The 144,179-nt window shown below is 35.2% G+C and overlaps 1 protein-coding gene and 1 pseudogene across 1 annotated transcript; both read right to left on the bottom strand.

The window, feature by feature from the left end:
- Positions 1-56,283: 56,283 nt before the first annotated feature.
- LOC127546655 (actin-like) lies at positions 56,284-61,107 on the bottom strand (annotated as a pseudogene).
- A 1,434-nt stretch (positions 61,108-62,541) lies between these two features.
- GALC (galactosylceramidase) lies at positions 62,542-127,548 on the bottom strand. Its single transcript, XM_051977458.1, has 17 exons — positions 125,278-127,548; positions 116,034-116,102; positions 115,705-115,768; positions 111,732-111,845; positions 107,165-107,304; positions 106,329-106,367; positions 99,083-99,213; positions 92,215-92,370; positions 91,527-91,651; positions 88,369-88,496; positions 84,017-84,106; positions 82,252-82,344; positions 80,514-80,658; positions 78,214-78,394; positions 68,853-69,016; positions 65,749-65,825; positions 62,542-63,048 (listed from the first exon to the last, which is right to left on the bottom strand). Exons 1-17 carry the CDS (start codon positions 125,494-125,496, stop codon positions 62,893-62,895), a joined length of 2,091 nt encoding a protein of 696 aa, XP_051833418.1. The 5' UTR covers positions 125,497-127,548; the 3' UTR covers positions 62,542-62,892.
- Between the last annotated feature and the right edge of the window lie 16,631 nt (positions 127,549-144,179).

The raw sequence follows: 144,179 nt of genomic DNA, 5'->3' as shown, positions 1-144,179 counted from the left end.
TTGGGCACAAACTGGTTAAGAGATTTTCCCATGGTCTCACAGTCACAATTCTCTAATGCAAAGTTTTTAATTCCATTTTCTGTTATTTTATTTCTTCATTTTCACTTAATAAAAATGTGAGGAGTTTTTACTCCAATAATTATGACTTTAACATTGAAAGTAATATATTTGAGTCCCTAATGAATCTATTCTGATTAGTAGCTTCATCCTTCAGCATGAAAAAATAAGAGAAGAAAAAGTGCTGAAAGGCTATATGAACTTGTTGAAGACAAGGGAGGGCAATTTGATGGAAATCTTTTCATCATAAATTCAATAGAATACACAAAGTGAAAAAACCCAGTAGAATAAGAAAAATCATCTGAAAAGAAAATATGATAATAGTTTCTTATAAATTAATTTCCCTGGCCAGATGTTCTGCAGGATGAGATGGAGACCACACTCCTTCCATAAGTATATATTTCATAATAGCAGATTGTTCTTTAAACCTATATTTATAATAGTAGAATAGAGGAATCCTGGGTAAAAGTGTGAAGTAACTGAAATTTGTCTTTAAGACCTCTTCTAACCACCTTCTTGGGTTTTTTTAATCATTTTTTTTCTTCCCCCATCCCCAGTTTTAGATTTCAAGTAACCTCAGATCAGCATAACAACCACCACCAAATAATAATAATAATCTTTACTCTGAGGGGACCACCAATTGATCCCCAAGGTGACTAAAATGGGACAAAGGGGGCTTTACTAGTGGTTAGGAAACAGGACACCAACACTATCACTCCAAGGCACATTTCCTCCCCTATTCAGCTGGCCCTCATCAACAGTAGCAAAAGTCGCTCTTCCTATATCATCCTCTCTTTATACTCAATAAACTTCAGTGGCTCTCTCATCTTCAGGATCAATATTTTTTTTTAAAAAATTTAACAAATATTTATTAAGTACCAACTATGTGCCAAGAACTGTTAAAAATTTTTTTTTACAAATGTTATCTCACTTGATCCTTTCAACAGCCCTGCAAACTAGGTGCTATTAGTATCCCCACTTTATAGATAAGAAAACTGAGGCTAAGAAAGGTTAAATGATTTTCCCCATGTCATACAGCTACTTAAGTGTTTTCTTAATTGAGGCTTCCACAAAACCCTTCACAACCTATCCCCTACGAGACTTACATGAACTGATGCTGAGTGAAACGAGCAGAACCAGGAGATCATTATATACCTCAACAACGATACTGTTTGAGGATGTATTCTGATGGAAGTGGATCTCTTCGATAAAGAGAGCCTTAATTGATCAAAGATGGACAGAAGCAGCTACACCCAGAGAAAGAACACTGGGAAATGAATATAAACTGCTTGCATTTTTGTTTTTCTTCCTGGGTCATTTGTACCTTCTGAATTCAATTCTCCCTGGGCAACAAGAAAACTGTCCGGTTCTGCACAAATATATTGTATCCAGGATATACTGTAACCTATTCAACATGTAAAGGACTGCTTGCCATCTGGGGGAAGGGGTGGAGGGAGGGAGGGGAAAAATCGGAACAGAAATGAATGCAAGGGATAATGCTGTAAAAAATTACCCTGGCATGCATTCTATCAATAAAAAGATATTAAAATTAAAAAAAAAAAACCTATCCCCTATCCATCTTTTCAATTTTCTTTCACTTTACTCCTCTTACACGAGACTCTCCATCTTCCAACTCCATGCCTTTTCCCTGGCTGTCTCCAATGTCTAGAACATACTTCTTTCTCATCCCCACCTCAACTTCAACACAGCCCTAATTTTACCTTTTATAGGAGGTTTCCTGAATCTCCATTTTCCTCCACATCTCTACCTCTTAGTGCTTGCTTTCTGAGATTATCTCCTTAAAAACAAAATAAATATTCACCTTTTTCTTTTTTAAAAAAGCAATTTGTTTTCAAAACATATGCATAGATAGTTTTCAACAATCACTTTGGAAAAACCTTGTATTCCAAATTTTTTATTATAGCTTTTTATTTACAAAACATATACATGGGTAATTTTTCAACATTGACCCTTACAAAATCTTCTGCTCCAACTTTTCTCCTCCTCCCCCCTTCTCTCCCCCTAGATGGCAGGTAGTACATATATTCCAAATTTTTTTCTCCCTCTCTTTTCCCCATCCCTTCCCCTAAACAGTGAGTAATCCAGTATATGTTAAACATGTGTAGTTCTTCTATACATATTGCCACAATTATCATGCGGCACAAAATAAATCAGATCAAAAAGGGAAAAAATGAGAAAGAAAACAAAATGCAAGCAAACAACAACAAACATGAAAACACTATGTTGTGATCCACAGTCAGTCTCCACAATCTTCTCTTTGGGTGCAGATGGTTCTCCTCATCACAAGACCATTGGAATTGTCCAGAATAATTTCATTGTTGGAAAGAGTCATGTCCATCAGAATTGATCATTGCATGATTTTGTTGTTGCTCTGTACAATAATCTCCTGATTCTGCTCACTTCACTTAGCATCAGTTCATATTAAGTCTCTCCAGGCCTCTCTAAAATCATCCTGCTGATCATTTCTTATAAAACAATAATATTCCATAACATTCTTATACTGTAACTTATTCAGCTATTCTCCAGCTGATGGGCATCCACTCACTCAGTTACCAGGTCCTTGTTACTACAAAAAGGGCTACTACAAACATTTTTGCACACGTAGGTTCTTTGACCTTTTTTTATTATCTTTTTGGGAAACAGGCCCAGTAGAGACACTGCTAGATAAAAGGGTGTACACAGTTTGATAGTCCTTTGACCATAGTTCTATAATGCCTCTGCAGAATGATTGGATCAGTTTACAGCTCTACCAACCAATGCATTAGTGTCCAGTTTTCCTACATCCCCTCCAACATTCACCATTATCTTTTCATCTTATTCAATCTGAGAGGTATGCAGTGGTACATAAGAGTTGTCCCAATTTGAGTTTCTCTGATCAATAGTGATTTAGAGCATTTTTCCATCAATATTCACTTTTATAAGATTATAATTTCCAAATTTTTTCTCCCTTCCTTCCTCCTCCCCAAGATGGCAACCTATATTATACAGAATATACATGTCCAATGAGATTAAACAGATTTCTATAATAGTCACGTTGTAAGAGAAGAAACAGAACAGAAGGAAAAAGCCACCCCAAAAAATATCCAAAGTGAAAACATTAGGCTTCTGATGGGAAATGAGGTTTGAACCTCAAAATATACTGGGTTCAATGACTCTCCTTATACAGGCCACCAATAAGGTGGTGAAGGATTGAATCAAAAAATATACTGAAGTTGGGGCTGGTGTTGCAATGTATCTCAGAAGAATTTGTAGGCCTAAACCATCTCCAAATAAAGAGGCACAGATTCTATTACACTTTTGTCAGTGGGATAAGTTCCAAAAGGGAGTTAGCAATTAACAAGAAGATCATGACTAAGTTCCCTAGTGGAACTTGTTGCCATAAGGCAGCAATGACCCATGACGTCTAATAAGTGGGCTAAATTCTTAAAAGAAGTTATTTAAAAGGTGGAGTATCTGTAGGTTCTTTTATGGGAGAAAAAATAACATTGAGGGTTGACAGTAATAGCTTGATCTTCTATTTGGAAAGAATGACTATGGGGTCATGATAATTTTGTCAATGTAAAATTCAACCAAGGCTCATTGCAGCAAAGGTCCACTTAAGGGCAAGGTAATCCCATTGATGCTCCTTCCTGTTTGCCTCAGGAAATAGCTTTAGGAATTCAACCAGAGTCCACTGCCACATAGGCCCACTTAAGCTCAACAATTGCCCCTCTCTATGGCTCACTTATCTACCAAGGACCTAGAGCCTTTTTGCTAGGATTTTATTTACTCCATCATTTCAGTTTGCTCTCAGATTCCATAATTCTTTCTCTGGATATGGATAGCATTTTCTATCACAAGTCTTTTAGAATCATCTTAAATCATTAATCTCCTTTCTCTTTCCATCTTCCCCTTTTAGAATTTAAGCTCTTTGAGGACAGGGACTGTGTTTTTACCAATTTTCTTTTTACTCTCTAATTCTTAGTATAGTACCTAACACATTTTTATTGTTATTGAGTTTTTCAGTCATGTCTGACTCTTTATGACCCCATTTTAGGTTTTCTTGGCAAAAATATTGAAGTGATTTGCCATTTCCTTCTCCAATTCATTTTACAGTTGAGGAATAGAGGCAAACAAGAGTTAAGTTTCTTGTCCAGCATCACATAGCCATAAATGTCTAAGACAAGATTTGAACTGAAGAAGATGAGTCTTCCTGATTTCAGTCCCAACACTACAACTTAACCACTTTGAGACATAATAGGTACTTAATGTTTGTTGATTCCCTTTTCAGTAGCATAAAAACTTTCTAAAGTTCTGGGGTACCCTTACTCCTGACTACCACCTCCCGTTTACTCTAGATGTAAAAATTGCTAGATTTTTTTGCTAGATATTGCTGGATACAAATTGGTAGATATCCCAGCTGCACCTCAATCCCAGGCTTATAATAGGAAGAAGAGATCTGGGTTGTGTAAGAGAGTGTGATTCAATCACCTTTACTATGAAAAACATTGAAGAAATACTGACATTATAAGTGTAATTATCTTCATATACTGAGGCTAACATTTTGGTTGTGATTATTAGACTCTCAAAAATCCTTATCAACATTTGCTATTATACTCTCTGAGCTCTGAGAGGCTTTTTAACCACTGGTCAGTCCACAGGGAATAGGATGCTTAACACAGCTGGTCAAGCTGTCACCTTCCCCAAAGCACTAAACAACAACTCAAGGAAGAATAATGAACCAAGAGCAGCCTGAAAAGCCCTTCCCATGTGAGCCCTTACAGTCCCAGATATGGTCATGCTTGGTATGTGGCAAGGGCCACAGGCTGCTAGAGGATTGTAGTTCAAACACAGACAAAAGCAAAATAAAGACTCGTAGATGAACAAATTGACCTGCACAGAGATTATATAGAAGACACACCACCAAAGATGACCTGGAAGATAAAGTTCACAAGCAACCGAGCTCAGCCATCCCAGCTGTCTCAAAGTTATTGCTTGTGAATCAGATAAAGATGAGAATGGGGGCCTGCAGTAGGTCGTGCGTGAAAGCAGCAAGATGAGGTTTGTATTTGTCTGACATTTAAGAGGTAGCTAGAATTCGACCACTTACCATCTGCTTCTGGCAGATAGGAGATGGCAGCTCAGTGTAGATAATAGGGAAGAGATTTTTAAAGAAGAATGTGAGAGAAGAAAAGAGATAGAGACAGAAAGAGGAGAGAAAAGGGGATGGGAGGGAGGAAGGGAGAAGAAAAAGAGGAGGGGAGAAGGAGAAGAGGAGATACATAGACAGACCTGGAAAACCTTGGTTCAATAAGCATAGTTACTTCATAGCTTAATGATAGATTTTAAGGTCTGGAACAGAAAGCACATAAAAACCATATCACATGAAGAAAGAAAGAGAAAGAAAGAAAGAAAGAAAGGAAGGAAGGAAGGAAGGAAGGAAGGAAGGAAGGAAGGAAGGAAGAAAAGAAAGAAAGAAGAAAGAAAGAAAGAAAGAAAGAAAGAAGAAAGAAGAAAGAAAGAAAGAAAGAAAGAAAGAAAGAAAGAAAGAAAGAAAGGAAGGAAGGAAGGAAGGAAGGAAGGAAGGAAGGAAGGAAGGAAGGAAGAAGGAAGAAGGAAGGAAGGAAGGAAGAAAAAAGAAAGGAAGAAAGAAAGGAAGGAAGGAAGAAAGAAAAGAAAGAAAGAAAGAAAGAAAGAAAGAAAGAAAGAAAGAAAGAAAGAAAGAAAGAGAAAGAAAGAAAGAAAGAAAGAAAGAAAGAAAGAAAGAAAGAAAGAAAGAGAAAGAAAGAAAGAAAGAAAGGAAGAAAGAAAGGAAGGAAGGAAGGAAGGAAGGAAGGAAGGAAGGAAGGAAGGAAGGAAGGAAGGAAGAAGGAAGACAAAGTAGGGAAGAAAAAGAGGAGGGAAGAAAGGAGGTAGAGAATAAAGGAGGAAAGAAAGGAGAGAAGAAAGGAGGAAAGAAAGGAGGGGGGGAAGGAGGGAATGTAAAGCCAGAGAAAATGAGGCAAGATAGAGATTAGTTTTTAATATTTTAATTATAAAGAGTTTTAGACTTGCCAAGTTTTGGGCTAGCCTGCTATATGGGACTCTTGTCTAAAGCATTCAACAATGAGCAATTAAGGCAGGGAACTTATATAGCTACAATCTTATAGGGGAAACAAAGGAAGATAAGGGAGGTGAGATTACTGGGTGAGCCGACAAGCCATAATTCCAGGAAATGATCATAACTTAGTCCTGACAGGATAAAGATCAAAATAAGAAGATCAAGGGCAGGAGACAGCAAGGCAAGAGGCAATACTCAAATGGAGGGGGAATTATCCCAGCAAGGATTGAGATAAGACACCTGGAGTTTTATAACTCAATGGTATGTTGATGCTTCTTTTCTGATTCAATTCTCCCAGTTCTAATGGCAAGGAAAAGGGGAGGTTATAATAATTTTATTCAGGGCATTACAGGAGGGAAGAAAGAAAGGAGACAGGGAGGGAAGAAGAAAGGAAAGGAGAGAGGGAGAAAGGAAGAAAGGAAAGGAGAAAAGGAGGGAAGGAAGGAGAAAAAGAAAGGGGAAAAAGAAAGAGAAAAATATTATCATTAACTAATGGGAAAATGATTTCAGGGTAAATAGAAATTCTCAGAAAAATTGAAAAGAATATGTATCATTATGGCAAGGAGAAAGTTATTTTGGCCAAAAGTCTTATAAAATAAAAAATAGAAAGACTGATGGAATGATACAAAATATTCTCAATAAGATACAACTTTTGGCTGCTGTTACCATTTCACAAATGGATAAATTCAGTTTTGCTTGATAAATATCTATCCCATTGTAGCTACCCTGCATGACTAGACATAGAGAAATAAAGAATCTTCTCATGAAGGTTCTGTCATTTACATTTAATGACTTGAATGAAGAATCCTGGGCATAGAAGTAGCCTATTATAGAAAGAGATATATGGGGCAGCTAGGTGGCACAATGGATAGAACACAACCCTTAAGTCAGGAGGACCTGAGTTCAAATCTGGTCTTAGATACTTAATACTTCCTAGCTGTGTGACCCTGGGCAAGTCACTTAATCCCAATTACCTCAGCAAAAAAAGGAAAAAAAAAAGAAAGAAAGAAAGAGATACATGATGATCTGAATATGTTTATAATATGAGGATGAATTAAACAGAAGTTTTGATGAAGGGCAGAACAGAGAATATTTGGAATGCATACTATTTTCTGCCTTCCCAATCAGTTTCATCTCCAGGATCCTCGAATGAAATCAGATCTCACCCTCAAACTATTTCTTACATCTACTAATCCATCTGAAAGCTGAAAACTTAAAAATACTTCCCAATGAATACTGGAAAACCTAAAAAGAAAATATATTATATAAAACCATACACCTAACACCAGCCCTGAAGTCAGGAGGATCTGAGTTCAAATCTGGCCTCAGAAACTTAATATTTCCTAGTTGTGTTGACCCTGGGCAAATCACTTAATCCAAGTGTCTCAGGAAAAAAAAACACACCATATACCCTGGGAATGTCTTATACCTGTTTATTGACCCAAATGACAAATGATTTCAAGGATTATTTTCCCCTTAGCAAGAGGCTGTTTGGAATCTATATGTGTTTTCTTATATGCAGAGATAATTTTGTCAGAAATAGATCGAACCCTTAAAAGTCATGGCAAAAACACTTCAATGCAGTTTGCCAAGAGTTGATCATATTTGTGATACTCATTTGCAGTGCCCAGTTTCAAGCACAACAGGTGATATTTTCACCTGCCACTGATATTTGTAGTCTGTCTAATGTGATTTTATTAGGAAATACAATTTAATATGTTTATAGGTTAGTTCCATAATAAATATCTAATTCATTTAAGTATTGGAATGTCAGTGAAACATTCAAGTTGTAATTTTTAGTGTACTTCTCATTAAAGCCATCTTAATTAAGTATATACAGGTTAGATTTGAGAACTAGTTATGTTCTTTATGATTTTGACCATGTCACTTTTCTTCTCTGGGTCTTGGTTTCCTCATCTGTAAAATAAAGAGATTTCACTATTTGTCTTCTAAGGTCCTTTCCCATTATGTCTATGATGTTATTACCGAATGATCTTATGCACCAGGCAATGTGGTAGCCCCAGAGAATACAAAGATGAAAATAAACAGTCCCTCAAGGAATTTATATTAGCTCTAGGGTAGTATGTACACAAATAAGAATACAAAATAGATTTTTAAAAGAAACAATGAAAAGTATTTTGGGTTAGAAAACATGAAGATGAGAGGAATCAGGAACTCTTCATAGAGCTGATGACACTTGAACTAGATTTAAAGGAAAATACATATTCTAAGAAGCACAGATAAAGAGGAAGGACATTTCAAGGATGGAGAAAAGTCTGTGCAAAGACACAGAAAAACAGCTTAACTTAAAATAATGACCTGGTAAGACTATTTCAAGGCCTATCATCTGAAAGAAGGATTGAAGTTGTTCTCTTTGGTCCTAGAGAAGAGAAATAGGACAAAAAGATCAAATTAAGAGGGAGGAAATTTTGACTCCAAATAAGTAGAATAATTGGAACTCTCAAGAAATGAAATGGATTACTCTGGAAACTAGTGAGTTTTCCATCACTGGATGTTTATGGGCTTTTTTTTTTTTGGGGGGGGGGGGAGAGGTTGTTTATTTTTTATTTTTTTTTTTTTCCCCAGATACATAAAAAGATAATTTTTAACATTCATTTTTTCCACTTCTGATTTTTTGAGTGTCCTTCCTTGATTATCAGAGATTTCTTTTTATTATTGAACTTTTTTTATTTTCAAAACATATGCAAGGATAATTTTTCACTATTGATGAATGGTGCAAAACCTTGTATTGCAATTTCCCTTCCTTTTTCTACCTCCTCCCCTAGATGACAAGTAATCCACTATATGTTAAACATTGTAAAAAAAATATATATGTAAATCCTTATATAGGCATATATATTTGTACAAATATCTTGCTACCCACAAAAAATAAGATCAAAAAAGAAAGAAATTAAGAAAGAAAAGAAAATTCAGAAAAATAACAAAAGAAGTAAAAATGCTATGTTGTGATCCACACTCAGTTCCCAAATGGCTGGGATATAGATATAGATGGATATAGATGGCTCTCTTCATTATAAGATCATTGGAACTGGCCTAATCATCTCATTTTTTGAAAAGAGCCATTTCCATCAGAATTGATCATTGCATAATCTTGCTGTTGCCCTGTCTGCTCATTTCAATTAGCATCAGTTCATGTAAGTCTCACCAGACCTCTCTAAAATTATCCTCCGGTGCTTGTTTCTTACAGAACAATCATATTTCATAACATTAATATACCATAACTTATTCAGCCATTCTCCAACTGAGGGCAGCCACTCAGTTTCCAGTTTCTTGCCACTACAAAAAGGGCTGCCCCAAACATTTTTGCACATGTGGGTCCTTTTCCCTCCTTTAAGTTCTTTTTGGGATATAAGCCCAGTACAAACAAACTGGATCATAGGGTATGCAGTTTGAGAGCCCTTTGGGCATAGTTCCAAATTGCTCTCCAGAATGGTTGGATCAGTTCACAACTCTACCAACAATGTATTAGTGTCCCAGTTTTCCCACATCCCCTCCAACATTTACTTTTTTCTTTTCCTCTCATCTTAACCAATCTCTGAGAGGTGTATAGCATCAATGGACATTTTCAAGAGCAATCAAGATAACCATGTGCCATGGGATAATTAGTTGGCATATGACATTGGAGAATTTATATAAGGAGAAGAATTATTTTACCTGTCTGATACTAGTAGAATTATTTCAAAGGCAAGCCCCAAGGTCGTTTGTCTGTATATGCAACTCAAAAGTGCTATGAATCTTTTCTAGTGGGTAGTTCTTTCTTGGAAAAGCACAAGATCAGAGACTTTGAGGATTTGGACTTAAAATGGACTTTAGAAAACTACTTATCCAACCTTCTCATTTTACTCATACATAATAGTCATGGAATATATAGGTTGTTCAGTTGTTTTATACTTGTGTCTGATGCTCCATGACCCCATTTGGGATTTTCATGGTAGAGATACTGAAGTGGTTTATCATTTTCTTCTGCAGATCATTTTACAGATAAGGAAACTGAGGCAAACAGGATTAAGTGACTTGGTCAGGCCCACACAATTAGAAAGTCTCTTACACCAGAGACTGACCATGCAGGTTCAAGCACATAATTCTCACTAGTCCCTGCAATATAACAATGTCAATTATAGGATACAACCAAACCCTATTGTAGAATCATTAAATCTGTGCAAACACTGACTGGCTAATGGTAACTGGTTGGAAACTAAGTATCCCCTGTGATTTTTTTTTTCACTTTAGGTCATGTTTTCACCAAACTGGTAAATAATGTTATTAGATCAGATACACGCATACTTGAGCAGATTAGTGAAGGCAGTTTTCCTCTTCCTGAATTGAAATTGTTAAACTATTCCTCCAGGTGATGATTTCCACTTCCTTTATCAGTGATACAATGCAAAGAGCAATGAACCTGGAGTAAAGAGCAATCAACCAGGAAAACCTGGGTTGAAGGTCCAATTCTATCACATAGTGCCTGAACATCTTAGATAAATTAGTTATCTGCTCTGAAACTCAATTTCCTAGGAGATTTGTAACACTGTTTTGGAGATTGTAACATTTTCACTCCCTACCTCAAGGGGTGGGCTCTAAGGATCAAATGAGATAATTTGTATAAAACGTTCTGGCACTGAAAGCACAATATATTTCATTACTACAAATATTTCCAAACTGCTTAGGATGTGCCTAGAACAGTAATAGGTGGTGTGAAACATTTTAAGAAGTAAATTCAGATTCCCTGATTTGTATAAATTTATAATCTAGTTGGAGAAATAAAATAGACATGAGAAGTTGAAAAATTCAAGTGCCATTTTATTTAATACTTTTGAAAAGTCATTCAAATATGGAAATATTCTAGAAGAATTGCACATGTTTAACCTACCTGTACTGGATTGCTTGCTGTCTTGGGGAGGGAGGAAAGGGGGACAGAAAAAGAAAAATTTGGAACACAAGGTTTTGCAAAGATGAATGTTGCAAACTATATTTGCAGGTATTTGAAAAAATAAAATACTATTAAAATCAAAAAAGAAAAGAAAAGTCATTGCTGATCTTTACAGATTTTTTAATACATTATTCTCCCCCATGCACACAGAAGCCCGTTCATACTGGTTTTCCTGCTTTTCCTAATACTCCATTTCCCTTTACCATGATTGTACATCATGTTTTGACTACTTCTCTTCCATCTCTTGGACACCTTCTCAAGTGTCACTTTCCCCAGGAGAAGCTAGTTGGTTTAATAGATAGAACACTGGTTCTAGAGTCAGGAAGATCTGAGTTCAAATTTTAGCTTCAATTACTGCTGCATAGTAGGCAAACTATTTAACTGTTGTCTGCTTCAGTTTCCTTATTTGCAAAATGGTTATAATAATAGCACCTATCTCCCTGGGTAGTTAAAAGAATAAAATGATGTAATATTTGTAAAGCATAATGCTTAGCACATAGTAGGCACTTACAAATAGTTCTTTCTTTCTTTCCAGAAGGAAAAGAACCTATATGCAAATTCTTTTCCCCTAGACCAAATAGTTTTGTATTTATTTGTATACATGTTTTCTTTGATTGAGACCTTAAAATACTGGCAGGTTGGAACTGTTTTCACTTTTTTTCTTTGTATTCCCCAGCCATAAGAAACCTCTTTGTATAGTAGATAGAAAGCTGATCTCATAGCCAAAAATACTTTAGTTCAAGCTCTGCTTCTGACAGATACTGGCTACATGACTGAAAAAGTTTCAGGTTTCAGTCTTTAGTCCATTGTTGTCAAATATGCAGTTTGCAGTCCAAAACACTCGAAGGTGTGCCTGAAAGAAAGGGAAATTTAATTAGGAAATATTTAACAAAATTAAAAATATAAAACATTTATAGCATTAATATGTAATTTTCCTTTTTTGGAGACAATTAGGCTTAAGTGACTTGCCCAGGGTCAAATACTTAGTTTGAACTCAGATCCTCTTAACACTAGGGCCAATGCTCCATCCTCAGTACCACTTAGCTGTCACTTAATATATAATTTTCTAAGCCAATGTGTACCTACGAACTTTAATTACACATCTGGAATTATCCATGTAAAGGGAGACCAGAGAGACAATGCTCTCTTCAGAAGAAAATAAATCACTGCAAGACATGAGAAAGAAGAAGCTTTTGATTTGCTATTTCTTCAGGGAGAGAAAAGCCCATATGAAGAGCTAATATTCTTGGCTAAGGTCGCTACAAGACTATCTTCAACAAAACCAACAGAGTCAAAGGGTAAGCCTTTTATAAACCTTTGTCAAGCACATATTTGAGAGAATAGCAACACAGCAAATATATTCTTTTATGGTCTCCAAGATTTTCTGCTATATTCCCAGCTAATGAGTATACATGCATAGCTACTACTTTTAATTAACCAGAAGACAGAATTATTTGACCTATCTTCTGTTAGTGAAAACATTACAAATGCAAGGCTCAGGGTCAAGGTCCTTGGATTGCTAAAATGGAATATTTTGTCCCTCCAGCATGAATGACTAGTATAATGAAAAGGTTATAGGAATATTGAATCAGGCAACTTAGGATGGAATCCTAGCTCTCTCTGCTACTTAGTACCCAAATGTCCTTGAGAACGTTATTAACTCTCAGACTCCATTTCACATCAGCAAATAAGGAGGCTGAATTAGATGATCTCTAAGCTCTCTTCCTGCTACTTGTGTCTATTATCATGCCCATTTTTTGCATGAAATGTTCCTTCATTTCATTAGTTTTCTTGAAGATCTCTTGCATTCGATTCTGTTGTTTTCTTCTATTTCTTTGAATTGAATGAAAAAAAAAAACTTTTGAAGAAGGTGAAAAAGGAGAATGTAAAAGCTGGCTTGAAACTTAACATCAAAAAAGAAGAAAGAAAGAAAGAAAGAAAGAAAGAAAGAAAGAAAGAAAGAAAGAAAGAAAGAAAGAAAGAAAGAAAGAAAGAAAGAAAGAAAGAAAGAAAGAAAGAAAGAAAGAAAAGAAAGAAAGAAAGAAAAGAAAGAAAGAAGAAAGGAAGAAGGAAGGAAGGAAGGAAGGAAGGAAGGAAGGAAGGAGGAAGGAAGGAAGGAAGGAAGGAAGGAAGGAAGGAAGGAAGGAAGGAAGGAAGGAAGAAAAAATTAAAGTTAAGATCTTGGCAGGTGATCCCATTATTTCCCAGCAAATAGAGGGAGAAGAAATGGAAGCAGTATTGGATTTTATATTCTCAGGCTGAGATCATTGCAGACGATTATAGCCATGAAATTAAGAGACGCTTGTTGAAAGAAAAGCTGTGGCAAATCTGGACAGCATACTAAAAAGCAGAGACATCACCTTGCTGACAAGGTCCATATAGTCAATGCTATATTTTTTCCAGTAACAATGTATGTCTCTGGGAGCTGGATCCTAAGGAAAACCAAATGTTGCAGAATAGATGTTTTTAAATTGTGGTTCTGTGGAAGACTTTTGAGAGTTCCTTGGATAGCAAGGAGATCAAATCAATCAGTACTTTTAAAAATTAGTTCAGGTTAGGTTATTCACTGAAAGACCAAATTCTGAAGCTGAAGCTTAAATACTTTGGCCACATAAAAAGAGGATTCATTGGAAAAGGCCATATGTTAGGAAAGATCAAAGGCAAAAGGAAGAAAGGGATGGCAGAAAATGAGATGGACAGATAGTGTGTCATGGAAACAATGAACATGAAGTTGGGTAAACTTTAAGAGATACTGGTTCAGGGGTCACAAAGAGTCAATATGACTGAATAACTGGACAACAAAATCTTTTCCAGTTTTAAATCAAGTAATCCATCTCCACATCAACATGTCTAAAAGTAAACTCACTGTCCTCACTCTTTCTTTCCCACCACATACTCTGAGAGTGAGTTATGCTGACCTCTTTGCTGTTCCTCAAACATTCCCAACTCTAGGGATTTTCACCAGCTATCCCCCTTGGCTGGAAAGCTCTCTTTGCCTCATCTTTGCCTCCATGATGTCCTGGTATGTTTCCATCCCCAACCACAACTCTACCTTCTACAAAAAGTACCTCATCCACCTTAATGTCTTCCCTCTATTGAGTACCTCCAATTTATCTTGTGGAGAGACTGGTTGTACTTAGTTATTTTTATTCATCTCCTCCATGAGATTTTAGGGTACTTGAAGATAGGGTCTGTTTTTTGCCTTTCTTTGTATATCTAGCACTTTAGCACAATGTCTGGCATACAGTAGGTGCTTAATAAATGCCTGACAATTGGCTGACAAAATGTTTTATACCTAGAGTTGGATGAAAAATACCTAAACTTGTAGCATCATTCTGTTATTTATAATTAATATTCACAGCTGTGGTGCCTTCCCCACCATCACCACTTTTTCTAACAGCATAGAATACTAAAGTGAAAGGAAAATAATTTTAGAATAAATTTCTAAGTGCTGCTGAAGACAAGTTATGATCCTAGGAAACCTAGACACCAAAAGTAAAAATGATTTCCCCCTCAATATATGGTCTCAATAAATGTTTCTTCCAAAAATAGCCCAACATTTTATTCCAGCACAACCTTACAAGTTTGGAATGAGGAAGAACTCATTTAAGAGCAGTTGAAAAATTGTAAACAATAGTTAAGCACTCTTCATTTTACTCCCAAGGTACCTTACTACTTTTCTACTTTTTTTTTCTAAGCCTTTACATCACCAGGAACAAGAAGAACAAGATTTATTAAGCAGGGGCAATTAGTTGAGTCCTGGACCTGGAATCAGGAATATCTGAATTCAAATCCTGCCTTATTATATATACTTAGTAACCATAGCAATTCACAAGTCATTTAACTTTCCTGTGCCTAGTCTTTTTCATCTATAATATGGAAGTGATAATAATAGCACTTACTTCACAGAGTTGTGAAAATGAAATAATATTTAAAAGACCTAATCATGCAGTATAAATGCTAGTTATTATTTGTATATTATGTATGTTATATATATATAGAGAGAGAGAGAGATGTTGTTCATAAAGGCACTTATTGAAAGTTTATAGACTGATTAATAAACTGATTGAATTACCCCCAAAGTCTGAAAAAAATTAGGGAAAAGCACAAAAAGTGAAGAGAATGGTGACCTAGTAAACAAGCCATCTGGATAGAATTTATTGCAGATATTCCCAAGTCAAAAAATTTCTGTTATCAAGGAGCAAAAAATCTCTTCAGTTTTGTTAGATACATATAAAGTGCTAAGCTGACATTTCTCAATATTGACACACTAAACACCCACATGCCACCAATTGTAGCTTCATAAGCCTCAGGAGGGAAAAAATATGAGTCAAAAGCAGTTTTGCTTTGTTTTTTCTTTTGAAAAATTATTCAATGTTTCTTTTTGTTTTTTAAAACAAATTTTTATTGATGGGGGGGGATTAAATCACATTTCCTCCCATGTCCTTTGCCCTTCTTCTCATAGAGCACCATCCCACATAACAAATTGTATTTTTAAACACAAAATCATAAAAAAAAATTTATAAAAAGGGAAAGAATTGACACACCTGATCAATAAAGTGAAAAAAAATCTGAAAACGTATACACACATGAAAACATGTACAAAGCCTATAAACCTCACACCTCCAAGAAGTGGTGAGTTGAGAGTATCCTGTCCTATTTCTTCTTTTGAGGCAGGTTTGATGTTTATCATTTTGCTGTCTTCATTTTTGACTTTTTGATTTTGTGTGTGTATGGTTGTTCTTTCCATTTACATTGTTGTAATCATTAAGTATATGCATTATGTATTTTCTTTGCTCTGTTTTACCAAGTATTTCTTTCAAAAGGAGTTCACAGATGATTTAGTAATACAAAAAAAAGGGACTTCAAATTGATGGACTACCATTTTCAAGAAACAATTATATTTACTCAAAGAAACTAAAGGAAAAATAGAAATTTTTCTTTTTCTTCATTTCTGAACAAAAGACATTTTTTCCTTCTAAGTAAATTTGTTTAATAATAACAATAATATTGCATCAACGTCCAGGAGGACCATACCTAAAGTTCTACACAAGGCCCAGTTTTGATTTGTTGTTGCTATCACAGCGGGTTAAGTCATATCAATAGCTCTGCGTCCTGAGTCAGACTACTAACCTATAGAATATCCTGCAAGAGAAGTACTTAAAGGGCAGCTAAGTGACATAATGCTCTGAAATCAGATATTTCCTAGTTGTGTGACCCTGAACAAGTCATTTAATCCTAATTGGAGAGAGAGACAGAGACAAAGATAGAAGGGAGGGAGGGACAGGAAGAAGAGGGGGAGGAAAGGGAGAGAGGCAAGAAAAGTAATATGAAAGATGTCTTTAGAGATGTGTGATTGATGGAAAAGCAGTTAAACCAATCAATCAGTTGACAAGGAGAGATGAGATTCTGTGTTAGTACTCCCTACTAGCAGTGTAATATCATGAGCTCTGGAAAGCAGAATGCAGGGACTTTCCTCCAAAAACCCTGTGGAGGATTTCTGGGAGAGTATATTTGATATCTCTAAGAGACTTAGGGGACTTGAACATGTTTCTTTCTGATCTATACACTAAGCCATTAAAAACCACCCAAAGAACTCGGTATTATTTCCTGAGTTTGCTCTCCCCATTCAGTGGCTGTGTTTTAAGTCTATAGTTGCTACCTCCCTGGTGGCTGAGGAATCAGCCTTCCTTTCTAGGAGTTTGCAGATAAGATTTTTCTGAGACAGTTAGGCCTTTAATGCTGATATTGCATCTGTAGGAGATTTTTGCCCTGTCTCTCTTAGAAGATGTTAGTTTCAAATATAAAAATTTCCATACATACAGTAAAACATGTTTAAGCATTTAATAGAGAAATAACAAAGACTAATTCAAAAGGTCACTAAATTGGATATACCCTTTGACCTAGTGATATCACTGCTATGCCTATCCCCCAGAGATCAAAAAAAAAGGAAAGGAATCATTTATATGCAGTTCATTTTTGTGGTGCCAAATAACTGGAAACTAAAGATTGTACATCAATTGGGAGAATGATTTTAAAAATCTTGGTATATGAATGTAATAGAGCATTATTGTACCACAGAAATTATGAAAGAAATTATTTCAAAGAAATTTGGCGAGACTTGTATAAATTGATACACAGTAAGGAAAACAATCCATACAATAATAATAATGTAATGACAAAAATCTTTGAAAAACTTAAGAATTCTGATTGATGCAATGATCAAGCATGATTGGTTGACAGAGAGCTAGCAATGCAACATGCTTCCCATCTCCTGACAGAGAGGTGAAAGACTAGAAATACAAACACATACAAGGTTTCAAAATTTTAAGTTATTAAATCTTAAACCTGCACCAAGATTTTTGGGACAACCTATATTTTTAGACAATGATTAGACAAGAATTGTGTAGACATAAACAATGAAGAAATTTGTTTTCTGTGCCATGCATGTTTAGTATAACAGATGATTTTCTAATAGGGTGGGCAAGAAAAATATTTGCTAATTTAAAAAATATTTTTCCAAAATAAATGTGTTAATAATAGAATGATCAAATGTCAGGCAGTAGAGGTCCTTGGGATTGTGTTTTAATAATTAAAATAGAATGATGATTATTATTAACTTGTAAAGAGACGTTCCTAAAAGCATTCAAAACAACTTTTTCTCATACATAAGTTAAATAGGCACCATATCTTTTTTTTTTCATTATTAGGTTGTTGGTTTTAATCATATATAAAACAAAAGAACATTTCAAGCCAACTACTATCTGAATTTTTGCAAAGAATTACAAAAAATTATTGCAAATTTTGTATTAAGTATGAATTAATGGATTCTTGCTATGATGTGAGACATATATATTTCATAATATCTGAGGAAAAATAAAATATTATTTTCTGAAATTGAAATAGAAAAGGCAATATAGTTGTTCTATAGTGGAATAATGAGATGACAGTTAATTCAGTAGATAAGTCTACTTGTTTCTCCATCCTTACAGAGACTAGTTTTCATTGGGTTATATAAGGAAATAAGTAAATTGTAGCATTTGCTAAAATGACAGTCATAAATCTGTTGTTGCCAAGTCAGCACATACAAAGAAAACATCACTTCTGGAATCAAAAATCTTGTGTTCAAATTCCCCTTCTGTCACTTAATCTCTCTGAAACTATGGCCAACTCTGGTTTATTGTTCAGTCGTAGCTGACTCTTCGTGACCCATTGACCATACTGTCCATTCTGGGCGAAGTCACTAACTAAGTAGTTTGTCCTTTTCTTCTCCAGTACATTAAAACAAACAGACATTAAATGACTTGGCCAAGATTATACAGCTAGTAAGTGTCTGAGGTCAAATTTGAAGTCAGAGCTATCCTGACTTGAAGCCCAGGTACTCTATCAAATGTACTGCATGGTTTACTCATCTGTAAAATGAGGGATTGAGATGCTATACTTCCTCAGATCTCTTCCAGTTCTAAATTTATGAGCCTCTTAGGAAGAAAGGTGCTGAGAACAAAACCCAGGAGCAATTTCTAATGAGCAACTGAATTATGGTCTTCAAACTACCACAATCTTCAAGCCAACTTTGAAATCAGAAAAACATGCCTTTTAATCCTGCTTCTGATTCAAAATACTGTATGACTCTAACCAAGTTGCTCAACCACTTTGTCACCCTCGCAAATTTTTAAAAATTTAAGTTATAGGCAAATTGCCTGACTATATCAGTGGAAGGATTTTCCATGCCGGGAATTTCCATCATGAATGAAATCACAAATGGAGACCATAAAAACTCTGGAAAGAAAGAATTACCTTGTGAGGAAAAAAACTTATATGACATAGAGGTCAATAATGTATTACATTACAGAATTAATTACAACTGCTTCCAGACTGCTGAATCTTTCAGGGCAGATTTCTTAGAGGAAGAATATTTTTATGAGAAATGATTTGAAGAAGAAAGTGATGTGACAAGTGAATAGACTAATTATAAGTATGAGACCACATGGAAGAGTGGATAAATATAGGACTGAGAGGAGGAAATGAAAGATAAAAGATGTGGTTGATTTAAACAGGAGAATAAATAGAATGTAAGTTAAAAAGGGAGGTTAGGAAGGGAATGAGCATTTATTATAATGGCAGCTAGGTGACACAGCAGGTAAAGCACCTGGAGTCAGAGAGACCTGAATTCAAATTTAACCTCAGACACTTACTGTGTGATCCTGGAATAAATTATTTGATTTCTCTTTGTTTCAGTTTTCTCATCTATAAAATAGGGACAATAATAGCACCTATCTCCCAAGGTTGTTGTAAATATCCAAAAACATAATAATTGTTCATTATTGGCCTAGAACACTGGAAGATTAAGTGAGATGCTTGGTGCCATACAGTCAATATGTGTCCAAAATAGTTTTTGAGTTCAGTTCAGTTCCAAGACCAACTTTTTCTTCATCCCACTTGCCATTTCTTTTGGTCCAGTTATCAATGAACTGAATTTTGGAAAGTGATACAAACTTTTATTTCTATTTTACCCTCAGAAAAATTGAGGCACAATTTCCAAAATTCAATTCACTGATGATTGGACCAATAAGAAAGGCAACTTGAAAAACACAAATCAAAAGCTTTGGGGTTTCTGTATTGTTCGTTTTTTTTTTTTTTTTTAACATTTTTTACATTACTGACATCCCAGAGGCTCATAGTATATAAAATACTGTTTTGAATTTTAAGATGATTATCTCTTATGTTTTAATACAATAGTGTGATGACCCTGTTTTTAAAATCAGCCAGAGTCAGGAATTCAAGTTAAGGGAAAAATCTTCAGTCTTTATTCTTTTTGAGGTGAAGGGGGATTGCGATAGCAATATGGGCAGCTACGACAGGAAGCCAGCCAGCAGAGGTGAAGGGGAATTGTAGGTGAAAGGGGGGGTCGCGATAGCAATGCAAGCAGCTGTGTCAAGAAACCAGCCAGCAGTCTCTCTTTCTGCTTCCCTTTCCACTCCCCTGCCTCCATTCACCAAAATCATCATTTCCTATACAACACATCAGAACTTGCACAAAGAGTGGGCGGGGGCCATTCTTTCTCCAAGCTTATATATTAATAGAGTATGGTCCAATTACTATTTAGCCTCACGTGCTTGGGACCTCAGTGCATCAATTCAAGCCTCAGCCCATTACACAATAGTATTTTATACGGTAACATTAAATAGCATAGAATTGACACAGCTAAAGTTGCTGAATGTATTTTTAAAGAAAGGAAGGAAGGATTTATTAAATGTCTACTTATTTGCCAGGCATTGTATTAAACAAAATGCTTTACAAATATTATACTATTTGATCCTCACAACAAACAACTATCCTAGGAAATAGGTGCTATTATCATGCCTATTTTATTGTTAAAGAAACTGAGACACAGAGTTTAAGTGACTTGCACAGAATCACACAGCTAGGAAGAATACAAGTTTGGACTTGAACTCAGGACTTTCCAATTCCAGGTTCAACAATTCCTTGCTCTGTCTAGCTCTCTCCCCGCTCTTCAAATGATTGACTATATTCCTCCAATCCAAAGAAAATATATGACAATAAGATATCATTGGTTCCTCTCCACTCCCCCTCCCCCTCCACCCCTCTCACCCCCCCACTCCTGCCAAAAAAAGAAAAAGAGGAAGAGAAAGATTATTTAATCCATAAAATCCTGAATGGGTAGATCTATTAGAAAAAGATTCACATAATTGTGATGAGAAATAAATAAAGGATAGAAAAAGAAATCATCTGGCAGTCTCACTGATCAAGAAAACCAAGATGGACTACATCCTTTTTTTTTCCTAAAGAGAAGAAAAGCACTCAACCGGTAGAATAAATCTAATATGATTACAATTTCTACACTGGTTTAGTGCTAACTCTAGGCCAGAAAATATCTATCCAATAAAGTTCTAGATAGAGAAAGATTCAACCTCCTGTCCTTAGTGTTCATTCGAATCTGACTCTTCATGGTCCCATTTGGTGTTTTCTTGGCAAAGATACAGAATGGTTTGCCATTTTACAACTCATTTTATAGATGAGCAACTGAGGCAATAGGGTTTGTCTTGTCCAGGGTCACACAGCTATTGGGCCCAGAGCTCTGTCTACTGTGAAGCTATTATTAATATTCCTTTCTTCAACAGGTTATCTCACCTTCTCAGCCTTTTAAGGCCAACACTCTTATCTACTGTGTTCCCAAGCTGCTCACAATAGTAGATGTTCTTAATATTGCTACAGATGGTTATTCTTTTTCAGGGTTTTCCTAGCATATAAAATTTTATTTTTTTATTAAAGCTTTTAATTGTCAAAACATATACACGGACAATTTTTTTACCATTGACCCTTTCTAAACCTTGTGTTCCAAATTTTCTCCTCCTTTCCCCACCATCTCCTCTAGATGTATACCAATATAGATATACATATTTACATAATTATCTTGCTGCACAAAAAAAAAAAAATCAGATCAAAAAAGGAAAAAAAATGAGAAAAAAATGCAAGTAAACAACAAAAAAAAAAAGAGTGAGAATGTTATGTTGTGATCCACACTCAGTTCCCACACTTCTCTCTCTGGGTGCAAATAGTTGTCTTCATCACAAGATCACTGGAACTGGCCTCAATCAGGATAGGAAATTGTAAACCTTAGCATAACCTGCACCTTCATGGCAGGTGGTATTTGATAAGATTTGGACAGTTCCTCCAACTGAAGATTAATGATTCTATAAAAAGTTTGGAACTTCCTGTTCCTCACCCCCTACACACACACACACACACACACACACACACACACACACACACACACACAGTTCAGCTCCCATCAACACTGATCAAAAAAACACACTTTTCTACTTACCATGGACATCACAGTTGAAAGAATCATTTGGCAAAGAAAATGCCTGAGAGAAAAGCACCTTCTACTGTTCTTTGATGTCAGAAGATTTATTGTGCTGAGGTGAATGCTTGAAAAATTTTGATGTATTTATGGCTCCATTCTTTTGTATTATGTCTTCAAAGAATATGATGACCAAATGTCACTAGGTCTCCTCAAAAAAAAAAAAAAATGTCCCAATAAATATATAAATAACCTGACATTTGCTTGATGTTTATTGACTTCCTAGAGTTTCATGGTATATGAAATATACTCTCTTAAATTTTAAATAGTATCTACATAAATTTGTGTTGTTTATATTTGTGCTAGATATTAGTTATTTTTAAAAGACTTTATACATATTTCCTAAATCTAATAAATTTAGGACAAATTGGCAGTCAAAAAATGGATAATTGGCATTGATGAACTTTACAGATGGCAAGAGACAGGTCTGTCAAAAAAAATCAGTCCTTAGGTTCCATGCTGAGATGTATGAAGAACAAATATTGCCAAAATTTTGTTTCATGAAAACCCAATAGGGTTGAATTTAATATAAAGTAAGCAATGTTTCTTAAAAACAGTCTAAGAGTATACTAGTAGGTATCAACTCAGAACACACAGGATGCAAGTGTTTTCCCATGAAACTACCTGTTTCAATATATTATGCCAAATCTTTATGGAAATATATCAGGTGATACTTACTGATTTATCAGGTGATTTGTTGGTATTTATAATTTGTTTATTTTTTCTGTCTTCTAAAATATGATTTCATATCTCAGGAAGACAGGACTTTGGTTCAAAAGCCCATGGTTTTCATTAAAGAGCTTAGCAAATCTCATTTGTAATTGTAACTAGGTTGCCAAAGAATGAATTAAAAAGCATTTGCAGTTATCCCTTCCATATCAAGACTTTTCCCATTGAGGTTTTGATACATCATGAGTTGGCATTAGAAATTAAATAGGAGTTTTATGGGAATTTTGCAGAAACTGTAGATGAAATGCAAAGGCCAGCAGATGACACAGAAAAGGTTTAGAAATTCAGAAATGCATAATAGCAATATATTTTACCTTTAAACACTATAACAATTCAGACTTCTTCTCTGGTATAGAGGCCCAAAATTTTATGCATATTTTTCAGATTTCAGGGGCACCATAATCCTAATCTTCATGATATAGAAGATTATAGTATTTTGTTCCACAATACTATGCTAGTGTTAGAGATACAAATACAAAAAAGAAAGTTATCTCCTGCCCTCAAGGAAAGTGTTTTCTATTAGGAGAAGATAAAACAAATAGGGGGCTATTGTCTAGGGAGGAGTGTTTGGGTTTGGGAAGTCACAGTTTGGTTGAATTAAGAGGCCCATGTTATAAATATGGCCTAGGATTAACAAAATTTTGGACAGAGTTAGAGGGCTGGATTAAAAAGTGGAGACCAGAATTCAGAAGAAGGGCTATAGTGCCTTTAACAAAGGTAAGTGTCCCTATAAAACAATGGCTTCATAAAATGATCACAACCTGACCCTGTGTTGTAAATGCTTATCCCTAAAAGGCTGTATTAGATTAAAATGCCATGGGGACAATACTGATGTAATATTTCAGAATCATAAATGTGGGAGGAGGGATTTGAAAGTTGGATAATGGCAAGTGTGGAATAACTCAATAAAAGTCTTGCTCAAACACAGACTTGGTGCTATTTGATTTATCACTTTAATAAAATACTGTAAAGGCCACGTTTGAATAGAAGGCAGTATTTTATTTATCTAATTTGTTCTGATACAAAATTTTGTTGGGTGTTTTTAAAAAACAGTCTTGTGTTCATGACAGTGCAGTTGAAGAAGGTTGAAGTAGGTGGTCCATTAACTGCTGCAAGAAAGTAGAAAATTAAAGCATAGTGTAAGCAGAGATAAAGGGTTGTCTCTGAAAGTCCAATGGATGCACTACCTTTGAAAATGAATTTTGTAATTTCACACCTATACTATGATTTCTAGAACACATTATTTTGTTCTCAGGATATTTTCTTCCATCCCTTATATATGCAGCATCAAGGATGCTTTTATTTACCGTTATGTGAATTTAAAGGATGCTGAGTAAATTCCTCAAAGCTATTCTGAGTTTATACTTTGGTAACTCTTTGGTAACATTACCTGTTATATAGGAGTGCAATTCTTCAAAGGTGGGTGAGTCATAGGATCATAGAATCATAGATTTCGAGCTAATAACTATTAATATTTATATAGCACCCCTGTGTGCTAGTCTGGGCAGCTTAGGTGGCACAGTGAGTAGAGTACTAAGTCTGAAGTCAGAAACACATCTTCTTTCTGAGTTCAAACCCAGTCTAAGAAATTTAGCAGCTATTTGATTTGGGGCAAGTAATTTAAGTTTATCTGCCTCAGTTTCCTCAACTATAAAATGAGCTGGAGAAGGAAATAATAAACTACTCCAGTAATTTTGCCAAAAAACACTACTGAATAACAACTCTTCTCTTTCAGATTGTTTCTATTTTACTCACATCTCAAATTTCACCTTCTTTACCATAGCAAAGGACTATTCACTGTGATACTGTGAATAGAGCAATGAATTTGGAAACACAAGATCTGAGTTCAAACCACAGCTCTGAAATTTATGTAACTTTAGGTAAGTCACTTAACCTCTCTAAACCTCAACTTTCTCATCTATACAATGAAGAGGTCAGATCAAATCACTTCTAAGATCTATTATTTAATGATTCTGTGACTCCTTTATCCACCTACTTTCTAGATGATTATGAGAATCAGATGAAATATTTGTAAAGCATTTGGCATAGTATCTGGGCACATTGTAGATACTGTATAAATGCTAGCTATTAAACCTATTACATCTATTATTATCATTATTAAATGATGCATAATGTTTTGTGTGATATGCACACACACACACACACACACACACACACACACACACACATGCCTCTTTTCCCCAATTACAGAGTACAGGCTAATCCCATTGATAACCCCCCTTCAGTCTGCATTTCAACTGTTGAGACTCCTAGGAAAAAAGTATATTAAGACCTTTATGTCTTAATATGAATGAGTTCTTAGTTCAGTTTTCTAAAGGAAAGAAGAATAACATGAGAACACCAGAACCCTAGGAGAAGAAGATTTATTTTGATAGGAGCAGAGAAAGTAAAAGCCAGGATTGTAAAGACAATCTTTATATGCTATGTCATTTCACATTGGGCTATCCTAGTGAATGTTTTTATAAGAAAGCTGGGTATCTAGGAGTTATCAAACATGGATACTAATAAATCAATGCACTGCAAGGATGATTTTTGGTAATTCAGAATGGAAAGAAATTCAAGCTACTCTTTGGAGCTTTCTAATTATTATGGGACACCATTATAAATAAAGAAAAGGGAGGTTAAGATTATAGCAATGATGGTGGTCGTGATAATGATGATGATGGTGATGTGTTCATGTACATTTGATTTCTCAGAGAGAAATTTGGGATCATTAAATTCACAACATTGATTCTACAACTTCCAAAGGTAATTTTTCGTGCCTTTTTCCTCCAGATCAATTTTGAGTCCGTTGTATTGTTGATCCAAGATAGAGAGGACAAATCCTTTGTATTACCTTTCCTTCCTATCAAAATTTAATCCAGTGGTCTCCAAAACTTTTTGATTGCATGCCTCAACAGCAAAGAAAAAATTTGATCCCATTCAGTCCATAATCATATGCATATATTAAATGCTTCTGTGCCAATTTGATGCTGTCCTACAGATACAAATACAAACTGTTCCTTCCCTAAAGGAGCTTATATTTTAGAGTGGAAAAACAACATCAAAAAAGGAACAGAAGAATAATAGGAAGAGAGGGAAAGAAGCTATATGTTTCAACTTGGTGCTCAAGTCCAAAGTGTCAGAAGCACAGCCAGGGGAGGGTAGTGAAGCATTTACTTAGTAAAAAGTAAATATAGCAGAAGGGGCTTTTGAAATAATTTGAACTGATGTAAATAGAAATTTGCTTTTTAAGAGAGAAAGAGACAGAGAAAGAGAAGCGGAAACAACAAGAATGAATGAGGATGATTTCTGGAGTTCCTCAAAATTCTAGCATTCCATGTAGATTCAGTACTATAATTATACAGCAATTCCCACTATTTCCTTGGTACTTATTTATACGCCTAAGAGAGAGGATCACTGAATATTCACTTTAAGCAAATAGAAGAGTAAGGAAGAAGATAAGCATTTATGAAGCCCCTCATATATACCAGGCATTGAGTTAAGTGGTACTTTACAAATATTATTTCATTTAATCTTCACAGCAATTCTTTCAATAAGTATCATTATCATTCCCATTTTTACAGGTTAGGAAACTGAGGCAGACAGAAGTTAAGTGATTTATCTAGGATCATTTAGCTAGTTAGTGCCTGGGGCCAAATTTGAACTGGACTCTTCCCTGACTCTAGGTCTAACACTCTATTCACTGAGCTACCCAGCTGCCTTTATAGAGTCCTATAGAAGAGTTTACCCTAAACTATTCAATCATCCCTTAAACTGTTTTTTTTTTCCTTTCATAGACATGGCTATTTTAAGAAAAAAGAATTTTAATATGGGTGTGTAAGTCAGTGGTCCTTAATGGCCATCTTAATATCAATTAATTATGATAGTTACTGATATGGTAATTTAAGACAATTTGCCTTTTTTATAATAATGATATCTTACAACAATTTAAAGTTTCAAATATTTCAAAACATTCTCATTTGAGCTTTGTGACTGAATAAAAAAAAAGCATTTATTAAGTATTTATTAAATCTCAGGCACTGTGATAAGCACCAATCATGCAAACCAAGCAGCTATGTTAGTCTCTGACTAAAGGAACTCACATTCTGTTGGGAAAGGCCAATACTTGCAAGAAATCTAGTCTTGGAAAGGGGCAAAAGCGGCAGTGTAATGTGGAAGTCACTCAAACAGAGCCCAGGATCCCCAAGACTCTTCACTCTGAGAAGTCAAGGAATAGATATTTTATAAAGACTATGAGGACTGAAATGTGATTTGTCTAAGTAAGAAAAACTGTAATGTAACTCAGATTTTCTGACTCCCAATTCCATGATCTTCCCCTCTACTATTTTTCTTTGATACTATTCTTTATAGTCCTGGTTTAAGCCCATTTCATGTTATTGGGGGGGGAGGGGAAGGATGCCCTAAATCTTCAAAAATTTAATTCCTCTTTTCCTCTCCCTCAATCAAAAAGATTACAATTCCCCATATATGAAGCCTCATCACCTACTCTTTTATGGGAGGCTTTATCCCAACAAGTAACTCTCCTTATCTCCTAAGAAGCAGGTACCTCTCTCAAGTAAATTCCTTCACTATATAAACTATAAAGTTCTCTTAAAGATTGAAGCTGCAGAAATAGCAAATGCTCTACCACGCTGCCAAGTCTGTAAGAATTAGAAATCATATCCTTGGTGTTATCTTTGCTTATTGAGGCTCTCCCTCATAATTCACTGACTTAAAAGATGTCTGTAAATAAACAGTTCTTCAAAGGAGCCAAAAGAGGCCCTAGGACCTCACAGCTTTGCAATTCTGCATTCCTCGTTTACCCAGCTGTCTTACACCTGGGGGGTACCCTCAAATCACTGTACGGAAAATAGGAAAAAACCCATAGGATTTGGATATCATTCCAACCTATCTCTGCTTAAAGGAATTGGTTTTGGCCTATTCCTTGTATATGCAGAACCTGGAAGGAGAATATAATCATTGGGCAAAATCTTTAGTAGTTTAAAGTGCCACAAACTGTAGATGAAAGCAAGTGATGGGCTGGAATGGGATGAAGGGAGGAAAGACTACAGCAAAGGAACGCATACTATCAGAGAAGACGACAGCACTGTCTAATCAAAAAACAATTCAGTGGATTTCATTGAGGTTCCACATTAAAGAAAAATAAGCAAAGAATTAATATTAGGGATTTGTCGAGCCCTTTTAAGCTTGTCTGAGTCTTTGTGACTGCATTTAGAATGGTTTGACATATCCTTCTCCAGCTCATTTTGTAGATGAGAAACCAAGGCAAACAGTATTAAATGACTAGCCCAGAGTCACACAGTTAAGTAAGTATCTGAGCTTAGATTTGAAGTCAGGTCCCCCCTCACTGCAAGACCCATACTCTATCCACTCCACTACCTAGTTGCCCTGAATACAGTGCTCATCTACAAGAAACTCATATTCTAATAAGAAAGTAAATATAAATATAGTCATATATATATATAAGATATACACATGTGTACTTTTATATACATGCATGTGTACATAAATTGAGACATATGCACACATGTGCATATAATATATATGAAAAGTATGTACATTTATGAATTATACACATATGTATATTATGTATATCGTATATGCAATATGTGTGTGTATTTTTATATACTCATTGAGAATGCTTTTTTTTTCTCTTTCTGCAGAAATTCAAGGGAAAAGTCAATCAGAATCATTTAGCACAATGTCTCAAGGTATACAAAATTTCCAAATAAAGGTGTCTCCTTTTAGAATAGAAAGTTGGATGTTGTTACTTAATAGTTTTTGGTTGTGTCCTACTCTTTGTGAACCTATTTGGGGTTTTCTTGGCAAAGGAACTTTAGTGGTTTGCCATGTCCTTCTCCAGCTCATTTTTAGAGATAAGGAAACTGAAGCAAGTTAAGTACTTGCTTAAGAAACAAGTCAGTTAAGTGACTTGGCCAGCATCACATAGTAAATGTCTGAGACCAGATTTTAATGCAAGAAGATTAGTCTTCCTGACTTCAACCTAAGCCACTATACCACCTGCCCAACCTAACTGTCCACTCTTATTTGACTCAGTTCCTCTCTGTTTTCATTTCTTTTTTTTTACTAAGAAATAATAGAATTCTTGCACTTTAAAAAACAGAAGGCATTTTATATATTCGAACTCTGCATGAACAATGAATCCTTCTACATTTCCAGCAAATCAACCAACCTTTGTTTGAAACCACCATGATGGGGTGCTTCCTTTTTGACATTAGCATCCTTTACCTCATGAGACAGCCCGTTCTTATTAAGTATACCTCTAATTTTTAAAAAATTTCTCCCTTTTATAAAATTGAAATCTGCTTCTTTATAACTTTTCTCCATTGATTCTAACTCTCCCCTCTGAGGCCAAGTAAAATAAATCTAATACTTCTTCTAAAAGATCCTCTTTCGAACTGTTCAGTTCTGCAAACATATATTGTATCTAGGATATACTGCAACATATCCAACATATAAAGGACTGCTTGCCATCTAGGGGAGGGGGCGGAGGGAGGGAGGGAGGGAAAAAAAAATCGGAACAGAAACGAGTGTCAATATAAAGTAATTATTAAATAAAAATTAAATTAAAAAAAAATAAAAATAAAAATAAAAGATCCTCTTTCAAATCATCAATGATAGTAACCATGCCTTTTCTACGGTGTCTTTTCTCCAAGTGCAAATTCTCAATTCTTCTGATAAATGTTCATGTGTCATGATTTTAAGTCCCCCCAACATTATGGCCCATTCTCTCCTTTGAAAATGCTGCAGCTAATCAATGCCCTAACTTATATGAAGTGCCCAGAAGTTTAAAGTAGTGTTGGTTGGGGTTCTTTGTACGTGAAGAGAACCAAAATAACCTCACAATATCAGTCAGGGTACAGTGTGGGTCTGCCTGGCTGATCAGACCAATACAAGTTCAGAGGGCTCTATCACAGGTCAAGCACAAATAGTCCAAAAGAGCATCTGGAGTGGAGATATCTAAATTTTCACATCTCATGTTTCTTTTGAACTATTGCAATTCTGCTTTGCTCATAGAGCATAGCACCTTTTTTGATGAGGACATGTGATATTGATCTCCAATGTCTCCCCCATCTCCCAATCAATTCCAAAGTTCTTCAAAGAGACCTTGCCTTGGACAACTAGGTGAATAGAGTCCTGAGCTTGGAATTAGGAAGGAATTAGAAAGACTCAACTTCATAAATTCAAATCCAGCCTCAGATAAACTGTGAGACCCTAGGCAACTCACTTAACCCTGTTTGTCTCAGTTTCCTCAGATGTAAATGAAATCTGTAAAATAAGCTGGAGGGGCATATTTCAAACCACTCTGTTGATTTTGCCAAGAAAACCCCTAATGAGGGCATAAAAAGTCAGACACAATATGGCACTTTTTTTAAAATGTAGTGTGGACAAAAACTTGAATTTGAAATCAGAGGACTTGTTTTCAAATCCTATCTCTATCACCTAATATTTGTGCAACCTTGAATAAATCACAACCTTCTGGGGTCTCAATTTTCTCATCTGTAAAATGAAGTTTATAAATTAGATTGAAGGTGTCAAATATGACTGTCTGTATTGCTCTCAAATACAACCCAAAATCGATTAAAATTTAATTGTGAATCATTTAACCAAAAAAAAGAACATAGATGATATTAACATGTAATGATTTCTAAGTCAATTTATAGCTCATGATATTCAAAGCTTACTCTTTTGACTTTCAATTTAAAAGGTGCAAATTGCTTAATTTTCAGACTATACAATTAAAAAAAACTTATTGGGTTTATAATGATACATAAAGACAAACTAGATTCTATCTTTTTCCCTACTTGTCACTCTTTACCTTCACGCATGCAAATCAGGCAAATATTTTCATATACAAAACTCCCCTCCCTCTAACCAAAATTGAAAGTAAGCATTCCAAAAAGAAGATTTCGAGGAATTATCTGGTGAATTGTGGATCCTGAATATAGAACCCTGAGCTGGCCTAAATTAACCAGATTGCTTGTCCCTGTGTCTTGACTGGATATATCCTAAAGCTGACAGATGGTATCAATAGTTAGTTGATAGCAATGGTAGTAGTCTTGGGACCTAATGGGCAGGCCTGGCCTCACTCATGATAATCCTGGGATTGGGAAAGGGGCCAAGACTGTTTGTCTTACTTTCATTTCTTTTGCTCTTTTCTACTGATCCCAGTTATATCTGGAAAATTTTTTCTCAGATGATCAAATAAAAAATAGCACTTAAAATCCTTCTCTTATACCTTACAAAAGAAAATATATATATTCAATACATATATTGTATGATATGTATGTGTGTGTGGAAAGGCTTAACACATAAGGACCCAATGATTGCCTGATGGAGCTAAAATTGGAGAGGTTGGTCACTAGAAGGCTAATTGGCTACCAGGTGAAGCCAAAGTCAACAAGAATTTATTAATTGATTTTTATGTGCCAGGCAGGAGATAATTTTTTTTAATCATACACTTTGAAAAAAAGAATTTTAACAAAGTATGGCAGCATTTTAGGTATATAAGTAGGATTGTTCACACCAATGAAACTACTATTTTTTTTATTATCTATACACCTAAAAAATAGGGCTGACTAGGCAGATTAGGCCAATTTTTAATCATAGAAGAGAAACAGAATCTTACAATATTGCATCATTAAGTTTTTACTGTTTTTGCTGTTGTTTGGTTATATCTGACTCTTTGTGATCCTGTTTAGGATTTTCTCGGGAGAGATATGAGAGTGATTTGCCATTTTCTTCTCCAGCTCATTTTACAGATGAGGAAACTAAGGCAAATGGAAGTCAGTGACTTATCCAGGTAAGTGCCTGAAGCCATATTTAAAATCAGAAAGATGAGTCTTCCTGACTCCAGTCCAGGCACTCTTATCTACTCTGCCCGTATCATTAAGTAAACAACATTAAAAATCACCCCTTGATTGATCTTACTGGTAAATGAATAAAATTTAAGTCAATATAATTTACTTTCACTTGTACCTGCTTTAAATTAATGTTTTAGACCCCATGTAGATTACAATGATGAGGAAGATGAAGACAATGCCCCTCATCTATTTAGAAAGTAGTTTGCTGCTCACAAAACCATTTGAATTTTACTTCTAATTATCATAACCAATGCCGTTAACTTTTCATTTCTTCAAATTTTAGTCCTTTTGTTTTAAACATAGTAATACTGCCATCTCGTGGGCATCTCTTAAAGCTGTAGTTATTCCTGTTTTAAAATGATGGGGGTTGGGGGAAGGAAGATTAGCCCTAACCATTGGTGTCAAATCTCTATTATTCTTGAGCAGACCAATCTTTCTGGTGCCTCCATAGATTTTTCTGATTGCAAATCAGAATTGCAGTAATGAGACTTTGTTTTGTTTTATAGCCTGAAGTATGAACAAGCCCTCTCGCTTGACTTAGCCGAATGGTATTTTCAAATATTGTGTCAGTCACACTCAATGAGCTGGAAGAGTATTTTTGTTTATCTGCTTCTGGTTAGGGCTAAAGAGCTCTGTACAAGGGGAAAATGTATTTCTTTGAAAATGCATGCTGTTAGATAAGCAGCAACCTGCCTTTTGTTTAGTTTAATTGATGTGTCTTTGAGAATGAGATCCTAAATTGGAATATAATAGCCAAGAGTTTCTTTTTTTTTGGGGGGGGGGATTATTTTGTATATGTATGTGTGTTATTCTAAAACATCCAGGTGCAAATCTGTGTAATACTCAATAACTGAAGGGAGAAATTTTTATTTTTCTTTATTCACAAACATAATAACTCTATTTCCTATTAGTTACTGAGATCATTAAAAAGACAGTGGGGAGAGGGGAAGGAGAGGAGGGTGGAAGGCAGATCTTACTCTGTGCTGAACTTCAGCTTGTACTGTCTATATCACTCACCTGGTGATTAATTAATATTAATTATTATTAATCACATATTTCCTTGTGACATCTTTTATATATTGTCTCTGGGTCATTTGACTCATCTTTTCCTGAATTTGTCATTTTTCCTTCAGAGAAGCAGTGCTCTATAGAGGATATACCACTGGATTTGGGACTAGGAGAAATCTGCATTCAAAACTAAGGTGTAAGTTTACTTGTGACTATTTCTTCTCGATTTCTTCATCTCTATAGTAGGAATAATAATACTTGTTCTACCTACTCTAACTCTATGGGCTGGCCCTGAGTCAGGATGGGAAAAGATAGAGAGTTCATAAAAGAATCAGAATACTACTACATATAAAACTACATAGATTTAGAACTGAAAAGGGACTATCCCATATTAAAGTCCAAAAAACTAATTTTACAGAAGAGGATGCATATAGAAAGACTAGTTAAAGTAGGAAGGTATTAGATGCTGAATTTTCTACTTCCAAATCCTAGGTGAGTTACTACCATTCTACATATCCCCCCTCCCTGGAATAGCTTCTTTCTTAGTAGTGGTCCCACGATCCCATGATCTCAACCCACATAGACTTTCCTTATTCCCCTTCCCATTTCATCTGACTTTGGCCTTATAATTCTGTCACTGAATATCCCAAATCCCTTCTTTGAAACTCATTGAAGATACAATGGCCTCTACATTCCCCAAATTCCATACAACCTTGAATAAATAAGTGAAAAAGCATTTTTTAAGTACTTATGATGTGCCAAGTACTGTGCTAAATGCTGAGGGTACAAATAAAATATCAAGTCCTGCTTTCAAGGAGCTCATATTCTAATTGAGAAGACACATTTAGTAAGATTCAGTTATATGGCAAGGGAAAGGCTCAGTAGTACTTGGAGTGTGTGAATTCTGGTAACAAATGACAAGAGTCACAAAGGTATTGCAAGCACTGTTAACTCCAAAAAATACCAGAATTCACACATGTTATAAGCAAAATTGGGGAAGGAAAATTAAATACATGTGTTGTAGGGTCCTCCTCTAGTAGAAGACATGAGGCAATGGGTTTAAACCTTGATTTATATATATGTGGCTAGATAAATGTGACTCTGGGCAAGTCATTTAATCTCGATTTGCATCAGTTTCCTAATATGTAAAATATTACCTACCTTATATAGGGTTATTATGAGAATCAAGTAAGATAATAATTATAAGATACTGAACACAATGCTTATAAGAGGAACACTATATAAACATTATTATCATTATTATTATTACTGTCCTTGGTTACTTATAATGTCTAACATTTTACAGGATATATTCTTAATAGATCTGAATGACAGATATTAACAGGGATCTAGAAATATAACCTCTTGTTACACAGACACAAACCAAAGAGGCCAGTGCCATTGTGAAAATTTACACAATTTACATTTTGTAAATCCCCGGTTTTTCAATTGCACAACCCGATTGCTATAAACAATGTAGAATAATGGACAAAAGCATGTAGCATAATGGACTGCACTTGGATTCAAAAAGATCTGCATTCAAATCCCATTTCAACAGTTACATGACCTTGAGGAGAATATTAATGTCTCTTGAGACTCAGCTTCCTTCTCTATAAAATAGAGATAATAAAAGCAACTGCCTCACAATGGGTCAAATGAGATGAATGTATTAAAAGCATCTTGAAAAACTGATCTATACCATAAGTACTATACTATACTATGTACAATATGGGCTACTGTGCCCTTGAATGCTTTGCTTGAGTTAAACTCCTTTGAAGATTCTTATCAATGTGACTTAAAAGCTAAGAAGACGTTTTTCAATTTTTAATTTAATATATTTTATTTTCTCTAATTATATATTAAAACAATTTTCACATTTTTGCTTTTAAATTTTCAGTTCCAAATTCTTTCACTCTCTCCCTGAGATTGTAAGCACTCAGGTATAGATTATATACACACAATCATGTAAAACATTCCCATATTACTCATTTTGTACAAGAATACTCCAATAAAAGAAAAAGAATGAAACAAAGTGGAAAATGGCATGTTTCAGTCTCTCTTTGGTAGGAAATTCTACTCCAAGTAGCATAGGAGATACTGATCTGTCCATCACCCAAACAACTCCTCCAGCCATGATCCCTGGGGAAGCCCTGATGTCTGAGATGCTTTTAAAAAAAGTAGAATAAAAATCCAACACTAAAACTGCTCCCAGATATTTGTAGTTGACCTGGACATATGTGTACTACGTGGCAGAGATGAATGTCTAACCTATAACTTCCAATTCCAAACCTAGCAGTTTTGTTTTGACTAATTTTATTTTTGCTTTACTGTACCTCACCAAGACTATGTGATACATACAAACATATAGGTATAGTCTCACTACTGTGTTTTCATATTCTGTCTTTTAGGAATATTACTTTAAAAATATTACAAAATCTTTTCAGCCCTGAATCTTGAAGCAGCATTTGTTCTGTTGTGAAAGATGTCAAAAAATCAAAAGAAGCCCCAGGGGTAGAGCAGTCAGAACCAAAGATAATTCAACAGATTATCCTCATTAAGAATCATCAAACCTTAGCTTTAGGCTTTCTTATGCAATCCTTAATATTTTTGGATTGCCTAAACTAGTCACCTCAAATATTCCTCTAGTGTCTTCACATAACACACAGACCTATCCCAAACCACTTTTAAGTACAGTTATTCCTTCCATATCACTAGGGTTAAGGGCAGGGCAGGGCACCCCAGCAATCTGGAAAATCAGCATAAAAATTTTTGGCCCTCTTTTCATGCCAGAGAAAAAGTCTGAATTTCCCCTTTTTCTTTTACGGAGTGTTCACCGTATTAAAAGATGGAATATGTTGAATTATACTACACACATATTTTATACATTTTTGAGTTTCCAAACTTTTTCTGTGTTTCCTTTGTTTCTGTGGCATCTCAAGACTCCCTCAAAATTTCCAATTAATTTCTTATGACAATTTGTGATATACCAAAACCCTGAAAGTCACAATGTGGAAGAGATAACAGTATTGTTTCTCCACTAAAGAGTCTAATTAAACATATCCTAAGCCTATACTTCCTGCTTTTCCCCTATCCCAAAAAAAAGACCAAGGAGATCTCATTTTCAGAGATCTTACTCCTTCACCTCCTTCCTGAGGATTCAAAAAACTAATAGTTGTACGCTAAAAGTCTAGAAAAGGGGTTCTTAAACTTTTGGGGTGTGTTTTAGATCTCTTTGGCAGTTTGATGAAGCCTATGGATCCTTTATCAGAATAACATATTTTTTGCACATGTTTACCTATATCAAATTGCTTGCAGGGCTGGGAAGAGTAGAAAGAGAGAGAGGGAGAAAACTTTGGAACACAAGGTTTTACAAAAGTCAGTGTTGAAAACTATCTTTGCTTATATTTGAAAACAATAAAATACTATAATTTAAAAAGGAATAACATTTTAAAATGCATAATAACATGTTTTGGACATAAAATAAAGCAAAGACTTCTAAAAATAAAGAAAACTAATCATTAGTGAAAAATAAGACATAAGTTATGCTTCCCATCCAATTTTATCAACCTCCAAAAAATATCCATAGACTCAGGATCCATAGCCTCCAGTTTAAGAACCCCTAGTCTAAAGACATTCTTGTCTGCGCCTTCAAAGAGCTCCTGATGGTTCCTAATTTAGAGTACTCTTCAAATTAAGAAACAAAGGTCCCACATCTACAGAACTCCAAATTTCAAGTGATAGCATTTCTTTTAGGACAATGCAGATCAAACATGTCAGGGACACAGCCATCTGGGAGGTGCTGACCTGCCCCAGGAAACATTCTGAGCCTCGCAGAGATCCAGGCCACAGCCTGCTCACCTGAGAAACCTTTCCAATATTAGCAACCTTGTTGTGCTATTTTAAATTTTATTTTTCAATTAATAAGCATTTGTTTTCTATCTTTTTCATCTTACCCTCCCCAAACTCCACCCCTATTGAAAGGAATAAACAAATCCTTTTAAGAAATGTATTTAATGAAGCAAAACATATTTGTGGAACAGTTCTGACATGTTACTAATCTAGATAAGGATACTTTGTTGACCCTGCTTTTAGTCTGTCGGCTTCCTCCCAGTATGAAGTGTTATTATCTAATCAAGAGAAATCAATAATTACCTCTCTCCTTTCAACACCCACCAACACTTTGTGAAGCACTTTATTTTGAAAATCTATAGCCCAATCAAATCTAAATACTTCAACTGTACTCCAAGCAATCATAATTTCTGATACGTTGCTAAGTTTTGACACTATCATCAACAAAACAATATGACATATATGGTGAGAGAGGCTTCTGAATTACCTCATCTACAAGACAGGGGATTACACTTCTTTTTTCTGATCCACATCAACTCTCAACCCATCAGACCCCCATCTAAGAATTATGCAAAAGAGGTAAACTAACAGCAGCTCAAGACACCAGGAAGCCTACTTATGAATGAGCATCCTCTCCTGCACTAGTCACACATTCTGGACCCCCATACAACTGGACCCCCGAGCTTTTGTACTCTGGGATCTCCTCAGCAATTTCCTTGATGATGTACAGACTTAGTCATTACATCCTGGGCTTAGTTATCCCCTACCAGTCTGTGACAACACGTACCTCTGATATACAAAGGAAATAAGAGATTTAGGAAAGGGGAAGAGATACCTGATAGTCATTCACTAAATGCATCAGTGCTCATCCATGAAAATAAAACCCAGAGAATTGAATTGGAAGGCCAGCTTATGTTGGGAGTGTGCCAGGCCTGAAGGAGAGTAACTGGCATTCCTTTGTGGCCTATTCCATTCCCTCAGAAGTCACTTGGGACAGGAACTGAGGCCAGAGAAAAGGGAATGTTCCAATATGGGAAGGAGTGGAAACAGCTTTGCAATCCAACTCTGGGGGATGCACTATAAAAGGAGGAGTCAGAAAGTTAGTTGTAAGAGAATATTGACTCAGATTGAATGTAAATAGCAATCATTTCTGCTTTGGCCAGAAACCCTGTGGGTCTTGCCCTCCTTGATTCATTCATTCATTTAATTAGAGGTTTATTTGAATCAGGTGAAAAAGATTTTTTTTTTTTTTTGCTTCAATTGCTACCTAGTCTTAATCACTGAAGATAATCAGTGAAATTGAGACCTGTTGAAGACAGCTTTAAAAGGCCAATATCTCTTATTGCATCTAGGGCCATCTCCAATTATCTTGATTTATATCTTGCCACTGGACCTAGATGGCTCTGGAGGGGAAAGTGAGACAGGTGACCTTGCACAGCCCTCCCTCACTCAAATCCAGTTCATTTGCATGGCATGTTATCATCTTTCTAATGTCATGGTTCTCTTCGAGAGCAAAGGACAAATAACAACAATAAGGGGAAAAGATTGAAATTACAGAAAATCTTCAGAGGAAGAAAATAGTTATAAATTTTGAGCATAAGCAGATAAATCAGCAGAGAATATATTAAAACCAAATGGAAGATGGTCTCTAAGGTGTAAATAAGTCCAACTCTAAATAAATCCAAATATTTTCAAATATTATATGACAAATATTACAAGACAAAAAAAAAGTGAATCAACTTTTAATGAGAGAAGATTCCCTATGGATTTCCAAAAGAACACTGAATTTCCATAGGATATTCTGAAATGGTTTGAGAGAAATAATCATTATGAAAGCAAAGCTAATGGTATGCACAGAAAAAAATAAAAAAAAAATGCATGATTGCAAGTCTCTTCAAAGAAGCAAAAAAAAAAAAAATTGAAGAATAATTTTTTTAAAACTTTAGAAGCAAAAGACAATGAAGAGAAGAGGGGAGGATACAATCCTGCTAAAAGAGCACATGATCTCTATTCAAGCAAAACATACTGATTTTGATGACAAGATGCCCAGAGTTAACTTAAGGATCATCAGCTTCCCAGAAGAACACAACTTAAAAATAAATGAACACATAAAGTTTGGGGAAAAAATACAAGAAAACTGTTCAGAAATCTGAACATAGAGGACAATCGAAATAATTCACACATCACCTCTCCCCATCTCACACACAGAGAGAGAGAGAGAGAGAGAGAGAGAGAGAGAGAGAGAGAGAGAGAGAGAGCGAGCAAGGGAAGAAAACTTTGACACTTAGTAGTTAAGTGAAACAGTCTCAATGACAAACAATATTCTTCAAATAACCATGAAAAAGACCTTCAAACATTAAGGAGAGGACATTTAAACTTTCTCTTTGTCACATACCCCTACCTGTAATTGGTCTTGTTTTTGCCACAGGGAGGAACTGAGATTCAAGGACCCCATCTCTTTTACAGAGGTGGACCCATCTGGATTATTTTAGAGTTAAAAATTATCTCCATACTGAAGGCTTTGCTGAACTTCAATAATCATTCTGACAATGTGTTGCTATCTTAACATACTGATAATAAAAGCCTCTTAATTCTCTTAGTTCTTATTTTGCCTCCTTAATCAGGATGAAAGCCCAGATTAAAAAATATCTCTTTTAATACTACCAAAGAAGAAGAAAAAGAAGAAAGAAGATTATGCTGATTTGCAAACATCCCAAAACAGAAACAAAAGAAAAATAATTAAGTACAGCTAATAAGGAAAGTAAAAGTAAGGAAATTAATTAATCCCACCCACCCAAAAAGGGTGTGTAGGAGGGAAGATAAAGATAACTATAGAGTTGAAAACAATAACAACAAAATACATACACAGGGAACAGGAAGAAATATCTTTTATGACCATGGGCTCCGTAATGCTTATACTAATCAATTAAAGATGCTAGAGCTTCCCATGTTCACAGAGAAATGAGACACAGAGTAGCACTACAACCAGCCAATCAAGAGGATTTCTGATGCTGCTTTATATATCACTAATTCTTTGCAAAGTAAACTTGAATCAAATTCTACAACTCTGAAACCAGTCTTGATCAGCTCAGAGAGAAGAACAAACATGTTTTTAATTTACTAGATAGAAGAAGATATCTTGATTTCTGAACTTATCTAAAAAGCAACTAACATGCTTATTTCTGATTCACTGTATTTACAGATATCTTGTCCCTAGATCACATTACCCTGACTTCCCAATTTATTTTGTTTCTCTCTCTACCCTGACTTAGCCATAAAAACCTCAAGTCCTAAATACTATAAATATGTTTAAATATCTCACTTTTTCCCACTCCACTTTGAGCAGATGAGAATGTTGTCTCACTGCTCCAGTTTGCAAGCTTCTTCTTCTCAGGTAATAAATATAATTATTTAACTTTGTAAACTGTGAGCCAGAGTCTTCTGGCTCATTCCAGATCTTTTAGACTAGGGTTTTCTTCTGTTTTAGCAGTTCACAGGGGTTTTTATTTTAATACTTTCTAAAGCAGACAAGAAGATGACAAAAGTAGAACATAAAAAGAAGGAAAGGTAGAGTATAGGCTTGAAATACTGTGGACTAAATATCTGATCTACAGAGGAAGCAATGTCTTTGTGGGACTGAAGTGCAGAATGGAAGGGTAATTGACAGAGTCCTCTGCAACATCATTTGGATAAAGGATTGTATCAGCTAAAAAACCATTTTTTTATTCTTTGATAGTCCAAGGCATAGTACTTGCTACCTTCCACACATGTAGCAAGTAGGGTAGCATCCTTCAATTAAATGAACTTGAGCCTGAGCCCCTGGTTTGTTTGTTTATTCTTTCCAGACCTTAGCAAATGAGTATCCTGAGATGGGCATTACCAAGCTTGGAGTCAATTTTGTGAATTCAAAAGAGCCAGAGGTTCTGAGTTCTATTGGACTTGAGCTGAAAGGCAACGGGAATGAGTTTCTGGCAATTACTTACTCCAGACTTCTGGGAAGCTGATGCTGAAATTTTATCAGAGTGTAAAACATAAAACAGGGCTGCTAATTACACACTTACCATTTCACTTTTCCTTTGCATTGTCTGGACTCTTACTGTATGTGCCCTGGTAAAGCAGTCAGGCTCAGATAAAATCTTTCCTCAAATGCAAATTCTTATAAGAGTTTTTAATTTTTCTTAATTTTTTTTAAAAATTTATATGCATTATGAATGTATGCATGTTTAGCATTTGGGTGGGGAGGCATGGGTATTGTGTTTTGTTGTTCAACCATATCTGACTCTTCACAGCCCCATTTGAAGTTTTCTTAGGATAGATACTGGAGTGGTTTGCCATTTCCTTCTCCTACAGATGAAGAAACTGAGATAAATAGTTAATGATTTACCCAGATTTACACAGCTAGTAAGTATCTGAGGTCACATTTGAATTTAGGTCTTTCTGATTCTAATCTCAGAGTTTTTTACACCACCTAGCTATCTTGTGAACTGAGAGTATCTTTTTACCATTTGTTCCTGGAACAATGGAGGTAACAAAAGTAAGAAAAGAGAGCCTAAAGTCTCCCATTAGAGTTAAGATTCCAAAAAAAAAAAAATAGAGTTAAGGTTCCCCCATACTGAATCTAGCCCAAAATATCTGGGGAAAGGAGTGACTCAGTATCCCAGCCTCTGTCCCACAGTAGCTTCTTCAAGATCAAATGAGTACTAAGTAAATAAGCAATATGAAATAAAGATGAAATGTGATGGAAAGGTCTCCACAAAATGCTAAAAGAAATTTGAGACAAAAAATACCATTTTCAGATATATCTATATATTTACACTCATATACAGCCCTTCAGAACTTCACTCAGAGCCGGTATATTTTTGTTTTACATAAAATTCTTGCTTATTTCATTTCTCAGTTTACAACAGATTAGGAATAGTCATTTAGATGAAGCTAGTCTGTAGCAAGAGGCTTCGCACATTGAAGAAGTGACAATTTACAGCCTGACAGGAAGGGAAGAGAGAAAAACAAACAAATAAAAACCTCTCAAAAAGCACAGCAATCTGGAACCTTTTAGTTTGAGGAGCACTCTTCTACACCTTACCTATGAGACATCATTATGTAATGGCTCAATACCTAAAATGATGGCCTTGAAAAATATACAAAAAGTTAGATCACATTTAATATCTTCTAAGAAGGCAAGGAAAGGAATAATCTGTTTTTAAAAGATTCCTAGTAAAAACAGTTAAAATGAAATGTTTTGGTGCTTAAAGGGGATAAGCTTCAGTTACCTGGAAAATCCATTCTCTTGGGACAGCTCCACCAATGAGGCTGAATAAAGGAAGTTTTCCTGGAATATGAAAACGAAAGTATAGCAACAACATTTTCAACATGGTTTAGTGGTGCAAACATGCCAAAATTCTTCCTTTGGGAAATGCATATTAGTAGAAAGGCACTTAAAATCAGATTACCAGCTTGCACTCACATCTCTCCAAAATGCATTTAATGTGCTAACAGTAAAACTGGGTTTTACTTATTGATAGAGACTTTTATTAAATTCTAAATAACTTCTCTTGGATTAGCTGTGATTTTTTCATTTAGGCTGCATTTTTTTACTCTAAAAATATAATTAACAATTCCTTACTAATAATATAATATCTGATTATGTGATTACTCAAGTTCAATAATTGACATTTTGCTTAATGGCTGCCAGAATGCTCTCAGTGAAGAGTAAAGAGGTAGCTTCAAAAAACACATCGATCAAGAAGCATTTATGAAATGTTTACCATGTATCAGAAACTAGTCACACACCACAAAAAAGAAATTGCTCTGTCCTCATGAAGCTCATCATCTATAAGAGAGACACATATTCACAAATAAATATGGGATGAATGCAAAATAAATAGCAAAATAATTTGGTGGAATATAGAGGGACATGACTAACATTGAACTTGGATTCAGGAAGACCTCAGTTCAAATCCTACCTTAGACTCCTACTTTGCTATATGACCCTGGGCAAGATATATAACCTCTATCTGCCTCATATTCTTCCATTGTCAAATAGGGATAATAGCCCATACCTCCCTAATCAATAGATATTTAGAACACTTCTTCATATGCCTATATATAGTTTTGATTTCTTCATCTGAAAACTGTTATATTCTTTCACTTTATCAATTGGGGAATGACTTGTATTTTTATAACTCTAACTCAGTATTCTGCATATTTGAGAAATGAGGCCTTTATCAGAGATATTTGCTGTAAGGTTGTTCCCAGCTTTCTGCTTCCCTTCTTATTTTGGTTGCTTGGTTTGTTTGTATGAAAGCTTTTGTATGAAATATAATCAAAATTATCTATTTTGCATTTTTAATGTTTTCTATCACTTGTTTGGTCATGAATTTTTCCCTTCCCATAGATCTGACAAGTAGACTTGTTCTTCTAATTTGCTTATGACTTAGTTTCTTTCTTGTTTATTTTTTTGGTGACCAATTTTTGTTGTCTATTTCTTCCAGTAACTCACTTAAATTCCCCTTTAAAAATTCAAATGCTATACCACTTAGTTCATATTTGTTTAGTTGTCTATGGTGCCCTTTACAAAATACAGTTTCCTTTCTCATCTCTTTTAATTAGGTCTATTTTTGCTTTTACTTTGAGATCAGAATTGGTATATCTCCTTTGTTCCCCCTTTAGCTGAAACATAATAGATTCTGCTCCAATCCTTTATTTTTACTCTGTGGGTGTCTCTCTGCTTCAAGAGTGTTTCTTGTAAACAACATGATTCCCTTTGCTATGTGCTCCCATTTTGTGGGACAGTATATCACATTCACATTCATTGTCATGATTACTACTTATATTTCCCAACATCCTATTCTTCCTTCTGTTTGTACTCTCCTTTCACCCTTTCCCTCCTCACTTGTGTTTTGATTCTGTCAAACATCTCCCCTAATCAACCCTCCCTTCTATCAGTCCCCACCTTCCCCTCTACTCAATTTTCTTCTCTCCTGCTTCCCTGTTGAGTAAGATAGATTTCTATATTTAACTAATTATTTTTATCATTCCCTCTTTGAGCCAATACAAATGAAAGTAGGCTTCAAGCCTTCCATTTTCCCCTTTCATTGTTGATAGGTCTTTCACATCTCTTCATATGAAATAATTTCCACCATTTTACTTTTTCCTTCCTTCTGCATCCATTGCACTCTTCTTTCTCATCCTTTATTTTTAATGTAATTCCCTTCAATTCACCTTATATTCATACCCTCTGCATATGTATATTTCTTTTAGCTGCATTTTTAGTGATATAATTTTCAGAATTACAAGTATCATCTTTCCACGTGCAGATATAAGCAGTTTAGCTCTATAGAATCTCTTATATTTTCTTTTCCCTTTTTACCTATTAATGCTTTACTGAGAATTGATAGGGAAGTCAAATTTTTTATTTAGTTCTGGTCTTCTCCTTATGAAAGTTTGAAATCTTTCTACCGTGTTTCCCCAATAATAAGACACTGTCTTATTATTTTTTTGGACAGAAAAACACCAGAGGGCTTATTTTCAGGGGAGGGCTTATTTTAATGAACATTGACAGCAATTTTAATAAACAGGTAAATGTGAACAAAAAAAGTACCTTTATTCAATAATGATCATGTCATCTTCTTCAACAACATTGTCATAAGCGTCCATACCCTGAATTCCGTCCTGGATGTCTTGCGCCTCTATTTCCTTCAGAAGAAGTGGACCCAATCTGTCATGTCCAGCAATATAGCTCTCTTTAAATGAACATGTCTTGTCCAGGTAACCTGCTCGTAGTGCCTTGGCGATGCAGCTGTCAGTAATTTTATCCCATGACTTCTTCACCCAAGTCATGACTTCTTGCAGACAGGGCTTCACAAAGTTTCCATGCTGATTTCTTTCCATTCTATTTTCAATGTAGTCATTGACTTCCATGCGCAAATGGTCCTTGAATGGCTTGTTTATTGCAATATCAAGGGTCTGGAAATAGGCAGTCATTCCTGCAGGAATCATTACTTGATCTATTCTTCTCTCTGCAAGGAAATTCTTCATTTCTTTAGCACGGTGGGTGCTGGCTGAGTTCTTCTTTTATCCTCCATCATGCCCCTTTTATCCTCCATCATGCCCCCTCACTCCCGCTTAGAGGGTACCGTAATGTAGCGTGTAGCGCATTACTACAGTAGCAATCTCAATAGGGCTTATTTTCGGGGGAGGGCTTATTTTAGAGGAATTTTACACAGTAGGGGGAGGGCTTATTTTCAGGATAGGTCTTATTATCAGGGAAACACGGTATTTCTTGAATTTTTCCTTTGATGTATTATGCTTAATTTTTCTAGCTGAATGATTTTTGATTGTAGTCCTAGCTTCTTTGCCTTCTACAACATCAGGTTCTATGACTTCCAGTCCTTTAACATTGCAGTTGTCAAGAAATGTGTAATCTTAATTGTTATTTATTTGAATTGCTTCTTTTGGCCACTTATAGAATTTTTTCCCTGACCTAACAGTTCTGATATTCTGGCCATACTGTTCCTTGGAGTTTTTATTTGGGGATCTCCTGAGATGATCAGTGGATTCTTCCAATGCTTATTTTGTCCTCTAGTTCTAGGACATCAGGACAATCTTCTTGATAATTTCTTGAAAGAAGCTATTCAGAATCTCCTTTTATATCTTTGATAATGTCTCTCCTGCACCTATTTTCCAAATCAGTTGGTTTTTTTTCTATGATGTACTTTACATTTTCTTCCATTTTTTTATTCTTTTCAATTTGATTGATTCTTGATGTCTCACAGAACCACTTGCTCAATTCTGACTTTGAAGATGTTATTAGCTTTTGTACTTTCTTTTCCATTGGCCAATTGTACTCTTTAAGAATTTGTTTTCTTCAGTGGATTTTTGCATGTCCTTTTACTGTTTGGCAAATTCGACTTTTTTAAGCCATTGATTTTTTTTTTTATAATTCTCTTACATCATTCTTATTTCTTTTCCCATTTTTTCTTTTACCTTTTTTATATGATTTTAAGCTCTTTTTTTTAGTTTTTCCATGATTTCTTTCTTTCTGGATTTGAGATCACTTCCCATTTTTTCTTTGGTTTTGCTCACAGAATTTTGACTTTGCTGTACTTTTCTGAGTTTGTGTCTTGATTTTCCTTATCACCACAATAACTTTCTACAGTCAAATTCCTTTTTTGCTCAACGGGTCACACAGATAGGAAGTGTTAAGTGGCTGAGGTCAAATTTGAACTCAGGTCCTCCTGACTAAAGGGCTAGTGCTCTACCCAGTGTTCCACCTAACTGCCCCTTGCTCACCATTTAAAAAAAAAGTTAGCCTTTTCCTTTTCTTTTTAAATTTGAACTCTGTTCCCAGGATTCTCAAGTTTCTTGTATCAGTGGCTGCAGGCCCTGGCTATTTATCTGGTGCTACTCTAATATTACACTGAAGCCCACAGGGAACCCTAATGCTGTGCTAAGAAAGCATAATGGGGATGACTAGTGCTGCTGAAGGGTTTAGGAATCTGGAAGCTTACCTGGTGCTGAACGAGGATTCTAGTGGTGACTGACCTGGACTGAAGCCAGAGGGGGTGTTCCTGTTTTTCCCTGAGGGTATACTGAAGTACTTAATGGTCTGGTCTCTGTAGGATGCCTGGGGCTACACCCAAGCACGTGGTGGTTTAACTGGAGATTGCTCACTCTCCTGGCTATACCAAAATACATGGTGGGGGAGGAGGGAGGTCCTGGTGTTAGTATTTGCCTGCCAGAGCTCAGAATCTCCTGCTAGTTTCCTGAGGTGGGGCTTTTTGCCAGCTCCCTGAGCCCCCTCTTACCTGAGTGAGATATACTTCAGCTGCTGATCCTCCAACTTTCCTGAGCTAACAGATTGTTTCACCCTGTCTCCTTGCTGTTTCTATCTCCTAAGAATCTGTCTTGTGGTATTATCTTGTGATTGCCCAGAGGTGAACATGGGAGAGTTACAACAATAACTGCTTATTCCACTATCTCACCTCCTGGAAGTCCCCATTTGGGGTTTTCCTGAGAAAGATATTAGAGTGGTTTGCCATTTCTTTCTCCAACTATTTTACAGATGAGGAACCTGAGGCAAATAGAGTTAAGAGTCACATAGCTAGTAAGTATAGGAGCCAAATTTGCACTTAGGTCTTTCTTGACTCCAGAATTATTATTTTATCCATTGACTACCTAGCTGTGAACATAGTCAGTGCTTAAGAAATGGTTGATTCAATGCTTACAGCAGGTATAGCATACCAAAGACAATACCATACCGTATCAAGATCATAGAAGGAAGAAGCCAAATGCTGTCAAAAGCAGAGTCTTGTGACATACTGCTCAGCACAGAATTAAGGGAAACACTGACAAGTGCCAATATTATTGATAAACAATAATAATAATTAACATTTATAAACCTACTCTATGCTAAACCCTTTACAAAAATTATGTCATTTAATTCTTATGACAACCCTGGCAGATAAGTGATATTATCCCCATTTTGCAAAAGAGGAAACTGAGGCAAACAAGTTAAAAGTGACTTGCCCAGGGTCACACGGCTAGTGACTATCTGAATCTGGATTTTAATTTAGCTCTTTCTAAATGCAAATCTGACATTCTATCCACTGAGCTATCTAGCTGTCTCACTCTGTAAATATAAAGCAATTGGAATGAAGATAATGGGAATAATTGGAGTTTGATTTTCAAACCTCAATTAGTCTTACCACAAACTGAACACAGCAGGACACCTAGAGTGAGAACATGACCTTGCTTGCCTATGCTACTATTTAGCCAATCTCATTCTTGACAGCAGTGAGAAAGGGACAAGATATAATATCCATTAAAACAGTCACTTCAAAGACCCATAATTCTATCAGTGATTAAATTCAAAAAACCCATTTGTTAAGTGTCTGCTGTATGCAAGGCATTGACCTGGGTACAGAAGATACAAAGGCAGAAATAAGAGCTTATATTCTATTAGGGGTTATGACTCAAGCACAGATGAGTTCTAATTACAAAATAATTTGAGGAGGGACTATGTATCAAGAAGCTGTGAGGGGATGATTTTGGAAATCTTCATTAAAGATTAAAGAGCTTCCTGAAAGAACAGTTAGAAGCAGCAATGAAGAGCATAGATTTGAGGTATAGAGGTGGAGAAGTAAGTAAATTGAGCGCATACATGGAGATAGAAGCTGGAACACTGAATTTGGAAAATGAAAAGAAGTCCATCTTAGTAGAAAATATCAGTGCTAGAATGGGAGAAATAAAAAAATTAAGTTATAAAATAGATTGGAACCAGTCTCTTCCTTAAATGCCAGTCTTGTGACTATCTTATTTTACACTAAATATTTTTTAAGCAGGGGAGAAATGTCGGCAGCTCTGAGTCTTGGAATAATTAATTTAGTAGTTTTGTGAAAGGTATGAAATCTGAACTAAAGATATCCTAGATGAGCAATAATGAAGATCTGTCTTAGAGTGGAAGCCATGTGTGTAGAAAGAAGGAACAGACTGGAGAAAACGTTGAATCAACTGGCCCAGGCAACTTGTGGGAAACAAGATTTGAAGCAGGGAAGGCAAGAAAGGAGAGAGAAGAGTTGAGGATATTCTCTCAGGTTATGGCTGGGAAAATGATGGTACCCTCATCAAAGAAAAAGGGAAGTTTGGAGGATTTAACAAGGAAAAAAAATGTGCTTCATTTTGGATATGTTGCATTTGAGATGTCAATAAGACATCCAGATGGAGATGATTATTTTGGGTCACTGATCAAAATATCTAGGAAACTCTTTGGCAATTGTTTTGAGAGCCTGTTTACAAGCCTGAACATAATTAACATGAAACTATTCCCTTTTTTTGAATCTGCAGTTCAAGAAAGTGGAAATTCTCACAGTCAATCTTTCCACTTGGCCCCATCACACTTTGTTCTTTGCCTTGGGAAAGACCATCAGAGGCAGGAGGGTCAACAGAAGAGTCTCATGTTTATGTAACATCTTGTGAAGGAGAGTCACATTCCTCAGTGGTATCTTAGCTCTGTGCTGTTGTTGCCATGGCAATCTTTGAGGGAGCTTGACTCACTAGACCCTGTACAACAGAATGTGGTAGAGTGTACTCTGCTTCTTTTAAAGAACACATGATCTTGTCTAGTATTTATGTTTTGTCAAAACAGAGAAAAGGGGAAGAAAACCCTGGCTTCTATTTTATAAAGGAAGGAGAAATACTTGACCCCCCCAAGAAAAATGTATAAGTTGTTTTCATTATTGTCAGCTCTGAATACTGACTTTGATTTTATACTTGTCACATAGGTACTCCCTCATTGAACACAGAGCAATCTATGTTTGCTCTAAAAAAATAATAATAATAAAAAATAAAAAATACAGACAAACAACCTTGTCACAGATATTAGCTTCACAATTACTTACTGTTTCACTGCTCCACATAAATGAATGACAAAGGCAATAAATAAACAAAACAAAAAATGAAGAAAAGTCCTAGTAAAGAGGTGTTAATGAAGAGAGTTTGTAATTCAATTATACTCAATAGTGTTTCTTAAACACATGCTAGCAAACAACATGATGTTATAGTAGGGACAGAGAAGGTTTCAAAGTCAGAAAGACCTAGTCATATCTTACCTTTTAAACAAACATTGGCTGTGAGACTCTGGTTAAGGTTACTTAACCACTTAGTGCTCTACCCAGCTCTCTAAGCCTATAGATTGCCAACCTGCTTTACTAAATTATTTCCTTTAACTGAGAGCTCCTTCTATTGGTGAAAACACAGATCTAGACCTCTGTTCTATCTCTTCAATGTGCCAAGCATTGGGGATATAAAAACCACATCTCTCTCCATAAATTTTTTTTGAGCCTCAGTAGCCTTATCTGTAAAATAAAGAAAAATAAAAATCATGGTGCTTAACACAAAGAATGCTGCAATAAATAAGAAAATATGTGTATCCATACATACACATACATACCTTTTTGTTATACCTTTTTAGGGGATAAGTTTCATTGATGTCTTTTTAAATTTCATTTGATAACATTTCGTAAGGAATTTTCTTCAGATAATTTCTGTTTCCTTTTCCAAACCTTCTTGGAAAATTCTCATTTCCTTTCTCTATTTTTCTTCTAATTCTCTTTTAAGATCCTTTTTGAGGATGTGAACAATTTTCAGATGAACAAATTAAAACCATTTCTAGTCATAAGAAAAGGTGCTCTAATCACTATTGATCAGAGAAATGCAAATTAAGACAAATCTGAGATACCACTACACACTTGTCAGATTGGCTAAGATGACAGAAAAGATAATGACAAATATTGGAAGGGATGTGGGAGAACTGAGACACTAATAGTTGTTGGTGGAACTGTGAACAGATCCAACCATTCTGGAGAGCAATTTGGAAGTATGCTTAAAAAGTTATCAAACTGTAAATACCTTTTGATCCAGCAATGCTTCTATTGGGCCTATATTCAAAAGAGATCTTAAAGGAAGTGCAAAAATGTTTGTGGCAGCACTTTTCATAATAGTAAGAAACTGAGTGGATGTCCATTAGTTAGAGAATGGCTGAATAAATTATGGTATATGAATGTTATGGAAAATTATTGTTCTATAAGAAACAATCAGGAAAATGATTTCAGAGAGGCTTGGAGAGACCTACATGAACTGATGCTAAGTGAAATGAGCAGAACCAGGAGATCATTGTACACAACAACATCAATATTATATGATGATCAATTCTGATGAATGTGACTCTTTCCAACAATGACATGATTCAAGCCAATTCCAATGATTTTGTGATGAAGAGAACCATCTACACTCATAGAGAGGACTATGGGAACTGAATGTGGATCACAACATAATGTTCTTACTCTTTTTGTTGTTGTTGACTTCCATTTTGTTTTCTTACTCATTTATTTTCCTTTTTGATCTGTTTTTTCTTGTTCAGCAAGAGATTGTACAAATATATTTACACATATTGGATTTAACATATATTTTAACATGTATAACATATACTGGATTGCTTGCCATCTGGGGGAGAGGGAAGAGGGGAAAATCTGAAACGCAAGGCTATACAAGGGTCAATGTTGAAAAACTATCCATGCATATGTTTTGAAAATAAAAAGATTTTTTTAAAGATCCTTTTTGAATTAATTGAATTTCTTGTGAGATGGGGACCAATTCATATTACCCTTTGGGGCTTCATTTGGAGGCAATCTGCTTTTAATGTGCTCAGGGTTTGAAATCTATTCTCTTTCTCCATAAAAACTATCCCCAGGATAATACACCATGACCAAGTAGGATTTATACCAGGAATGCAGGGCTGGTTCAACATTAGGAAAACTATTAGCACAACTGACTATATCAATAACCAAACTTACAAAAACTATATGATTATCTCAATAGATGCAAAAAAAGCATTTGATAAAATCCAACACCTATTCCTATTAAAAACACTAGAGAGTATAGGGGTAAATGGACATTTCCTTAAAATAATCAGTAGAATCTATTTAAAACCATCAGCAAGCATCATATGTAATGGGGACAAACTAGAGGTATTCCCAATAAGATCATGGGTGAAACAAGATTACCCGCTATTACCATTACTATTAAATATTGTATTAGAAATGTTAGCTTTGCACACCTGTCAGATTGGCTAAGATGACAGGAAAAAATAATGATGAATGTTGGAGGGGATGCGGGAAAACTGGGACACTAATGCATTGTTGGTGGAGTTGTGAACGAATCCAACCATTCTGGAGAGCAATCTGGAATTATGCCCAAAAAATTATCAAAATGTGCATATCCTTTGATCCAGCAGTGTTTCTATTGGGCTTATATCCCAAAGAAATACTAAAGAAGGGAAAGGGACCTGTATGTGCCAAAATGTTTGTAGCAGCCCTGTTTGTAGTGGCTAGAAACTGGAAAATGAATGGATGCCCATCAATTGGAGAATGGCTGGGTAAATTGTGGTATATGAATGTTATGGAATATTATTGTTCTGTAAGAAATGACCAGCAGGATGAATACAGAGAGGCTTGGAGAGACCTACATGAACTGATGCTAAGTGAAATGAGCAGAACCAGGAGATCATTATACACTTCGACAACGATATTGTATGAGGACATATTTTGATGGAAGTGGATTTCTTTGACAAAGAGACCTGAGTTTCAATTGATAAATGACGGACAAAAGCAGCTACACCCAAAGAAAGAACACTGGGAAACGAATGTGAACTATCTGCATTTTTGTTTTTCTTCCCGGATTATATATACCTTCTGAATCCAATTCTCCCTACGCAACAAGAGAACTGTTCGGTTCTGCAAACATATATTGTATCTAGGATATACTGCAACATATCCAACATATAAAGGACTGCTTGCCATCTAGGGGAGGGGGTGGAGGGAGGGAGGGGAAAAAAAATCGGAACAGAAATGAGTGTCAATATAATGTAATTATTAAATAAAAAATTTAAAAATAAAAAAAAAAAAAAGAAATGTTAGCTTTGGCAATGAGAAGAAAAAAGAGATGAAAGGAATTAAAGTAGGTAATGAGGAAATCAAATTATCACTCTTTGCAGATGATAAGATGGTATACTTAGAAAACCTCAGACAATCAACTAAAAAATTATTAGAAATAATCCATAACTTTAACAAAGTTGCAGATACTAAATAAATCTACAGAAATCATCAACATTTTTATATATTACCAACAAAATCCAGCAGCAAGAGATACAAAGAGAAATCCCATTTAAAATAACTGTTGATAATATAAAATATTTGGGAGTCTACCTGCAAAGGGAAAGTTGGGAACTATATGAACAAAACACTTTCCATACAATCACTGGAATAGGTTAGACTCACAGGACAAAGCAGTCAATGAATACACTAATTTAGTGTTTGACAAACCCAAAATCCCCAGTTTTTGGAATAAGAACTCACTATTTGACAAAAACTGCTTAGAAAATTGGAAACTAGTATGGCAAAAGTAGGCATTGACCCACACCTAACAACATATACCAAGATAAGGTCAAAATGGATTCATGATCTGTACATCAAGAGTGATATTATAAGCAAATTAAAAGAACATAAGATAGTTTACCTCTCAGTTTACCTCAGGAATTTGTGAGTAAAGAACTGGAAATCATTATTGATCACAAAATAGATAATTTTGATTATATTAAGTTAAAAAGTTTTTTTTTTTTTAACAAACAAAACTAATGCAGACAAGATTAGAAGGGAAGCAATAAATTGAGAAAACATTTTTACATTCAAAGGTTCTGATAAAGGCCTTATTGCTAAAATAAATAGAGAATTAACTCAAATCTATAAGAATTCAAGTCATTCTACAATTGATAAATGGTCAAAGGATATGAACAGACAATTTTCAGATGAAGGAATTGAAACCATTTATAGTCATATGAAAAGCTGCTCCTAATCATTATTGATCAGAGAAATTCAAATTAAGGTAACTCTGAGATACCACTACACACCTCTCAGATTGGCTAAGATGACAGGAAAAAAATAATGATGATATTGGAGGAAATGTGGGAAAACTGGGACACTAATACATGGTTGGTGGAATTGTAAATGGATCTAACCATTCTGGAGCGTAATTTGGAACTAAGCCCAAAGTATATTATTAAACTGTGGATACTCTTTGATCCAGTTGTGTTTCTACTGGGCTTATATTCCAAAGAGATCTTAAAGAAGGGAAAGGGACCTACATATGAAAAAATGTTTGTGGCAGCCCTTTTTGTAATGGCAAGAAACTTATAAATGAATGGATGTCCATTAGTTGGAAAATGGATGAATAAGTTATAGTATGTGAATGTTATGGAATATTATTGCTCTGTAAGAAACTATAAGCAGGAAGATTTCAAAGAGGCCTGGAGAGACTTCCATGAATTGATGCTAAGTGAAATGAGCAGAACTAGGAGATCATTGTACATGGCAACAACAGAATTATACAATGGTCAATTCTGACGGACATGGTTCTCTTCAACAATAAGATGATTCAAGCCAGTTCCAATGATCTTGTGATGAAGAGAACCATCTGCACCCAGAGAGAGGACTGTGGGAACTGAGTGTGTTTCTCAACATAGCATTTTCACTCTTTTTGTAGTTTGCTTGCATTTTATTTTCTTTCTCATTTTTTTTCTGTTTGATTTGATTTTTCTTGTGCAGCAAGATAATTGTATAAATATGTATACATATTGCATTTAACATATGTTTCTACCATGTTTAACATATATTGAATTATTTGCCATCTAAGGGAGGGGATAGGGGAAAAGGGAGTTTGGAATACAAGGTTTTGCAAAGGTTAATGCTGAAAAATTATCCATGCATGTATTTTGAAAATAAAAAGCTTTAATTAAAAAAAGTAATTTTCCTTCACTGTATCATATTCCAGTATTTTCTTTTCTTTTTTGTACTTGAAGCAGTCTTGAGAAGTGGCTGGAATTCCTAGTCTTTTCCTAGCCATTTACAATCCTTTATTTCTCTTTTCTTTTTTTTCCCCAATTACATGTCAAGAAAAAAATTTAGCATTCTTTTCTATTTTATATTTTAATGGTGTTTTATTTTTCCAAATACATACAAAGATAGTTTTCAACATTCACCTTTGCAAAACCTCATGTTCTAAATTTTTCTTCCTCTCCCCGTGCCCCCCAGCAAGCAATACAAAATAGATTAAACATGTGCAGTTCTTCTAAATATATTTCCATATTTGTCATCCTGTACACACACAAAAAAAAAACCCAATCAAAAGGGGGAAAAAACACAAGAAAAAGAAAAAAAACAAGCAAACAACTAAAAGACAAGTGAAAGTACTACATTTTGATCCACATTCAGTCTCCATAGTTCTGTTTCTGGATGTGGATGGGACTTCCATCACAAGTCTATTGGAATTGCCTTGAACTACCTCATTGTTGAAAAGAAATAAGTCCATCACAATTGGTCTTCACATAATTGTGTTACTGTGTGCAATATTCTCTTGGTTCTGATCGCTTCATTCAGCATCAGTTCATGTAAGTCCTTCCAAGCCTTTGTGAAATCATTCTGCTGATTATTTCTTATAGAACAATAATATTACATAGCATTCATATACCATGACTTATTCAGACTCCACTCAGTTTCCAGTTCCTTGCCACTACAAAAAAGGCTGCTGCAAACATTTTTGTACGTATATCTTTTCTCCTCTTTTATGGTCTCTTTGGGATATAAACTCAGTAGATACACTGCTAGATCAAAGAGTATGCACGGTTTCATAACACTTTGGGCATAGTTTCAAATTGTTTTCCAGGATGGTTGGATCATTTCACAATTCCACCAACAATACGTTAGTAGTCCAGTTTCCCCACATCCCCTCCAACATTCATCATTATCTTTTCTTGTCATCTTAGCCAATCTGGGAAATGTAAAATGGTACCTCAGAGTTGTTTTAATTTACATATCCTTTGACCAGTTATCAATTGGGGAATGACTTGTATTCTTATAAATTTGACTAAATTCTCTTTATATTTGAGACAATTAATCTTTATCAGAAATTGCTGTAAAGGTTGTTTCCCAACTTTCTGCTTTCCTTCTAATCTTGATTGCATTAGTTTATTTGTACAAAAGCTTTTCAATTTAATATAATCAAAATTATCTATTTTTCATTTTGTAATGTTCTCTCTTATTGGATCATGAATTTTTGGGAGACTACTCCTTACTCTCCTAATTTGCTGATATAGTATACTTTATGTCTAAATCATTCACCCATTTTGACCTTTTCTTGGTACATGGTGTGAGATATTGAGCAATACTTAGTTTGTCTCCTATTGTTTTTCAGTTTTCCCAGCAGTTTTTTGTTAGATAGTAAATTTTTAATCTCATAGTCTGGGATCTTTAGGTTTATCAAACACTATTTTACTATGGTCATTGACTACTGTTTCTTGTATGCAAAATCTATTTGACTGATTCTAATTCTTAACTAGTATCAGATAGTTTTGACAATTATTACTTTATAATACAATTAGAGATGTAGTATTGCTAGGCCATCTTGCTTTGTATTTTTTTCATTAGTTTCCTTAATATTCTTGGCCTTTTGATCTTTCAGATGAATTTTGATACTTTTTGAGTCCTATCAGATACTTTTTTGTGGTTTCATTAGTATGGCACTGAATTAAATAAATTAGTTTAGGCAAAATTATCATTTTTATTATGTTATCTTGGATTACTCATGAGCAATTGATACTTTTCCAATTGCTTAAATCTGACTTCATTTGTGTGAAGTGTTTTGTAATTGTATTCATATATTTCCTGGGTTTGTCTGGCAATGCTTGGGTACATAGTGATACCACCAAATAAAACAGTTTTGGTATTTAAATCCTTATGGATTTTATGGATCTTTTATAGCACTGACAATCTTTAATAATGAAAAAGTATTAAGGAGAAAGATATTTTTTAAAGGATTGTGTAATTTACATGTAAAACAATACTAGTATCTTCCCTCCTCTCCCCCTTCCATGTCTGGATTTTTGTTAAGTAACTGCTTTGCTCTATCTGTAGAGCAAGATAGCCTTTCTAGAGGCAAGAAATTCTCTATAACAGTGAATTATACAATATTTGGAATAACTGTTGTTTAAAAATGTAGAGTTCTGAAGATCCCAACTTTGGGGATGTTTGTCTCCAACATGCTTAGACTGTTCATTATCTTCACCATTCCAGTTTTTAAATCCTGAGTCAATACATATATATAAACATGAATATATGTGTATGTATATGTCCATATATATTAAAGCTATAGCAATCTCATCTCATTTTTTGGGAGTTCAATTTTCATGTCACACCTTTTCCCAAAAAACTACAACAACCAAAAAACACAAAACAGTCCATTTAGAAACATTTGTGGTGGACAATGAAGGGTCCTTGCTGATCCACATCTGCTAGAAAGTGAAAAGAGATGCCAGGACAGAGCCTCCAGTTCAGAGTATTTACACACAAGTGGGGCAATGATTCTAATTTTCATTGGGCTAAGGACTAGGATTGTAATCTCATTCTGTTTCCTGTCAGCAATGCCTGGGTAGATGGTGATATCACCAAATAAAACAGTTTTGGTATTTAAATCCTTATGGATGTCAACATTCATATCTGTCAACATGATTGAGTTGAAGATAGTTTTGTGAATCACACAACATTTCAAACTGAAGAAAAATGGTTGAAAGAAAGCTTCTGGATATCAAAACCTCTCATTGCCAATTATGATAGCCTGACCGTGAGGCAAGTCATAGGTTTTTTCCAGAGAAGAGCTAGAATAAGCAGTAGCCATGTCCTGTCTAGGGCAATGTTAACACAGCTTCTACTTGTTATGCACAGTTTCCTTCTCAGTTGTAGTAGTGAAACTGTTCCCTCTTGGTCAGGCTCTTCATGTGGTAGTTCATGAGATCATCACCAGACATATCCAGACAGAGGAAAGAAAGGGGAAGCATATAACCTTCATATATTGGCTCAATGCGTGTCACACCATCACTGGAGTTTATCACAGTATCAGTGGTACAACCAGAACATATAGGGACAGCACAACCTAGATGGCAATGTACATGGCTGGGGTGTTGAAAGTCTCGAACATAATCTGAGTAATTTTTTTTCTCTGTTGACTTTGCAAATCAGTGGGGGGCTTTTGTGAGCAGCACAGAGTGTTTGTCAGGGGCCACACAGAGCTCATTGTAGAAATCATGGTGCTAAATCTCCACGTCATGCCAGTTAGTGACAATACCATATTCAATGGGGGACTTCAGGGTCAGAACATCTTTCTTGGTCTAAACTTCAGTCATTCTGGCCCATACCCATCATCAGACCCTGATGTATGGGGCTCCTAACAATGGAAACAAAGACAAAGCAAGGTTTGCACATCCCAGAGCTATTGTCAACAAGAGCAGCAAAATCTTCATCTATGGCAAACTTTGAAATGGCAACTTTAAAACCTTAAAAAAAGAAAAGAGGGAGTGCCATTCCTAGATGCATTGGGGAGGCAAGTGAACTCTGAGTGGAAGAGTTCCCAGTTCTCTTAATGTTTTTAATAAGAACAAGTCCTGTATTTTGTCAAAAGCTTTTTCACCACCTATTGAGACAACCAATCATATGATTTCTGTTGTTTTTGTCATTGATGTAGTCAACTATGTTGACAATTTTCCTAATATTGAACCAACCAGAATTCCTGGTATAAATATTACCTGACTATAATGTATAATCCTTGTGGTAACCCTTGTTAGTAATCCTTGCCAGTATTTTGTTCAAAAATTTTGCATCAATATTCATTAGGGAAATTGTTCGATAATGTTCTTTCTTTGTTTTAGCTCTTCCTGGTTTAGGTATCAGCACCATGTTTGTATTACAAAAGGAATTTAGTAGCAATCCTTCTTTGCCTATTTCTCTAAATAGTATGCAGTGTTGGAATAAATTTTTTTTAAATGCTTGGTGGAATTCACTTAAATACATCTGGCCCTGGGATTTTTTCCTAGTGAGGTTATTAATGGCTTGTTCAATTTCTTTTTCTAAGATAGGATTTTTTTAGATTTCTATTTTATCTCACATTGTCAGATTTATTAGCATATAATTGGGAAAAATATTTCCTAATGATTGCTTTAATTTCTTCTTCATGGTAGTGATTTCACCCTTTTCATTTTTGAAACTGGATATTTGATTTTCTTCTTTCTTTCTTTTAATCAAATTAATCAATGGCTTATTTCTTTTATTGGGTTTGTTTTTCACAGTTTACCTGGTTTAGGAAAGCTAAGCTGGGGTCCTACTAGTGGTGACTAGCATGTACTGAGGCCAGGTGGGCAGAATAAAAGGTCATACCTTCTTTCACCCAAGAACACTGAGATGCATTTCTATACTAATAAAGACTATACTAATAAAGATATTTTATCATTTTTTAAAATATGAACTTTTTATGATCCCTATTTCATTCTATTTAGTAGTTTTGTAGTTACTTATCAACTAACATAGTATTAAATCCTTGAAGAGAAAGTATAAATACTGAATAAATATTTTATAATAAACTTATTATAAGTTCATTTTAAAATTTTAACAGCATTTAAAAAACTTGTTCCACTAGTGCAAAAATCAGTGAACTGTCTTCTTAATGAAATAACCAGATTGATTCTGTCTTTTTTTAATGGATCCATTTTGCAGTTAATTGATTTTTGTCCTACAACTGCCTAAGTCATGATTCTTTGTCTCTGAACTTAGTTCAGAAATTCTGTTGCTTTGTAATGAGTTAAGTTTAGAAATCCAATTCTCCTGTCAATCACTGTTTTATTTCTATGTCAAGAAAATGTATAATTCTTGAAGGAGTCAGGTGGACACCAGGGTGTCTGGTTTAGTATGCCACCAAGATATCCTTCAAATATGTGTGGTTTGTTATCCAAAGAAATCTGGTTTGTCATCTCTGTCTTTGCAAATGTAGCTGGACTCAAAACATTTCTTAGTCACAAGAGGAAAGGAAATGGTTCTTGGCAGCCCTCATTCCCCATTTCTATTCCATTTTCTTCCATCTATGCTGCTAGCTCGCCTTTTTTTTTATACTTTCCTTAACTATAAAATAAAGCTTCCCCCTTCATTCAAGGGTTATAGCTTGCGGGGGAAGCTAAGATTCTGTTTATTGAATATTAAATGACAGATATATATATGCTTTACTAATAAATTGTGCTTAGAATTTTGTGTCTCAGTCTATTTTAATTTTAACTGTGACATTAGACTAATCAACAATAAGCATTTATTGTATAACTTCTATGTTTTAGATATGGTGTCAGGCACCAGTGAGAGAAAGACAAAAGCAAACATCATCCACCTTCAGAGTCTACATTGTATTAGGAAGGAAACAGTATACATAGAAACCTAAATAAAAGATATATTAAAAGTTATTTGGGGGGGCAAGGAAGTAGTGACAAGGGTGGTACTAGAAGCTGAAAGTCCTATAGGACTTTATTTGAAGCTAAGGATTCTAAGAGGCACAAATAAGTTAGGAAGTAAATTCCAGGCATGAAAGACACAGAGATGAGAGATGGAATGTCATGTATGAGAGGGTAGCAAAGATGCTTCCCTAGAACATAATGTGAATAAAGGAAATTAATGTGCAATATACTTATAGAGAGGGTCCAACTATGAAAGGCTGTAAAAGCCCAAAGGAGAATTTTTAACAAGAGACTGGTCTTAAGAATTATGAATGTGCAACATCTCACAGCCTATAACAAGATTAGATCAAAATGGATACATGATTTAGACATAAAGGGTGATACCATAAGCAAATCATGAGAGTAAGGAATAGTTTATCTGTAAGATATTTGGAGAAGGGAGGAATTTATGACAAAAGAAGAACTAGAGAACATTATAAAATGCAAAATGGATAATTTTGACAATAAATTAAAATGTTTTTTTTTTCACAAAACAAATATAACCAAGATTAGAAAGGAAGTAGAATGTGGGAAATAACCTTTATAGCAAGTGTTTCTCATAAAGGACTCATATGTAAAATATATAAAGAATTAGTCAAAGTTAGAACAATATTCTCCAATTGATAAATGGCCAAAGGATATGAACAAGCAGTTTTTTGATAAAGAAATTAAAACTATCTATAGGCATATGAAAAAATGCTCTAAATCATTATTGATCAGAAAAATGCAAATTAAAATAATTCTGAGGTACCATCTTACACCTATCAGATCATCTAATATGGCAGAAAAGGGAAATGGTAAATAATGAAGAGGATGTGGGAAAACTATAACACTAATGTATTGTTAGTGAAGTTGTGAACTATTCAACTATTCTGAAGAGTAATTTGGAACTACATCCAAAAGTTATAAAGCTGTATACCCTTTAATACAGCAAAGCCAATACTGGGTCTGTATCCCAAAGAGTCACAAAAAAGGTTAAAGGATCCACATATACAAAAATGTTATAGCAGCTCTCTTATATTCCTATGTAGAATTCAACAAATATTTATTAAGTACCTACTGTATACAAAGCACGATGCTGAGCTCATGAAATACAAATAATAATAATAATAATAATAATAAAATGATAAGACTCTGCCATCAAGTACCTCATGTTCTGTTGGGAAACAGATAAGACTCATGGATAGGGGAGGAGGTCCACAGACAAGAACAAGGTAGGCTGTGAGAAATAAAAGTATACCAAAGATTTCTAGGGAAATTTAAGGAAAAGAGACATATTCTTTAAATTAATGAGTTGTGGGCAACAGATTAGCTATTACAGTATTTGACAACTTTCACCTTAGGCAAATGGTATATAACCCTTCTTAAGCAGTAGAATCAGAAAGACTCATCTTCCTAGGTTCAAATCTGGCTTTCAGCACTTAGTAGTGGTGTGACCCTGGGCAAATCACTTAGCTTAGTTTGCCTCAGTTTCCTCATCTATAAAATGAGCTGGAGAAGGAAATGGCAAACACTACAGTATCTTTGCCAAGAAAATCCTAAATGCAGTAACAAAGAATCCAAATGATTGTAAAATGGCTCAGTAACACCACTAATTATAGACAGTGTTATTAAATGCATTATAAAATGTTTATTACAAGGATACCAGGAATGTAGGGTACTTTCTCTTCAGCAGGCTATATATCTAAAACAAAGTAACTTGCCAGACATCCTATTCCTGATGCCTTTGAAACAGAACACAGAGCTTGTTATCATCTTTTGTCTTTTAGTATCAGTTAAGCCATTAAGATATATTTAGCATTTCAGTAGATTAGATGACCTTTAAAAAAGCATCACAAATTTGAACAAAATACTATCTGAATTAATGAAAAGGTCTTATTATAAGTTTATATAGATAAAAGTAAAATGTGTCAAATTGTTCATTTTCACCTTAATTGCTAATGAAGGGTTTCCAAATAAATGTTCATTTAAACTTTAATGAATAGCCACATACCTCTGAGTAGCAGTATCCATTTATATACAGTTTTTGTGAGTAAATACAACCAACAATTGAACATTTACCAAGTACATATCATTCAGACAATGCTGTGCTAACTACTAGAGGTGACACAGCAATAAAATTTCTCCTCAAAAAACCAAAAAATCAGCTGGAAGATTTTATGTCATTAAACTATATCAGGCAGGGTCTATATTCAATTACATTGAGAAGAGAAATCAATGGAAAGATAAGTAATCAGGAAAGGTTTCATGACTTAAGCTAGAAATCTTAAACAGTTCATCTTCTTCATTAGGATAAATATTCATCCTAAATTTTATTTAGCCATCAAATTTGAGAAGCAAACATTTTCTTCATGGATGAAAGGCTCTAGCCAAGGTCAAGTTATCAAAAATTGTAAAATTAATGAAATATAAATTACTATAACAGAGCTGTTCAACTTTTTGGCACTAAAATAGATATCTTATAGTGCACTTAAGTCTAAACTTTTCATTTTTGTAGTTGAGAAGTGGTGAAATGACACATTTAACATCTCCTAGAATCTAGTTTTACTTTTTTTCTTCTGGACTATACAATAAGTGTATTCTACATGAATAAGTGAGATATTCCTAAAGCATGCCAATTTTTAGAAGCAAATTATGTTATAAAAAATACATGCAACATTTTTCAAATATAAATTGATCAATGTATTAAAGATCTGTTAAATTGTTGCTGATGTAGTGACTCAAAAAGTCATTCAACAATTTCATTTTGTGTTATATGCCAAGACACGATTCTCCCCCTCTTTCTATGAGCAAAAATATTGGCTAAACCAAGAATGAAGAAAAGAATTTTAAAAAACGTAATTAAGAGCAATATTACATAATCAAGATCCCAAATTATCTAGTCATTTCTCTATTACTGACTGAAGAAAGTTTAGGAGGTAGTTCACTAATAAGACATTTTAGAAATGGTTTCCTTTCATTAGCATTTTTTAAAAAATCCATTTAGAATGTAAGGATAAAAAACACCAGTAATCCATAAGAGACTGCCCTTGAAGCTCTCCTGGGCATTTAATGAAATTATCTGGTAGAGAAAAAAGTTTCTTTGAAGAATAATAAACATTTCTTTCATCATGACATGAGACACATGAATGTCAAACAATAATAAACAAGTTATTAAAGTTAAGTTTATTAGTATTATACAACACAGAGAAATCCTTCAGTACACATATCATAAAACTAATTACAAACCAGATAAAAGGGTACAATTCTTTCAATATCAGAATACAATCACTGTGAGATCTCAATGGCAAAATCATTAAGAAAAGGAAGCAACATATATTCCATGAAGTGATATTTAAATATTAAAATAACTGTATGAAAAAAATAAAATATACAGTAGTATAAATATGCAAATATAAATTCCTTCATTGTGTTCAGTCTCAAAAAGCCCAAAGAATTAATTTTGATTCCAAACTCAAAAGAAGAGTGGATGAGAGAAAAGTCATTATCTGAGTTTCAAGAATGCACATTTGTAGCCTCTATATGAAAGTTGTCAAACTGTGCAAACTCAAAGCTACGTGTTCCAATTGCTGCCCAACCATTCTTGGGATATAAGGGTAGCACACCTTCCCAGAGATGTGTATTATCTAGTGTAACATTAACAGAAGAGTCCTGTCAAAAAAAAAAATTAATATATTTGTAAATTTTTTCCTTAAATGCTATGTAAAAATTCAATTCTAACCTAGTTAGTTATATGCTTATCACTGCATTTTTATAAAACAAAATCTAATTTAACAAAATTTAGCTAAAGATTAAAATTAAAAGAAAAAAAGATATTCAGATAACTTTCTTCTTCCAGCGCTATATGCCTGGCACATAGGAGATACTTAAAAAATGCTGATTTTTTGATTTATAATTTTCTTGTGCATACATATGTACAAATATATACAATTTGATGTCAAAAAACTACTTTATTATTTCGTCAATCTAAAATAAAATTTTTAACAATAGTTAAAACTGGAATTAAATTTAGTAACAAATTATCATGCTTTCCAGTCACATAGGAAATTAAAAATAAACACTCAAAATCAATTCATAATTTCATGTTTACGTTAATCTGTTTTTGTACACTGGTAATTACTAAATTAACTTCTAGTCATTGTGAACAATTCCATTTAAAAGGTCCAGTAGCACATCAAAAGGTTAAAAATTAGTCTTTTATCACCAAAGACTAGGACTCACTGAAAAATTGAAAGCCTCTTAGAGGAGGGTCAGTACTCCAAATATTAAGTTCTAATTACTAAGGCATTTTCCCTTATACTGAGTGAAAAATCTTTCTTTAATTTTCTTCCACTGCTCCTAGTCTGGCCTTTGGAGCCAAGCAAAATAAGTATAAAGCTTTTTCAACAACACAGCTATTTCAAGTATTTGAATAATTATCACCCCCATATTTCTCCTACTCTCCTGGTTAAATAATCTCAGCATCAACCAACTTTCCTAAACACAGTTTCAAGAATTTACTATTTTAGTAATCTTGTTCTGGATGTATTCAAGAATGGCAATATTCTTTCTTAAATATGCCATCCAAAACTGACATAATACTTGATGCAGGCTGATCTGGGCAGGAAATATTGCATTGCCAACTCCCACATTCTGAAGAGCATTTATTTGTTTGTTTGTTTAAATGAAAAACTATTTACTGAATGTTTTCAACGTGCCAAGTATTGGGGGGGAAAATGAAAACAGCCCTAGTCTTTAAGAGGCTCACATTCTAATACAGCAAAATACTACCCAAAATACTGCTGTTGTGAGGCCAATATTTGTAAACCATATTATCTGGCTAGCTTATTGGTAAAATGCCTCTTTAGACCCAGTTCAAATCCAGCCTCAGAAACTTACTAACCTGACAGGTCATTTAACTTGTTTCTTCATGTATAAAATGGGGGTAATATTGATATCTCCTAGGGTTATTGTGAGGATTAAATAAAATGATTATAACATATTGAGCACCATATCAAGGGCACCCAATAAGATACAATAAGAGTTATTGTCAAAGTCATGATAGCATATTCCCTATTCTATACTCCTTTCTATGCCTCCTGCCAAGACTATTCATAAGAGCCAAAGTAAGCTACTTTACATAAAAACCAATTGTGACCCAAGATCTTTGCTAACTCTATCTGAGACACTAATCATTTGGAACTGCTCAGTTTTTGAATTTAAAATGACTGTCCATTCCTGAAAGTTCACTGTATAATTAGTATAAGTTGGGAAAATAAACCCCTAGGTAGAGCTAGTCAACTAGCATTTCCTTAATAGCCAAAAAGCAAAATTTCTGCTTTAAAACTAGCATCAATTGTCAAAGGATTCATACACAGGCCTAAAGTTATTCACCAACATTCTGGAAACAGGGTTTACTAATGTACAGAGATCGCCTGGTACCAAACCTAACTAAACAGTTTATCCAGTTTCCTTTTATTTAAACCTGACTTACTTTTCACTGGCAAAAATAATGAATCAAAGAAATAAAGAGATACTACTGACAGCTAGGTGGCATAGTAGATAAAGCACTGGAGTAATATTCAATATTACTGAATATTTACTGAATAACTCAAATCCAGCTGGAGTTCAAATACTAACTATGTGACCCTAGGCAGGTTATTTAACCTCTTCCTAGATTTCCTAGTCTGCAAAATGGGGTTATAATAGCACCTACCTCTCAGAGTTGCTGTGAAGAATAAATGACATCATAATTGTAAAGCAATTATTGCTTTAAATTTAAATTTTAAATTAAAGCAAAATTGCCTGGCTCATAGTGCATGCTATACAAATACTAGCTATCATCATGTTATGCCTCAGTTTCCCTGAATTGTTATGCCTCAGTTTCCTTGGTAGCAATCCCCCTTCCTGGCCATTAGGATGGAGATAGAGCTGAGAGTCCTAGCTCTAGCATTCCAAAGAATCATAAAACTCCAGATGACTTATCTTAGATGTTTGGACTTATCTTTCTGGTCTCAGACTTAGTGTCTCCTAGCTTCTTCCTTCCCAACTTATCAGAATTTGTGGTCCTTCCTGGAACTTCCACTCACCAGTGCTCTATCCTACCTTGCCTTTGTTTCCCTGATTGCTGGAGCCCTATAAGAGTCTCTATAATGCCTTGCTCATCGTCGGATTCTTTGAGACAAGAGTCTCATCCACTTGGCTAGGGTTGGACATGGATCCTGTTTGGCTGTCAAACTTATAATAAAATATAAACCCTCTCTAATCTCTATCATGCCTCAGTTTCTCCAGCATTATAATCATCATCACTATTATTAGATATTACCTGAAAAGAATGTTTTAGCTGTGAGCCCTTTGAACATCATTACTTACTTTAATATTCAGAGTGAGGGTGTACCATTTCCGAGCACTAACATTAGCATGTCCTTTCTTTAATATCAACAGTCTAGCTGAAAAAGAAAATAGAGGATACAGATGGATTATTTTCTTTTCCTGCCAAATCATAGAAACGAGGGTCAGGTTAGGATCTTAAGAGTGATGAGGTTCAGCCCCAAATGATAAGGTCAGGGTAGCAATTCCTAGTTTGAATACAAGGCACAAAGTGCAAGGCATATGTGAAGAATTCACAATGATATCTTTTTGCCAAAAGGTACTTTTATTTATAAGAAGTTATGGACAAAAGGAAGTGGTAAATATGAAACAGATTCTGGAGAACATAGAGTTAGTGAGAAAAGAAGTTTTTAACAATTAACAAGGAAGTTCTGGAGGGTAACTCTCAATTAAACAGGAGAAAGAGAATACAGCAGGAGGTGGGAGTATGCCATTAAATGGCAGGCCAAATCCAGAGAGGAGTTTAGCAAACTAAAAAAGGTTAGCAAGGGAAGGGGATGATATCATTGCTTGGCAGGATAACACTAAAAAGGGTTGAGCACCCTACCGGAGTTAGCTACAACAAGGAAAAAGCCACCCTGATGCAGAATGCTGTGGCAGGCTAATTCCAAAAGGGGTTCAGCAAAGATGGCACAGGCAATGGGCAGATGTATAAGGGAAATTTAGCCTCAGGAGTTTGACATCATAATTAGTAAGGTTCCTAAGAACTCTACAGGGATGGTACTCTAAGGCCAAGGTGACCCCCACAAGTGCCTTTACTTATTTGCCTCAGGGAATATTAAAATCATATCAGTATTTCAGGCTTTCTGTACAAATCCCACCAAGTTACTCAGGACTTCATCCACAGGACATCTAATCCTTGGCTTGGCTTTAGGAATGATCCTTCATGAAATGATTAGTTAGCTTTATTAAGAGATTTACAAACTTAATATAGAAATATTAACAAACATTTCAAGATCTTTTACGTTGCTAACAGTCTGCTTGGGAAAAAATCAAATTTATCCAGAACTCAAAAAATTGTCTTTGATAACTAACCCAATATTAAGCATTGTATTAGATATAACACATATAGATATAAGCAAAGCTTCTTATTCAACAAAGTCTTAGGTTTTTGATTGCTTACTGTTTTAGAAGTGATGTGGATAGGTCTGAAAACACATTATTATGGGGGTTTTTATATTTATTTATCAACTTCTTTTGAAGTCTCTGGAGTTTTCTGGAGTATAACTATACACTACACTTTATTTCTTCTCTGCTTCCTGTCAATTCAAATTTGCTAATTGATTTCCCACCCTATTTTTCTTATCAGGTTAAGCTATTTTATTGATTTTGTTAATCTGATTCTCCCTTATCTAGTCTGTCCTATTTATCAAATCTCTTTTAACCAAAACCAAATTATTTTGTTGGCTACTATATGATAATGTAGTTTGTGGTAATATCCCCTTCATTTCCACTTATTGTTTCCCTTGCATAGATTTTTTCTTGCTCCTCCACCAAATGAATTGTTAACATTTTAATTTGGCTTTTAAATTATCTCTTTGGTACTTCTGAAGTTTTACTATGATTATTTTCTTTGCCTGTTAAATTTGAGGGGGTTTTTATGGATATTCTTAATTTGGACTTGGTCATAATTCTTTTAGTATGGTATTTGGGTTTGCTTTTGCTTGATTTATTTTCTTCCTGGAAGATCTATATTTCCTAGATTATCTCTTCAAATTCAATTTTCAAGTTTGGTATTCAAGTTCATGTCCTCCAATCTTATTTGGTGTTTTAAAGGTTTTTTTCTCTCCCATTACTTTTTTTTTTTTGTCTCTTTAGTCTTGCATTCCAATTCTGCTTTCTCTTTTTTAGAGAATCTATTTTCTGAAAAAAATGAAAAATGTCTTCTGTTCTAAAGTCTTTATCATTTAGTTAGACTTGCTGATTTATGTGCTTATTACTTCAATATTTTTTTTTCACTTGACTTGGTCTTATTTGCAGGCTTCACACTTCTCAAGAAACAGGCATTCCCTTGGGATTATAAATGAAAGGGTAAACTCCAAGAGTCTGTGCTTAAAATCACAATAGCCACAAGGGTCACAAGGCCATCCTAGGCTATTTTTCAGCCTGTGAAAGAAGAAAGGTATGGCAGGGTAGGGGGATGGAGGGTGGGGAAAAGAGTGGCCAGGAAGGGACTGTGAATTGTAGACTTTAAGTAGATATGAACTCTCTCCAATATTATCTTTTACCTAAATATTTCAAATGATGCCTAATTTTATTAAGTTATTGTTTTCTCATAATGCAAATAACAACCTAAGCATACCTTTTCAACCTATGGGACTAGTAAAACACTAGGAACCTAATAGGTGCTTAAAAAATCCTTACCGATTGTCTGATTTGATGAGTATGCAACATTTGTCCATATCCTATAAGTTTTCTTTAAAGGGGTCTATCTAATGAATCAGAGGCCTTAATTTAGATCTCTTAGTATCATCAGTTGTTATTAATAACAACAATAATAATTAATAGTGGTATACAAAGTACCAATACAACACTGCAGCTGACCCTCTGTTTTTATTCCTCACTCTCACTAAATGATCAGTTCTAAAAGAATCTAGTGATTTTATGAGGCAGAGAAGGTCAGAATATAATACGTTCTAGGTATAGAGATAGCCACTGCAAAAGCAAAGAAATGGGAGAACGAATAGGAATTATGATTGAGGAACTGCAGCATCAGTTTGTCTACACTGAGAAGTTCTTGAAGGGGAATATAAGTATTAAAAAAAAAAAATAGGGTAGAGCAAAAATGTATTAAACATCTACAATGTGCCAGGTACTATATAAAATTTAGCCTATGGTCAGAAAGACCTAAGTTCGAATTCATCCTTAGAATCTTCCTAGCTATATGATCCTGAGCAAGTCACTTAACCCTGTTTGCCTTAGTTTCCTCATCTATTATGTAAACTGGAGAAGGAAATAGCAAAGTTTCCAATATTCATGTCGAAAACTCCAAATAGGCTCACAAAGAGTCAGACACAATGGAAAAAACTCAATAAGAACAGTCAATAAACAGTAGTTTATCAAGTGACATACAAATAATTACTTACCAAGATCATTTGTAACTTGGTAGGTCCCATCTGCAAAAACCCAGAAGAAAATTCCTGCAGCACTTCGGATGACTTCCCCACCTTTATTTACTCTTCCAGCAATGAATACACCACCACTATGTGGTGTCTCTATGTAAACATCACAACTTATTACCAGATCCTTCCTAGGAAACAAAATTGTCCATTAGTTCCCACCTAAATTATACTTCTCTAAATAAAAATTAAGCATATTATATAAACATCTGGTTTTTTATTTATATTGGGCAGGAGAACTGGCATTTTCTAAAAGTTAATGACATCTAGTAGTTAATTCTATTATTAATAGTAAAAGTTAACATATACAGACATCCAAGACTATGTGATGATCAACTGTGATGGACTTGACTCTTTTCAAGAATGGGGTGATTCAAGGAAATTCCAATAGATTTTGGGATAGAAAATGCCATCCATATCCAGAGAGAAAAGCATAGAAACAAATGTGGATCAAAGCATAGCATTTTTACCTTTTTATTGTTGTTATTGTTTGTTTTTTCTTCATGTCTTTTTCATTTTGTTCTAATTTTTCTTTCATAAAATGACAAATATGGAAACATTCAGAATAATTACGTGTTTAACCCATATTGGATTGTTTGAAGAGGGGAAAGGGAAGGGAGGGGAAAAAATTTGTAACACAAGGTTTTGCAAGGATGAATGGTGAAAACTATCTTTGCATGTATTTGGAAAAATAAAATACTAAATGTGTGTGTGTGTGCGTGTGTGTGTGTGTGTGTGTGTGTGTGTGTGTGTGTGTGTGTGTATACATACAGTTATCCCTTCCAGATTGTGACTTTTCCCCATCACAGTGTCAATATAGTGCAGGTCATCATAAAAAGTTAAATGGGAATTTGGGGAGAATTCTGTGGAAGTTTTGTGAAAGCCAAAGATGGCATGTGAAGACCAGCAGATGACACAGAGCCTATGACCAAATACTTAATACAAATTTTACAATAGGGTACTACAATACCTCATAAAAGAAAAAAAAAATTGATTTCTTCTCTGGTACAAAAGAAGAGTCAAAAAATTTGTGCAAATTTTGTGCAAACGTACATGTGTGTGTGTGTGTGTGTGTGTGTGTGTGTGTGTGTGTGTATGATGATTTCATTTCATTCAGACAGACAACCCTATGAGACAAGTTCTTTTTATAGAGGAGGAAACAAGAGAAAAGACAGAAACCAAGTGGTTTGTACAGGATCAGAGAGCCAAATAAGTGTCTGAAGCAGAATTTGACCTCTGGTCTTTCGATTTAATGTCTAACACTCTATTCACTGCACTACTTCACTGTCTCAAGAAGACTAGACACCACAACTACTCTCTTCTTTTAGTTTTTGCAATTTCTCATATGAACTAAGCCGAATAAATTCATTTTTTTGCTATTGGGTCACTGGAGGGAAGTATTTACCTCCAAACTTAACCATACTCAAGAGAGAACATACAAACTAACAGAAGACAACTTCTTGTAACTAGGTAGGTTCTATCTACAAAAACTCAGAACAAAATTCCTCAGGCACTTTGGATGACTCCTCCATGAAGTTCTATTCTGAAGCAACGTTATGATAAGGAGGAGACCCTGGATTCTAGCTTTAGTAAGCTCTACCATTCAGAAAAAGTTAGCTTAGGTCCTGGTCAAAAACTTGAGATCTGCTCTGGATAGAATCACCAACAGAAGATTGACTAGTGGTAAAAGAAGTCTTTGGCCATAGTATCTCTGATGCAACAAAGCTCTGATTGGCAGCTAATGGGCTCCCACATTCGAAATTGATAGCTAGGTGGTGCAGCTGATAGAGCACTGGGGCCTGTCTGACTCTGGGCAAGGGACTTAGGTTGTTTGCTTCAGTTTCCTCAGTTGTAAAATGGAGATAATAATACCACCTACCCTTGTAAGGTTGTTGTGAGGATCAAATGAGATAACTGTAAAGGACTTAGCACAATGCTTGGCACACAGTAGACAATATATAAATGCTTATTGACTTCTTTTTCCCTTCTTCCTTATAATCAATATAAACATGAATCTAGTCACTAATTCTCCAAGAATATATTTTTAAAATGATAAAAACTAAAGGGAAGCCAAACTCAAGGTAATTTTATTTTTTAAAAGATGATGAAATATATGAAACCTCTTACTTTGAGCATAGTTGGGAGGACTATTAGGGCTAAACATTAGTTATGCTATCAGATGTGATTTTAGATGGGGTGCTTTTGCTTCACTGTTTTTCTCCTTTACAAAGAAGGATTCAATTTTGAAGTGGGAGGGGGAGCACATGAAATCAGGGAGGTGGAGGGTGGGATTGTTAGTAAGAAATGTCATATGATTAAGACATCAAGGAAACTTATCCACCAAAAAAATAATAAATTTTTAAGTAATATTTAATAATTATAGCTTTCACTTTCCCTGGATTTACTATATATCATCCACGGGCAACTATATGATTCCAATCATTTTATTCAGTTGTGTGACAAAAGACCAAAAAACAAATTTATTATCTCTGAAATTGATTCGTATACTATTCAGTGACAAACAACTCCTCCAAATTGTAAGCTTATGAGCAAACAAATGACATTTTTATAATGAAATTCTGAGTAAGGTCAGCAAGAAGGCAAGTGGGAACCAGGATTAAGTGGAGGGTTTTGTTAGCTCTCGGAATTCCTTTTTACTGAAGATCTTCAATCAGTAGACAAGTATTCAGTAAGCTCCCATGGTATTACAGACACTATGGAGAGGCGGGTGTTAGCACTAAAAAAATTTTTCACACACTGGAAATGACTATTTTATTCACAAGAAAATAAAACTAAGGCAGCATCTTGAAACTAAAACTGCAATTAATAAAATCATCTCCCCATTATAAATAGCTAATTGGGGGAAGGGAATACTTTACAGAAAAGCAGGATATCCCTGTTTCCACATCTGTAAAATAAGACTAGACTAGATAAACTTTAGGGTACCTTCTAGTTTTATCAAACTGGCTTTCTACAACTTCATGGCAAAAACTATCTTGGTTTTCACAATTACAAATGTATGTATAAGAATAAAAAACTTTCTCTTTACTACCTAATGTGTAAACCTACTGAGAAGAGACCATATTTAATCAATTATGTACTTAATACTCCTACTTCATTCCAACTACTCAGATAATTTTAAAAGGGCCACAAGTAATAGAGGCAGCACAATAAACTCATCTTTCTATTTAAATGGAGAGAGATCTTACATTTTTCTTCTGCTTCACATATCATAACCCATAATAAGTGATTCTGGATTCAGCACTTATCAGGAAATTTTATAGATAATGGATGAAATAGAAGAGAGTGCAGTTCACTCTTCCACAGTCATAATTCCTCTGTAGTGCTGATGAAAGCAAAAGAAAAAATACATATATCAGCCAATAAACTAAGTAAATTTGATACTCAGGCTGCAGAGTTCAGATATATGCAACGAAAGGCAATTTTCTAGTTTCCAATCTGATTACAATCAATGATTGCTAACAAGATGGAAAGTTTTACATGGCTTCAGTTAAAGTTATTCAGAGTGCTAAAAATTACTCTGTTGATACTCCATGAAAGCTAAACAAGTGAGGGGGGATAACCTCCAGAGAAATGAAGCACTTTTACTTTCTGGTGGCACTATTTCTATAGTTTACTAAAAAAAAAAAAAAAAAAAAAATGAGGTTTGATTTCACTTGAGTAAAACTGTAAATACATACCCTAAACCTCCTTCTCCATATAACAATTTTTTAAATTAGCTTTCTTTTCTTTACCAGCCTATGCCATCTTAGAAAGTAAGCAACAAAATCAACAATCCTTCCTAATTGGCAAGGTAACAGAAGGGAAATGGGATATGAAAAGGAGAAAGGGTAATAATAGAGAGAGCATACTGGTGGATAGAATAGTCAATAGCAAAAGACTTTTGAGGAAGGAAAGGAAAAGGAGAATGAGAAAAGAATAAATATGGGCAGCTAGGTGGCACAGTGGATAGAGCAACAGGCCTGAAGTCAGGAGGAGCTAAGTTCAATTCTGGCTTCAGACATTTAACATTTTCTAGCTGTGTGACCTTGGGCAAATCACTTAACCCCAATTGCCTCAGCAAAAACAAAGAGAAAAGAAAAAATGGGGGGACATATAGTCAACAATAGTAATTGTAAAAAAAATTTTGAAACAAGTTTCTATAAATAAGGCCTTATTTCTCAAACATAGAAGGAAGTGAGTTAAAATTTATAAAAAATAAGAGCATGTCCCTATTGATAAATGCTCACAAGATATGATCTATAATGCCCAAAAGGCTATAAATTTATGCATATCCTTTGTCCTAACAATACCACTAGTAAGCATGAATACCAAGAGGTTTAAAAAGGGGGGAGGAGAGGAAAGGAGCATGAATACCAAGAGGTTTAAAAAGGGGGGAGGAGAGGAAAGGACTATACATATAAAAATATAACAACTCTCTTCTCAGGGCAAAGATTGGAAATTGAGGGATGTCTATCAGTTGGGGAATGGCTGAATAAACTGTGGTGTATGATTGTTATGGATTATTGTTCTATAGAAAGTAATGAGCAGAATGTTCTTAGGGAAAAAACCTCCATGAATTCAAGCAAAGTGAAATGTACTATACACAAAATAATAGCAACATTCTAGGATGACCAGCTGTAAATGACTGTGCTATTCTCAGCAGTATAATGATCCATGACTACACTAAAGGATTTAGAATGAGACATCCTATCCACACCCAGAGAAGAAATTAATTGTGTCTAAATATAGACCTAATCATACTCTCTTTTTTTAAAACTTTATTTTTTTGAGGGTTTTTTTAATTGGGGGGGGAGATTTATATTTTCTTTTATGGAAATGTTTTTGCACAATTTAATATGTAGTTTCTTAATGAGAGCTGGGGGTGGGAATAAAGGGAGAGAATCTGAAACTCAAAAGTTTTTTTTAAAAAATATTTTAAAAGTTTTAAATGTAACTGGGGAAAATATTAAATAAATGAGAGATTAAAAGAAGAAAAAAGGACATTAAAAAAAAGAAAGAAAACTAAAAACAGAAATGTAAAAGGTTGATACAGTTGACTATGAAGAGTCATTGTTCGCTCCTGAGCAGGAAAGTGATATGATAAAAGTAATATTTAAGAAAGAACAATATGACAATAAAACAATAATGGCTGGAGGTAGAAGAAACTCAAGGCAAGCTATTTAGGGGGATTAAACTGCAATTTGTGCTTTCAGGTTTCTCTCTATATAAAGATATTAGGATATAGATCATGGAATATAAGAACTAGAAGGGACTTTCCAATTTAACTTCATCATTCAGATAAGGAAATTACTATTTCTACTTCAAAAAGCTATAATGTAAAGCTACAGGTTAAATGTTCCTATGTATTTTGTAAATGCCATGGACTATAATTAATAAATTGGGGATTTGAAAAAATGTAATAGCTTACAATTAGATTCTGAGTTCCCCATCTAATATGAAAAATGAACCGATGATCACTCAAGACTATCACAGAAAAGTCCATAGACTGGAATGATGATCTCTTCCAAAACTATAATTAAATTACTATAAGTTTAAATACATTGAAGATAAGCAACTCCTACTTGTCAGATATCATCCCAATTCAAAAGTAATAACACCTGACTGGGATAAAGAAATCTGGATTTTAATTCCAGTCCTGCAAATTTAGCTAGTAGTGTTCAACTATTTATCTAACCTCTTTGGACCTGAATTCCTTCATATATAAGAGGAAGGATGCTGGATTAAATGTGCCCTAAGCACACCATCTTTTGCCTGGACTACTATAGTATCCTCTAGACTAGTCTCCCTTTCAGTGCAATCTTTATAGGTCAAAAAGCTACAGCTAACCATGTAATTCCTGTGCTCAGAAATCTTCAATAGTTCCATAGTAACAAGCTTCTTAGCCTGCCATTTACAAAAACAATTTTGCTCCAACCCACCTTTCCAGTTGGATTTCATGTTACTTCCTTTTATGCCTTCTATACAAGAACCAAATTTCCTTATCTTACCCTGCCCCCTTCTGCCTCTGTATATTTGAACAGTGTACTCCATGGCAAAATATATTCTCTCAAAGCTTGAAAAAGGAAACAATTCATATGCTATCATTCTCATCTAACACAAAGAGGCAATCTTTTCAATAGCAGTGAAATCCTACTTTGATGCTTTCTGGTGATATAGGGGTGATCCTAGACCCTCCAAAGCTAAGGCAGCTAGACCCTGAGCTCCAGAAGGTCCTACTCTAGCTGGGGAAAGCTTCAAATACAGTGATGAATCACATATCATTAGCCTAGTTAGTACATTGATCAGCAACAACTAGTACTTTTACTATGTAAGTATTTACATAGTAAAGGACAGTACACATCCAGTGTTCCAAGCACTTTTAAAGCTTTTTATTATTATTATTTTTTATTTTAAAGCTTTATTTTCTTAAAATTGCATTCCAATTTTTGGAATATACTTCATTACCTCATTGATACCCACAAAAACCCTGTGAGGAGTGTGCCCTTAGTGTCAAGGCCTAGCCATAGATCACATAGCAAGCTGATTTTCCTGACTCCAAGGTCAGCCTGCAATCCATTTTACTACCTAGTGCCACACAAAGTTGGTATTTAATAAAGATTAAATAGAAGGTTCTGAGAGGATTCTGGGAAAATGGTGGAATAGGTTAGTAAATGTCAAGCTCTTCAGATTTCCTCCACAAATAAAACAAATTTTCACCTCAGGGCAAACACAGACTAGTGAAAAATCAAGAAGAGTTGGGTTAAAACAGGGGTCCTCCTAGTACAACCTGAGAAAGCTGGGGATTAGCCAGTGTGAAGTACAAACATCTCCAGGCTAGCTCCATAGAAACACCACTTAAGGACCCCTGGGACTAGCTGGGTTTGGTTGGAGCCTCAATAGGAGCCACAGAAACTTTCAGCTTCTGGACAGCTTGCAGAGTTGGAGGTCTGAGTCTGGGAAGACTGAGGAGCGGTGGCTGATTAGGAATGCCAGCCTCAACTGTGCTGCAGGGAAGTGGCCCTGGGTGAGAAGGAACCAGCACACCTGTGAGTGAGAGGCAGTGGGTAGGAATGCTGCAGGCTGCAGGCACTTGCAGGAGGGTAGAGTTTGGGGTTTGGGGTTCCAAGTCAGAGGGGAAAGCTAAAGTGAAGCTAGAGGCACCATCCCCCCAACCTCATGATTAGAGGTGCTTACAATAATATTTCTTAAAAAAAAAAAAAAAAAAAAGCAAATTAGAAAGAACTCAACCATAGAAACTCAGTACAAGAATAGGAAAGACCAGCATTCACCTTCAAAGGACATGGAATGTAAAACAAGCTTCTTCTACTCCAAAGAGTTATGTTAAATGGCTCCTTGCTCAGAGAGAATTTATAGAACAATTCAAAACAAGAATTTAAAAATCAAATCAAGAGGGGGCAGCTAGGTGGCATTAGAGGGAGGAGGAGGACTCTTAATTCTGAAAACCTACTCACACTGGGAGTGATCAAATAGGCAACACTCTATATATACCATGAAGGGTACAGCATCCTCCAAAACCTATAAAGAAAAAAGAGGGAGGGAGGGGGAGAGCTGGGTGAAGAGGGAAGCAAAGGGTGGGGGAAGAAGACAAGGGAGGGATCCATGGGTGAGGGAAGGTTAAGTAATAGCAAGGCTAGTAAGAAATAGAAGGGCAGCTCGGTGGCACAGTGCACTGGCCCTGAAGTCAGGAGGACCTGAGTTCAAATCTGACCTCAGACACTTAACCCTTCCTAGCTGTGTGACCCTGGGCAAGTCACTGAACCCCAAATGCCTCAGCAAAAAAAAAAAAAAAAAAAAAAATTGATCTTAGACAAAGTCTAACATATTCAATCAAATGAGAATCTACATTATATGTCAGCCATACTAATATTGTTTTAGATGCGTTTTCATATGGATAAATGCATGTGTGTATTTGTGTCTAAATATATGTAGATATGTATGCATGTTGCTCTGTGTATGTATACAGATATATGTATGTGTGTGGATCTGTGGATGGGAGTGTGGGTATATATAGATATGTATGTATGTATATATGTGTGTGAGAGAGAAAAAGATGGGGCGGGGTGCCTGTGTATCTATATAATATATATAATCTCTCTAACTACAGCCTGCTTAGGGAAGAGGAGGGAAGGGGGAGTTAAGGGGAAAGAAAGAATAAAGTAAAAAAGTGCACAGCAGAGAACAAAAGAATAATCTCTAAGGAAGCAAAAAAAGATGGACACTTATGAATATGATTTCTTCTATTACTACATATCCTTTCTTGAACTGGTCATTCACTGTTACATATTTTGAATCCTCCCTGATATTCTGCTAGGCACATGACAACGTTCTATTTTGTTTTGTTTTCCTTTTGCTTTTCTTTTTTCTATTTTTTTTTAAATAAAATTTTATTTAAAAATTAAATAAAAGATTCCTCTCGGTTACAACATTATGAGTTCAAATAGTAGGTATTTAATAAATGTTTTTCTCTTGATCAGAAAAAAAACAAGTGTCAGACTATGCTATAAAATCTTTATTAAAAAGAGCTTGTGTATTTGGATAAAATTAATGCCCTTAAATTGAATTCGCTTTCTAGCCTGGGAAAAGTCCGTGGCCACAGAGGAGCAAATGCTGCTGTCAGAGTTTTAACCTATATTTCCTCAGGTTTTACGTTACATCTCTCTAATGTGACCTTGCAGTAGGTAGAGAAAACAATGCCATCAGTTTGATGGGTAAAGTTCCAACTGTAAAAGCCGCTTTTGCCTCTTACTAATGCCACCTACTGGACAAGGACAATAATTCACCTTAAATTCCACAGCATGAATTATGGACGGAATCCTAAAATTCATCCAGCAGGTGGCGATCTAAGACCAACAGCCACAGAACGTGATTTACAGACCGCCATCCGACGAATGGGAAGTTAGGTTTCATTCTAGTTTTCATTAACCCAAATTCTCTTTGGGCAAGTTTGACTTTCATCGATTTCCTCGGATGATACACTCGAGCTCATTTTCACACTCGAGTCAAGATGCTTCTACAGCGCTGACCTGAACGACGAGCCGCAGTGACTCTGTTCTCTTCCCCTTCAAAAAGAAGGAACCTGCAATTTTGTCAGACAATCAGAGGCGAGCGCGCCTATCTTGGGGACTGTCTCATTTAACTTCCCCATTTGTTAGATGAGGAAACTGAAGCCAGACAAGAGAAGAACACAAATCTATCAAATAGCTTTTAGAAACCAGCGCACAGGGACACAAGCCTAACTGCTGGAAGTGCCTCAAGCTGGGCCCCCGAGAGCCGAGGCCCTTACTCGTAGTCCCGATGCACTTACCAGTTATAATCCCCTATAACGCTGACGGTCTGATCTGCATCAGCAGCCCACGTGACAGGTCGCTGAGTGAGCACTTGGCGTAAGGTGAAGGCATGGTCCCCGGCTTGCTCGGTATTGGCGAAGTACTCAAAAACTCCCGTCTGATCAGCAAAATTCGGAGCTTCACTAAAAGGTGGATTAGCTGTTTTGAAAATAAGTCATCGTTTCGTGTATATTAAATATTTTGGATTTATGTTTCTAGGCATTCACAGAGCAATTTTTTTTAAATCTTTCAATTAAAATAAACATCATACATATAAATATGCCTATAATTAAATATGTGTGCATGTACACATGTGTAGGTACACACATGTCTACACACATACAAACTGACCAGGGCTTAAAATTCCATATAACAAGGAGCTAGCAATTATTATCCTCTATGTAATAAATTAAATATATTAAATTCTACATAATAATTTAAACCTATTTTTTTAAATCACATATTCTTTGCCTTTACTAAGAAACAATCATTGCAATTTAATTTTAATGTCTTTTCAATGCACTTCTCAGTCCTTTTTCTAGCAAAAAATTTTAGTTTTATTATAATATGTGTAGAAATACCATAAGAACCTACAACAGCTAGAATTTAGATATTTTCCCCCATTTTTGAAAATGAATATAATATAGTTTTTTGTCTCAAGTTCTACCTGTATCAGGACATCGACAAGTCTCTCTTTACTGTTAAATAAGAGCCTCTCATACTTGCTGAAGGCAACAGAAAGCAGTTTTAACAATATCTCACATTTATTTATAACTATCTAGGATTACCTTTGAATTCTAAATTTCATAGCTTTAATAGCTAATTAATAATAGCATGAGTTTTAGGTCTCAGCATAGCCTCATAGCTTCAGAGATGAGAGTAAAAGCAGCCTCTGGCACAGCATAAGTTCTACAACATGTGTAGCTCAGATCTCACAGACTCATTGATAATCCATGAAAATCGATGAAAGTTAAACTTCTACAAAGAGAATTTGGGTTAATGAATTCTTCCAAAGAGATACAAAGCCACTTTTTAGAAAGCTAATCTAACCAAACTATTTCTTAATAGGCAACAACTAAACTTTACTGAACATTTGTGGACATTATGGCTGGGCTTCCATTATGATACATCTTGATGGAAACCATTTTGCAACTAAGGACATGAGTCCCGGATATGAGTCCTGATAGTCTCACAACAGCAATGAGATGCACAATTTCAGTAGCATTTAGACTCTTCATTCACAAGCATCCCATACATCCAAATCTTGACTTTTCTACTTTCACAGTATTCTCCTATGAATCCTTTGTCTATATTCACCTGACTAATACTTGTATTGGAGCCCTCATTACCTTAGTCTGAACTATGACAATACTTTTCTATTTGATCTCCTTGACTTCTGTATCCCCGAGATCAATCCACTATCCTCTCAAGTGATCTTTACGTGACCATATCACATCTTGTTCAATACATTCCAGTGGCTCCCTATTACCTTCAGCATCAAATATAAAATCTAAAGTTTCTTTCCTGTAGCAGGCCACAGATAGACATTGTTAGCAGGTTTTCTCCAGGCTGAAGGATTTCATACCCAGAATTGCCCCGCTATCTGCGGCCCTCTACACTTTCCTCTCTTACCCATTTTCTTATACTTTATTCCCCTCCTCAAATTCCTATTTAAACTCCTCAAACAGCCTATTAGCTGTTATTCCATATCCTTCCTATATATGTGTCTCTGAATTAGCCAGTCCCTTATACCTGGAATGATCTTCTTTTTACCTCTACCCCTTAGTTTCCCCAAGTTTTCACTCAGTTAAAGCCCACCTAGGACAGAAAAGATCTCCTAATTCCTCCAGCATTGTTTTTTTCTCCCCTTTCAGATAAACTAATATCTACAATTTGGACATCTTGTACATGTTTGAAGACAGAATCTATTTTTAATTTTTCATTCAGTGCTCAGCATTCTGAGCACAATATCTGGCACATTAATAAATTCTTTTTGATTGTTTTATTGCCAGTGACAGTCAGCAAGTCTCATAGGATTCCCTTGCCATAAAACTCATCTACTCAAACAACTATTCAAAGCTAAGATTGGATGTCTTCAATGAAGGTTTAAAGTTAACTTTACTCTTGCAAAGAGATTTTTTTTAAAATAACCTAGAGGATTAATCCATTTATGATTGAGATTTTATACTGACTTCACGATGAAAACAAACCAATGTATGGCCCCAATCTAATTCTAAAATTAAAGACCATATTAAGTTACGTAAAAAAAAACACTTACCAATGTTAAAATCATCTTTATAGCTTGTTGGAAATGGTTGTGACTCTGGAGGAATAGGATAACTGCCTTTCTGACCTGTAGTGATAGTTGTTAAAGTATACACTTCATCCAGACCCAATTTTAATGTGATTGTACCATCATTAATCTTAAAGGAAAAGGGAAAACAATGGTTAAATCCAAAGAGGGCTCCTATCTGTACAGGCTTAAATCACAAAAGACTTTAGGGGTCACTAGAAGAACTTCAGTTAGAACTTCCTAAGTGCTTGTGAGAATCAAGCATGTTACCTTAAGAAAACTATAGAGCTTCTTTCCCTAAAGGATCTGTGAAAAGCACAGAAAAAAATCAGACAATTAAGTTATTTTTCAGAGCAGCCTCAAGGAGAAGAATGTGGTTGTGAACTCAATGAAAATAATAAATCATAGAGCACTTTACTTAGAGCAACTCTTTAAGGAGATGAAAGTAAAAAATATCATTCAACTGATTTGACAACTAAGGAAGAAAGTGAAGGTCATGAGAGAAGTGACTTGACCAAGGTCAAACTAAGATGTTAGGCAAACTCTGGTATGCGTTTTTCTGCACAAAACTCTGTGTGTGTGTGTGTATGTGTGTATCTATCTATCTATATATATATATATATATATATATATATATATATATATACATAAAATATATATACACACATGCATACACATACAGAGAGAATGAGACAGACACACACACACACATACACGCGGATATACACATATAAACACATATATAAAGAGAAATAGAGAAAATCAGAGAAAGATGAAAGAAAGGGAAAGAGAAAAGACAAAGAAAAGAGAAGAAAGAGGCACAAGGATACATATAAACACATATACAAACATATATACATATAAATATACAGATAGATGTGTATATTTAGATGTTCCCTACCCCTCCCTTCCTGTCTCCCTCTTTCTCTGTATGTTGTCTGTTCCTCCCTTCTTTTATCTCACCTTTACCCCTCACCCTCTTTTCCTATTCTTCTCTCTCATCCTTACTCTTTCCTACCTATCTCTCTCATATACACACACAAACTCCCTTCCTCCTTCCCTCTTCCCCTCCAGGGTCTCTATCTTCTATTGTTTGTATAATTATACCTATCTTTATGATCCATCAAGGTGGAAAAGACCATAAAATGCTACTGTTTACTCAGAATTTGTTAATTTTAATATTTCATACTTATCATAATTAGTACATAATTTTTAGATTTAATTTATGATAAATGTGTTTCTATATTATACATATACTTTGGAGTACATTGAATTTCTTTTTAGAATGCACAAAAATAATTTATGTCCATTTTATAGGGCCTGGAGCAAAAATTTTACTCGTTTAAAGCAGACAGGTTTGCAGTTTTCCTAAATTTGCTTTTGTGATAAATTATTAAACATAGTTATAATATTATGACAAATCCCTGGTTCAGAACAAATTTCCTGATTAAAACATTGATACCATGGAAAAACCACCTATTTTATAATTCATTTTACAATCTTGTTCTCAGATACATACTACTTCAACTGAAGACTGTACACACATACATATAATATTTTACATGCAGAAGACAATGCTAAGACTACTAAGAGAGTCAAATTTCATCAAAAAAGTAAGTAGATAAAATTCAAAGACACACCAAAAAACTTGTTTCTTTAGAATGCAAGGCTTGTTTTGCCTTGGAAAGAGTTTTGCTTTCTATAAATTATGACTAATTCCTACCTTTAGAGGAGGTAGTTGTTTGAATAAGACAGAGTTATTTCCAGTTTTGTCCCCTAGTTTGGAATACCACACCTGTAACGTTCTTAATTGTTTCTGGAAAGAGAAAAGCATCAAAAAAAGATAAGAGTTTTTCTTAAGCTAGACCAGATTTACAATTTCTAAAATCATAAAACAACTAAAAGTAAATATGCCGAAACATGCTAAATTTATTAGTCACCTTCAACTTCAAAATAGGTTTGTTTATTTTTTCTCCTCTGGACTCTTTCCCAAATGCAGAAAAAGATAATGCTGAACATCTGAAGATAGAGTCAAAGCAATAGTTGCAAAAGGTAAAAATTAATGTAGCTATTTTTCATCAGCAATACATAGACAGTTGGCAATCACTGAAATGTTAGACTTTGTGTGGGATGCTAAGATTTTGATGCCTGTCTCCAAGGGCTTCTGCAAATAAAGCAACATGTTTTGACAACAGTGAGTAGTTAAAGAGCTAATTTAGCTCAGTTTGAATCTTTTGACAGTGGCATAGTTTAAGTAATTTTTTCTGTCTTTAAGACCAGAAAGAAACATGAGGAAGGGCAAGATACTACTCCTTTATTTAAACTTTGCTACTTATAAGGAGTTTGGGTTTTCCATCAACAAATCTTTTCACAAAAACTCCTGATTGAATTAGGGGTCCTCTAAAAGAATTCTTTTCTTAATGAAAAAAGAAATAAACTTTCCTATTTTTTGCCATAGATACTAGGGTTCGTGAATTCTTGTCATGTGGACTTGCGCTCTGTCTGTCTCTCTTGTCTCTCTTTCTTTTCCTCTTTCTCTGAGGCCAGCTTCACAACTCATCAGTAGCAGCCCTTTTAGTGGTGGCAAGGAATTGGAAAATGAGGGGATGGTCCTATCAATTGGGGAATAGCTGAATAAGTTATGGATGTAAGGGAATGAAATACTATTGTTCTATAAGAAATAATGAACAGGCTGATTTCAGAAAAGCCTGAAAAGTCTTACATAAATTGATGCTGAGTAAAGTGAGCAGAACGAAGAAAACGTTGCATATAGGAACAATGAGACTGTGTCCTGATCAACTAATCTGAAACAATTCCAATAGACTTGAAATGGAAAATGCCATTCATATTCAGAAAAAGAACTGTGGAGACAGAATGCAGATCAAACCATAATATCTTCACCTTTTTTTCTTTTTTGTGTTTTTCTCTTTGTTATGGTTTTTTTTTCCACAACAATGCATATGGAAATGTTAGAAATTGATTATATATGTATAACATATCAGACTGCTGTCTTGGGGAGGAGAATAAGAGAGAAAGGGGAAAAAAAATGACTTCAAAATTTTACAAAAATGAATGTTGAAAACCATCTTTACTTGAAATTGGAAAAATTATATATCATTAAAATAATTTTTTTTAAAGCTCAGTTCTAAGTTGTTGCATATATGCTTCACTTAAGTTCCCATAGAAAACATCAGTCTGAGAAACATTTATTTTTTCAATCTTTAAATGCAACACTTATATAAAAAGTAGCAATTCCATTTCTTCTTATTACAAAGTTCGCAGGATAACTTTTCATGAAAGGGTTCATCTAAGCGATTAATGATTATTAAAAAAAAATTTCAAAGCACATGACCTTGTAATTTTTCTGGGAATATATTTTAAAAGACAGTTTCGATAATAAGCTTCTCTGCGAGATGACTAACATTACTCAAATGAGATAACACATGACTTCTGGTACATTTGTCTTGTTATTTCATATATATACTTACAAAGGATCCGCTAAGAGAGAAATTTGCAATTTGTTCTGACACACGGAAGAAAGGAAGAGGTGGCCTTATGCATTTTGAATGCTTATGAGTCTGGAAAAAAAAAACTTCAAATAAGATCTAAATTAACTAAACATCCCTTGCTTAAAAAGAAAAAAAAAATAGTACTGATATTTGTGTGGCACTTTAAGGTTTATAGTTTACATGCATTATTCTATTTGATCATTAAAACCATTATGCAAATTGGTACCATAATTATGAGTAAATCTATTTTACAGAAAAGAAACTGGGGCTGAGAAAGTAAATGGCTTGATTATGGTTAACCAGTATCAAATATAGATTACCTTTGATCATAATTCCCACCCTATTTCTATTATACTAAGTCATCTTTATTGTTATACTTTAAAAAGAAAAAGAAGAGGCAGCTAGGTAGCACAGTGGATAGAGCAATGGCCCTGGACTCAGGAGGACCTGAGTTTAAATCTGGCCTCATATACTTAACACATCCTAGCTGTGTGACCCTGAGCAAGTCCCTTAACCCCAATTACCCCCCGGGGGGGAGAGGAGGGAGAGTTGGGGGGAGATCCTTAAATGAAAAAGGAATAAGGAAAAGTAATTAAATATTTATTGTTCCAAATTCTAATGTCACAAGATTAATTGTCCAAAACAAATTCATTTGAAAAATATATTTCATTAATCTCTCATTGATTTATGTCAGAAAGAAGTTCAATAATTTTATGAAAAAGATGAAAAATAGTTAATTCCCAATTATATATGAAATATGTATTAATTTTCATTTTTAACAGATACTGGCTTATCCCTTTCAATTAGGTATATGGCCACAAAGATATCCAATAGACTAAATCACTCATATCCATCAGGCAAATTGCACGTATTGTCAGTCAGCCCTGGCTGATGTGTCACTAGTTTTGTTGAATTGCCTTTCTTATCTTGTTCATGAAATAGTTAAAGGTCAGGGTCACTGGATAGAGGAGTTCAAGGAGGGAAATAAGATATAAGAAGACTAGAAAGGAAGGAAGGACCTATGGGTTGAAGAGCTCTGAATGCCAATTTTATATTTGCTCCCAGAGGCAATAGTAAGATGCTAGAGTTTACTATGTAGAAGAGTAACATGACCAGACCTGAGCTTTAGGTCAGTTTAGTGACTGAATGGAGGATGGACTGCAGGGGAGAGAGTTTTGAGACAGGGAGGCCCACAATTCAGGGGTGAGATAACAAGGGCCTGCACCTGAGACGTTCCAAGATGAAATCACCAAGTCTTGACAACAGCTTAGACAGAGATCATGAGAAATCCAGGACGACTCCCCAGCTGTGAGCTTGGGGGACAAGGAGGATGGGGTACTCTCTACAATAATAAGGAAGACAGGAACAGAGAGAGAGGATTTAGGGGGAAAGATGAGTTCTGTTTTAGACATGTTGAGTTCAAAATGTCTACTGGAAGTCCAATGTGCGATGTCTGAAAGTCAGTTAGAGATGCAAGACTAAAAGCCAACAGAGACATCAGGGCTAGACGGGTAGATCTGAAAACTGTCAGCCCAGAAATGCTCATTAAATCCATGGAAGCTGATAAGATCACCAAGTGAAACAGTAGAGAAAAAGAAAAGAGGCTCCAAGACAGAACCCAGAGAAATATCTGTGGTCTGGAAAAGGATCCAACAAAGGAGACAGAAGAGCGGAGAGATAAACAGAGAAGCAAGAGAATAGTGTCCCAAAAGCCTGGAGAAGATATTCTCAGAGGAGCAGATTATGATTGTGAAAGGCTGCAGAGAGAGAGAGCCTTTCTTTGGAAAGCCAAAAATTAGGCAAGAACTACTTAGTAGGAGACAAGAGTCCTGCCTTCCCTGTCTTTTTTCTTTCTCTTCCCTCAAGCCCAGCAGCAGGCCTGAGGCCAAAGGGAAGGCTGCTCTTCTTTGCAGTCTTTTTGCATTGAGTTGCTATACATTCCCTTTGGATGATCAGGAGAGCAGCAATAGTTGCCTAATGCTGGAAGAACATCAAGGTATTTTGAGATATAAAGTCAGAAAGAGGGAAAACTCAAATGGCCTCAATTTTCTCAATAAAGTATATTGTTCTTTTGGCCCTGCTCTCTTCTCTCTACAATATTTCATGCAAGTCTACTCAATTTTTTCTAAATTTTATGTATGAAAAAGGAATAATTCATTATATTTACATATGATAATTTCTTCATCTACTTCCCAGTCAATGAGAATATTTTTTTAGCTTGTTATAAAAAAATAATGCTTCTATGAAAAAAATTTTTATGTAAGTGCTATTCTTGGTGTCTATGTTCTCTGCAATATAAGATACTAATAGTGGACTCTCCAGTCAAAGGATATGAACAAGTCATTAATTTTTCTTGCATAACTGAAAACTGCTTTTCAGAATACTTGCACCAATAGGTTGGATTGCATTGAGAAAACTGTGTGATTCTGTCATGCATACTTCTAAAGAAATTATTTCTAAGTACTAGCATTCTCCCTAGGATATCATGTAATTAAAAATCACAGAACACATTTTAGAAGAATTAAAATAATACCTAAAGGGTAAACTGAAAGAAGAGCAGAAATTATAAACAGGTTATGTCGTAACCTAATGATGACTTACTATCCTGTTTAACATTTTACTAGTAAGTTGATAATACCATAAATAGCATGCTTCCAGATGATACAAAGCAGGAACGAAAAGCTAATAAACTGAATATCTGAATCAGGACCCAAAAAGATCATTAGGCAAAACAACTAGCCAAAAAGAATAAGGTGATATTAATTAGAGATAAAAGTTCTATACCTGGATTCTCCTCCCCCCCAAAAAAAAAAATCAACTACATAATTTTAGAACAGGAAAGATGGAACAAGACAGAGTTCATCTGAAAAATATCAGGGGAGGGGAAGGGATTGGTTAATATGCAACTGATATTTACTAAACCCCTCAGTATATGAGTTCAAAATTAAATCAGTGTGAAATGACAACTCCTCTGACACTAGGAGGGAAATATGTCTGGGAGTATTATGTTCACTTCTCAAAAGTTATAGTCTAGTAAGGACACTGACAAATTAGAGAAGCTAAAGAAAGGGAAAGAATTGAAAAAAACTGATAATATTTGGCCTGGAGAAATATAATAGCTGCCTCCAAATGTCTGAAAGACTGCTGAATGGACAAAATGTATTGTCATATACGTTTGTCCTACTCTGCCCCCAGAGGGCAAGAGAAAATGGTAGAAGTTGGGAAATTGCAGAGAAGCAAATTTAAGTTTGATTTAGGGGGAAACATCCTAATAATTAAAGTGGAATGGGCTCCCTCAAGAAGCAGTAAGTCCCCTCTCAATGGAAATTTTTAATCAAAGACTGGATGACTAAATGTCAAGACATTTAATAAAGGAACCTGGGTTAGGTATGGAGTTTTATGTCATACTATACACCTTCCAAGTCTTCTCCCCTCTCTGAGATTCAAAAAGTCTGCATCCATATACAAGAAGCAGCATAAAAAACATTGTCAAGGTTCTTGTCATTCTGTACCTTCATATCTAATCTTTCATTTTTACCTTTGTGACATCTCTCCCACACCTCCCCTTCTCTATTCTGACACTGCCCTTCTGACACTGCAATCCATCATCAGCTCACACCTAGATTATTGCAATAGGCTGCTGGTGACTCTGTCTACCTTCGGTCTCGTCCCCATTCTAGTCCATCCATCACTCAGCTGTCAAAGTGATCTTCCTAAACCTCAGTCTGACTATTCCACCCTCCTACTCAATAAACTCCACTGGCTTTCTATCACCTCCAGCATTAAATATTAAGTTCTCTCTTTGGCATTCAAAGGCTTTCATCCTTCCTCTCCTTACATTTCCTACTTTCCCACACTTCCTTCCATTACATACTCTGAGATCCAATGACACTGGCCTCTTTGCTGTTCCTCATATAAGCCATTCCATCTCATGAATCTACTATACACATAGGAAATCTATAGGAGTAAAGAAGATGGAGGCACAGATGTTAGGGAGAAAGGGGGAGGTAGTCACAGAATACTTCACATAATGAGCAAGATTTAAGTTGATTACTAAAAGGAGAGATAAAATTTTAGTAGAGAGGAAGGACATCCTAGGCAGATGGTCAGGATATGAGGCAAAGTAAGGGGCAGGAAAGTACATATTTAGAGCACATAATAAGAACAATTTAGCTGAAGGAAAAGCTTAAGAAAGGAGGAGTAAATAAAGAAAACCATGCTAGAAATGCTTCAGTAGTTGTGGGAAACAAAATTACCTAAGAAAAATATTTTTGTAAATACTAATCCTCTCTATAGCAACCAGTTAATTAAATCAGCTTTAAAAATCTTACCATGGTTTCAATGATAACAGTGAGGTTACCTAAGCCATCAGTAAGAGCAACATAGCTTCCACCTTTCACTAAATGGCCAACTGTTTTTAGATATTGCCATCCTGGTTGAGCAAACTGAGTGGTATGAGCTGTGGAAAGGCAAAAAGAAATTTAAATATAAGAACTCAAGGTTTGTTTCAAAAAAGAAATGAGCATCATTCTGTGTTAACTATATTTTTTGTTCTAATCTAATTATTTCCTTCTTGTGCAGAAATAATCTATCAAAAATCTTATTTCAACTTACTAAACAAAAACAATTTGCAATTTATTTCAAATAAATTTTGCTATATCTGAGTTCTAAATATCAATTGATATGGAGTTGTCCCTGATAAGCCATTGCACCCCATCTCAAATGCACCCATTGTGTTGCCTGGATTTTTGTATTAGTGTCCTAGTTTTCCCACATCCCCCAACAGTTATCATTTTCTTTTCTTGTCATCTTAGCCAATCTGAGAGATGTGTAGTGGTATCTCAGAGTTGTCTTAATTTACATTTTTCTGCTCAATAGTGATTTAGAGCACTTTTTCATATGACTAAAAATGGTTTTAATTTCTTCATTTGAAAACCATCTGTTCATATTCTTTGACCATTTATCAATTGGAGAATGGCTTGAATTCTTATAAATTCTTAATTTCTTCATCTGAAAATCATTTGTTTATATCCTTTGATCATTTGTCAATTGGAGAATGGCTTGAATTCTTATGAATTCTTATAAATATATCTCTATATATTTTAGAAATGAGGCCTTTATCAGAATCCTTAAATGTAAAAATGTTTCCCCAATTTACTGCTTCCCTTCTGATCTGGTCTGCATTAGTTTTGTTTGTACAAAAAATTTTTAGCAATATAATCAAAATTATCTATTTGGTGTTCAGTAATGAGTTCTCCAGTTCTTCTTTGGTCACAAATTCCTTCCTCCTCCACAGATCTGAGAAGTAAACTACCTTATGTTCTTCTAATTTGTTTATAATATCACTCTTTATGTCTAGATTATGAACCCATTTCAACCTTATCTTAATGTATGGTGTTAGGTGTGGGTCAAAGCCTAGTTTCTGCCATACTAGTTTGCAATTTTCCCAGCATTTTTAGTCAAATAGTGATAGTGAGTTCTTATGCCAAAAGTTGGGGTCTTTGGGTTTGTCAGACACTAGATTGTTGCCTGGATTTTGAAAGAAGGGATCAAGTCCATTTTGTATCCCTAGTATCTAACAAAGTTACAGAGAAAGTATTTGATAATCTCTTTTTAGTTATAAGATAAATTAAATGCAAAATGGTAATCTAGTCAAGGTCACACTGCTAAGAGAACTTGATTTAAATCAAGAAAGGACCAGCTAACTCAATCCCTTCATTTTAAAAATGAGGACATTAAAGCCAAGAAAAGTTAAGTGATTTGGCCAACTTCACACAGACAGCAGTCAGTAACTAAAGTACATTCAGAGTCTAAATTCAATGGCAAATTCTGACTAAAACACAGTTACTTTAGCTCCTACTTAAATTCTGCACTATTTCAATTACACCTAACTGGTATGTTTATACCTCTAATCTGGAGTTTGGACAAGTAGGATAAATGAATTTAGTGTAGAGTGAAAGGTAGTATGGTACACTGTAAAAGATAACCATGATTGGAACATGTCCACATGCATATAATGTGAAGCTTGTATTGTACATCTAAAAGAAGATTACTAATTAGACATCATTTTTGATCAGCAGCATTGAGATCAGATGGTTTTAAGGAGAGGAAGAACCCACTTAGGGTATAAGTGGTAACCCCTACCACTGAATAAAAAATGCTGACTGATTTATCTTGTATACATGCACATGCGCGTGCACACACACCTAATAATTCTAGATATCTTCTGCCAGAAATCCCGTAAGCATCACAAATTCAAAATGTTTACAATGGAATTCTCTCCCAAATCCATTCCTTCTCCAAACTTTCCTATTTTTATTAAAAGCCCCAACATCCTTCAAGGAAACCAAGTTTACAATCTTGGAATAATTCTGAACTTTCCCTTTCCTTCACATGCCATCCCTCCCCCATCCAATAAGGTACCAACTTTTATCAAATTCACCTCCATAATAATTCAGCCATCTGTCCCCCTATCTCCACTCACATTGCCACTACCTATTACAAGCCCTCATCCCCTTTACTAAGACTATTCCAACACCTTAACTAGTCTCCTAGGTTCTAGTCTCTCCCCTCTCTGATCCATTTTCCACACAACAATAAAATAATCTTCCTACACCACTATTCTGGATATATTATTTCCCTACCCCTGAAGTTTCTTTAGCTTCCTATTAATTAATCTCCAGGATAAAATAAAATATTTTAGGTTAGCTCTTAAAGTTGATTATAATCTAGCTTCTGACTCCTACTAGAGTTGACCTTTATGCTACAGATTAGATTGAGGTCTATGAATAATCAGTAGGTTAGTATAACTTGTTACTAAATTAATTTAAATTTGAATATTATATTTTAAATATCCTCTTTTTAGATGAATAAAACTAGTTCTCAATTTTTTTTAACAACCAGTTCAATACTCTACAAGTTACATTTTTTTATAACTCATTATTCGCATGTTAAATGCTGTTTTAGTTGTGAAATATGGTGTGGTAATTTTAATTTGTGAAGGAAAAGTCATTCAACAATTACATCCAACAAACTTTTATTAAGCACTAACTGTGAGCCAAGAAGAATTGAAAAATAACCTTTTTACTGAAGTTTATACTCTATATACAATCCTTACACAGATAAATAAATGTAAGATAATTGTGGGGAAGAGTGTGGACAACCACAGTAAAGGCTCAATAAAGATTTTTCTGAGGATGGCACCTGAGCTAATCCCTGAGGAAAACAGGAAGTAGAAGTGAGAAGAAAGTATATTCCAGGGAACAATAGTATTTACAAAGTAGGAGATGGAACTGTCAGTTCAGGAAACAGAAAGTAAGTCCAGTTTGATTGATACATTGAATGGTTAAGAGTTTTTGACCGAACATAGCATTACATAAAATCCTTGCAATAAAAGCTATTTCTTTGGCTAATTTTCCCTAAGTTTATTCTAAATACATAGTATTTTATCTTTTTGAAGGAAGATTACCAGGAAGAATCTGATACCTACCTGAAATCCAGATAGGACTATCTACAACATAATGTCCACTCCAGGGCTCCTGAGCAGTCATCAATCCATCTCTCCCAAAAGGTAGTTGTTGATAGTAACTAGCCACCAAATTCCAAGCAATTGTGCTGAAAAATTGGTTTGGCAAATGAGAAAGATCAAAACTGCTTTATAATACAACTTAAATTTGTAGAAGATTAAAGATCCCTAACACCAACAGTTTTGAAAACTCTTAGATAAACTTCCTTCTTTTCAAAGGAAAGAAAAATAGTAAAGTCAAGAATTGTCAAAACTGTAACCAAAAAGGTTCTTCTTTCCTCGCTTCTGATATTTCTCACTAAACAAAAGTGAATTTATATATTGTGTTATTTTCTTTTGAGCTAGTTTATAGCAAATTATAGATCACTATATACATGAATATGCTGGTAAATGTTTAACCACCAGCTTTTCAGGAGGGAAAATAAGTGCCCAAAACACTTTTAAGTTTAATCTGTATTATTAACATTTACCACATCCCTTTTTTAAGTCTGGACAGTCAACAAAACAATAAATCAAGCCTGATTTACAGCATTTGTCAACTTATAAACATTCATAATGAAAATTTAACAATCAACTCTCCTATGGCATTTGAGATGGTTGCAGGATACCCCTATATAGCTATTTAAGTGTACTGTTATATAAATGTGCTTACGCAGTCATGTTGCCATTCACATAGTTCTGATTCAAAATACGGGCCCAGCAGCCTCCACCCACTTCATCATTGAAAGTGCTGTAATCTTCTGAAGACCAAAGTATTTTTTGGGTCTTCAGTGCTTCAGGTATAGTATGAGTTCCAGGATAATGAGCCCTAGGACAAAAAAGTGGGAGAAAATGAGCAATGACCAAGGCTATTTGTGCCTTAGTTTTCCATTTCAAAACAAAATGGTAGGTGAGAAGTTTGAGAAACAGTTGTAAATAAGCGTAAAATGCATATTTAGAGATCTATACTGGATTCTTGACAAACCTAAAATATGAATTAACTAAAACAGTAAAATTTCAAATATTCAGGACCCTTGAAGAATGAGTCATTCTGGAGAACTAAATACTCCAGACAGCTCAGGACTTTAATGAAATTCCAAACTTATTTTGTTTTTAATGAAAACTTTGTAAAAACTGTATTTCAGGCATACCTTAATTCTAACCAAAATTATTTCACAATAATATCACTAATAGACTGTTATTAAACTTCACAGAATCACAAAACCCAAAAGCAATGTTGCTTAGATACATTTACAAATCTAATTTCATTTTATAACTATGTTTTATCTAATACTGTGCTTTTATGAAACCAATTTATATCAACAAATATTAATTGCTTATTACATGTAAGGAGCTAAGTAAACATGATAATAAAAGAATTTTTTAAAATGACAGAATCCTTGCCCTCACGGAGCTATTTCCCTCTCCCTCTTCTAGCATGAGAGTCAGAGAATTGCTTTTATGAAGTAACAAACTCAAAGAGACCAAATCTTGATTCTGTAAATACTTCTGTGAAAATGAGAGAAATGAGAAAGCTCCTGTTTTGAACCTAGATACCTTCTGATGATCTGTTATTCCTTTTTAATCAGTATATGCTAATATAGTCTACAGGGATTATTCTCCCTAACACGGGAACTTTTAGGAAATATTTAAAAAACAGTGGGAAGGAGGTTTTTCCATGTTTAATAAACATCAGTGATATTTCCATATGACTTACTCAGCAATGAAGCATTTTTATCTTGTCTGGGTAGACAGATTTAATGATAGGAAGATTTGGTTCCCTCCCTCTCTGTAGGTTGTTTTCACAATAAATTCTCAAGTCCCTATCTGAGATATAATATGGGTAGCTTTGTTTGGACCTGCCATCTCTCTCAGGCCCCAAGTATGCTCAAGATTCACTCAAAGAGTAGTTATTAAGTACCCAGTGTGTCAAGCACAGTTCAATTAAATTCAGAGGATACAAAGAAAAAAGCCAAAATAGTTCTGGCCTTCAATTTATACTTAACTAGGATAGGTTTCAGGGAAGAAAGCAGACTATTCTACAATCTGTTCCCAAACCATCATTTTCTCTTGCATATATACACATCAATTCTATATCTCAAAGAAAAGAAATGAGGAACAAGATCACAGTTAAGCATGCAGATTTCTTTTCAACCAAAGAGGAAACATCATGGAGCAATGGGAGAAAATTAGTTACTATTCACTTGTGTTCAACTCTTTGGAGTTTTCTTTGGCATTTCCTTCCCCAGCTTATTTTACAGATTAAAATTTGAGGCCAACAGGCTTAAGTGATTTACCCAAGATTACACTGCTAGTAAATGGCTAAGACCAAATTTGAACATAGGAAGGTAAATCTTCCTGACTCCAGGTCCACTACACCATTTATAACAGCCCTTTTTGCTATCCATAAACCTATTTTTGACAAGGAGAGCCCGGAAACGCTTTTTCTTTGTCTCTCTCTGACTTAAGGAATGAGCCATGAGGTAAAGCACTTCAAGCTCCTTGAAAGAGAGATTCTCCTTGAACCCTGCTCTGTGAGAGATAGCCCCAGGGAATCAAATAAAGTGGTTTATCTTGGTGGGACTAGGAGAAGTAATCTCATTTAGCTGGACATCTAGATTTCTACTGACCCTATTGTAGGCTCAAAACCACTCCCTGTAAGTGGTCTCCTCTAGGCCTGGGGGCAGTGACAGCATTGAGAAAATTAAAATTTCTGTCTCAGATTTCTTTATAAAAAATGGCAACTTAGGGTTCAATCCTTGCAGAGAATCTAATATGCCATCCCATGCCATGCTATGCCAAAGAACCCTCTGCCCACTGAAATGATATTCTCTTTCAGCATTACCCTCTCTTAACTCTTATCACCTAAGACTTTATACCTCTCTGTCAGGATTTCTCTACTAGAAACTTTACTTCTCTGCCAGGACCTTGCCACTAAGGAATTCAGTCTTTATTCATGCATAGCAAAGGCTGATTTCCCAAAGCCTGTAATAAACTTTTTTTTATAAGTTTAGCTTTTCAGGTTTGTAAATCCTTTTACAAAGGACATCTGTGCCACCAGAACGGGGTTCCCACAACTCCCTACCTGGCACCGAAACCAAAGAGTAAAGATTTAGGGGAGCCAAACCTCTTCATTTAACTCCCTGACCACGAGGAACCCAATCTCATCATTTTGGTTCCTGGTCAAGGAATCCAGAAATCAAATCTCATCAATTTCACTTAGAATTTCATCTTCATCTTACATGAAAGACAATGGTCAAAACCCATAAGAAATAAACAGACAGACAGACAGATAGATAGATATTATTCTCAGTTCTGTCACTTTCTGTTACATTTTTATTACTTTTTAAATGTTGTGAATCCCTTTCAAAGGCAAAGATTTTATAAGTATGGGGAAGTCCTTATGTAAATTAGAAATCTACATAAATTTTATCAACTGCCTCACAGCTTGTAAACAGTCAGCCTTAACACAATCTATATTAACATTTTTCTTCTCGTGCAAATGTTTTATTTGCCTTAAATATCCTTATTGGGGCTCTAGGTGGTTGAAGAGTATTTTCAAAATTAGCCCTAGAAAGGAGTAAACAAACAGAGTTTATCACATTGTCATGCTTAAACTCTACTTTAATGAGCTAACATTCCCTAATGAAGACAAAAAGAATCAACTGAACACTTAGGTTGCAAATAAATGTGTCAACTCAGCAAAGCCACTTTTTTAGCCTATTGCTAATTAGAAAAAAAAAAAAATGGACAGTACAGTGAGAGTACTCAGTCTGGAGTTAGGAAGACTTACCTTACTGAGTTCAAATAGAGCCTCAGATATTTACTGTGACCCTGGGCAAGTCACTTAAACCGGTTTCCTCATTTGTAAAATGAGTTGGAGAAGGAAATGGCAAGCCACTCCAGTCACTTTGTCAAGAAAAGCCCAAATAGGTTCATGAAAAGAATGGGATACAACTGAAAAATGAACAACAACAAAAAAAAAAAAAAAAAAAAAAAAAAATCATAGAAAAAATAGAAATGCAAGGGCTGGAAGGAGGAACCTTGGAGGCATTCTAGTGTGATGCTCATATTTCAGAAATAAGGGAATTACACTTAGAGAAAGGAAGTGACTTCTCCAAGACCATCCCATATATTAGTCAAAGAGTCAGAACTCAATTCTGGGTCTAGATCTGATCAAATTTCCCCTTTCCACTCTACCTATTTCATGCATCATTATCTTGGTGAAAACAAATGAGAATGATGCAATATAGCTGCTAGAGGAGACAGCAAAAATTTTAAGGTCCCCTGGCTTTAGGGGGCTTCTGTTTTAAAAATAAGTCAGTGATTCTAAGTCCTCTGGCTTCTGGACCCCTGAGGCCTCCCACACCCAATATGAATAGAACTATTGTTCTAATTATCTATCTATTGACAGATGAATAATCTGTTGGTTAGTGATAGCCAAATTCCAGAGACTACTCTTAGGTTCTACTATCTCTGGGTCATAAAATTAGCACATTTTATAACATGAAGAACCAAATAAATGTGTCTCAATGCTTCTGTTTCTTTGCTAAATTCTCTTGGAATTTAGACCACTTCAATTGGTGCTACAGTTAGCAAAAACGTTGACTAGGAAATTCCTGCAAATTCTTTTGAGATACCTTGTGATAACAATCTGTGACCCAAAACCTTTTGGGAGTACCTTCCCAACCTCAACAAGAACATAATTATGAGTATCATTGTGTGCATTTACTTAATCTATTATTCTACCTGCAAAGGATCCCAGGATTCCATTTAAGTACTGACTTACAGTTATGTGGTCTAACCCCCACAGTTTACATATGAGGAAAATGAAATTCAGTGAGTTTCAAAGATTGCCTGAAGTTATACAGGTCAGGAATTTAAACCCAAATCTTTTGGGCTCGAATTTGTTTTTCTTTCTATTTTGCCATGCTTCCTCTGTCAATCAATTAAAAGCAAGAAGTACTTAGTATGGATATACTCAAGGGGCAACATGACAAAGTATAGAGAAAGCAAGATCTAAAAGCAATAATCTAGAACTCTAATAAGAAAGTTCTGGTCATTCAAAGGTTAGCATCTATTTCAATGCTTAGTTACTAAAAAGTACATGAAGTGAGATCCGAAGATTCTCCTCTTCCAAGGAACATCCCGCTGGGTCCCTTCTGCCAAAGTAACTGAGACTGGTAGATTATTTGAACTTAGGAATTCTCACCAACAGTAGGGCAAACACAATATAAGGTATCTGTGTTTGTGAGTGAATATGGTAGGGAAAGAGGGAAACCATACTGCCTAAAGAGAAATGAACTAGCCCAGGAGGTAGAAAATGGTTCTATTGCTTCCATGTCAATCATCAGTGGAATCAAGGAATCAGCTTATAAGTGGCTCTGTTCTTTTAACCTGGGTGAAATAGGGATAGATAAAAAGACAGACAGATACACAGGCAGACAGATAAATAGATGGCTGGCTGGATAGATAAAAGCAAATTTAAGTTTTTAAAAGGAACAACCAGCATGAGAATACTGAGTAACAAAGTTTCATGAAATGCTTATTTTATTTGACATCTGTAAAATTTAGAATAAAAATAAAATAACAAAATTAAAGTCTGATGAGCAAGATAAATGTAGATGTTTAGTTATCCCTCAATAAAATGAAGGCATTAGATCTCTAAAGGGCCTTCTACTTCTAAATCATAATAAAGGATTCTATAACTCTATGCAAACAGAACAGTAAATATATCAGCTCAATTGCCTTCTAGAAATAAAGTACTCTAAAATGAAAATAGATTTTAAAATATTTTATAGACTTTTTACTCATTTTAATGCAATGTCAACTCCTGAGGTTACTTAATAAATACCTACCAGCAATAGTACTATGAATGTCATTATTACTACTTACAGGGAGGAAGAAGCCATTACCACTTTTATTATAGGATTAAAATTCATGGTCAGAATTTTTCTCCACAAATAACAGTATGAGGGACAGGTACTAGATGTCCTGACCAGCCAGCATGGCTTATTATCCAAGAAATTAAATCAACTCTTTTAGAGATGAGAAAACTAAGCCTAGTAGGACTGAAAGACATCTAAGGTCACACAGATAATATCAGTTCACCTAGCACTTTCCTTTTATTATGCTGTTGTTGCAGCTATCTAGTTTAATTGTGATAGTAAGACACACCCAAACATCACAGAACACATAGGAAATAGGTCATTTTTTCAGGCTTAAAATTATTTTTAACATCTCTCATGAATACAAAAGATATGACAGCAAACAGTAAGTCAGAAGATATTATTCCCCTCCACACACTCAGTTTATGACATCCCAGCCAAACTTGTCTTTCTGCTGCCCTCCATTTCCAGTCTCTGCACTATACTCCATTTCCAGTCTCTGCACCTTTGTACTGTACTGGGTTCTCTTCAAAGCCCAGAATACTCTCCCACATCCACTCTTGCCTCTTAAAATCTTCTGTTTTCTATTTCTGTATCTTCTATTTGTGACAAATAACATATCACTCTCAACAGTGATAGTTGAGTGGGGTCCTGCCCAAGATTGAAGACCATTTAGCTTGAGGGCTACGGGTTGGGCCTGTGTGTGTGTGTGTGTGTGTGTATGTGTATATGTGTATATATATACACACACATATATATATATGCATATATATATTATATTATATATATATGACAGGATAAGGCAAAATTATTTCATTTCTTTGTATTTCCAGCACCTAGCACGCTGCCTAGGACATAGCAATCATTAAATAAATCTTGTTGATTAATGAACTAATAGAGGTAGGGACCAAGTATCTTTTTTTTTTCAATTTTCATATCCTCCCCAGAAACTAGCAGTATTTCCTATACAAAGTAGGCATTTAATAAATGTTTAAGTTTTCTAATTTGTTAGTCAACAGTGATTTAACAAGTGTTTATTAAGCACTAAGTGCTAGGCATTGTGCTGACATTTAAAAAATTAGATGGCTAGGATAGACTTTATGATCACTTCTGCTTGAAAATGTTTAGATTTTAAACTGGGATTAAAGAGCTAATTAGCAAGGAGAATAGAAGTAGTGAATAAGGGTTGGGGAGAAGAAGAACAATAGAAATTGAATCAAGGTAAGATTATGAACCTAAATAATCTTAAGATATGTACATCAAAGGAGGGAAATTTTACCCAATAAGAATTTTATAGTACTAACATTGGACTATGGCCACAAACCTTAACACAAAACTGTTTCTGTATTCTATATTAATGAAATGACTTCTTTTACCAAGTCTTAAAAGACTTTTCACAGATTTACAAATTCTCAAAAACCTCTTACCTATACTTATATTATGATTTTTAAAAAAAAGCTAAAAATAATACTAACATGTTAAAAACAAAAGCACCAATCTTTCTGGTATAAATGTCTTATCAAAAGTATATTTAATTAAAGGAAACAGGTAAAAGTTGACTTTGTAAAGTTGCAGTCTAATGTGGAAAAAACAAATAAACTCAAACTATATAGGGCACATACAAAAAAATAACTAGTTTCAAGGATTTCCTACCCAATAACATCGACAGCTTTCATAAGTTCATTATCATGTAGCATAGCAACGGAAATGGGCAGCCAGAGGTAATCACTGGCTATGATCTTCACTCTTTTCAGGCCATTCTGAGAAAGCACTTCTCTTAATACCTTTAAAGAGATAAAAGTCACACATATAACAAAACAAAAAGTAAAAATATTCAATGGATTTTCAATTTTGTTAATAGCTCTCAGAAATAGCTAATGATTTATTTTTTAAAGAAAAGAGTAATAGGGGCAGTTAGATGGCAGAGTGGATAGAACACCAGCCCTGAAGTCAGAAGGCCCTGAGTTCAAATCTGATCTCAGACATTTAACACTGCATGGCTGTGTGATCCTGAGCAAATCACTTAACCCCAATTGCCTAAACAAAAAACAAAACAAAACAAAACAAAACAAAAGAGTATGGAGATCCTACCATAAGGTAATATAACATAGGAGATCAAAAAGAGGGAAAAAAGGTCCCACAGATATAAAAATTTTCATAGCATCACTCCTTGTGTAGTAAAGAACTTAAAACAATAACAACAACAACAACAAAAGCAGGTGTTCACTGACCAGGGAATAGCTTAACAAATTGTAGTACATGAATGTAATGGACTATTGCTACATGGTAAGAAATAATAAAGGTGAATAATTCATGAGAACAAAGAAAAACCTGTCGAACAATACACATTATGATTACAACACAAGGAATAAAAACAAAAGTACAACTGAATATTGTACAACTATAATTTCCAAGCTGGAACCCAAGGGAAAGTTGGGTGGGGAGCAAGAGATGTGCAAAATAGCATAGATTGCTAGATTTGGGTTCTGATAAGTAGTTATGCTGAACTATTTTTTCCTTCTCTATTTTTTTAATTATAAAAGAGGTTCAAGGAAGAGCTATGGTATGGGAATATAAAAGATACTTTAAACATTTCATTTACATACACAGATTTATAATTAAAATGTTTAATTTTAAGTCTCAATACAACTTTACATTAAAAAAGACAATTAATGTCATTACTTTAAAATTAATCCACAATGTGACAAAAAAAATCCAAAGATGAAAAAGATTGGTTTAAAAATATTAATGTTCTTAAGAGAAAAATTATTTTATTCTATGTTGAAGGTGAAAATGCTTGTTCTTACTTGGGGAGCAGGTGGGGGAGGAGTACAAAGTAAAAATGTAATCTCTATTCTTAAGAATTTAAGCAAAGAAAAATTAGCACATTAATATTTTATTATTATTATTTCATAATAATTATATATATGAAATAATAATAATAAAATATTAATGTGCTAATTTTTCTAATTAACTAATTAAGTTAATTCTAATTAACTAAATTAAGTTAATAACTTATAAAATAACTATAAAATAAATTTATTGTTTATAATAATTATATATATAAACAATAAATTTATTTTATAGTTATTTTATAAGTTATTAACTTAATTTAGTGATTATGATTCATAATTTATTATTTATTAATAGGGATAGCCAATATTTATATGGCAGATATGTGGAATACTGTTAAATGTGGCTGTATTTTATAGTTTTTCAAAAAAGAAATCTGTATAAAGTAGCTAAAGAAATCTTTTTGAAGGAAGTAGATCATGAAGGATGACTAGGATTTTGATAAGACACTTTAACTTCCTTTATCCACCTAAAACTGCATTAAAAAAAAAAAAAGTTGGCAGAAATGAGTTTTACCAAGGAAGCCAGCAGGAAATCTATGGAAATCTCAAGATCTGAAAAGTGGATCCATTATGGGGAAACCAATGAAAGCAGAAGTGAAAGGGACTGAGGAGGCAGGAGAGAAGCTGCACTGGGGAAGGCAACATGAGTTCCCACAAAAGCACATAAAGACAGTCAGCCTTTACTCCTGAAAAATGCAAGCTATTGCAAGCTAGGGGCCTTCAGTCAGATCCTAACCTGTCAAAACAGAAACGAAGACAAAACCAGGTCTTAGAAACCATCAGTCAGAAAGCTATTACCTCACATGCACTCCTCAAAGCACTGGAAGCTGCACAAGACAGAAAGATGCTAACAACTAAACCCTAACATGAGCATCCCTGTCTGGATTGGCAATGGCAATGGCATCCAGATGGTAGTCAACAGGACCCTGTTAAGGACGTTTTTCTCTCTCTCTGAGAATTGCCATGTATGCCATGTCAGCTGGTAGGGCAGGCCCAGGAGATAAAATGTGGTTTGGCCTGTGAGGCAGGAGGTTGTGTCTGGCAGGTGTTAAAGGAACTGCAAATGGATTCCTTGATGGCGAGAGGTGTGTCCTCTTGCTAGATCTCCTTCTAGGATGTAGCACTAACTCCACCTGTCTCCTTTCTGCGGATTCACCTACACAGTGCTGAGGCACGGGGTAATCCCAGAGGACAGTAAGTATAAATAAACTCAAGAGAGAGATGCAGGCAGATACATACATATGCTTGCTCTTGCTTCCTGCTAACCGCTGCTGAGATTACCAATAAAGAAAGGCTGTTTTGCACCTCAAGATCGGCTCGTCTTCGTGTGTATCCGGGAGTATCCAGAAGACTGATATGTATGGCCCTGGCAGTCTAGAATAATGTGCCTGGACGGTTCAGTACAAATGGCGCCCAAACGTGGGGTGGAATTGGCCAGGGACCCTATGAGTTCGGCTGGTCCAATCATGGGAAGGGAGATTTTGGGATCGAGAGGTGTTGGGGAAAGAAGTGTATAGAACAGCAAAGTAGGAAAGTAGATGGGACCTCACAGGAAGAGGTAATGAGGAAGAAGCAGGATAGGAACATAAGGAAACAAGAAATAGATAAGATAAAATAAAATAAAAGAAGGCAGGGATAAGATGAGGAATGAGGAAGTAAACAGAGGGAGGTATGAAAAAAACAGATGGGGCCATGGGAGGAGGCAGGGATAAGATGAGGGAGGAGCAGGTGAACAAAAGGAAGGTGGCACCCAAATCATGGCCTACTTCCTCATCCTCCACCTTCCCTGAGGAATGCTTCCCTTCTGCTCCTTACTAAACTGAAAGAGGAAATTAACACTTGAATTTCCATATGTTAAGGAGCTGTTGGCTCCTCTAGCCTCCAGCAGTATACTAACCCCAAATGTTTGGAAGACTTGCTAAAGTCTGCTTTACACCTGCAGAGTCTGCAAAGGATGACTGTTTACAGACTTAGCAAAAATCTTTGTAAGAGACATGCAGAGAGTCACACCCCCTCAATATGATTTCCATAAAATAGCAGAAGTTGGAAGGTATGAAAGAAATGAGGATCAAATGCATTATGATGCAGCTGTGAATGCAGCTGTATCCCAATGTGCCCAAGGAGCATTTAGCAAAATCCAGGCTTCTGGAAAGCAGAGGGCCTCAATGACAAAAATTAAACAGGGCCCAAATGAACATTTCCCTGATTTTGTGGCTTGCCTGCAGGTGGCTGTTAAGAGATTAGAAGGTAAAAGAGAAGCGGCTGGTCTTCTTCTCAAGAAATTAGCTAGGGAGAATGCTAATGCCCACTGCCAGAGAGCCATGTTCTCTTTAGATGGGGACATGAACCTTGAGGAGATGATAAAAAGATGTGAGAATGTTGGCTCCAGTGCCTTTCAAAGGGGAGGAAGTAGACAGAATCTTTAATGGGCCACACAGACACACGTGGATAAGGCCTTAGATACTTATAATTTTTGTGCCTGGATAGGGATACATGGCTCTCTCCAGGAATGATACATTTGGCACAATCTTATAGACAGGACAGAAAACTAGACCCCATGAAAACAGAGCTTCAAGCACCAGAGAATATTCAAAAGGTACTTTGGAAGGATGAGGAAGGACATGGGCAAGGTCCATCCTTAGTGCTTTGGAGAGGGCCAGGATATTTATGTCTTGCAGGTCCTGATGGGGAAGGCCGCTAGAGTCCAGAAAGAAGAACAAGGAGAGTTGATTCTTCCAGACTCTGAATCATGAAATGCCAACCACTTGGTCAACCTGAAATCACCCAAGACCTGATTCTGACACTCAGCAACGGAAGCTGCTGCATAAAGTCACTCATCTTCCCTCTTCAGTCTGGACCCCTTTGGTAGGGTCAGCTTTATGCCCCTTGTCAGCCTGAAGCAGCACCAGAAGATGAGAGCTTTGACCCTTTGCCATAGATGGGTCTAGGTCTGTACTAATTGAGATGGCCCTTTATACAAAAGTTAGGGAAATCCTTCCATAGCTCCATCTTCCATAGCTTTCTCTACTGCCAACACCTGCCTTAGTGGCAACATGACCCTGATGACAGCAGCTTATTGGATCAAACATACTTCCTTTCCCATCCTCTCTACTGTATATTGTTGCTTCTTCTGCTTTTGCTTACTATGTTTTCTATGTATTTTTAGAAAATCTATAGAGGTGCTTAAGGTGTAAACATAAGAACACTCAGCCTTATTAATAAAAAAGGGGGATATGTTAGGGATGTTTTTCTCTCTCTGATAATTACCATGTACACCATGTCAGCTGGTAGGGCGGGCCCAGGAGGTAAAAAAGGGCTTGGCCTCTGAGGCAGGAGGTTGTGTCTGGTAGGTGTTAAAGGAACTGCTAATAGATTCCTTGAGATGGCGGGGGGTGTGCCCTCTTGCTAGATCTCCTCCTAGGATGCAGCACTAACTCCAGGCGTCTCCCTTCTGTGGATCCACCTACACAGTGGGCTAGGCTCGGGGTAACCCCAGAGGTCAATAAATATAAATAAACTCAGAGACACAGGCTATGCTTGCTCTTGCACTCTCTTGTTCATTTCCTGCTAACCCCTGCTGAGATTACCAGTAAAGAAAGGCTATTTCACATCTCAAGATCGGCTCATCTTCATGTGTATCCAGGAATATCCTGATTCCTGTACATAACAATGTACAGCCCTGGCAGTCTAGAATACAGTGCATGAACGCCCGGCACAGGACCCAACAAGGCTCATTTGACCTAGTAAGAAGACTGGGATGGATCAACCTATGAACAAAATATCAAACCCAGAGTCATGGCTGAAAAGAAGTATCCAAAACAAGGGACAAATACTATCAGGTGAGAACCAAAAAGGCAATCCAGAAGAAAAAAAACAACTCTACAATAACTATAAGCAGAACCCTGGAAGAAATAAAAAATATGACATGGCCACACAGACTATAAGGCTAGAAGAAAAGAAATTTTTTTTAAAAATGGTATTAGAAATGAAATGAGTATCTCAAAAGAAAAAAACTGAAAGAATATTATCTTAGAAGACAAGACTTAAAAAAACTTTACTCAAGCAGTGAATTCCCTGAAAATAAAATGGAATAAACAGAACTCAATGATTTGCACAATAAGAAATATTAAAGTTGAGACTGAAAAAATATAGAGGGAACTGAAATTGACTTGGAAAAAGTTAATTCAAGAATCATTAGATCTCTGAAAACCATGACCATACAAAAAAACTTAGACACCAAAGTTTAGGAAAACATAAAAGAAAATTGACCCAATCTATTAAAACCAGATGACAACTATAAAAAATCCACCCATTACATCTTAAAAGAAACACCAAAATGAAGATACCTAGAATATTATAGCCAAAATCAGCAACTTCTAAGTCAAAGAAAAAATACTACAGTTAGACAGAAAGAGTTCAGATACCAAAGAACCAGAGTCAGGATCATGAGTTCTACTCTCCCAAAATACTGAAGCACTAAATTATTGTCCTAGGGTTACACAACCAGGATTTATCACACTCAGAATATGAATTCAAGTCTTTTTAGAGTTGAAGCATTCTCTATCTACCGTATGCCATGTTTCCTCTCATCTAATGCTAGGATCATAAATTTAAAATTGAAGAACCTTAAAAGTCATTTCCTTTATTTTATAGAATCAGTAACTGAGGACCAAAAAAAGTCAGTGGACTTATCCAGTATCATTCAGCTACTAAAAGTCTGAAGAAAAATTAGAACTCAGGTCTTCCTGACTTCCTGCTCAGTGTTCTATCAATTATACCAAATTACCTCATACTTTTTTTTTAATTAAAGTTCTATCATAAGACAAATGCAATTTATTTAAATCATTATAATTAAGCTAGAAGGAGAGAAATTATTGAGTCTTTGAAATAAAATCAATGACTTTAGTAATTACAATGGACTCATGATCTCATTTTTTATGAGTATTGCCTTCAACTAATGCATAGCATATATTAATTTAATCCATGCCTCATCATACTATACAATTGTGGTCCAATTACATATATATACATATACACAGAGAAAGAGAGATGCATACATAAAAAAAAAAGATTAGCAAACATACTGACACTGCAAAGGAAAAGAGTGATTGCAAATACAGTCTGAAACGATAGGAGAAAAAAAATCCGTTTTAAATTTTATGCTCAATAGAGATATTTCAGGATTTTTTTTCAAAGTTTTCTAACTGCATGAAAACATGGTTCTGATAATAATTTAGGCACATCTTTATAAACCCAGGGAGAAAACAAAACTTATAAGATTAAAAAAAAAAAAAAAGCTATTATTTCTTAAAATAACATTAAACAAAAGTGTTTTATTTAATTTAAATTTCAGTAAGGATAAATGTTTCAATAGTCTTAACTCATACCTTTTTTTTCCTTGATTATTTCAAAGTTAGAGTAAATTATGAGTTTGTTTTCATCTTTTCCTTTTGGCAGGTAGCTTATCTACTATCTTTTATTCTTTTGCTCTACTGAGTACTTTTAAAGAGATTATTTCCTATAAATAAAAACTTGCAAGTGTTCAAATCTCAATACTGATAAATGATTTGATAAATAGAAATCATTCCTCTAGGAAAGGGGTAGTGAGAGCTGACCTAATACTCAATATTACATTAAATCTCTCTTTCCCTAGCATCCCTTTAAGACTCTAAGTTGCAGAACAGGAGACATTTGCATGTATAGAGACAGATTCTTACATTAATGAAATAAAAAATCTAAAGTACCCCTATTTACTATCCCTGCTTTCTCCCTAAAAAAATTATTCCTATCTTTTTAAAAATTTTCTTTGCTGAAATATATTAGCACCAAGGGCTGAAAAATTATTATTGTCTATGGTATTAATTTGTCATTATGACATGAAACAAATGCTAAAACATCAAAATGAAAGGAGATTTTTTTACAATAATTTTACAAACAACAAAATAAATGTTTTAGAGTTGCCATAGCTTTAATTTCAGGGGTTCATAAAGATTTTCTTCTGCCAACAACAGCAAGGAAATAAAACCTTTCAAGATTCTACAAACCTTTATATATTTACTGTCAAATGTTCTCTCATTCCAAATCTACAAAACAAAATTTTTAAAGATAAGGTTAAAATATAAAAATTTGAATATAAAACAAAAGTCATCATAAAGACCATTCCCCTCCCTTCCCATATTTCATTTTATTTGACTATTGCTTTTTTTACTTTCCCTCCTCATAGAATTCATACATTTATGATTTATAAGGCACCAGGATGCCTGTTTAAAAAAAAAAATTCTGTTTTTAAAAAATTAAGCATTTATTGCATGATTTAATAGAACCTAGACAATAAGCTAAAAAAAATTAATCCCAGACCTAAAAAATTAATCAGGAAGCCACATTACAATTAGTCAGAAAACTAAATAGATACCAAAAAAAGTATTAATGAGCCAAATAGAAAAATCAAATACTTAATGACAATGGAAAGAATAGGAACAAGAAATAGGAACAAACTCCATTATAATTAAACAATCACAGAGTTCTAGAGGCACTATGTTTGCTTTTACATGAGGGAATCAAGGCCCATAGGGTAAGTAACTTGCCCCAAATCTCACTTCTTCAGTGGCAGGAATAGGACTAAAACAACAGCTCTCCAGCATTCCAAATAAAAGCAGAGAGGAAACTGGGATGGCATTTCCAAAAAACTAAATGTAATTGTTATTTTATTTTATTTTATTTTATCACTATCCAACTATCAAAGAAAAAATTTAGCCCATGACAAGAAAGACCAGTTGAAAAATAAAATGTGAATTGGGTCTAAATATAAATATAAAATCTTAATTAAACACATATGGTTAAAAAATAAATAAATCAGAAGTACTTTAAATATATTACTAACCCCAATATAATCAATATCCAAATTGTGATGTTGTTTAGCACCCAATATCCAAGACACAACATATAAAGCAGTAATTTGGGGCTGGGCATAGGGCCAGTTTTGACCGTGACCTATCCAACCAGGAAATGACCATGGCAACCCTAAAGAAAGAGATTATCAACAGATAAAAGGTTAAGTTAATAGATCAAGTCTAATCAACATACTAAGTAACACTTAGTTTTATACATATACACACAGGTAATACTTAGTTTTACACATGTACATATACATACACACATATACACACACACAAAAATCAGTTAATATATTCTCATTTGGTGAATGTCATAGAATAAGCATCCATGTTCTTTTCCAAGAATAATCCTGAGTGCTAAGTTTTTTTCTAAGTTGAGAACAAAACTTTTTTTCATACACAAGACCTTCCCAACTCTTTCCACAACTTCTATGATGGAGTCAAGAAGGTAGGGAAATTTGGTCAAAAAATATGAACAGATAATTTTCAGATGAAGAAATTGAAATGATTTCTAGTCGTATGAAAAGATGTTCCAAATCACTATTGATCAGAGAAATGCAAATTAAGACAACTTTGAGATACCACTACACACCTGTCAGATTGGTTTAGATGACAGGAAAAGATAATGATGAATGTTGGAGGGGATGCGGGAAAACTGGGACACTGATGCATTGTTGGTGGAATTGTAAACACATCCAGCCATTCTGGAGAGCAATTTGGAACTATGCCCAAAGAGCTATAAAACTGTGCATACCCTTTGATCCAGCTATTGGGCTTATATCCCAAAGAGATACTAAAGAAGGGAAAGGGGCCTATGTGCAAGAATGTTCGTGGCAGCCCTTTTTGTAGTGGGCAGAAACTGGAAACTGAGTGGATGCTCATCAATTGGAGAATGGCTGAATGAATTGTTATATATGAATATTATGGAATATTATTGTTTTGTAAGAAATGATCAGGAGGATGATTTCAGAGAGGCCTGGAGAGACTTACATGAACTAATGCTAAATGAAATGAGCAGAACCAGGAAATCATTATACATGTTAACAACAAGACTATATGATGATTAATTCTGATGGACGTGGCTCTCTTTAACAATGAGATGATTCAAACCAGTTCCAATTGTTCAGTGATGAAGAGAGTCATCTACACCCAGAGAGAGAATCTTGGGAACTGACTGTAGAGAACATAGCATTTTTATGCTTTCTGTTGATGTTTGCTTACATTTTGTTTTCCTTCTCAGGTTTTTTTTCCTAAATTTGATTTTTCTTGTGCAGCAAAATAACTGTATAAATATGTATACATATATTGGTTTAACATATATTTGAACATATTTAACATGTATTGGACTACCTGCTATGTAAGGAAGGTAGTGAGTGGAAGGAGGGAAAAATTTAGAACAGAAAGTTTTTGCAAGGGTCAGTGTTGAAAAATTATCCATGTATATGTTTTATAAATAAAAACTTTTAATAAAAAATAATTTTTTTTAAAAAAAGAAGATGAGGAAGATAGGGCATTAAATTCCTTTCAAAGCTTCCTTTCTCAACAGGCTTAGAACTTTCCAATTAACTGTCTATTTGTTTCTATCTATGTTTACACTCCACAGACTATCATACCCCAAACTGGGTACCTCCTAGAATTGTCCTCCATTTCAGCTTGTCTTTTCTCATTAGATTGTAAACTCTATTAAGGACAAGAACTGTCTTTTTATTGTATCCCTAGTACTTAGCACAGTGCCTAGTATATAGAAGGCTGTAATATAGTATATAGAAGCATATTGATTTAAACTTATTGAAAAAGAAAAAACAATTAGGAAACATGCCTATGGCTTCAAAGGGAAAAGGGGGATATTTTAAGAGTTTATATCTATCTAATTTATTTGGATCGACTCTAAGAGTTAAGAGTTACATCTATCTAATTCTAAACTTCAAGTTGAATGTTAGTAAAAATTTGGTTAGTAAATGGCAAGAGATTAAATGATTACTATATTACTATAGAGAGTGACTGATTATATATTGTCATTACTCTTACTATTTGATGGCAAGATTCTTGCCAGAGTTTTCCTTAACAGACTGATTGATCTTTCACCTGAAAGACAGTCATCTACCTCAGAATCAGTGTGCCTTCTAAAAGGATTAAGAAATAGTCAATATGGTGTTTGCTGCCCAATAACTTCAGGAGAAATGCCAGGAATAGAACAGAGGTTTTAAAAAAGCATTTATTGAACTGGCCAAGGCTTTTGATACTATCAGTCATGAGGGCTCATTAAAAATTATGTCAAAATTTGGTTGCCCAGAGAAGTTCATGATGGCATGCTTACACAAGTTCCAAATAATACGTGAGAAGCTCCTGCACTTTCCCAGTTACCAATAGAATGAAGCAAGGTTGCAAATGGCAGCAGTAGGATAAGATACCAGACACTAAAGTTCTTTCTTGAGCTAAATTGCCAAGCATTCAAACTCGACTTCAGCGAGTACAACTTCAATGCACTGGCTATCCATATTTGAATGCCAAACATAAGTTTGCTTAAAAGACTATTTTATGGAAAACTCATATAAGAAAAGTGCTCATGTGGTGGTCAGAGGAAGTGATACAAGGACATGTCCGAGGTCTCTCTGAAAAACTCTGGGATCAATTATATGACACTGGAAACTGGCAAGCCTAACCAGCATGGCATGCCCACATCCACCAAAAAAGGGCTACACTTGTGGGTGAAGCAGAATTGCAGTAGCCCCAAAGAAACACTCCAAATGTTCACATAGACTCTTTGCCTGACCTGTGCTACAGCCTTTAGAGCTCATATGGTCTGATCAGCCACAAACAGATACACTGTACCCTGATTCCAACATAATGATGCCATTTTAGTCTTCTTCAACAACAGACAAGAACCAATCAACTATATTAGATATACTATTGTACATTAAAATCTCATATTTCAGTAAAATATCATTTCATATATTTGTACTATTACATAGTATATTACATATAACTATATATCATATATTTATGTGTAATATATATACTGCATGTATTTTACATATTCATTTTATAATGTTTGATAATATACTAAGCATAATATAATGTATAGACTTGTATGTACTTTTAATTTATTTTTTATATTACATATATGTATTTTTATATATGTATTATATTACATATTTTATAGGATGTGAACATATATCACTTATATAATATTATAAAATATGTATAACATAGTAATTATATATATATAAATTACTACTTACATATAATATTAATTTAATAATCTCTTAGTGAATTTATACCAATATATTATATTATACTTTATTGTTTTATATACATCACACATACATATCACCTGGGGAGAGGAGGAAAAAGGGCATACAAATAAAATGTTTGAATTTTCCTCAGTCCCTGTGTGACTTTAAATAATCAGTTCTCTTATAAATGTAACAAATATGGAAAGACTTTCCCATGGAGCAGATATCTTACATCCCATCAGACAGTTCATACTTCAGGAAGTTTATGAATGTAAGCAATGTGGAAAGACTTTCAAATACAAAACAGTCTTGTAAACCATCATAGAATCCACATTGGGATGAAGCCTTATGAATGTAATGAATGTGGAAAGGCTTTCACACGATGCCACAGTTTTGGTAAACATGAGAAAATCCACACTGGACAGAAACTTCATTGTTAAGGACTCTGCTTAAGTGAGGGGGCAGGTCAGTTCTCCAAGAACTTCCATTACTGTGAATCATAACACTTGAAGGAGTTGCAAAGCAGCCTTTACTAACGGAGATGTTCCTTGTGGGTTGGGAATGAAATAAATTGGAAGCAGAGGGAAGAGGAGAGCGGTCAGAGAACACAACTGCCTCAGCTTCCTTGTATCATCATCATCCACTCACATGAAGAGATCCATTCTACAGATCTGAGTTAGACCTCCAGCAGCCACTGGCAGGTGGCTCCCATATCACAACACAGTTAACCTTTCTAAGCTTCAGTTTCCTCACTTTAAAAATAATTGGCCTACAAGATTTCTAGGCTCCCTTGCAGACCTGGATTAATAACATGAAAACAGAAAATAACTGAGTTGATTTAGCAAACATACCAAATCAAAACACATAGTGAACAACTCTAATATACAAGATAATATCCCTGAGAATCTATTAACTAAGATCTCTATTTAGACACCTTGAGACTATAATTATTCTGATAATCCTTTAATTGTGGACATCACTGTTGGAAGTCCTTTTCTATAATTACTTTGAATTTATGAAATATACTCTAAAAAAATACCATGTGACTTTATAAACACATTTTATTCTAGCATTAAAAACTGATATTAATGTTCATCCTTTGAAAAAGTTCATTTCAGGAATCACCCAAGTCCTCTGAGGCTACATCCAGTAAATATGTGAGTTAACCTATTAGACATGACTCCAAATGACATTTCATTGATTTTCAAAATCAAACTCCTTTTGAAAACTAAACAGTAATTCCAGTATAAAAATAAAGCCTTTCCTCATTTGGATCATAGGCAAGCTCTGAAGGAGAATCAAAAGTTAAAATTCTTACCTATAAGTTTAATATTGGGATTCCTCTTCTTAGCTTCCTTCATTAGCCACCATTCATAGCCCCGGAAATAATTCTCATCATTTGCATAATGCATATGAGAGGGTTCAGTACCATCTAAATAGGACAGAAGGGAAAAGGGAAGTAAGTTTATAGTTTACCACACTTCAAACTAAGCTAAACTCATCCAAAAACATACTTTTAAGAAACAACGTTCTAGGTTCTAACTTGAAATATGAAATACTTTATAAGAGGGTTTCTTTAATAATCAAAACCTAATATTTCATATCTTTTCCTTGAAATTAAATAATGTGCACACAAGAAATATTTAAAGCCTGTTGTCTTTAGAATTTGCCTTATGCTCTAATTCTACATCTGTGTTCATGAAATTTTTACTTTACCTGGAATGTCTTCTACCTTTTTTCTATCCACAATCCAGTCTTTTAAAATGTCAATATTATAAAAATGAACAATTTTGAAAATTTTTATACGATGAAAAAAGAAATGAACAGAACCAGAAGATAATTTATACAATAACAATGTCAATACAAAAACAAGTATCTTTGAAAGCTTTAAGAACTATGATCAATCCAACAACCATTATCACAGAGGACCAGCTATAAAACTGTATGAGCCACATATTGACTCAGAAAACCACATGTTTACTATGTTCTACTGTATTATTATTTTGTTAACTATTTCCCATATGCATATTAATTTGGTTCCTGAAGCAGGGGGAATGTTGCAGACTGCACTGGCCCATGGGGCATATGTTTGACACCTCTAATATTATCCTCATTATAGAGTATTGAAGGATTTAGAGAACAGAATGAGATATGTATGTGTAATGGAGACGGGAAAGAGAGTTAAATGTCTGACTGTGTATGGGTATGGGTATAGATATATTATACAGCCATTAAGGGAATTTGCTTTGCTTGACTATATATATTTCTCAGAATATTTTTTTCCTTTTTTTCAGTGGAGTAGGGATACAAATGAGAAAGGAAAAAAAAATAAATCTTTGTTGATTTTTTTTTAAAGAAAAGAGGGTTTATACAGATATGAAATATTATACTCTGTATTTTTCTATTAGGTTTCTGTACTGTAGAGGGCCACAGTAATGGGGAACTCTGGGTAAGGTATAAGAACTTTCAGCCCAGAGGAAACCTGCTGACAAGGAGGTTCAACTCCCCATCTCCCTTTGGTGCTTCTCACCCTTTCTGAGAAGTCAAGGAGGGCATGACCAGCTGTATTTTACTTGAAGGCAGGGATATTTACAGTAAAGAGGAATTTACATATCAGTAAGTGCTTATTGTTAGCACCTGTTCAGTGTGCTGTGGTGATATAATCTTACTAAGGTATTTAGAAGCTGAAAGGACTTGAAATAAAGGGACTCCATCTTTGACCATCCTCATGGGTCTTCTGCCTTCTTCACTCCTCCACTAACACCAAGGCTGGTCCCAAGAGCCTCCAGAGAGCTAGCCCGGATGGTATATTTTGGCACCCCAGCGTGGGGGCTCTAGAAAGTATAGTACATTTTGGCACCCCAATTTGGGGGGGGGGGGTCTAGAAAGCATACTATACTATTATACTTAATTCTGTAATCTATAAAAATTGTGGAGAAATCTATAAATGTCTATAGTGTTAAAACAAAAAAAAAATCAATAAAAATTTTAAGATGACAAATAATAATAATAATAATAATAATAACTACTAACATTTATTTATTTAGTGTTACTATGTTCCAGGCACTGTACTAAGCACTTTACAATTTTTATCTAATTTGATCTTCATCTATATATATATATACACAATGTGAAATCTCTAAAGTGTTACTGCTAGCCTTTCTCATTCAACTGAGGTACAATCCCTAATCTCATTTTCATTCTCTTCATAAGAGTGTTGAATGTTTTCAGTTTCAATTTTGAGCTTGGATGAAAAAAAATTTTTTTCTATCCTATATGAGTCCCAATTCAGAGTTCTTAATGGTCTTACAATCTGTAATTGTTTGGGGAAGACTAAAAGAATATAAGGAAAAAATACACCAAAAAGTAGTAGCCAGCCCTTAAAGTCCTTATTTTATAATCAGTTATCTATGTTTGCTCTCAAACTATAAATCTGTCTTTACTAACTGAAAGGGAAGCAATGAATTTTGAAACAGGATTATGCATACAATGCACTATTCATTTTCTTTTGATAAAATGTTTAACGATCATCAGAGAGTCCAAGGATTATTTGTTGCCAAAATTATTTTGACTTTTGGTCACAGGACTAGCATCAAGCTGGATGAGTGGAGGGAGAGGGGGAAGGAGAAATGGGTAAAAACAGTGGCTAACTATTTTCACCCTCTGTTTCAGTGTAGACTTTTTGTTCCCATAAGTAGCAGATTTCAGTTTTGGGAAAGAGTCTGTTAGTTCTGAGGAGGTTTGTAATCTGAACATGAAATACCTTGTGACCATCAGCCTCAAGAGTGGGTAGTAGGCATATAAGTCCCTTTATGTCCATATACACAATAAAGATTGCTTTCAGTTTGACAGTGACAACTGTTATAAATGATAGTATTATGCTAGCTAAAGGAATTCTGTGACCTTTGAATTTCTTGGCATTTGCAAAGCATTTCAGTTTTTAACACAATTAAAATTGTCCTCTTTTCTCTTTGTTCACTTTTAGGATTAATGTTTAAATTGCATTGCATGGCATATGGCTTTCATCTATCCTATATGAGGAAATGAGCTGCTACATCTTGACTTGGTGAACTACTTTGGCTACCACTGTCCTGAATACCAATCTGAAGGAATTTTTGGTGTCCCTAAATCAAGCTCTGCCAGGAGGCAATGAGGAGTTCTGTTACTAGCCACAGTGCCATTGGGATACAGAACAAAGAAGGAGGATCAGATTTTAGTTCTATCTTGCACAGGGCATTTTACAATTTTAAGCCACAATTCTAGTTATGTAAAATGAAGGGATTAGACTAGATGACTTCTAAGACTCTTTCTAGTTCTCAATCTAGATTGATTCTATTTATAGGTTTAAGCTTTGGCTGAAAAATAAACATATAACGTCCTTTTGATGCCTTTGGGGAGAGTCATAGTTTAGTTAGTCTTTTGGTCCTTTATTATTCTTCTCAAATACAAAAACAAATTATGTTCATGAAAAAAATTACAGGCCTCCAATACTGACCTACTCATTTTAAATAGGTATTCTTTGTATAAAACTGAATTTCCATGCAACAAAAATGAATTAGTTTCCCATAGAGCTTTTCATAATTGAATCTAGCGCATAAAATTATCCACGTAATACATAGCATACATGTCTAATCAAAACATTAATACCAAGAGCATGAGGTATTCTAAATTGTGCATAATTCCTTTACAACAATTTTATTTTCTTTAAAAATGTTAAGTCATTTGTTTTTATGAGAAATGTGATTTTAAGTGACTAACCTTTCCTTTTTGGCATTTTTCTATCATAGCTGCCACTTTTTCAATTTCTCAGTGAAATTTCAAATTTTACACTTTTATCTATCATCTTTAAAGCTTCTTATTTCCCATTAATGATTTAATTTCAGCTTTAATTTCAGTTAACTTGGAATCAATCTATGGTTCTTAAATAGCAATAAACTTTAAACAAAAATAAGTGAGATGATAAAAGTTTCCCAAGGGAGACAAAAAGTTTGATTGTTTTTTTAGTTCCATCAGACTCTTTATGATCCCATTTGGAGTTTTCTCAGCAAAACAGCAATGATTTCCTTCTCCAGATTATTTTTTGCAGAGGCACATAGGATTACATGGCTTGCCCAGTGTCACATTTGAACTCAGATCTTTCCTGACTCCAGACCTGGCACTTTATCTATTGTGCCCACTTAGCTGCCTAAGACAAAAAGTAGGGCTTTCTACATTCCAATACAATGAATGCACTTTAAAGTTAAACACTAACTGTACTGCTGAAAAAAATCTCATTTTTTCAAAACTCTTACCTGTTGTTTGTCCATCACCTCCTATTTCCACTTTCAGAATATGCAAAGATGCACCAAAGTTTGGCTAAGAAAAAGAATTAACAGTATCAATAATATCCTTTATTGTATCATGCTCAAAGTACTTTAAGAAAAGTTATCACCCAGGTTCTATAAGCAAGAAAAACAATATAAAATTTAAAGATAGAATTAAAATTTATAACTTTTATGGCAGTTAATTCCAAATGGACCAAAAAAAAAAAAAAAAAAAACACAGAAAAACCATCATTTGCAGAATTTAAAGTTCCAAAACATTTCTTAACACAACCGTTAAATGCCTCCTTTAACATTACCTTAAATAAATAATCCAGTATTTCGGAACGATATGGCTCAGGATAATTGACCAGAAGTCGGGAGGTTGCCTAAAAAAGAGATTTCAAAGAAAAAAAAAACTAAATATACAAAATGTTTTAAAGCAATTAAAGCTATCTAACGAATATCCAACTTATCCATATTTAATCATCTATTAGAAGTAGAAATGGATTTAGTTTAAAAGAGTGATATATTGCTAACATTAAAATTTGGAGGAGTGAAGAAGAGTCAAGAAAGATATGAATATTACTCAGTTAAAAATTGAAGTCAACTTTAATGCAAGCAAAAAAAACAAAAAACAAAAAAGGGAGAGAAATATCAATAAGGTAATCATTTTCCTAGCATATGAATAAGTTCCTAGAAGATTGTTGATATAACACAATATTTTCTTATGTCTTTTTAAGAAATTATAAACATTTCAAGGTGGATACATCAAGTCTCTATAATTTCAATTAAGAAAGAAGCAATGTGCCTGCATACTCTAATTTATACCAGCGAAAAACCATCAGTCTTGAATTACACTCAATCATAAATTGACCATACCAAGTTAACAATGTATTGTGGAATTTGTCAGTAAGAAATTTTAGAAACAGTAAAAGTCCTCTAAACCAGGTCTCTTACTAATCTGTAAAATGTATTAACAAAACATCCTTCTTACTTCAAAACTGTTGCAAAACAAAATGAGATAATATAAAAAGTTAAAGTAAAATGTAAAAAAGTATAAAGAATATACTAATAAAAGGTAATGTTATTAACAAGGATAACACTGGGAAAAAAAAACTTTTCAAGAGTGTTATTAGATCTAGTATCACTACATGATACTAGTTATCCATCTACATTTAACAATAATTGATTTGATTCAACTTAGAGTTCTGTTGGGAGTGAACCCTGAAACTGTGTCCCCTTTAACTTGTAAAAGAAGGGTCTCAGGCTCTCCCCTGGGAAAAGCATACCTTTGCCCTCCCCAAGTTAACTGGTCTCATTCAGTTGAACATCTTGGTCTGATAGTCCTATTGAGTGGAAACTCCAAGATAAATCATCTCTGTTCAACTGGAAATCTAGGCCTAGGGCATTGAAGCCCAAGCCCCAGAAGCTCCACTCTGAAATCTGAATCTCTGCAGAAGTCCTAAGCAGGATTATACTTGCCAAGGAAGCTGCCAAGCTTGGCAAAGCTGCCTACCAGGACTTCTGCTCACTGTGGGGATATTCTCTTCTTAGTGTTGATCTTTGTTGCCTTCCTGACAGGATCTTGCCACTAAGAAGTCTGTCTTTCTAGCAAAGCTGATTTCTCATTGCCAAATCCCTAATAAAGAGTTTTGCCCACTAAGAAAGATTCCTTCTTAGTGAACAATAAAATTCCCTTTTCTGAGTTTTGAGAATTCTTTCGCATTGAAACTGCATGGACCAGAAGGGATTCCTTACCCCAATTCCTCACCTCTCCCCACTTCTTTATTACCACTAACCTCATCATTTGCACGTCATCATTTCTACATTTAACTTGAAGACATTCAGCAAGCATAAACCTACTATTTCCCAAGCATCCAGGAACTTGAGCTCCTTTGTTCTTTTATGTCTTCAAAAATTTAAATTGATTAATGAAATCCTTGTGTATCCACAATGAGTTCATCACATAACTCTCTCTTTTTCCTCCTTTTCCAGAATTGTTTGTTTCTCTTTATTTAAAATTTCATTTTATTCCTTCTAGATTGACATCTCTTGTAGAATTTTAGGCCAGAAAATCTTAAAAGTCTTTTCACTGAATCTTTTGAAATAAATGCCTTCAAAAAGAGGATGTATATATATGACAAACATTCACTAGTTTTCCTATACTTTCCTCTCCTCTCCTCAAATTCTAAGATAAAGTAGTACTTTCTGCCCAGGATTCCCTTCAACAACCAATTCCTTCATCTCTAAGATAAGAGTCTCCTTGATTAGTTCCTCTGTCTATTAAATGATGTTTATCTCATTAAGATAAGTAAAAAAAAAAAAAAAAAAAAAAAAAAAATTACTAGCTGCTATCTTTGCCCAGAAAAAATTCTAATTGTAGTCTTCCATCATTAATACATCATGCTTGGGTTTAGGCTTATGAATTGTTTACCAAAGATCTTTCTGCCCAGCTATTCTGTACTACATCAATAATAACAGTGCTTACTTCTGTGATGCTTACTCCAAATATTCACTGCCGTGCTTCTCCATTTTATTCCCTATATGTTTTTCACAAAAGTATATCAACTTAAAATACAATACTACTCTCAACATGACTAGTGGTCAAATATAAACAAAAATTCTCAAAAAAAAGAATTGAAAATTATTAACAACCACATGAAAGAATGCTCCATAGCATTAATAAGAGAAATCCATATTGAACAACTCTAAGCACTCCCAGCAAATTGGTAAAGATGACAAAAAATAGAAAATAATCCATGTTAGATTGCTTTTAAGACAAGAATACTAAAACACTGTTGGTGAAGCTATGAATTAATACAAACATTTTGAAAACAATTTGGAATTACACAAAATGAGTAAAATATCAACACACTTTGACAAAGAGATTCTACTACTAATCATATACCCCAAGAAGGTGGTTGAATTATTACAAAGTCTCCATATATACCAGAGGAATTTTTCTATTATAAAAAGAACTGAAAACAAAACATGCCCACTGACTGGGGAAAGACTAAACAAATAGCAGCACATGAAAATAATGGAATAATATTCCATTACAATGAAATTCCAAATACAATGAAAACTGAAGAGCATGGAAACTTTAAATGAACTGATAAAGAATGATGTAAATAGAGTCAAGGAAACAATGAACGTGCACAAAGACAGCTGCTATGTAAATAGAAAGAACAACCACAAAACATCGGACAGTGAATTTGCAAAAGTTGCAAAGCAAAGCTGAAGATTGGTCCCAAAAACCAAAGAAAAGTTATGAGAAGCCTTTCCTTTCTGGAGGAAGGAGGTGTACAAGAGTGTAACATTCCAAAATTTTTCAGATTTTTTTTTTCATTTGATTGACTTTGCTGATTTTTCTGCTTTTTTTTTCCATTTAAAAAAATATTCTTTATTCTATGTGACAGGTCTTTGGAAAGGATAAGAAGGATAAAGAGGGAAGTTGAGGCAATTTTTAGAAAAATACATAATAAATGGTCAATATGAATTTTTCATATGAAAATTTTCAATGAAGAAATTAAAGCCACATTAAAAAATGCACTAAATCATTACTGATTAGAGAAATGCAAATTAAAACATCTAACAGATTGGCTAAGATGATAACAAAAGATAATGATAAATGTTGAAGATGTGGAAAAACTGGGATACTAATGCATTGTTGGTGGAGTTGTGAACTGATCCAGCCATTCTAGAGAGCAATTTGGAACTATGCCCAAAGGGCTCTCAAATTTCATGTCTTTTGATTTATCAATGTCACTACCAGGCCTCTATGCCAAAGAGATCATAAAAGAAGGGAAATGACTTACATGTACAAAAATAAGCATTGGCACCAACCATATTCCTCCTCTAGGAAAAAAAAAAGTAAGAATATAAGAAAGAATACATAATTATGGAAGTAAATGAGATCAATTCACTTATAAAACAAAAGAAGAGGATAGCAGAAGGAATCAGAAATCAGAATTCAATGTTTCAACAGAAGCAAAAAAAAAAAAAAAAAAAAAGGCAAGTCTAGCAATCATGATCAAAAATAAAGTTAACCAAAGACATAAAAGGGGAAACTACATTTTGCTGAAAGACATCATAGACAATAATAAAGAACCAAATATTTAAAGGAAAATTTAAATGACTTGAGGGAAAAATGGACAGTAAAACTATGTACCTTTTTGATAAATTTAACCATATGGAAGCAAAGGTGAAGAGAAGCTTTGTTTTTTGTTGGATTTTGGAGTTTTTTTTGTTTTTTTTTTGAGTGGGAGAGGGGTGATAATACAAAAAGGCAAAAATTTACATTAAGACCTGAAAGCAATCCAGCAGAAATTAGGTACAGCTTACTATGTTACTTTGTAGATCAAAATAAACTCCAAATGGATATACAAATTAGATATGAAGTATGGCATCATAAACAAATTAAAGATGTCTGATGTATAATAATAATAATAATAGCTAATATGTATATAGTCTACTGAAGAATGGGGATATAAACAGAGGCAAAAGTATACTACCTGCTCATAAGAAGCTTGCATTTTAAAGGGGAAAGAAAACAAATCCAAGGATGTCGAAAAGGAATGGAACATAGTGCTCAAAATGGGGCATGTTGACAAGGTCAGAAAATGAATCATAGTCTGTCTATATTTTTCCTCAAAATGGAGATGTCAGCAAGTCAACAATGGAAGAAAGAGGCTGCAGGAAAAGACAAGGATACAGGAAAAGCCTCTGGACTTGAAAAAATCTAGAGAACAAAATCATGGCTTAAGGCAGGTAGGAATTCCAAGCCTAGAATCAGAAAGTAAATTTAAATTCACTCTCAAACACTTACTAGCTGTGTGACCCTGGGCAAGTCACCTTACCAGTCTGCCTTAGTTTCTCGATCTATAAAATGACCTGAAGAAGGAAATGCCAGCCCTCTCCTCCACATGGGATATAAAAAAGTTAGATATGACTGAACAATAATAACCTCTCTCTAAAATGGAAATTCTAATAAATATCCATTATTATATTTATTATAAAGATTTTGTTTTCTCTTTTTCAATAGAGATGAGAAGTTGAAGGGAGGAAAGATGAAATTTTCTTTCATTGAAAAAATTAAATTTTAAAAGATACACACACATACACACTGCTTACTAAGGTCCATTTTACCGCTCGTTTGCTTTTGAAAAACATTCCCTTCCAGAACCATTTTCCAGGGAAAGGGCTTTATTAACTATCAGTGATTCCTCAACTGTCAAATTTGCTTCCAGAGATTAGATTCTAGTTCTACTAGTTTATTAGAAATGTTTTGTGCACCTCAGAAATGTCCCCAAGAGATTTAATGGTAAATCCTTTGTCTCTCTCCCCCCCACTCCCTTTTCTTCCCCTCCCCAATCTTTCCCTCTTCCTCCACCCCCCCCTTCTCTCTTTCTAGAAGTATAATTTATGTCCTTATATAAAATAAATACTAACACATCTTCATAGTCATCTCATCAGTATTCCTCAGCATACCACTAGTTTGCCTTTCCCTTTTGGAATGAAAACTCCTTGAAAGCAATGTGCTTTTTTTACTGAGTATACTATTTATAACTACATTCTTCTTTAATAGGCATCATAAATTACTATTACTATTATCATTATAAATCTAACTAGTAACTTCTATGCTTAATTTATTTATAATGTCACTGTCTACATTTAATTGGAGCCTATCTTGTACACAGTTTGACTAAGGCTGTACCTAATTTCTGCAAGACTGCTTTCAGGTGTCCCAATAGTTTTTGACACATAGTGAATTCTTGCATCAATAACTAGATCTTTGATGTTTTCTAATAAAAACTTTTAATTTTTAAAATATATGCAAAGACAGTTTTCAATATTCATCCTTGCAAAACTTTCTATTCTAATTTTTTCTCCTTCCCTTCTCCCCACCCACTCCCCTACACAGCAAATAATCTAATATACATTAAACATGTGCAATTCTTCTATATATATTCTCACAATTATTATTCCACAAAAAAAAATCAAATCAAAAAGGAAAGAAAAAAAGCAAATAAACAACAAAAAAGGTGAAAAATTAGGTTGTGTTCCACATTCAGTTCCCACTACCTTCTCTGGGAGCAGATGGATTGCTTCATCACAAAACCATTGGAATTGGCCTGAATCATTTCACTGTTAAAAAGAGCCACATTCATCAGAATTGATTTATCATATAATCTTGCTGTTGGCCTGTACAATGATCTCCTGGTTCTACTCACTTCATTTAGCATCAATTCATACAAGTCTCTCCGGACCTTTCTGAAATCATCTTGCTTATTGTTTCCTATAGAACAATAATATTCCATAACATTGATAAACCATAACTTTTTAAGCCATTCTCCAACTGATGGGCATCCATTCAGTTTCCAGTTTTTTGCCACCATAAAAAGAGCTACTACAAACATTTTTTTGCAAATGTGGGTCCTTTCCCCGTTTTTATATCTTTGGGATACAGACCCAGTAGAGATGCTGGATCAAAAGATATGCATAATTTTTTATTTCCTTCACAGGCTAATATAGTACACTATTTCAAAGTCCGATTCTTTTTGTACAGCAAAATAACTGTTTGGACATGTACACTTATATTGTATTTAATTTATACTTTAACATATCTAACATGTATTGGTTAACCTGACATCTTGGGGAGGGGATGGGGGGAAGGAGGGAAAAAATTGGAACAAAAGGTTTGGCAATTGTCAATGCTGTAAATTACCCATGCATATAACTTGTAAATAAAAGCTATAATTTAAAAAAAAAAAAAAAAAAAAGCATGCATAGTTTGATAGTCCTTTAGGTATAGTTCCATGTTGCTCTCCAGAATTGTTGGATCAGTTCATAACTCCACTAACAATGTATTAGTGTCCCAGTTTTCCCACATCCTCTCCTACATTTATCATTATCTTTTCCAGTAATCTTAACTAATCTGAGAAGTAGGTGGTAGTATCTCAGAGTTGTCTAAATCTGCATTTCTCTAATCAATACTGATTTAGGGAATTTTTTCATATGACTAGAAATGGTTTTAATTTCTTTATTTGAAAGTTGGCTGTTCATATCCTTTGACTATTCAACTGGTATTCTTAATCTTATAATTTGAGTCAATTCTCCATGTTTTTTAGAAGTGAAACCTTTATCAGAATTCTTGGATATAAAATTTTTTCTCAGTTTTCTGCTTCCCTTTTAATCTGGGCTGCATTGGGTTTTTTGGTACAAAAAATTTTTTAATTTAATATAATCAAAATTATTCATTTTCTATCTCATAATGTTCTCTAGTTCTTCTTTGGTCATAAGTTCCTTCCTTCTCAACAGATCTGAGAGACAGACTATTCTTTGTTTTCTTAATTTGCTTATAGTATCAACCCTTATGTCTAAATCATGAACCCATTTCAACTTTATCTTGATATAGATTGTTAGGTAATAACTGGATCTTTTAAGTAATGAGCTGGTTGATTTCAGAAAAGCCTAGAAAGACTTACATGAACTGATAATAAGTGAAAAGAGCAGAACCAAGAGAACATTGTATATAGTAACAAGATTATATAATTGTGATGGACTTGGCTCTTGTCAACAATGAGGCAACCCAAGACAATTTTAATAAAATTGTGATGGAAAGTGCTAGCCACATTCAAAAAGAGAACTATGCAAACTGAATGTAGATCAAAGAATGGCGTTGCACCTTTTTGTTTGTTTTTTTGTTTTTCTTGATCTTTCCTTTTTGATCTGATTTTTCTTGTGGAGCATGATGAATATGGAAATATATTTAGAAGAACTGCACCTGTTTAACCTATGTCAAATTGAATGCTGTCTTGGGAAGGGGAGAGGAAGGGAGAGAGGGAGTAACATTTAGAAAACAAGATTTTGTAGGGATGAATGTTGAAAACTATCTCTGCATGTATTTGGAAAAATAAATACTATTAACTGGGGAAAAAACTAGATCTTTTAGGTTATCAGAAAAACAATGCTACTGTGTTCTTTGTTTATCCTATTGATCTACATCCCTAAATCTTTTCCCAGACCTTGCTGATGACTGTTTTGAAACCTTCCCACTTTTTTTCATCATCCCCAGATTCTAGACCTTTTGTTACTTCAGATGAATTTCTTGATTATATATTGTAGCTTTATGAAGTAGTTCTCTTGTAGTCTGATCTGTATGGAACTGTGTAAGAAAGATAGGGAATACAGTTTCTAAAATTATTCTGATCGAGTCTACCCAATAACAATGACTATTTGCAATTAACATCTTCTGATCATTATTATGAACTTGTTATCTGACATAACACGTAGATCATATTATTACTCAGACGACAAGCAACTTCTTCCTCCTGAGATCACAAACAAAATCTCTACCCAATAACAATGACTATTTGCAATGAACATCTTCCGATCATTATTATGAACTTGTTATCTGACATAACATGTAGATCATATTATTACTCAGATGACAAACAACTCCTTCCTCCTGAGATCACAAACAAAATCTTCTTCTGGCATTTAAAACCTTTAATAAGTTGACCCTTCCACCCTCTGCCCCCATAACCACTCTGCAACATTCCTAGCCCACCACAGTATTCTTAAAGGAACCTGGCTAGTGTTTGGATCCCTTCTTATTGGAAAGGGAAAAAGTTCAAGTAGATGTGGATTGTATATACATATGAATATGTTTCTTTAGGGCAAGGAATTGTACTTTTCTCCTAGTAGCCCCAGTGCATAGCATAGTGTCTGGAACGTCATAAATGCTGGTTGATTAACTGCTGGAGTCCTGCTTCAATCCTTGAAATGTCAAGTCGATCAGTCAACCAGCATTTATTAACTACTTTGTGTCAGACACTGTTCTTATCCTGGGGATCCAAAGAAAGGGGAGAAAAAGTTTAAAAATAGGACCATCGGGTTGTCTCCAATGCAGGCATTTTCACTGATTATTCCCTGAATTTCTGAAATTCTCTCTCATCTCCGCATTTCCTTCAGCTCCCAAGAAGTCTTTTCAGATCTCCCTTAACACTAGTGCCTTTCCTCCACTGATTATTTTCAATTTATTCTGTAGATAATTTGTTGGAATGTAGTTTAAATATTGTCTTCTCCTCTCCCCTTTAGGTGGGAGGTCCGAGAGGGCAGAGACTAATTATACTGCCTTTACTTGTATCCCCAAAGTGTCTATTTTGTGCATAGGAACCAATGACAAATGCTTATTTGAGTTCAAATTTATACAGGTTTTTCAAGTTTGCAATAGCACTCTACATTCGTTACCTCATTTCCTCACTCAAATAGCTGCGGAGGGGGCGAAGGGGAGAGGAGCGGTGGGAGATACGCCTTTCACAGGTGAAGGAACGCAAGGTTGCCAAGGGCAAGTCCTCCTCATTGCAGGGACAGACACTGAGGGCTGTAGACTCCCGGCGGAAAGACTCAAGGTCACCTGAGCGGGGAAGGGCCACAATCGCTCCCCTGCACGCCTCCCAAGTCGCTCGCTCCCTCACCCTGCGCCGGCCTCCCTCTCCCACTGCAGCTGAGCGCTCCCGGAGCAAGAGAACTCTGGGCAGCCCTTGGGGCGCTTACCCCGCCGCCGCTTAGCCCGCCGATGCCGTCAAACACCCCACCAAGGCCGGAGACATCATCCAGGACGTAACTGGGGTCTGGGCGCAGAATATAGTTGTCAAAGTATCGTAAACTGGAAGCTCCAGCACAGCTCAGAAGAAGCAACAAGGAAAGCAGCAGCAGCAGAAGTAAGCGACCCTCCGCCCCTGGGAGGCTAGTGCCAACCCTGGAAGTCTTCATCTCTCTCAGGCTTAAGCCGGCTATTGCCGGTGGGCTAGATACTGGCCATTATGTTAGTCACATGATCCCGTCGCCGAGGTCACCTGACCAGAAGAAGGCGGTAGATGGAAACTAGAAGCTAGGTCATCACCTGAGTGAGCTAGCGCCATCTTGGCACAGGATATTAGGGTAATTGTGGAGAGGCAAATGATAAGGAGCAGTGAGGAGCCCTAGGCTTTAAGGATGGAAAGGAAGTGAGGAGGGCGGGAGGAGGGGAGAGGGAGGAGAGAAAGAGAGACAGAGAGAGACAAAGAGACAGAGACAGGGATACTAAGGATGGAAAGGGAGTAAGGATAGATGGATGGATGGATGGATGGATAGACAGTCTTTAAGAATGTAAGCGGAATGAGGATAAAGAGAAAGAGGCTTTAAGGATGGAAAGAGAGTATGGCACCTCTCAGATTGTCTAAGAAAATAGAAAAATATAATGATGAATGTTGGAGGGGATGCGGGAAAACTAGGACACTAATACATTGTTGGTGAACTGATCCAACCATTCTGGAGAGCAATTTAGAACTATGCTCAAAGGGCTATCAAACTGTATACACTTTGATTCCGCAGTGTCTCTACTAGGTTTGTATCCCAAAAAGATTCATAAAAAGGGGAAAGTATTCACATGTGCAAAAATGTTTGTAGCAGCCCTTTTTGTAGTGGCAAGAAATTGGAAACTGAGTGGATGGCCTCTGGAAAATGGCTGAATAAGTTATGGGATATGAATGTTATAGAATATTATTGTTTTATAAGAAACAATCAGCAGGGGCAGCTAGATGGTGCAGTGGACAGAGTGCTGGCCCTGCCGTCAGGAGGAGCTGAGTTCAAATCCAGCCTCAGACACTTAATAGTTTCTAGCTGTGTGACCCTAGGCAAGTCACTTAACCCCAATTGCCTCAGCAAAAAAAAAGAAATCAGCAGGATGATTTCAGAGAAGTCTGGAGAGACTTAGATGAACTGATTCTAAGTGAAGTGAGTAGAACCAAGAGAACATTGTACACAGCAACAAGATTTTAAGAGGGTCAATTCTGATCGCTCCTTTCAACAGCAAGGTGATTCAAGCCAGTTCCAATGGTCTTGGAGTCATCTGCATCCAGAGAGATGACTGTGGGAACTGAGTTTGGATCACAACCTTTTTTATTGTTGTTGTTTACTTCCATTTTGTTTTCTTTCTGATTTTTTCCTTCTTGATCTGATTTTTGTTGTGCACCATGATAATTGGAAATATGTATAAAAAAATTGCACGTGCTTAACATATTGGATTGCTTGCCATCTAGGAGAAGGGGTAGAGGGAAGGGAAGGAAAAACAATTGGAACACAAGGTTTTGCAAAAGTGAATGTTGTAAATTATCTATGCATATGTTTTGAAAATAAACAGCTTTAATAAAAAATAAAAAAAAAGAAAGGGAGTGAGGAGGGATGGATGGATGGATGGATGGATGGATGATTAGATGGTTAGGTAGGTAGGTAGTAGGTAGCCTAAGGATGGAAAGGAAGTGAGGATAGCAATACAGACAGACTAATAGGTAGATAAGTTGGTAGAATAGGTAGATAATAGAAAGAGCTTGGATCAATTGTACAGCAAGACTGAGAGAACAAACTATCAGAGAAAGCTGGATTTTTGAGGCACCTTTTTCCTGTTTTGTTTGGGTTTTTTTTTTTTTTTTTTTTTTTTTTTGGTGGGGACTGCCTTTCTTTGGATTCCCAGGACTTAGTACAGATACTGGCACAGAATAGTTGATTAATAAATGGACTTTTTTGAGTATGTCCAAACTTTCCTCCGAAATTATCCAATTTTCTTGCTCCACCCAATTCTCCTGTTTTTTTGTTTTTTTCTGTTTTTTTTTCTTCTTACTTCTCTCTCTTCTCACCCTGCTGGGTTGCCTACTTCCCTTAAGGAGGAAACCTGAAGGATGCATCACTCCTTACCCCAAAAGTATAAATGCCCAAATAAATGTTCTTGCTTGATTTGGAAACATTTTAAGCCTGAATTCTTTCAGAGATGATATCAAAACCTATGCCCGTTATCCCAACATCTTGGCAAACCCCAACAAGTTGACTTGACACTTCCAGGATTGAAGTAGGCGTCAAGCAATTAATCAACAAGTATTTATTGTGTGACCACTACATGGCAGACACTGTGCTCTGTATGAGCACATACAAGCACTACAAGGAAAAAATACAACTCCCAGTCCCCAAGGAACTTACATTCAAATATGGAGAAAATCAACATGCACATCTAAAATTATTGGCTCCTAAGTTCAAGGAGGTATTTTCCCTCTTTACTAAATAAGGATCCAAACACACTGTCCAGACTGAATTTTGTCCTGAAGGGAACCTATTCAGCTAGAAGGTGGAATAAAGTCTTTGCTACATTCTTTGGCTTTTGCACTACCCCTCCAACCATAGGAAAAAAACTTACAGCCTAAGTTTGCCTCATAATCAGTGTCCCAGAGATCTATAGAAAGTTAATCAGTATTTAATATGAATCAACTACAAAACACATGATTTATATTCTTTATATAAAAGAACAAAAGGTTCTCCCACTGACAGAAACTTAAGCAGAAAGTAATAAGTAAAGTTCACAGTAGATTGGGACGTAAACATCAGAAAATGGAGCCGTTTGCCAGACTGTTATATAGATATTATTATATTTCATCTCAGCTCTGGACAGTATCCAAACAATTCCTTCTGGGTCTATATCTTCTGGAAAGACAAGACTTGATCCCTCCTATGTTAATAGTATCTTCTCTGATGTAGAAACACCTCCTACCATCAGTAAACTAAATGAAGACCAACTGAACTCAAGATTTCTTGTGAACTCTAAAAAATAAATGACCAAGAGCTCACAAAGGTTATATACTAAATTGTTAGCTCTGAAAAAATGGAATTAAAAAAAAAACTGACAAATTATAAGCAAAAATCTTTCTTAGAATTGCATTAGAAGAGGGAGATTTAGATACCTGTGCCAGGGTCTACTCTAGGATCTAGAGACCCAAGGCATTGAGACTAAGCCTTGATATATATGTGTGGCTCCACAAAGAATCAAACAATGATGTGTAATCACAGCGGTAAGATAACAGCAACAATGAGACAAGTTTGCCTAATTTGTCTTTTAGTACTTTGCCTAGCAGGGCTTCATGACTAGTATCTGATTCCTTCAGATAATTGTCTGAGATCGGTTACCACCTGGGGCTAGTTTGGGCCAATTCTGTAATTTTCTGTGATTTAGCTGCAGCAGAGTTCATCCAGAGAATTAAGGAAAGGGATTATTATTCCAAGCTCAAGAAACAGCTGTCCTGCTGAGTCTTAGCTCTGGTAAACAAGGTGTCTCCTAGTAGTAAGAAAAGAGAGGAATGGTTTGGGGTTCCTGACACTTTCATGACTGGATACATCTAAGCTACTTGATAACCTATATTCAGAAAAGGAAAAACAAAGAAGAGGCAGCTAGGGCTCCCAAGGACTAGACTCAATTTATCTATATACCTGCTCTAGCTACCTCATGAAACTAGTTTCAATGCAGCTGGGTAGAGAAGTGGAAGTCATTCCCCCCACTCCTATAAGAGCACTACTTGACACATGAACCTGCCACCTACCATCCCATTTCCCCTTTCCAGTTTCACTTTAAATGTGTTGTTTTCTACTAACATGTAAGCTTCCTAAAGGAAGGGACTATCTTTATGCTAGGATTTGTATTCCCAGCACTTAACACAATGCTTGGCACAAAATAAAAATTTAATAAATGCTTATTGACTTGGCTTGTCTCTACTCTCTACTGCTGTCATTTGATAAGATCATAGTACACAAAACACTGAAGAGATCATCTAATCCAGTGGTGTCAAACTAAAATAGAAACTGGACCACTAAAGCACACACAAAGAACCCCCCCGGAGGCCACATACTGACTTGGGAAGTCACATAAAAACATTATCTGTTTTTTAATTGTATTTCATTAAAAAGTTCTCAATTACATTTTAATCTGGTTCAGGGAGTCCTTGGGAATATTGAGAACTGCATAATGTAGCTGGGAACATGAGTTTGACAGCTCTGAGTCCAACCACTTTTTTTATATATGAGAACTGAAGCCTTGGAAAATAAAATGATTTTCTCAATCCTAGAGCCAAATCACAGAGTACTGGAATTGAAATCCAGGTCTTCCAACACCAAATCCAGTGTTTATTTTCTTACACTAATTGCACAATTCTTGCCTATTCCTTTGGCTCAGTTGGCATCAGGGAATTCCTGTTTGAAATCAGTATAACATTTCAGCAATTTGTTAAAGTCAGTTTTAACAATAGCACTACCTACAAAGGCATAATCTTACTTTCTAGGCCCATTGCTTGCCCTTAATCACATTCCTGGAGTCAGCTCCCCATCCAATCAACCAATGAACCAGACATTTATTCTAGACATTCATAGCAAGGAAAAAGACCGAGATGGTGTGTCTTGTTTGTGGAACTGCCAGGCCAGTGTCACTGGATCAAATAGTACATGTTGGAAAATAAGGTTTAAAAATATAGAGAAAGATTAGAGGAAGGTGGGTTATTAAGGGAATTGAACACCAAAAAGAGAATTTTGCATTTGATCCTGAAGGTGACAAAATTTATTGAGTAAGGGGTGACAAGAACTGTGTTTTAGGAAAATTACTTTAGTGGCTGAATGGAGAACAGATTGCAGTACATGATGGAAATTATGTTGGCTAATCGTTCCTAGTCCTTATCAACCAGTGTTAGGGGCGGCTTTACTGGGGAAGGGAACAGCAAGTATAAAGCTTTCTGTATCAGCAGCTTTTTGTTATGTACCCTTAACTGCACATAGTCCTGTTCTTGCTACCATGGGGAGTAAATGAGATTCAAGGACCCAGCCTCTTTTCCTGAGATAAACATATCTGAATTGTCTTAAAGTTACTGTAAAAGCTGTCCCTGCCTTGAAGCCATTGCTGATCTTCAGTGTTGCCTTTGGCATACTTATAATTAATCCTTTTTGTCCTGAGTTTGTTAATCAGGGTGAAAGCTCAAATGAAGAATTTTCCTTTCTACTTAAGTAGAAGCTTGAAGCAGTCAGACCCATCAGTAGTCTGTTGGAATAGTAAGTGTATGAAGGGATGAGGCTCTGCACTAGTGTGGTGGCAGTCCCAGGACAGAAGAGGGCACATTCAGGAGGTGTTGCCAAGGTGAAATCAGCAGATCCTGATAGCATCTTGGAGGGTGGGGGCAGTGGGCAAAAAGATGAGAGAGAATGAGTAATCCACGATGACCTGGATTGTGAGCCTCAAGGACTGAAAACATAATGTTGCCCTAAAAAGTGATGGGGAAGTTGGGACAAAGGAGAGTTTAAGGAGAAAGATGAGTTTTGGACAAGTTGCATTTAAGATGCTTGTTGGACATCCAGTTTGAAATGTTTTTAAGACAGTTGGAGATGTGAGATGGTAGGTCATCAGAGAAATTGAGGTAAAATAGGTACATCTGTTGATGTTGATAAGCATCACAACTAGGCTATTTACAATTCTGTGTTGATAAGTGTCTTGGTATTGATAGTTGATATGGATACTGAAATGTCAAAGTATGGAATGGGCATTAACCCTGGAATGATAATGAGGTCAACTAAAGGTAGCTAATGTTGTAACACTAGTCTAAACAGGTATATTTAAGGCAGTATATCTTTCATCTGGCCTCTGGTATTCACACTCTGGGTTTTCTCTGAAGCTGGACTCCAACAGAAGGCTCCTGAACAGGGATGGACTTGAATGTCTAACAGGAGAGTGCCTTCTTGAAGCTCACAATAAAATAAGGGGAGTAGTAATTTATATAAGAAGCAAGATAAAGTTAGGAAGAAGTGATCACCAAAAATAATTTATCACTAAAAATAATTTATCAGGAGGCTGCCAGGAATGTGTCGGATGAATGCTAGACCCACTTCCCCAAATTAACTAGTTAGGTACAAAGAGAAAGCATTTATTTAGTCCCAGCAGGAAGAGGCCCAAGCACATCCAGGAAACATCTCAGGTCCCAACATGTGCCTGGCCTGACAAGCTGGAAACAAAAAAAGCTGGTTAAATAGCAAAAGACCCAAGTCTTTTCACTGCATGGACTAAAAAGAAAGTAGCCATCACTGACCAATAATCACCAATGTTGTCTGCTTCCTGTGGGTCACTTCCTGCAGCTGACTTAGAGTTTGATCTTTAGAGACCTCTAGGCCTAAAGATCATGTGATTTCCAGCAACCTGGACCCTAGGACTGATCTTCCCGCCCTGCAGACCTCTGGGAATAGGGATCACGATTGTAGGTCTAGTCTGACCTACTCCATCTCATAGACTCTGAGAAAACTTTACCTGTTCTCAACCACTAGAAATAAGATATAAATATAAATATATAAGGTATAGAATATATTAGATATTAGATATCACAAATTACATATATATATATATATATAATTAGATTAAAATTTATAATTGATTCTTGTCCACTGATAGCAACATAGTACTTATATGGGGCAAAATCAATCAGATAGTAGGGACAGAGAATATTATCTGAAAGTATTTTTAAAATTAGTTAAAGAAAAAGAATTGGTAATTACCCAGGACAGTTACAAGAATTTTTGGAGTCTGTAGAAATATGCTGTCCTTGGTTTCCTCAAGAGGGAACGATTGATTTGGAAAAATGGGATGTGGTAAGAAAACAGATAGGGGAATATTTCAAGGAAAAACAACCAGGGGCTCTTCCAATTATGGTATTTTATATTTGGAATATTTTGAAAATGTCTTCAACCTTCAGAAACAGTTCCCTTAATTACAAAAATCCTTAAAGTAGATTCTTCTACTAGTATTCTGGAGGAAGAAGAAATGACCAAAATTATAGAATGTTTAAATGCTAATAAAAAGGGAGAATAAGCACGACTTACAACTCCCTCACTTACTTCCCTCCTCCTGGATGAATCTGAACAGGGACCTGATGTGACTTTTGCTGAGGCAACTTAAATTTTATTGAAACAATTTGCCTCTGAAAATGCTAATGCTAATTGCAAAAAAAAAAAAAAAAAAAAAAAAAAAGCATTAGCTGGGGGAAAATCAAAAAAGATTAGGAATGATTTAAAGGTGTTAGAATATTGAGACTTCTACTTTTCAAGTGACTGCATTAAAATGCGGAAAAGTTACTGAATGAGACTCATTGGATGAAGTCCAATTGACTTCAGTATTGAGTCACATGATCCCTGTTCCCAGAACTGGGATCTTGGGGAGGTCATTTGATCTCTAGAGGGATGAACTTTGAATCTGGAGATACAGGAAGTTACAGGAAGTGACATGACCTGTGGGAGGCAGCCAATATTGGCAACATTGGCGACCATTGATCAAGGATGGTTATGTCTTTTTAATCTATCCAATGAGAAGACTCTAGTCTTTTGCTTTTAAACCCTGGACAAGCCAGAAGCTGGCCAGGTTCCAAGAACACATGGTGGTAGTTGGGATGGCTTCCAGGTATGTCTGGGCCTCTCCCTGCAGGGACTAAATAAATGCTTTCTTTTTGTACCTGATGATGTCTCTGATTAGCTAATTGGGAAAGGGGTTTTCCACCGCATCTATCCCACACATTACTATCTAAATTTTTTCAAATTCTCAAGAAAAAATTATATTACTCAAAAAGTTAATTCAATTCAACACATTTCACAATTCACAATTCAACAGATACCTTCTGGTATGCTACCTATCATTTTAGGTTCACAGGTATTGCTAGGGTTCAAGGTTATGCCTGGAGCAGTAGATTCTGATTTTGGGAGAATATGTATTCTTTACTATGTCACTCCTCACCATGACATTTTTTAAAAAGGGGACAGGATAGCAAAGTTAATAATACCTTACAAAAAAAAAAAAATAGAAAAAGCATAAAAATAAAATATATACATAATAAAAAATAAAAATTCGGGGTGATGAAGATTTTGGAGGTACAAGAAAAGGGGTATTCTGGATGTAATCTATCACCAATTCTAGGCCAATTTAAAAATAGAAACTAGGGATAATTTATTTACTCTAAATGATTATCAAAAATTGGTGAGGGACATTAACTGGATAAAACTGTATTTGAAATTGGAAACGCATGTATTAACAAAATTATTCAAAATTTTAAGAGGAGAGTCTAACCTTAATTCAAAAAGAAGTCTGAGGATCAGCTGCAAGTAGTAGATGGTTTTTACATTTACAGATGCTACTAATAAAACAATCAGTCTCTTTATATATATTCAATCTCCTTTTAAATGTTTTTAACACTTTGAATATACATAGAAGAATGAGTTATATGCAATTATTACTACATTATATACTGTTCAAGAATCTCTTAATATTTTTCAGAAAACAAATTTGGTGTTTATAAAACAGCCTCAGCCTTGGACATCTTGCTGGTTAAAATGAGATCTCTTTAATAGTAATTATTTCTTTTGTGTAAAAGAATGGTTTTAGTTTGCACAATGTTAATGACTAGTTTCTATTTTTCAAGTTCATGGTTTTCGGCAGAACTAGAACAGTCTTTTTCCATGTCATTTTTGTCTGTATTTGTGTTTCTGCTCAGAACATCTATGTCATGTTTGTTCTGTGAGCTAGTTTTGTGACTGGAAAGATTTCAAAGGCAAAAAGTGAGAAAAAACCTCCATGCTGTAGTTAGAATGCTGGAAATATTTCTTAAAAAGCCTAACTTTTTTTCTGTGAACTTCAGCTCTGCCCAAGCTGAAGGACTACACAAAAAAGTTAGCTAATTTAAATTAAAATAACATCTTTACAGATTCTCAGTTTTTGAGAGCAAAATATCATAGCAAATTCTCAAAATCTTGAGACAAATTGATTAAGGAATTTGGCAACTAATCAAAACAACAATTAGGAAAATAGCAATTTTTTGACTTCTGTTTTGTCTGGAGTTCCTTTTTACTCCATTGGGATTAAGGATTGCTAACAAGATTGATACAGCCCGAATCTCTCAATTTGCTAACACTTCTCTTGAAATGAACAACTGGATAGATCTCTAGAAGCGAGCATCCCACCCATTGAGCAGTCCATGGAAGGGAGGAAGCACCGTAGGGGGGGCAGGGTCGGCGCTTTTATCCCTAACGCAAATTCCCCCTCCCACCACTGACCCTCATCCTTATTGGCTGAGGATCTTACATTCTAAACGGGGAACTATCCAAGAAATTGAACTTGACCAACAAGTACATAGTTGCCCATATTTGGCTGAAATAGGGAGGATAACAGGAAGGGGGCTTAAGTATGCCCTTAGGGTGATGACAGGGAAGGGATAGCAGGGTAGAGACTTTAAGTATGTCTTTAAGAAGATAGCAGGAAGGGGCTTTTGTCTTTAAGAAGATAGCAGGAAGGGGCTTTTGTCCTTAAGAAGATAGCAGGGAGGAGACACTTTAAGTATGTCTTTGACTTAATGCTTAAAGTCCTTCAGGCCTACTCAAACTTTGAAATAGATGAAGCCTTACTCGATTTTCACAACTGTCTTGAAAGATCTCACTTTATTTCATTCACTGAGGAAGAACAATTAGGGAAACCAAGGCAGGACAATTTAGGGAAAGTGAGTCAGGATAATTAGAGAAACTGAGTCAAGATAATAAAAGAGACCTGTGGCACAACAAGGAGACAGAGAAGTAGTCAGATAAGTAGAAGAGGAATCAGGAGATAGTACTATCCTGAAAACCTGGTAGAGAATGTCAGAGGAGTGTCAGAGGGTGCAGAAAAGGCAAGGAGAATGAGAACAAAGAAAAGGAGCTGGTAAATAAGAAATCACAGGTAACTTTGCAGAGATCAGTTTCAGTGGAATGATAAGGTCAAAAGCCAGAGCATAAGGGTGAAATAGCCCAGTCAATAAAATTCGAGACAGCCGCAATGAGGTAGATTTAGGATTTATTTGGTACCGAGCTCAGGACGGAGTTCTAATTGAATTCCGTGCCCTCACAACACTAGAGATAGCTTTTATATTTGTTCGCTATTATTACATTGGAATCTGTGATTAGCATTATTACATTGGAATCTGTGATTAGCATTTTACTACAGGGTGGGAGTAGGTATTCTGTTGCATAAATAGACCACCCACCTGGAACAGATAACCTTAAGGGCATCGTTGACCGGTCTTTTGAAATACAAAAGAGATCCCCAATCTAACTAAGCAAACTTTCTTCTGCTGGCCCGAGGCGGAAAGGAGAGATTTGTCCATTTCACTCCTCCCCTTTTCATGTTCATAGTTGTGACTCATCTGAGGCCAAATGCAGTGCCATGCACAGACCCCTTGCTTCATGAACAGTGAATCAAACCCATGACGGGTCTGTAACACAACTTCTACCAGGGAGCCCACTGACCTTCCTAGATGAGTAAGGAGCCCCTCTAGGGCCCTAACGTCTGCACCGATCTGAGAGCTACCAAGGCAAATGTAATGCCGGAGAGACTGAGGCAAGACAGACCAGAGAGCCCCCAACATTCTTTCAACTGGAGAGTCTGATTGACTGGACAGGACTCTCGCCTCAAATTATCCAGTTAGACAGAGATAAAGATATACTAGGACCAAGGAATCCATGTTGGTCCCAGGGCCAGAGGAGTCCAGCAGCAAATGGAGGAACCCCAACTTCTGATTCCAATGTAATAATAGCCAAACAAATATAAAAGCTATCCCTAGTGTTGTGAGGGCACGGGATTCAATTAGAACTCCGTCCCAAGCTCGGTACCAAATAAATCCTAAATCTACCTCATTGCGGCTGTCTCGAATTTTATTGCCTGGGCTATTTCAAAGGGGTTAAGAAGTTGTAGACAATCCTTTCAAGGAGTTTAATTACAAGGGACAAAAGAAAACAAGATAGGCAATGAGCCAATAGACAAGAGACTGAAAATTAATTAGAGCAGAAAGAATAGAGGAGGCAACATGATGGAAGAAATCAGAAAGAATGGGATCACTTTGGAAAATGGAAGGATTAGCCTTATTAACCTCATCATGTGAGAGAGGGATGTCAATCTTTGGACTATGTACATTGATAGCATTGTTGATTATTGGTTTCATGGACCTAGTTTCCTCAGCTCATGAAAGTCATTCATTGCACTGTAACCATTCTGAGGTTTTTGTGTCGCGTTGGCAAGGCTAGATTATGAGAAAGGGTAAAAGTATCATGGCAGCTATAGATGATCCATCTGGAAATTTGCTAGAATGAGCTCTGAAAGCTCCATTGTTAAATTTTCAGGTGAGTATTTACATCGCAGAAATGAATAATTATTATAAATTGATTATTTTGCTAATTGTCTGGATAAAAGAGTCTATTCATAAAGCAGATTAAAGTTTAAAAAAGTATATGTGTTTGTATGCAGCCTCACCCTCACCTCTTCACACTCTTAGTTAAACATTTACAGGAACACACCCAGATCAATTCCTTCTTTCAAGTTTGTAAGCCCTGAGGATGCAGTCTACCTAAGCAAAGAGCAATGCTGTCTTCTTAGTTCCTATTGTGGAATTTTGCTAGATCATAGATTTTAAAGAGATTAGTCAAGGAAGTCCCCAAATAGGTGAGCCATCTATGACAGGAAATAAAACCTTATCTGAGGCAAATAGTCTTGATCCTACCTTTACCCACTTAATACAGATAGCAATCCATCCAAGGTAGGACAATTTTTGTCTATGTTCTATTAGCTTACCACATAGGTGTCACCTAAGGTACTTGGGACATTTCTCATGTTCTCATAATATCATCAGGCTACCAAGGGAGAACATAGTCATCTATCAGTCATCCTTCATTCTCACTACCAGATTAATCCTTTTTATTTTTTGACCACTTATTTTTTGATGACATTCTTTACGCCACTTCCTCTAAATAAGCTTTTATCCATAACAGCATAAATTTATAGCTAAATAGCCTTAATGTCATCAAATTCAATCTTTCCGTTTTATAGAATAAATCCCTAACGAAGTTAATTGAGTTGGCCCAAATCACACAGCAAGGATGTGGAAGAGATAGGTTTTGAATACACTTCATCAAACTCCAGAACTCTTTTCATTCTTAATACATATATATCTAACATGTATCAGATGTTAATTGAGGTACATATGATATCAAGACACAAAGGAAACAATCCTTGCCCTCAAGAAATTTACATTCTGTGGGGTGGACTTGAGGGAGGAGGTACAGCATGAACACAACTAAGTAAATGGAAGATGATACAAAGTAAATTGGAGGGCAAAGGGAGAGTCATCAACAGCTGAGGATGTGAACCAGCTGGAAATGGCTTCTGGCCTGTGGGTGGCTTAGAACCAAACAGAACAGGCTAGAGAAAGATGTTAAATTTCAAAGTGAAGGAAAGACTTGCAAGCAAAGAGGCAGATTAGATATGTGCTAGAGCCCTGTGCCTTGTTAGGGGAATGTAGGGAGGTCTCAATAATTCCACCCGCGGCAGCTAAATGAATTGTAGCTCTGATAATGAGCCATAACAGCAACAATGTGCCAAGTTTGATTCATAGCAGGGCTTCTAGACCAGAACATGGATACAGCAGGGGCTTGTCTGAATTCAGAGAACACCTGGTGCTGAAAGCAATACAATAATTATGTGAAGCAATTCTGAGATTTGCTGGAGAGTGATATCATCCAGAATTTCAGCACAAAGGATTGTTGTTATGTGAAGCTCAGAGCACAATTTGCTTTCTCTGTCTTAGCTCTGGAAAATTGGGTGTTCCTCATATTTTGACAAGGGAAAAAGAAAGGCCTTATGCAGGAAATGGTCCATAAGCTAAACTGTGAAGGAAATTAAGAATTCTATGTGTCAGAAGTGAGGATCTCATTGAAAATTATAGTAACTCACCCAGGGAAAGAACTCTGGGAAATGACTATGAACTACTACATAGAATTCCCAATCCCCCTATTTTTGTCTGCCTGCACTTTTTATTTCCTTCACAGGCTAATTGTACACTATTTCAAAGTCCGACTCTTTTTATACCACAAAATAACTGTTTGGACATGTATACATATATTGTATTTAACTTATACTTTAACATATTTAACATGTATTGATCAACCTGCCATCTGGGGGAATGGGTGGGGGGAAGGAGGGAAAAAGTTGGAACAAAAGGATTTGCAACTGTCAATGCTGAAAAATTACCTATGCGTATATCTTGTAAATAAAAAGCTATAATAAAAAAAGAAAAAGAAAAAGAAAATTATGGTAACTCAGTATTCCATTTTTACCAGTCCCACTTCTCAATCAGTTCTGGGGCTGGCACTGGTGGGGAAGTCTGCAGATTTTTGAATTATCTACTCTTTGTTATATACCCCTATCTACAAATTGTCTTCTTGCTATCTAGGACAGGAAATGAAATGCAAGGACCCAGCCTCTTTTGCTAAGGTGGACCTATATGGATTGTCTTAAAATTACCCATAAAAGCTGTCCCTACCTTGAAGTCATTGCTAGTCTTGGTCCTCAGTGATTAGCCTATCAATGTGTTGCTCTCTTGATGTACTGAGAAAAAAATCATTTAAATTTTTTTGTCCTGAGTAATAAATTTTTTTTTACTACTTTTGTCCTTAAGTTCAGGGTGAAACACTAAATGAAGAATTTTCCTTTCAACAATCTAATGTGATAATATATGTGACAGTATTTTGTAAATTGCAGAATACTATATAATTTTGTTTTTATTAAAACTTTTTGTTTTCAAAACACATGCATGGATAATTTTTCAACACTGACCCTTGGCAAAACCTTGTGTTTCAATTTTCTGCCCCTTCTCCCCACTCCTTCCCCCAGATGGCAAGTGATCCAGTATATGTTAAACATGGTAAAAATATATGCATATATTTTTATACAATTATCTTGCTGCACAAGAAAAATCAGATCAAAAAGGGGGAAAAATTAGAAAGAAAATAAAATGCAATTAACAACAATAAAAAGAGTGAGAATGTTATGTCCACACTCAGTCCCCACAGTCCTCTCTTTAGGTGCAGATGGCTCTCTTCATCACAAGATCATTGGAACTGGTCTCAATCATCTCAATGTTGAAAATTCTGGATCATCAGAAATGATCATTATATAATCTTGTTGTTGCCATGTATAATGATCTCCTGATTCTGCTCATTTTACTTAGCATTAATAAGTCTCTCTAGGGTTCTCTTAAATCATCCTGTTTATATTTTCTTACAGAACAACAATATTCCATAACATTCATATACCATAACTTATTCAGTCATTCTCCAATTGATGGGCATCCACTCAGTTTCCAGTTTCTTGCCACTGAAATACCCGAGCAAGAGAAAATACAGGACAGGCAAAATAATGTAAATTTAAGAGCATTTATTAGCTGGCCAGCGACTGAGTCATCCTAGTACAAGGTTAGGGTAGTCAGCCCTGAGTAGTTTCAGGGACACATATTTATAGGAGAAAACCACAAGAATTTTCTGAAACATTTATCACACTAAAATTCCATTCTCAAACAAGCAGCAAAGATTAACAAGGAAACATTTCTTTAAGTTTTATGCTTGTCAAATTGTCAAGATCTCTGGTTACTGATAAAGTTAGAGTGGCACATCTGGGGGGCATATGTGGCTGTAATTGGAAACAGGAGATACCACCTGCATTAGGGAATGAAGAGCTGGAGACACAGTTCTGACTTCAGACAGAATTCAAACAGGGGTAATATTTTCATGGTCTCAGGTGGGCAGGACAGGGGACAGTGTCCGTCCATTTCACTACTACAAAAAGGGCTGCCACAAACATTTTTGCACATGTGGGGTTCCTTTCACTCCTTTAAGATCTCTCTGGGATATAAGCCTAGTAGAAACACTGCTGGTTCAAAGGGTATGCACAGCTTGATAGCCCTTTGGGTATAGTTCCAAATTGCTTTCCTGAATGGTTGAATCAGTTCACAACTCCACCGACAATGTATTAGTGTCTCAATTTTCCCATAATCCCTCCAACATTCCTCATATCTTTTCCTGTTATCTTAGCCAATCTGAGAGGTATATAGTGATATCTCAGAGTTGTCTTAATTTGCATTTCTCTCATCAATAGTAATTTAGAGCACCTTTTTCATATGGCTAGAAATGGTTTCAATATCTTCATCTGAAAATTGTCTATTCATATCCTTTGACCATTTATCAATTGGAGAATGGCTTGAATTCTTATAGATTTGAGTCAATTCTCTCTATATTTTAGAAATGAGCCTTTATCAGAACTTTTGAATGTAAAAATGTTTTCCCAGTTTATTGCTTCCCTTTTAATCTTGTCTGCATTAGTTTGTTTGTACAAAAACTTTTTAACTTAATATAATCAAAATTATCTAGTTAGTATTCAATTATGAGTTCCAATTCTTTTTTGGACACAAATTTCTTCCTTTTCCACAGGTCTGAGAGGTAAACTATCCTTTGTTCTTCTAATTTGCTTATAATATCACTTTATATCTAAATCATGAACCCCTTTTGTCCTTATCTTGGTATATGGTGTTAGGTGTGGGTCAATGCCTACTTTCTGCCATACTAGTTTCCAATTTTCCCAGCAGTTTTTGTCAAATACTGAGTTCTTATCACAAAAGCTGGGGTCTTCGGATTTGTCACACACTAGATTACTATTATCATTGATTATTTGTTCTGTGAACCTAAACTATTCCACTGATCTACTACTCTATTTCTTAGTACCAAATGGTTTTGATGACCACTGCTTTAAAATATAGTTTTGGTCTGGCACAGCTAGGTCACCATCATTTGTAGTTTTTTTTTTTTTTTTCATTAATTCCCTTGACATTTTTGACCTTTTAATCTTTCAGATGGACTTTGTTATTTTTTTTTACATCTGTAAAAATTTTTTTTTCAAGTTTGATTGGTATGACACTGAATAAGTAGATTAATTTAGGTAGTGTTGTCATTTTTATTATATTTGCTTGGCCTACTTGATATTTTTCCAATTGATTAGATCTGACTTTATTTGTGTGGAAAGTGTTTTGTACTTAATGCATGTAGTTCCTGACTTTATCTTGGCAGATAGATTCCCAAGTGTTTTATATAATCTACAGTTATTATAAATGAAATTTCTCTTTGTATCCCTTGCTGTTGGACTTTATTGGTGCAATATAAAAATGCTGATGATTTGTATGGATTTATTTTGTATCCTGCAACTTTGATAAAATTGTGAATCGTTTCTAGTAGTTTTTTAGTTGATTCTCTGGGGCTTTCTAAATATACCATCTTATCATCTGCAAAGAATGATAATTTGATTTCCTCGTTACCTACTCTAATTGCTTTAAACTCCTTTTCTTCTCTTATTGCCAAAGCTAACATTTTAAATACAATATTGTATAGTAATGGTGATAGTAGGCAACCTTGTTTCACCCCTGATCTTATTGGGATTGGTACTAGTTCGTCCCCATTACAAATGATGCTTGCTGATATTTTTAAGTAGATGTTACTGATCATTTTAAGGAAAAGTCCATTTACTTCTATACTCTCTAGTGTTTTTAATAGGAATGGGCATTGGATTTTATCAAATGCTTTTTTTGCATGTATTAAGATAATCATATGATTTTTGTTAGTTTGGTGGTTGATATAATCAATTCTGCTAATAGTTTTCCTAATATTGAGCCAGCCTTGCATCCCTGGTATAAATCCTACTTGGTCATGGTATATTATCTTGGGGGTGACTTTCTGTAATCTCTTTGCCAATATTTTATTTAAGATTTTTGCATCAATATTCATTAGGGAAATTGATCTATAATTTTCTTTCTCTGTTTTCACCCTATCTGGTTTAGGTATCAGTACTATATCTGTGTCTAAAAAGGAATTTGGTAGGACTCCTTCTTTCCATATTTTTTCAAATAGTTTGCATGGTATTGGAATTAATTGCTCTTTAAATGTTTGTTAGAATCCCCATATAAATCCATCTGGCCCTGGAGGTTTTTTCTTAGGGAGTTGACTAATAACTTGTTCTATTTCTTTTTCTAAAATATGACTATTTATGTAATTTAATTCCTCTTCTGTTAATCTGGGCAATCTGTATTTTTGTAGATATTCTTCCATTTCACATAGATTATCAAATTTATTGACATATAGTTGGGCAAAATAATTCCCATTTATTGTTCTAACTTCCTCTTCATTGGTGGAAATTTCTCCCTTTTTATTAATAATATAATTTCTAAGAATATACAATATAGATATTAAATACAGCAAAGCTCACATAAAAACTATCTTGTCATAATGCTCTAATCAATGAGGTAGCCACAGATTTACCCACAATAAATTTCAATAAAATTATAAAACAGTTTAGTATCTAATATTGAGCAACTTCTTCCTTTTAAACCTGGGGATCATGTATCTGAGAAAATGTACATTATAAAACATTCTAAGGTAGCTAGTTCATAGATTTTGCAACCATTTGGATTCTTTGAAAAAGTATGTAGGAGGAATCAAGACTTGGATGATATTTTAATATAGACTAGTAACTATATTTTTCTGCCCCATCAAGCTTAGACATTCTATAACTTTGGAAATTGAGATTTTTAATATTATAAGATTAGCTCAAGTAAATTATTGCTAGGTACGAGAAAAATTATAGGAAAGGAAGCAGAGAACAATGGTTTAATCATGCAGAATAGGAAGTAATCACTGAGTAAGAATATGGTATTCTAATATTAGCTCTAATTTATATAATGTTTTCTTCACAAAAACACAGGTTCTGTTTTGGAGTGTTTTAATCATCTAAATGGCTTGTGTTTGCTCTCATCTAGGTCTCAGTTCCTGGAAACATCTGAATTTGGTTTTTTTTGCTGTCCCCAGGGATCTTTAGTTCTCTTGCAAGCATTAAAGTAACAATAGAACATTGAATAAATTTCTTATATACAACAAAGTATGAATCACTTTTAACCAAACCTATAGACAGTTGCATGTTACTGACTCATGGGACAAACTAGTTTTGCCTTAAAAGTCAGAAAAGATGCTTCTGAAATTGGACTACTTTAAGGGACTAGGGCTCAAAACATTAACAATACTTTCTGGTCACCTGAGGCCTAAAAAAAAATGTTGTTCTTAAGACTTATTTCATTCCAATCCTGAGCTTAAATTATAAAATCTAGCTTAATTCAGGCTTGGTTCAAAAAAAAAAGTCAAGAATACTTTCTTCTCTGGTGAATCTCCCCTTGCTCAGGGATCTAAATGGCCACTCTAAAGCTTTTTATCACTACCCCTGGACTGAGCCTTCCCCACCCCATCATAAATGGGGAAAGAATCAAAGGGATCAAAGGGGTCAAGCAAGCCATTCCTTGGGTAGAATCACTTTACATAAGGACCTATATAGTTACTCTAAAGTTCCACCCAGGGATGAAGGCTCTCCTCAAGCAAGGATAGCTGGGTGGTTCAGAGATAGAGTTCTGGTCCTGAATTCAAATCCACCTTTGGGTACTTACTGGCTATGTGATCATGGGCAAGTCATCTCACTCTGTTTGCTTCAGTCTCTTCATCTATAAAATAAGCTGAAAAAAGAAATGGCAAATCATTCCAATATGTTTCCCAAGAAAACCCCAAATGGGTCCATAAAGGATCAGACATAACTAAAATGGCTCAACAATAAGGAGGAAAAGCACTGGTTACTAGAGAGACAAGCCTTATCTCTTTCTCTACATTACTGATAAATACTGATAAATACCATTTTTTCATGGGCTTGGGTC

This window comes from Antechinus flavipes, chromosome 2 (genome assembly GCF_016432865.1).
Source record: "Antechinus flavipes isolate AdamAnt ecotype Samford, QLD, Australia chromosome 2, AdamAnt_v2, whole genome shotgun sequence".
In the NCBI taxonomy this organism is placed as follows: Eukaryota; Metazoa; Chordata; class Mammalia; order Dasyuromorphia; family Dasyuridae; genus Antechinus; species Antechinus flavipes.
The sequence above is the reverse complement of the archived record's forward strand: the minus strand, read 5'-3'. Positions and strand labels throughout refer to the sequence as shown.

What these genes read in the sequence shown, in the direction of transcription:
- GALC (XM_051977458.1), bottom strand. Translation starts at nt 125,496, where the DNA reads ATGAAGACTTCCAGGGTTGGCACTAGCCTCCCAGGGGCGGAGGGTCGC. An exon ending in TACTGGATTATTTATTTAAG is followed by an intron (nt 115,769 to 116,033) that starts GTAATGTTAAAG and finishes TCTTTTTCTTAG; the next exon opens with CCAAACTTTGGTGCATCTTT. An exon ending in CTGTTATCATTGAAACCATG is followed by an intron (nt 84,107 to 88,368) that starts GTAAGATTTTTA and finishes TTTTTTTTCCAG; the next exon opens with ACTCATAAGCATTCAAAATG.